General features: G+C 38.3%; 6 protein-coding genes across 8 annotated transcripts; 4 read left to right on the top strand and 2 right to left on the bottom strand.

Moving 5' to 3' along the window:
• The first annotated feature begins 19,339 nt into the window (after nucleotides 1-19,339).
• LOC148823004 (melanocortin receptor 5-like) lies at nucleotides 19,340-20,326 on the top strand. The gene has a single exon (XM_088929062.1). It carries the CDS (start codon nucleotides 19,340-19,342, stop codon nucleotides 20,324-20,326), a length of 987 nt encoding a protein of 328 aa, XP_088785188.1.
• A 6,197-nt stretch (nucleotides 20,327-26,523) lies between these two features.
• Nucleotides 26,524-27,432, bottom strand: mc2r (melanocortin 2 receptor). Its single transcript, XM_088928600.1, has one exon. The coding sequence runs from the start codon at nucleotides 27,430-27,432 to the stop codon at nucleotides 26,524-26,526; it is 909 nt and encodes a 302-aa protein (XP_088784726.1).
• An 18,211-nt stretch (nucleotides 27,433-45,643) lies between these two features.
• On the top strand, nucleotides 45,644-66,260 carry fzd6 (frizzled class receptor 6). The gene is made up of 7 exons (XM_088929688.1): nucleotides 45,644-45,756; nucleotides 48,654-49,087; nucleotides 56,178-56,374; nucleotides 57,397-58,414; nucleotides 58,693-58,838; nucleotides 59,208-59,603; nucleotides 60,744-66,260. Exons 2-7 carry the CDS (start codon nucleotides 48,902-48,904, stop codon nucleotides 60,871-60,873), a joined length of 2,073 nt encoding a protein of 690 aa, XP_088785814.1. The 5' UTR covers nucleotides 45,644-45,756; nucleotides 48,654-48,901; the 3' UTR covers nucleotides 60,874-66,260.
• A 1,844-nt stretch (nucleotides 66,261-68,104) lies between these two features.
• cthrc1a (collagen triple helix repeat containing 1a) lies at nucleotides 68,105-79,446 on the top strand. Of its 2 annotated transcripts, XM_088929244.1 has the most exons (5): nucleotides 68,105-68,262; nucleotides 70,051-70,119; nucleotides 75,616-75,825; nucleotides 76,327-76,543; nucleotides 79,007-79,446. In XM_088929244.1, the coding sequence occupies exons 1-5, from the start codon at nucleotides 68,146-68,148 to the stop codon at nucleotides 79,147-79,149; spliced, it is 756 nt and encodes a 251-aa protein (XP_088785370.1). In that variant the 5' UTR covers nucleotides 68,105-68,145; the 3' UTR covers nucleotides 79,150-79,446. The 2 variants fall into 2 exon arrangements, with proteins under 2 accessions (XP_088785370.1, XP_088785371.1); XM_088929245.1 differs by lacking the exon at nucleotides 70,051-70,119.
• On the bottom strand, nucleotides 79,345-86,118 carry slc25a32a (solute carrier family 25 member 32a). 2 transcript variants are annotated; one of them, XM_088929243.1, is made up of 8 exons: nucleotides 86,015-86,118; nucleotides 85,710-85,923; nucleotides 84,523-84,673; nucleotides 83,430-83,515; nucleotides 82,754-82,914; nucleotides 81,974-82,087; nucleotides 81,519-81,664; nucleotides 79,345-80,532 (listed from the first exon to the last, which is right to left on the bottom strand). In XM_088929243.1, the coding sequence occupies exons 2-8, from the start codon at nucleotides 85,906-85,908 to the stop codon at nucleotides 80,406-80,408; spliced, it is 984 nt and encodes a 327-aa protein (XP_088785369.1). In that variant the 5' UTR covers nucleotides 85,909-85,923; nucleotides 86,015-86,118; the 3' UTR covers nucleotides 79,345-80,405. The 2 variants fall into 2 exon arrangements, with proteins under 2 accessions (XP_088785369.1, XP_088785368.1); XM_088929242.1 differs by having other exon boundaries at nucleotides 86,005-86,106.
• Nucleotides 86,119-86,424: 306 nt separating this feature from the next.
• On the top strand, nucleotides 86,425-112,405 carry dcaf13 (ddb1 and cul4 associated factor 13). The gene is made up of 11 exons (XM_088928987.1): nucleotides 86,425-86,602; nucleotides 89,900-90,099; nucleotides 91,941-92,048; nucleotides 92,436-92,525; nucleotides 93,291-93,446; nucleotides 94,704-94,781; nucleotides 94,897-94,979; nucleotides 95,422-95,586; nucleotides 98,423-98,558; nucleotides 106,094-106,257; nucleotides 112,138-112,405. The coding sequence occupies exons 1-11, from the start codon at nucleotides 86,533-86,535 to the stop codon at nucleotides 112,223-112,225; spliced, it is 1,338 nt and encodes a 445-aa protein (XP_088785113.1). The 5' UTR covers nucleotides 86,425-86,532; the 3' UTR covers nucleotides 112,226-112,405.
• Nucleotides 112,406-144,179: the final 31,774 nt, after the last annotated feature.

Genomic DNA, 144,179 nt, shown 5'->3' with positions numbered 1-144,179 from the left:
CTGCACATGGTGGTGGTGGAGGGGATCCCCATTACCTGTAAAGCTTGGAAAGAGTGGAGTGTCCAGAAAAGCGCTATATAAGTGTAAGCAATTATTATTATTTTTAACTTCTGTATACTGTAAATATGTGTGCATTTTGATTACTTTCTACTCTGTTTATATTTATATTATATTATATATTTATTTATATTACTTTATTTCTGTTTAACAAAGTTGTTATTTTTGCATTCAGTTTTTCTTTTTTTAATTTCCTTCATTCTTGTACTTTCAAATTATTATTGCTTGTATTATGATTATTAGTTCTATATTGTACTTTACTAATCTTCTTTTCCTACATTTTAACAAGTTTTCCTTATTTATATTGTCTTACCCTGATTACATTTTGACTGTTTACATTTTGACATCTAACCAGATCTTTTTGGTTTGTTACTTTTCTTGTGTCTTTTGGATGTCTGTGACTGATCTGGACAGTGCCCACATGTTCATTGGTGTATACATTAGAGCCTATTATGTAAATTACATGTGCCAAATACATCATGGGAATATTTTACCCTGATTGGTGAATTTGAGTCATGTGATGAATTGCATCACTTGTGAACTTGTGATACAGTTCATCATATGACTCAAAACTTTTATAGCCAAAGCATCTCAAATTAGGTCAAGAAGCAACGAATGTCTTTAGCTGAGACAAATGTGGTACAAAACACAGTGGTTGTGGAAACTTCTGAGCTACAGAGTAACAGATTAGTACTAGTCTGTTTGGCAAAGTGGATGTCAAATGTTCTGTCCTGGATCATTTCTGTGTAGGATTACTTTTTACTTTTATGTTAATCTATTTTATTACCAATGTATTAGTAATTGATTTCTCAATGGGAAAAGGGAAATGCCACCTAAGAGTAATATTAAATTAACCCTCAGATATTTCTATAACACAAACTGTGGTGCTCCAGGTAAAGGTTTAAGTCCTTACTCAAGGTGAGTGGTTAACCAGGCTGAAGACGGACAATTCTCTAGTGTGAAGCTGTCCGAGACTTAAAGACTGACACGTTTCTGAGGACAGGAAAGAAGGCAGATACAGGCATGCAGCGACGAAGTTCCTGCCATCGTACGGCTTCCTATTGACTCAGTTAGTGGCCAGCCGCACCCTGGGGGTTAGTTAGCTCTAAACAGCCGTATCAGGACTGGGGAGGCCCACAGCCCCAGTCAGGAATCCGGACTCCCAAGCTCTCGTTCTACTCGAGGAAAAGACAATTCTACATTTAGAATTGAAATCCGCCACTTGTTAAATTAACCCAGCTCACCACTTTGGATTTCGTACCAGCACTGAGGGTACGTGCTGTCAGAGCCCTACCATACAAGGAAACCTCCCTCTCCCCACAGCAGAGGAGCTGTTGACTGGAGGAGAGACGCCGCCCTTCCTGACAACACTGCAGGTGTGCACATGGAGAGCCTGGAGAGTCGCAAGCGTTGCCTTTTGTGCCGAGTACAGAAAGAAAGCCTGATCAAGAAAGCAGATCAGTTACTGGCAGCAATTAGCATTGGTGATTAAGTTAGTTTGAACAAAAAAAAGCAGCAAGCCATGGGACCGAGATTATCTTGAGTTCTTCTTGCTGAGAGCTTGAGTTTCGATTTCCTCTCCACACTGTGAATGTCCTCATTAACTGTGCCTACGCTACCCCCTTATTCAACTGTCTTTTCCTCCTCAGCCGTAGACAACTGGTCACTTCTTGTTGCTTACTTACTGATTGTGTTTTTCTCCTTATGGTAATTTCCGCAGGTATACATACACTACTGTATATCCAGTAAACATATACAGCAATAGAATTTTATTAACAAGCACTTTTCAGGCAAATTCATGTACTTTAGAATGGTGCACTTGCATAAGACATTACATAGGAAAAACAAAAAGATAAGGAAAGTTAACGGACCTAGTAAAAGTCAAGTTATATTATACCTTGCAAGCTTTTGTGAAAACAGAAACTTTTAAGTGTGCTTTAAAAAGGCTGGAATAGCTTTGGGCAGAGAGTTTCACGGGCATGGTGCCACATATGAAAAAGTCCCTCTTTTTTTGGGTGGATCCTGGTCTTCAGTAGAACAAAAAAAAGTTTGAATCAACAGATCTCAGATTAAGTGCTGGACTATACTCATGTAATATATCCTTGTAATACCATGGAGAGCTAGGCCATTCAATGCCTTATAAACAAGTAAGAGACCTACAGAACCTTCAAGTCTACTTTAAATTATATTTACAGAGGGCAGCTGTCATGACCTGATGTAGAATGCCTTTAGTTAACACACAAACCATAAATCTGGACATCCTGAAGCCTATTAAGTACCTTGAAGAAGTTACCCCAGTAAGCAGGGCTTTACGGTAATTTGTTCTTGATGAAAGAAAAGTGTGCCTCAATTGTTCTTCACCAGGCAGGCAGAGCAAAGGTCTGAACTGACCTACATTATGGGGATGGAAGGAAGATACACTTGGTTCTTGGTTCTTTGTGGCCCTTTGCTCCTATTGTATTCTGTACCCCTTTCTGTGATCGCCTCTCACTGTGTATATTCAATGTATATACGTTGTGTATCTTTTTCTTTTATTGCTGTTCTGAAAAGGTCTTTGAGAAGCCACTTTTAAAGGTGCTATATAAAAATAAAGTTCCTTGTTATTACTATACCCTTGTGGCATTAATGTGGCCTTAATATGACGTCACAGAGTCAAAGGTAATATCAATGTTTCCGAATACAAATATTTCATTTTGGCACCATGAGTGAGCTTTCTCATCAGCTTTGTGAAGTTGATGCTGGGAAACAAAGAGCATAAACTCAGTCATATTAATCGAAGGAACTTCTCTTGGATCCATATCTTAATATCAGATTGACACAAGTGAAGAAACCATGACAGGAGCACTTGACTTTGTTCCCAAATCATCAGCAAAATACAGTCCATGAAAGTAAATGATTTGATCCAGAAGGAAAAGAATATGTTAGTGACTAAGCATCATAAACCATACCATACTACCTTAGGTAATAGTCAAAAAGTATTGCTTGCAATATGTAAACCTTTCATTGGCAACAGGAACAGACATGCCAGATTAGAATTCTCCAGACTGAGAAGTACAAAGATGAGTCCCTTTATGAATCAGTTTTATGGACAGATGAGACCACGATAAACCTTGACCAAAATGAAGGACAGGTTAAAGTGTGGAGACAGAAAGGAACTGCAAATATTCCCAAGAACACCAGCTCACCTGTGAGCTTCTGTGTGTGGCCTGGGCTGAACGCCAGATTCAACAGATTCTGAAGTCGGAAACACATTTTTTTTTGCTTCTGTAGAAGATGATACTTCAATACATTTTTTGGGAAGAGTTTCAAAATGCATCGTGACAGTGACTCAAAACATCCGGCCAATGTAACCAAAAGTTCTTCAGGTGATAAAAAGTGGGTTCCAAAGATTTTAGACTGGCCGAATCGATCTCCATTTTTTTTCTCTTAGGTTTGTAATTGTACAGAACTTTTTTGTTCACATTTTTTTGTCACAAAAGGCACTTTATAAAATAAAGATTATAACATTATTATAAACCTCACATAATACAAAATAAGGGGTCTTGAAAATTCCAGGGTAAAGCAAGCTGGTTTGGGAGATTCAGTATAGCGTTAATTGTATCATATTGTGAATTCATTTTTAAACTATTTTAATTATGCTCAGACACATACCATTCTGATCAAACGTTTTAAGTTTAAAAAATGTAATTACAAGAATGTTAATAAGTTCTCACTGAAAAGACCCTGTTCTTCAAGACACAGATGAAAATGGAAAATCCATCCTCAGTCATACATTGCAAGTTATTTTCCCTTGATAGGAAATTTTGCGTGGGGCAAAATTATTTTGTAGCACAATTTGTTAAATAAATTGATTTCATCTCATTATTTTTATGCGGCGTGAAAGTTTAAAGCCTTCTAATGTGCCTAAGCACTGAAAGAAATAAACCCTACTGTATATTTCAGAAGTCTTTCTTAATAATGTCCTCTTCTTTTGTAAGATTAATTTAAATCAAACAATGAGAGTACACTCCATGACATTAATCTCATAAAACCCACTCATTAAAGCTCACACTTTCACAGGGCTCCTTTCGTTTTGCGTCAACCATTTCCTAGATGTAACAATCTGCATAATTTTTCTGTGCTCTCAAGCTTCGTCGTATGAAGTAAACCGTAGGTACACCGAGTCTTAATCTCGGATAATATGTAAGTGCCTTTGATAAATTTTACAATTATATTTTTATAATTATGCCTCCTGCTTCCTCATAAACCCACACTAAAAATGTGCCGCTTGTTTAACTAGAGCCAGTAAAAGGTTGTGTAAGGGAACAGACTGAACAGAATACCACTGCTATAAGGTAAGTTAAGGCAAAAAATATTAGAATTTTATATGAATGTGTATGTGTATCAATACATAGATAGTTTCTACAATAGATCACTGAACAATGGTATATTGATAGGGATATTGTACTAATATAACCAGTAACCACACTGTGATTTTTCTTTATTTACACACCTGAATTGAGCCAAATTGTTTTTCCGTTTTTTGTAATGTTTTAAATGTGATCACTAAAATACAGAAAATGACTCGCTTTGGTTTTAATCAAACATATGTGGTTCACAAATGTTTTTACTGTCTTACTATTTATATGCATGCATCAGTTTTGCATTTCAAAATGAGTTTTTCTGCCTTTTCTATTTTATTGTGCTTAATTTACCTTTTACAGTGCTTTGAGATGCTGGAATGCGGAGCACTAGAAGGATTGATCAGCTATTCACATGGATTTTTCGCACACTTGTCAAGTCTAACTCCCATGCATATTTTAATGCAAACAATAAGTCATTGCCTCTTTTGTGACAGAAAATGCAAATCTTACTTATGGTGATATAGTATTGACAGACAGTAAAGCCCGTCATTGCATGCATCATGAAATGGTGAAGAAAACTTGCCAAATGCTCCGGTATTGTAGGACTACATCTCCGACTTTGTAATCCTTTGACATTTTGAGACCTTTCGACCTTTAAGCAATGTGTGAATCATAAAACCAGCTTTACTCTTTCATTAGAATTCAGTCTCACCACCTTCTCCCTTTGCCTTCTAAATTCTGTACTGCGCTGCAATTCTAAAATGACCGGGGACCATTTCACATTACGCACAACAGAAAAAAAACACAGGAATAGCTACTGTATTACCAGTTACCAAATAAGTGAACATAGGCCCCCTCTAAATCTCTGTAAGACTTTTCAAAGCAAGGTTGGATAGCTCTGAGGGAATTAGGAAACTTTAATTACCCTGAAGGACTGTAGAAAAAAAGGTGAAGATTTCAAATATATATCTTAGCTACTGTATGTGTTTTTTGAGCAGCAGTCTGGCTGACATTGATCCAGCTTACCCCAGCTAGCTAGAATACAAAACACTTACTGTACACTAATCAAAATCAAAAGCAATACACAGAACAGCAAACATGCAGAAAAATACAGAAACAGTGACATTCATTCCTTATTCTTAATTTTAATCATCCTTTTTTAGCATCCTGTGTGTGTATATATATATAAAAAATCCAAAATAAATTTAAATTTTTAAATGCACATACCAGAAGAGTAAGGACAGACTTCTGTATCCTCAAGGATACACAGCCTCACTGGTATCGGGTGTCAAGAAGAAAGTTGTCTTCTGACAGGGAGACCTTAAGCTGGTGCAGTTAGGCCCAAACTTCAGTTTGGAGATAATACTATCCTGCATTGAGATAGAGCCCCTTGTCCTTTGAGAGAGATTTCTTGTCCCGTACAAGATATTGCAACAAAGAAGGGCTGATTATGTGTGGGACAGATTCTTGCATGAGGCAGAAGGCTGTGCAGGCAACCTCAGTTACTTTAGGAAATCCAGGATGCCCATATCCAAAAGTGCAGGACCACCTTCTAAAACAACACGCAGTGTATCGTGTCTGATCGAGGTGTATTTAAGGAGCATAAATGTTTAATATTATACCAAACTCATAAAAAAGTAAAAACCATAAAATACACATTAGCACAATTCAGTACATAGGACAAAATCCCAGATTCCTACCAAAATCTAAGTTGTGAGCTATGAAATATTATGAGTCACACAGAAAAAGGTAGCATTGTGATGGGGAAAGACATTCTCCCTGTTTCTGTTTTCTTTCTTGTTTTATAAGTGAACACTTGCCCTCCTCTCATTTCACTTCTTAGTAAGAATCCTGGAGGGTGTCCATCTCCTCCCAGGCCCCAATTCTGTACAAACACTTTTCCATGCTGAGTAATTGATTTAACAAAATCTGGGCTTCCCATATGATGCTGTGGAACAACTCATTTATGTTGCCTTTTCCACCTCTTACTAATAAAAATGTGACAAGTATAGATTAAATAACAGTAGATACTCAGGAAAAAATACGGTACAATATATTGTTATGCAGATATGTTTTTAGAAAAATAAAGTATATGGATTTTGGATATTGATTAAATGTTTTCAGCTTTACTTAGATAAACTGATCATTCACAACTTAACTGTGATACACATACTAGCATTGACAGCTGCAGAAGCATGATGTCACTTCCTTAGTGAGAGAGTTGATTGGGCACAGGTGATGAGGTGGTTTAACCTGATGAGTAATAAGGAAGGACCTAATATTTTCCACTCATCAAGACAGCAATGCCTTCATGCAACTAGCATGATAGAGGCTGGACTAAATTAGTGCACTGTTACTGGTGTATACAGCCAGCAATTTCTAACCTGACAAGATCTTTTTAGCCAAATACAGCCTGTTAATGATAGGCCATGATCTGAGTAATCATCATTCATGCCACTTTACCTTCAGCAGAGTGATGTTCAGGGCAGACGTGTGTGCCTGCTACAGAACTCCACATGTAGTAATTGACGGGAGACAGGGATGTTTTTACGAGCGTTCACTCTCCAGCTGGCTCTGTGTGAATGAGATCAGGCCAGCTGTCTTAATAATAATTGCTTACACTTATATAGCGCTTTTCTGGACACTCCACTCAAAGCGCTTTACAGGTAATGGGGACTCCCCTCCACCAATGTGCAGCCCCACCTACAGTAGATGATGCGACAGCATCAGACAGCACCAGAACACTCACCACACACCAGCTCTCAGTGGGGAGGAGAACAGAGTGATGAGATTATTAGGAAGCCATGATTGGTAAGGGCCAATGGGAAATTTGGGAAATTTGGCCAGGACGCCAGGGTTACACTCCTACACTTTTCGAGAAACGCCCTGGGATTTTTAATGACCACAGAGAGTCAAGACCTCGGTTTTACGTCTCATCCAAAGGATGGCGCCTGTTTACAGTATATTGTCCCCATCACTATACTGGGGCATTAGGACCCACATGGACTGCAGGGTGAGCGCCCCCTGCTGGCCCCACTAACACCTCTTCCAGCAGCAACCTTAGTTTTTCCCAGGAGGTCTCCCATCCAGGTATTGACCAGGCTCACACCTGCTTAGCTTCAGTGGGTTGCCAGTTGTGAGTTGCAGGGTGATATGGCTGCTGGCTTGTAATCATTCAGCCAATCAACCCAATTCCCAATTAGTCAGCCTGTTTAAGACTCAACTGTCCGCTGGACCAATGCTCTGACATGGGGCTACTGAGAGCTGACAGACAATCAGCTCTGCATTCGTCTATTGATGGCTTTTATAGCCATAACCTTTCAAAGCACCGATCCAGAGGAGAATTGCTTCTCCTTGGGCAAGTTCTCTATCAGCTGATATCCCAGGCAGCTCTCCTCTGGCCATGCTAATCAGACAGTTGGCCATGCTGTCTGATTATCAAGACAGCCTTGATCCTTCTCTTTCTGAAAATTCCCGGAGAGTTCTGAAGTCTTGCGCTTGAGTTTCGACCTGTCACCTTGCCTTGGCTCTGCTCTCCGGTGCCTGCTTTATAGCAATGAGTGCATGGAGCTAGATTGATCAAGTCCTGGGACCTCACTTGCTCCCCTTCCTGTGGGCTCATCCTGGTGTGACAACCTTCCAATGGGATGACACATGTCCTCATTCTGCTCATGTAACAGCGGCTTTCTTGCATGTGGAGGCTGTGACAGCCATGCTGTAGATGCTTGAGCCCATCTAACCACTTGTGGCATGAACAGGGACCACACATGACCAATCTGACTAATGAGACCAGTGAGCAGACATGTGTGTCTATAAAAGAATAATGGAATAGAATCCTACAAGACAGGATGATTCACATTATGATGCAAAGCACGTGTCACAGATGTGCAATTTGGAATGCTACCAAGGAAAGTGCACATGCTGATAGTCTGAGACTTTCACAGTAAAGCCCCTGTTGATCAACACTGTTGATGACAAATGTTAATTACCATAATGAATTTAGTTGTGCCATGTCTGTTCAATAAAATGTCAGTGCGCCTGCAACACATTTTTTGTCATTTTCCTGATGGTAACTTTGTGAATTTGTCACTGATGTAAATAATGAGTCTTTTGATTTTCATATACTGTATACTGTATGTAGGTCAAACTTAATGGGATGCCGGCAGTGAAACAGTGGTTTTGCTGCTTATGATGCAAAAAAATGTAATTTAAAAGCCTTTTCAGTCTTTTTCATTCTTTGCAATTTCAAATTGCAATTTCAAGCGCTGCAATTTGGCCTCAAATATAAAGTTATCCCTTATGTTGCACACCAAGTGTTTTCAAGTTGTTATTGCTTAAAATGAGGAGGTCTTAAAGTGATCTATTTTTCATGCAAAATGACAAAGACAAAGATGCAAAAAGACAAAGATTGGGCTTCCTTATTTTTTGTCCACCCTTTGAGAACATCGGTTTTACAGCAGACAAACCACAGTAACTATATGTCTAACACCACTCAAACTAATGGAATACATCTATTCTTAGTGCAATGGGTTTTTTATAAGACAATCCTTCGGCACCTTTGTGAAAATGGGTCAGCTCTAAGAAACTAGAAACTCCACTGAAATGTACAGCTCTTGATCCTGAAATCTACAGTAATTTGCAATGTGTGTTTTTTTGGGTTATTCCTCCTTGAAAAATAAATGTAAAATTTGCTGAAACTAATATGGTTTTAAAGTATTGGTGATAGAGCACTGATGCATATGAATTCAATTATAGTGCTTGATATCAAGGATCTTAACAGTCCGCGAATGCAGTGACAGATTAATAAATTTTGTTCTCTTCTGGTGACACTGTATGTGTTAAAGATAGAAGATCAATTTTTCAAGAGGAGAGAGTGTTGTTCGGCAGCTCTCAAATCATGTTTTTATCACAGAAACAAGCAGGGTGATAGATATTGACAATCTTTCTGTACAACATTCTAAAATGTTGAATCCAAATGTTGAAACTATTGAATTGGCTCTAATTGGGTACTAATTGGAAGGCACATTTGGTGTTTAGAAATCAGGGAAGAGAGAAATTTATGAATTATTGAAAATCTGGAGGAAGGTTTAGCAAAAAAGCGAATCCTACCGTCCTTGACTTGTGCATATGCAAGGGAATAATATGAAGAATAATATGACGTGATTAGTTGGAAAAAAATGAAACATTGCAGGACTCCTTAGAAATTGTAGATGTGGGTGTGAGGGTACAGGTGGTAGAGTAAGGTGATTCTTTTGGAAACATATAACACTCAAACAGAAAAGAAGAGGAAAAACAAGCTCTCGCCTAACAGATGCAAACATTAATGTGGGAGGTGGAGTTCTTTTTTCAGGATCAAGTCAATCTCTTCAGAGGGTATAAATGCAGAGGAACTCTCACTCAGCCTGTGCTGTGCAGAATTACAAACCTGCTCAGTCATATCGATAGAGAGGACTGAATGAGCAAGGCTCGGAGGGGAATAGGGCTTCTCCTTGCAAACCCGTGAACACGATATTCCAAAGGACATCAAAAACCTACAATTTCTGAATGCGGCACAAAGACACAGAGGTAAGATTTTGTCGATCCTTCTTGTAGTTATTTCTAGTAAATACAAAATGCACAGCCAAGAGAGATCATTCCAATTGATGTCAATTGGAGTTCATACAAAACAAAAAAAGTAAAATTCTATGTAAAATATCATTATTAGCTACATTTTAGATATTTACATATACTGTATATATTGAAATGAATTATTTATTTATTTTTAGACTATCTACACTAGTCCATTTCTGGTTATTCAGCAGCTATTGCAAAGTTTGGTGGCCTGACTGGTAAAAATTAAAAATTAAAAATACCATTTTAAACAGTAACCTTTAACCTTCGTAAAGCTGTAACCTTTTTTTTTCTTACGTTGTGCAAAAAGATACAATATATAACATACTAGGATTTCAAAATGTAAGAGCCTTTTGCCAGAATATGATTCTTTTTTAAAAGGAGTTTTTTTTAAGCTGATTAAGCTCAGTCTTGAGGCATGATCAATACCTATGCCATGTGCCAGAAGGAACACATGGCCTGAGATTTCCTGGTCCATGTCATGTGCAAACTGCGATGCCAGGATCAGCTGGGAACTGCCTGGGAACTGGCAGGGAATATGAAAATGGGGCTCAGCCTTTGGAGGATTAGGAAAAAGAAATGGAAACACACTTCAGTTTTGTTGGTTAATTTTGCAACCTGAAGGTAATTGTTCTCTGACTATCTCTCCATGAGGCTGCGTAGTCAGAATCAGAAGTTTTCCTGTTGGCATTTTCCTGATAAAGGCCACTGAGGACTTGGAAGAAGGAAGGCAAGATCAAAGTACGCCACTAGAACTACTTCCCAGTCCTCAGACACAATAGGAAGACTATTACCCGAGGAGAGAAATAAGGAGCGAATGTAAATGGTTATGTCAAAATGAGTATTATCATAATAATATTTTATATAGCACCTTTAAAAACAAATAAAAAAATAGCTTTACAGCGCAAGAAAATGAACAAGGAGATGAAGTAACAAAATTAGTATGACGCATAAAAAGAATTATGAAAAAAGTGAAAAAATTAAACTGTGGTGCTTTAAGTGATGGCAGAAAATTTTGAAGTTTTTTTACAGGAAATACAAAGCAGTTTAAGAATTGCTTCTAGAAAAGAATATCTGATGAGAAGATACTAAATAAACATTCACAGACAGCTTTTACATTGTAATCATATGAATCAGATAAATTAAGAGAGTGCGAACCAACCTAGCAATGAGAGTATTACCAAATAGTTTTACTAGCGTAGGTTAATCACAAACCATATTACCGAGCTGACAGGCTAATACTGTATATTTGGTATTTTAATCATTAAAAATATATAATCACTGTTTTTTCTGTTAGAAATTGAGTGATGATACCCAATGAAACTTAATTCTATTTAATGAATAATGAAGAAGCCAGAAGAAGCTAATTTGAACCTTCTTTCCTTTTCATTTTCTTTAAGTGCACAAATAGCTTACTGAATCTCTTTTATCATTGTGGACCAAAATTGCATATTAAGAGTGTTCTTAGGAACTCTGTTTCTTTAAACTGCATTTTATTTTACTTCTGCTCAGTGCGTTTGTGGTTCTTCTTAGAAAAGTCACAGTTTTTGCCTTACAGTGCTACTGAATGCATGCATTGTACATGTTTCGTGCTGATCAGCCTTCTGCAATTTCTTCTTTATTGCTCCTGAAATCTTTGTCCGCACGTAATTAATAAGTACAGTTCCATCAAACTTGCCTTCTGCTTTTAGTCTCCTGAGTCTCTTACTCACAAAAAAAATGTCAGAGACAATGAACAGTAAAATTTCTTGGTTGGCTAGAAAATGGCTTTATCAAACAGTCCTTCACAAAAATACCTTCAGATTCCAGGTACCTTGTTTGAATGCTCTAATACAGCCAAACAAGATAAAAAAGTAGCCGGCAAGTATTCACTTAAAATTATATAACAGTGGCGATTTGAAATTTACTTTAAAAAATTATGAGTTGATTCCATTCATCATAAAGCCTTACATGTGAAGCGTGTTTTTATGATATCTAAAAGCTTAATTTTACTAAGGCAGATGTTTGTAATGTAATTCAGCTAATTGATAGGCGAATTTGTTCAGTGATTAGACTTGGATTTTTAATACACTGATGCCTGACTACTTGAAGATTCTGTTCAAGGGCATTGGCACATTATTATCTTAGTAGCCAAAAGTAGCCTGCAGAGACGGGATTGGAGAATGTAGAATAAGGGACTGAAATTGAAACAGCAGGGAAAGCAGAAAGATTAGTGACCTAGAGAGTTGATTGCTCAGAAAATCTAAAGGGAAAGAAAGGCAGAAAACACAATCACTGTATGAATGGAACATTGCTTATATTGCAAGAGGTGGAAGGAAGATTAAAAGTTATTTCTAGCTATTGGAAATGGAAGCCCAGTGTGTGGGGATCCTCAGTCGTGACTGAGTGAGGGTGGGCCTTATGTGGCTACAAGCATTTCGTGTCTCACGGTCATACTTACCCAGTAAGGCCAGTGAAGCAACTCATACCATTCCAGAAAGGCAACATTGTTCAACAGTAGGGTGGTGAAATTATGTACATTTGATAGGTTGAGGCATAGAGGTGCTGTGGTTAGAATTGCTGCCTCGCAACGTTGGGGCCCTGGGTCCAATTGCTGATCTGGCCTGCTACCCGTGTGGAGTTTCCTCTGGGTGCTCCAGTTTCCTCCCACAGGCCAAAAACATACTGGTAGGTTAGTTAGTTTCAGGGAAACGTGACCCTGATGTGAATATGTCAGTGTGTGTACCTGACCTGCGATGGACTGACGTCCTGTCCAGGGTGTATCCTGCCTTGCGCCCACTGTTTGCAGGGATAGGCTCTCCCATGACTCCGAACTGGAAGAAATGATTTGAAAATGGTTGGATAGATGATAGCTAGTCCCATGTATTCAGTTTCCAATCAAAACCACTTAAGCAATGAAGAGTCTCCTACACAAAGCCTATGCTATTTATACTAAATACATTATTCATCATTTATTTATTTGTGGCATGCCTACTTAAGAGGGGAATTACAGCAAATCTGCCATTAGAACCCTGGTATACAGCCTCTAATTACTTGTAAATAGCCACACTAGGTTTATTGACTTAATCATAGCATAATTGATATAGGGTTTTGTTACGGATGTCGGAAAGGACAAACCGTGGAATGACAGGAGCGCGAAAAGACCCTATGCATAGCGGCGAGACGGGGGTTAGCCCGGGCTCAGCTGTTCAGGAAATGCCGTACAGAAACCTATGTCCTCAGGTAGCGGACGTGGGGCGACCTGGTGCTAGGCAGGTTTCAGGACATCCGAACGTCAATGCTGAGCGAAGGCAAATGAAAGACCAAGAAGTATATAGCCCCAGAGAGAGAGAAACACCGGAAGGACAGCAAAGAACCGGAAACAAGAGACAGGAGAGAGAAGGAGCGCCCTCTGGCTGCAGAGGGCGTGACAGGTTTAGAATGTCACATTCTTAAATGGATGCAATTAGGCTTTTGTTTGCTGTTTAAAAGGTGTGCATAGTACTACCACAGGTATCACAACCACAGGTGGTTGAAATGCTGTATTTCTTTAGTTACTAGGATTTCACTAGTTCATGATAGTTGTGAGTTTTTGCATTTCTGAACACAGCTGCAGTCGAATCAGCCCTTGGTGCTATTTTTTAAGTTTTTTGACTATTCTTATGCTTCTAAACCGATTAAGGGTTTTGATAGAAAAGGGGTTAAGAACTTATGGAATTGAGAATCTTCTAATGTCAGTTTGGAATAGATTGTGTAGGATCTAAATATAAAGTCCTACTTGAAATTGTCATATTTGCAAGCTCAGTAACAACAAAATGTGCAAACTCCGTAGGCAGGTGGGGGGATTGTGTGTGTAAATGAGAAGCTATATATATAAACCTTTAAAGCTATACATTTTTATATTTTAAAATTTTGCATCCTAATGACGTCACTTACGAATTAAAAAATACTCACACTTCAATCTTTCTTAGTTGTTGACAAAGACTGTCAGAAATACTGTAGAAAAAGTGAACAAAAAAACCCCATCTGAAACAAAGACAGGCAGACGCACATAAAGTGACTCACAGACGTCCTGACAATGAGATGCTGATTTATGCAGACAAGCTCTCAGGCTCTGCTCTGTACACCTCCATTCTGAAGTTCTTCATTTCAATAGCTGGTAATCTTAACTGGGAAAGGCTGCACTTTAACTGAGAAACTGCAAACATCATCCACTTTTACTTGCAGTGAAAAGAAGCTGGTTTTCCCTGGTATTTTAAATGAAGAACTAATACAGAATTCAAAAAGTAGCATCCATGATATCTTACAAATATTATTGATTAACACAGGTGTTTCACCATTGCATACAGGGAGTGCACCAGTGTTACACTGAAATGGGATAAATATCAGAAACACTTCTCATCTGGTGAAGATAAGGTTGCACACATAACCACACTGCATCTGTGTGCCTTGCAATTCAGAAGTAATAAACAGTAAACCAAAAATGGTGAACAAATCCAATAAGTACTGTTGATTTTGAAAACAAAAAAGTGATTTTTAAGCTAATTTAAAGGTCAGAAAGTAAACCTCCTTTTTGGCCCATAGTGCATAGTATAGTCTGGGTTTTGCTAGTGTGAAACAAGATGACCTAACTGTATTTTGTGCTATGTTTTTCTGAGGCAGCCTTTTCCCCTTCTGTTTCAAAGGGCCTTGGTCCATTTTCTAAAAACACATCATGAGGCTGAAGTGTATATGAAGAAAAAGATCATCTGATTATTAATATATTGACCCTGCACCCAGGTTCTGCTTTACATTTTTCTGGGACTTTGAAAGTTTTTTTCCAAGTGACACATAGATTAATATGAATTCCTTTTATGCTATCCTCCAACATCCCACGCCTGGCTAGGCACCTTCAAAAATGTGAGGAAAACACACAATCCCCTTGACCTACAAAATCCAATAAAAGACTCTTTATTGAATCCCTGTTGCTGAAGCTTAAAACTCAATAAATGGTGGAGATCCATTTAGCTCAGCAATTACAAAAATATTTTTTAGCATTGAAAGAATTTTAATGGCTCTAACACTGTACACCACAGGCCACATTTTAATTCTGTTATCTGGTTAATTTCTTATTCCATCTCTGCTGCTCTGTCATATATTATGGTAGTGCAAGTGAAGGGGTATTTGATGTGAAGAGGGCACAATTACAGTATCTAATTAATCATCTTTGTATTTTTAGAGCAGCTCTTAATACCTTATCATAATGGTTTCAACATGTGCAGCTTCTTACAGTCAGGAACTGAAGCCCAAGCACACGGGAAACAAACACAAAAACAGCTTAACATAAAAGAGAAAGTAAGAAATTATTCCATAATCTATTACCTTTCTATAAAATTTTCTACAAAACTACAAAAATGTCTATATTAACTAAAAATGACCAAAGAAGGGTTAAATTACCTGAAAGAATGTATTATTCTCAGAAGGCCAGATACTTAAATACGTACTGTTATAATATTTTTATAGGATTTACCTTTACAAATTCTGTTATTTTCTGTTTAACAGGAACCATACAAAACAAAAAAGAAGGATAAAACACCCTTTTGCTTAACCACAATTAACGACTTAAGTCAATTTACTTTGGAGCCATTTCACATAGATAAATAGAAAGGGGAATAAATTAAGCTTTTAAAAGATCTACAAATTCATCCAGGGATGTTGGTGGGGATTGCTAATTTGACCTTTTAAAAAACAGAATGCTGTACTATCCCTTTCTTTCCATTTCTTTACTTTTTCACATCTTGGCTTGTTTCCCAAGGGTCGCTCCAGTGATAACGAGAGTGTGGACTCAGAGAAGCAAAAACACAAAAGCCGTGAATAGTCTTAGTGAAGCAGTACCTATCCATCTTAAATTATATTATACGCAAGACAACAGCTTGACAATGAAACTTTTTTTCTCCAAGATTTGATTTGACTTCGTTCTGATCAATGGGAGCTCTGTCACATTGCATTTAATTTTGGTCAATTGTGCCGGTTGTTTGAGATGAAATGGAATGCAGTATACTGTATGATTACACACACACACATCTGTTCTAACACAAAAGACTATGGAAGAGAAATACAATAAGTGCCTCCATTTTTGTGCTGCTTTGACACCATAGTCAATAGTTTCTCTTCTTCCATTTTAACAGCTTTTCAAACAGCATGGTGTGCTACAAAATGTCCTCAGAGTACACAGATGTATAGAGAGACACACAGAACAAGAATGCAACGTGCCTTGAAGACGTAGTATGAGCACAGCATGTACTTGTAAAAATATTAATTTCTACTGGTATTTGTTTGCACACCCCATAGTGCAGCTAATAGTTTTAATTTGTGTATTTTGTATTTTAACATTGTCAAAGACAGTCGGCATAACTGCAGTTACACAGCAGAAATTTGGTAACCTAGTAACACCAAACAGTTTTATTAAGGAGTAAATCTGTAGAAAAACATCTCAGAGACCATTGTTTTTTTTTTTCTGTACTTGGGTAAATAGATGAAAATTACTTATTGGAAGATAATAAAAAACAAACTTCATAATAAACAAATCTGGCTTCTTTTCAAAAAAGAACTCAGGCTATGTTCCTTGCTTACACTGTTGTGCTAAAACTTTTTTTTTTCCTGTTATAATTTGCGATTGTATTCAAGGATACAGATCGCAGTTCATGGAAATTAATATTCAGATTAAACAACTATGATAGATACTGTATTTGGATGTAGGATTCTTGAAGTATAATTGTTGGAATAATTACCATATGAAGGGAAGCAAAGGAACAGGGTCTTAGAATGATGAGAAAATCTGGTAGAAATACTTCTGGCATGCGAGGAACATATTTGCATAATCTAAATAAGGAAAATTTATGAATAAGGGAATTTGCATGGTAATAATAAGGGTTTGTTGCTAAAATTGTGTGTATCTACACTCTGCCACAAAATGTCTGATTTTAATTAGAAATCTGGCTGACTGTTAAGTAAGAGTGTTACATTTCACACAGTGTCACTTTTCAAGTTAATCACAATTAAAGTGAAAATATAAGGTTCTGTACCTGACATCTCGCCAATAATTAAGAAACAAAATCTAAGCTGCCTGTCTTACATGAACATTAATTAGCTCTATCCGTTTCTGAATGCTGGAGACTTCTGCTTGCTCTTTAATATACCGCAGCACTGAATGTAAATCCTTTGTTATATACCAGGCTTTTCCACTGGTTAAAATTCAGCTGTGCCATGTTGAACAGTCAGCTCTGATGATGAAACAGCTGTCTATGCCAGCTTGCTTGGGACCTAACATTTAAAGTCTCTTAAGACTAGTGGTTCTCAATCTGTCTGTTGGTTTTCGTTCTGGTCACATTCTTCATTACCACCATTTTGTTTCTATGTCTGCTGTGTTTTAAACGAACTTTTCCTTCAGGTCTTAATGTTTCGTGAGATTTGGAATCGGCAATAAAAAGTTACTGAACTCCCATTATCCTGGTGGGTTTCAGAAGGAGAAAAAACACCAACTGGTACAAATGATAGTGTCTGACACAATGTCACCTGTAATCATCAAAAAACTATCACCTTAGGTGCTCTTTACTTAGAAAGAAGAAGGAAATTCTTAATTAGAAAGTTGGAAGAAAGAGGAGAGAATGTCTCATATGCTGAATTTGTTGAAAATAATACACTTTAATCTAGGGTATGTTTGAAACCATAGAGTAAGCAGTTTTAACATAACAGTTAGATGCATCAGTTATTACTGGTGATTAATAAGCTAGTTGAAACAAAAAACAATAAAGTTTTCTCAGGATCAAGAGTGGGAAAGGCTGATTTATTTTACTGCATATGGTTCTGCTATAATGCTGTTATGGTCAGAGCTCACAAATATTAATATATCCCAGGATTCTAAATCACTTCTATTTGCTCTTAAAATATTGCAGCTCTGAAAGTGGTTGCTTGTGAAATCTATAGTATTGTAATGCATACGGCCTCCATTGGTTGTGCGAGCCGGCTTACCAGCGCGGTGACGTCACCGCCCTGCCCTGCGAATAACAGGGACCGCAGCCGCCGGGCTGACGGGAGATTTCTCTTTGGCTCAAGTGGCTGGGTCCCTGTTGAGTGATGCCGGAGGCCCGGGTTCAAGTCCCCGACGGTGGGGGGCCGCCTAGAGGCGGCAGCAGCGAGGGTGCCCATGTGAACCCTGTAGTGTTACAGTATAATTGATAGATTAATTTGTATGACTTGTATGAACAAAATATATGTCAATACTGTGAAAATATTTTACATAGAAACAGAAACTTTTCTTCTCCTATGTCAGAACAGGGGAAAACACACACAAACAGCTTTTTCCAAAATGGGTGTAAGTCATTAACTTATTAAGTTATGAATTTAGAAGTCAAGAGACTGATTTATGGTGTGTAAAGTCAGATGCTGTAAGTGAAGTATTTGCTAAAATGCAGTTTAAGACACCTGGGTTATTATCACTGTTTAGCACTGCACTGCTTCAAACATGTTAAAGATGTGAACATATTTCCAATTACACTAGGAGTTAGAATTCCAGAAAAATAATCAGTTATCAAAGATGGAAGATCCTGATGGCACCTCCAGCTTGAACAAAATCCATTTGAACAAAATCCATTAGTGGCTTGCAGACAAAGAAACGTTCATTGTAATGGGGTGTAATAATTATTTAATTGGTGTTTATATCACATTTGGAAGCCTGGCCTCATTAAAGTACAAAACCAAGATGATAATGTGAGCAAGTTTAAATCGATCAATTTAACATCCTTAAATAAAGGATGTGTTTTATTAATAGGACAGGGTAAGAAAAGACTGCAGAACTGCTCCTATTGTTATTTTAGACAATTTTAGATGAATTATTTGGTTATCTTATTGTAACTTTGGCTTTGTTATGTTTCATTTTCTTTCTCAAACTCTAAAAGAGAGTTTCACATTTAAAGAAAAAATTTATGATAATACTTCAAGAGCTTCAAAACTCATAATTTCTTGTAGATTTTAACACATTGCAACATTACATACTGTAGTTCTAGATTTTCTCTGAGTATAAACATTTTACAGGTTTAAACCATTTAAATATAAGGGGACATATGATGTAACTTTCTCCTGAGATTAATGATGTGGATTTTAATCCCACTATCTGGGTGTTCTCTTGTATTTCCTCATAACCCCTGTGCTGTGCTGTGGGAAGCAATATTGAATTTATTCTTATGTTATGTACCTTTCTTCTTTTAATTACTTGCACAGAAAACAATCTTTCAATGATGCACTTCTCACCAAGGCCGTGAACAAGACAGAATCGCCAAAGACCACTTCAGCAGTGTCCCTTTAAACAAAAAATGAATTCTTCTGACAAGATGCTCATGCAGGGTCCTCTGGCCACCAGCTCTAGCTACTCACAGAGCAATTTCACAGAAGTCCCTGGGAAGACCAAACCAACAGCATGTGAGCAAGTCAATATAGCAACAGAAGTGTTTCTGACTCTGGGCATCGTCAGCCTGCTGGAGAACATCCTTGTGATCTGCGCCATCGTGAAAAACAAGAACCTTCACTCTCCCATGTACTTCTTCGTGTGCAGCTTGGCTGTTGCAGACATGCTGGTCAGCGTGTCCAACGCCTGGGAGACCATTGTGATCTACCTGTTGAACAACCGGCAGTTGATTATGGAAGACAACTTCATCCGCCAGGTGGACAATGTGTTTGACTCCATGATTTGCATCTCCGTAGTGGCCTCCATGTGTAGCCTGCTGGCCATCGCGGTAGACCGCTATGTCACCATCTTCTACGCTCTCCGCTACCACAACATCATGACTGTGAGGCGGGCAGGTTTCATCATAGCCGGGATTTGGACCTTCTGCACTGGATGCGGCATCGTGTTCATCATTTACTCGGACACCACGCCGGTGATCATCTGCCTTATCTCCATGTTCTTTGGGATGCTGGTCCTCATGGCCTCCCTCTACAGCCACATGTTCCTCTTGGCCCGCTCTCACGTGAAACGGATTGCTGCCCTCCCTGGATACAACTCCATCCACCAGAGAGCCAGCATGAAGGCCGCTGTCACGCTGACCATACTGCTGGGTATTTTCATAGTCTGCTGGGCCCCCTTCTTCCTCCACCTCATCCTCATGATCTCCTGCCCGAGGAACCTGTACTGTGTCTGCTTCATGTCCCACTTCAACATGTACCTCATCCTCATCATGTGCAACTCTGTGATCGACCCTCTGATTTATGCTTTCCGCAGCCAAGAAATGAGGAAGACTTTCAAAGAGATCATTTGCTGCTACAGCTTGCGGAATGCCTGTGGACTCCCGAGCAAGTATTAGAAAAGACTGGCTGCACTCAGAGATTCTCAGATTGATCAAGCATTTTTTTCCACCTAAGGTGTAAATGTATATAAAGGAAATCAGACCTTTAATGCCTTGTTATCCTTGTATCCTTGTACAGGATACATTTACTTGTGAAGACCCGGACATCTCAGTCTCTTTAGCCTAGTTTAATTCTGGACCAAAATGATGTTTTAAATGCAAAATATTTTAGATCAAATTCTCTGAAGGTACACCTGTCAGAATGTCTGTGACCCCTGGTTGAAATCTGTGTGCTGTGCTGTATATACCTTGAAAGAAGACGGAATATAACCACCATTCCTCTCTTATAGCACTATATCAAATTAGTCGACTCCTGGATTCTTTAAAGCCAAAATGAATCTGATAAGCTGCTGTAATGTCTGTATGTTGTTAAAAATAATCTAAGAATCAAATGTGTTTAAAAAAAAACATTTAATCTGAAACACTGTTACAAACTGTTATAATGTTAGGATGTACTGAAACCTCTAACAAGTCTCTTAATCAATCAGGACAGGAAGGATGGATTACAAAATTTAAAGAACTGCACATTTTACTACTACCCAGCAAAACATTGGATGGGAACACAGAGAGCTCTCAGCTCTCATGTTCTACTAAGATAAAATATTCCATGTTGTGATGGTGTTCCTGTGAATAAAGCTGCAATGTTGGATTTCACAATATTTTAGTTAGTCTTTGAATAAAGTGACAAATGCAGTCTCCTCAATATATTCAGAGAGCATCACAATTGTGTGTTGTTACTGTTTTTGTCATTATACTTGAAAAAATATTTCATTTACATTAGTTTATGTATTAAGGTGGTCTTTTAATGAATTTATTTCTCTGTTGTTTCAATGTTAGATATCAAATTCTGTTCACATTAAAGTTGACATTTTTTTATCAAATCGATTTTTTTAATTAAATGCTTTGTCATAAAAAGTCATATCTAACATCGTTCATGGAGACCTAATGGTCTCATATGGGCAATAGAGCCTGACCCTAGCTGCCCCCCAAAATTGCACAAACAGGGGAACAGGGGAATGAAAATGAACACCTGCTGTAACGTTCCAATTTAACAGAGAGCACAGAACAATTTAAACACTCCATAGTACCATGGAGGAAAGGATCACTTCAGATCTAAATAACACAAAAAGGAAAAGCAGCTGCAGCATGTCTTTATGGTCAATCACCCCCTGTTTTAATGTCTCAACTCCAAGAATTAAACATTCCTCTGTCCCATTGCCGTCTCTCTGTATACATCACGCCAAAAGAAGAATTCATTGCTGGGGTACTGGGGTTACTGTAACAACAAATGAAGCATGGGTGTTAGAATTTCATCAAAGGTGTGCGGTGGGATTTCCTTTGGCAACAACAAGGCTACAAAACGCATGCATACAGCAAGCAAGGAGATGCTAGGAGCAGTCATTCACTCATAGGAACTAATTTTGGAATAGTGACAGTTTGCTGGAGAGACATGAGTAAACAAACTTCATATTTTTTACTTCTGCTAGTTCTTCACATTCTTCACGATTAAGAAAGCACTGTAGATCACATGAAGTGTTCATATTTACAAATGAATGCTAACTACCAGAACACACAGGTTTTAAAACCATCCATCATTTCTGTGGCACCCACCCGATTAGGAATTTCCATTGGTATGTTTTGTTTTGTTTTTCGAGTCTCGGCTAACATCTACAAATCCCACGAAAGTACACAAGAATCGTCGCTGCAGTAATCCCACACACCCGGCCCACCTTCAAACACCTCGTCTTTTAAAATGTCACAGGATACGCAGGCACGTATCGGAGGCTTGCCGCTTGATTGGAGGAGAAGCAAGTCACCCCTCACCAGGAGCAACACAAATTCAATCGCACTCAACAGGCCGCTGTGGTTTGTCTGGCACTGGGAGTATTGGCCAACTAATCCCACTTTATCCTTCCCTTAGCGCTGCACAGCGAGTTGCTACTCATGGATTTGTGGTCACAGTTGGCTACTGACATGACTTAGGCTCGAACCCGGGATGTCGGCCTGAATATAGTTTTCTTCAGATACGCTGTTGTATACATTCCTTTAGTCATGTTCCGGAATTATAGTATAATTTGTTGGTATTATTACAATGTTTTCATTAATGTGTAGATGTAGTGGACTACCACTACAGTATTGAGTTCACGGATCTGATTACTCAGGCAATCGACGTATTTAATTTTTTCTTAAATTTTTGCCTGATATTTACTGTAACCTAACTTCCCCTCAAAAGTCTTTAATTTGCGCATTCAGATTTTGAATAAAATATTATTTTTAAAATAAGGTGAATTTATTATATTCAATTAAAATATTAATTTATAAAAATACTCCATTTTGTAAGTTTACAAAATTGGACGCCATAGGAAGAGTCTGAATATTTTTGCAAGGCACTGTGTAGTGATGCCTGTAAATAAAAAATATAGAATCATTCCACACCCATGAGAACTAAGAGCTTTTTCGACAATCATGTGCTCAGCTTGTGAGCTTCAGCAGTATTTTCCTTGTTTTCATTTCAAGAGCAAAGACCTAGGAGGTTATAATGATAAGATCAGGCATGGTACACATGTAAATACTCTTCATGGTTTCCACACCGCAATGCTGGTGGCTTCTATGAAGTGATTCTGATTACCAACATACCTCATTTTTCTTATTGTCTGACTGTTCATAAACAGTCTATAATTAAAGCATTGTTTCAGACCATTAAATATGCCAGCATCACTTACAATAAAGCTTTAAAAGCAACAAGCTTGTGGATGTTATACTGTGGGATAACGGCTTTGAAATTTTATGGTTCTGCAATGTTTCATTGTTTAATGTGATCCTACTGAAATGCCTTACAGCAAAACAAAGAAGTCAGTTATTTGTGTAGATCTCCTTGTTGGTTGTAAGATTCAATGCATGTACAATATGTGATGTAATGAATCAAAAAATGTGCAACTCACATGCAAAATTTAAATAAACTATTTTCATTTAGTAGCAATTTTCCTGATTTGAGTTTACACTATGTTGGGTAAAGTTTTAGGTTCCTTCAAAGTCCAGATTTTGGTTAAAGTCCCTCTCTGTTCAGTTATTAAAACCAATGCTGTTACTTCTGTGTAGATGAGACCCTCAAGACAACAAGCTATTGACCATCAAATGCACTGAATGGGCCAAATTAGCCAAATTGCATGGTTTCATCGTTGTCTCATAAATTATCCTCATTTCTTCAAATCTTTATTTTCAAAGGTGAGACAGAATTACTATTGCATTAAATCGAAATTTTAACACTTTAACAAAGATGTTTCTAGTGTTCTAGTGATAACTCTTCTTTTGGATAACCATTTTCTCATATGCAAATAAAATATACTGTAACTGTCAAACAAAACAGTTTGGAATAAATACAAAATAATACAAAAGTCTGTAATAATTAGGAATTGGGTGAACAGTATATGTTTTGACGCTGCAATATGTTGGATGATGCATGCAAGAATGGATCAATAATAGGGCAAAATGTCAAAAAAATAATAACTGCTGCATTATTTTGGTTGGAGACTTTCGTAGAATTATCTTTTCACAAAAGTGAACTGGAGAAAAATTCTTACCTGAGCTGGACAGTAACATCTAATGCAGGTACAATATCTCTGAAAACATCGATTTCAGTAAAATTGAATAAAAGGCTAATATCAAGCTTTTGGTCAAGAAAGGTAGAAACCCTATTGAAATCCACCAGAAGCATGGGAGGTGTGTATGCAAATGGAGATATGTGAGTACTGATAATAGATTATCTCAATGTTTACATGACCATCTATGAGGTGTTAAGTAAGTTCTTAACAAGTTAAGTGCCTGAAGACCTTGTTGCCCAAGATCAGTCCAAAAGTAGCGAACCATCTCATCTTAAAAATACAAATATTCCTTGGGGATCCAGGCAGCTTGCAACCCTGTTTGGACTTGGTGTGGCCCACATCTGCTGTGGACGTTTCTGCGGCAGTCCCTACTAGAAAAGAAATTGCGCTCAGTCATAGTCACCATTTTCTTGGATTTAAATGCAGTTCTCATGGCTAACTGTACGTTGTACAGTTTAAACTGTAAAATGTTTAAACTGTTTCCTTGTTAATTTTCTTGGTGTTCAAGCTGAGGATAAAAGCATAAATACATTCTCTAAATTTATTCATATTTTATGTAGCACTGCTTGTTAGTTTTTTTTGTGAATTTTCCTTTATCTGTTGAAATTGGAATAAATTCAAACTATATTTTTTTTAATCACATGACTATGGCAGTTCAAATGTTTTCTGCCTCAGACATTCAAATACAGAGACTGCTAAGTAATAATTTGGAAAATTAAGAAGATTGGAAAGGAATCACCTGAAGTATTCCACAAACATATTTTCACTTGTGGAGGAGACACATGGAATTCTGAAGCTTTGTGAGATAACATTCATTCCTGGATGAACTCGATACACCAATTTAAGACCAGGTTAAGTTTCACCCCAGAAATCTAATAAATGATGGATTGCCTTGCCTAAACTAAAGGCTGAAAGCAAAAATGGCACTCCGTCTTGACTTTTCTCACAGTTTATTGAAAACTTTACCATATGAGATCTAGTGCATATATCATGATGAAAATAAATCCGTAACTTTAAATGGAATAAAATGATTAGAGAACTCAAAACTGATTGAGAAAGATAGTGCCAAAGTATGACCAATAAGCCACAGAATATGCAGACATTAACAGGCACCTGATTGATCGGTTTCCCTTTCTTATCTTCACTCATCTTGCTTCACATGACAAAATTACTGCCTGTTACAATACCACCCTCAGGTATGTGGTGCAATAAATTATATCATCTGATTGTCACAGCACATGACTGAAACAGGTTCCTGTATACATCAACATTTTTTTGAACATGACTTCCAACTTCCTTTTCAATTTCCCAGAGATGGTCAGAGCATGTAAGTGTTTGCTAACAAATGAATAACTAATTAGACAAACTGATTTATATAAAGTAGAATTACAGTAACTACCATGTTTACGCAAATAGTCTTCTAAATGTAACATGATGTCATGCACAGATTTGTTGATTCGTCGTCCATATGCAAATCTAGATTTGTTTTGAAAACTTAAATACACACCACTGAAAAACATTAATGTTACAAGGTATATTACAGGTAAGTCACCAACTACAATTTCCATAAATGCATGAGGCATCCTTTGTTCCATTATAATGCATATGAGAATCTAGACATCTCAGAATATTTAGTAATCCATCCGGTATTTTACTACATGAACACATGAATCATCAATGCCTAACACAAAGAGGCAAATGTCATGCAGAAATAAAGAATAATACTTTATTTTACTCACCCAACCACAACTTTTCATTAAAGCTAGAAGGCAGTTCTTGTGAAGTGGGTTTCTTAAACGTCTTTGGGAATTTATCCTGTTAGAAACATTTTTAAACACTGTACTTTATGTGGTGGGTTGCTGATTGGATCTTCCCATTTCTTTCAGAGAACACTAATGAAACTGATTTCAATCATGCCACCTGAACATTATATTAAGGCTTTGTACTCTAGATATGCAAACTCACCTGCACTCATATCAATTCACCCATCCCCTCATAAATCAGAAATCCAATACGAGTCAGATGCAAAAGCAGGATTTGTGACTGTGCATGTGTGTAATTTATACATTTTTACATACGCTTTCATAAAGTGAGCTGTTTATACAAAAACCCAAGCATCTTGTGAAGGTAAATTATCTACTTGGTTATTTTGCTAACTACTGTTCATAAGCCGGAAGGAGCCTGTCTTATTACATCTTTGTTGGACCAGTTTAAATATTCACCATAGTCCAACAGCTGTGGATGATTTGAAGACAACTAGAAAAAACTCTAGAACTATGACCCACAGGGACAAGAATTGGGGAAGACACCTGTCATGGAAGACCAATGCTAATTCTATTTTAACTTCATTCTTTCTGTAGGTCAAAACTGTTGCTAAAAATGTAAGATCCACTTGCCTAATATGTTGAGTTTTTTTAAAGAGAAAACTGGAGCCACACTTCCCTTGTCTGTACTGTATCATGTTCCATTATGTTATCACATTATATTATATTATATCATGTCTTGCTACTGTACATTATATTAAAGGTCAAAGCAGAAATTCCAAAAAGAAGCTCAGAAATAACAACCGCATACCCGTGTACCTGAGCAAAAAAACATTTTTCTTAATGTATTTCTTAGCTCTGCGCTTCGGAAAGCGTAAATGACAGGGTCGATCACTGCATTACACATCAGCAGAATCACATGGACCTGGAAAAGGGAGCGGTAGCATTCGCAGTAGGGGTTAAGTGGGCACACCATTAAGATGAGAAGATGAAAGAAAAATGGCGACCAACAGATGATAAAAACGCCAAACAGAATTGTCAGCGTGATGGCTCCCTTCATGTTGTTTTTCTGGCGGGCACGATTTCCCGGCAGAGACGCTATTTTCCAGACATGTGTCCGAGCCAGCTGAAATATGTGCACATACAAAATCAGAATTAAAACAAGGGACACCAGGAAGAGCGCGATGAAGCAGGTCATAATCACAGTAGCGCGGAAAAAGATGATCATGACCACGCCACTCCCCGCACAAAATGTCCATATGCTTCCCAGGATTACAGCTACGCGTTTCATGGTCATTATGTTGTGGTACCTCAGGGCGTGGAAAATGGTAATGTACCGGTCAACAGCAATGGCTGACAAGCTGAAAATAGATCCCGTGAAGGACATACAAAGCAGAGTGTCCATCACGTCGTCCGTTTTCGTTTCAAACTTCCCCCTAGAATCCAAGCGGCCCGCGTCGGTGAACACCAGCATGGTGTTCTCCAAGGCCTTGGACACGCTGGAAATCACGTTGAACAGAGCGAGGCTGCAGATGAAGCAGTACATGGGGGAGTGAAGGTTCTTGTTCTTTATAACGGCCACCACCACCAGCAGGTTCTCCGTTAGGCTCACCATTGTGATGGCAAAAAATATCTCATTGGGAATTTTCACCTCCTTGCAGTCTGTTTCATTCACATTAGCCCCTGTAGAGTTGTTCATGGCGTTTGTGTTGCCCTGTTTCTCGGACTAAGCTCCTATTAGGTCCTTTGTATTTTTTATTTGAGATTTCCCATCAAAAGTCTCCTAGAAGTAGCAAAAATAGAGGATTAGTAGGTAACACACCTTAAATCTGATTCAGTTTATACTGTATTTTCCCCTGGGATTTGCAGAATAAAAAATGACCTTCACATTTTCATACAACACTCACTCACGCCTTCTTTCTGAAGTCTGGAACCTTCAAAATATTTATTAAAATATTTATTAAAAAAGACTGCCAACAGTCTGAAACTGAACTTAAAACAAGAGCAACAAAGCTTAAGTGTGTGAGAATGAACATGTTACAATTTTACAAAAGACCCACAAAACTATGTAGAGAAAGGTTGATGAATTAGCCACTTAAAAGAAACAAGTGACTCACCCCAAGCACATTATGAGTGTAAATAAATCTTGGTTTATTTTAAATGCAAATCGAGTCAGAAATTCTCATTAATCAAAGAAAGAGCGCTTGAAAAATGATGTGCAGTTAGGGAGAGCAGAAATTGTGCCCAAATTAAAAATTGTACAAAAGGACTCCAGCCTGTTTAAAGGTGATCTGAGAAAATGAAATAAAAAGGGGACTGAGGTATGAAATCAATTGTCTCTGCCTCTGAAGTTCTGTAAAGAACAGGACTAGGAGTGATCATCTGTAGAGGCTGCAAGTGTTTTCATGTCGCAGGAGCAGATCTTTGAGGAAGGCGGAGAAGAATGATAAATGAAATGAAATTTTCCTTTATCTAACATTCAATAATATCATTTAACAGTTTGAATGGAGTGGGGCAATCCACCACGCGCCAAATATTTGAAGTTGGGGTTGAACTGGTAAAAACAAATGGAAATAAGTGAGTGATAGTGAAACCACTGTCCTTTGTTTAAATGCCACAGCTTGGAGAGGAGGTGCCACTCTTCTAAAATGCCTTAGCTTATATATCCCCACTGCTGGAAAACTTGTTCCACTTAAACTTTTTTACACCAAATTACACCAAACAGATGTAATTTTGGCTGTGCCATCTGACATTTTTCCAAAAGGTCACATGCAAGATCTTGTAACTCCCTACAGAATTCTGATAGGGTACAGGTCAAAATGGAACACATACAGGAACCCAGAAAGGCCCTGTCCAAAATAATCTTAGTCATGGCTTTTTGAACCCTTTTAATGAAATGCAAAACGTATAGCTCCTTAATACAGACAGTGCCCTGTTTAAATTAGAACTCTATCATTTAACATCAGAACCCGTGAGAAGTCATTTGGCATGACCTCCAATGATCACTGCTTGCACCAGTATTGATTATACTGAGCCACTCCTGAGAGCATCCTGATTGTCATCACAGGAACTGAATTGTAAAGCAGAACTGTCAGATTTATTCTCTGGGTATTAAGTGCAATGGGAATGTTATCTGTGTAGAGAGAATGTGATAAATAACATATTCCTAATGGAAACCCTCACTGTCAAGGAGTAAATGTCAGTGATGACTGCTGATTTTTGTAATATTCATTCACACTCACAAAACATCTTGGCTACTCATGGGATGTCTTTTAACCTCTTGAAACCGAGTACAGAGCAATAAACTGTGAAAAGTGGATCTTCAAGGTGATGTTTATCACGTTTCTAGACATTGTTATTTGGAAGGGAAAATATAAATGCACACCAATTTCTCTGTTCTGAGAAAAGATAATATGGACTTTGGCTGTATTATTTGGTCACTTTAGAAGTCTGTTTGTTTCCGATTCATGGCCTCTTGATTTAGACACACTGTTCCAACAGATAAGAAGCTTATCTTGTCATTGGCAAGATTTATTATAAATGGGTTTTCTGCCTTTCACTGCTTGCAAACTGTGCTCAAAACACTTTTTCTAGAGCTTTGGATCTCATACTGTAAATACTTAATGAAAAATACGACACCAGTCTACCCTGCCTGTTATGGTACTGCTTGAGAAAAGAAGGAATAAATACCACTCACTGTTATGTGTAATCAGCCACTCAATACCTGAAGCACACTCTTCACCTTCTTGTAGACAAAGGCTATTTTATGAGCAAATGTGCTCAGTAGATATTGTTAAGAAGAGCAATGTTAATAAAAGATAATCACAGAAGCCCAAAACAGAATTGCTACGTATTAAAAAGTGTTAAATGGGCTTCATGTCCGAGACCTTTAATGTGTCGTAAAATGTAGAATTAAAATTCTCCCGTTTTGTCATAATGTAGGTATAGAACACAACGTTATCTCTGCCCTGAGACAGACTTCATGGGGAGAGGCCTTAACATTCAGGTTGTACTTTCTCATCTATTATACTGTTTCAGAAACAACACAGTCCGGTACTCTTCCGCATGTACGATTACTGATAGAAGCAATTAAGTTGTTAAAAAGAGAGTTTTGATAATCATTAAGATTAGAATTAAGTCCACAATAGTGGGTGTCTGTACACTTTTTTAAAAGTCAACAACATCTACAAATACAATTATTTCAATCAAAATGAAAGGCATAATTACTTAATTGTGTTTTTTTCTGTTTTAGGCTGGTTACTACCAAAAATGTTTTTAATTACACTATTAGTTACAGTAAAATTCTAGATCAGTTTAGATCAGAATTCTCTACACTATGGATCCTGGCTATCTACAAACAGCTGATCAATATTGTGTTAGACTGCAGTAATTGGATCCTCTTTTCTATCCCGCGCTCTTTCTTAAATCAGTTACTTTCAGAGAGGCTCCTTCAATAAGACTTTGTCTTGTCTTAGGAGCTTCTTCTAGTCAGTAGTATGTGGGCATTTACCCTCTCCTTTAAATCCTTTAAAGCTTGTTATGACATTCTTTCATAACTTGTGGATTACTTTAATGTACTTTGTACATATCTAGTAACTTTTTCAGTGTAATTTTGCTATTCCTCAGTGCATCATTTCTTATAGTAAAAAGCTTTCAGATACAAGGACAGTCAATCATAATGTATTTTGTTTCATTTTATTATTTCAAGTCACACAATGACTTGGAAATGCCAGATGGAGAGCTGTTAATTTAAATCTCAAGTCTGGTCTTTCATTTATATGTGTGCTGTAATTTTGAACAAAAAGTATTTCACAAGACATATCGAGCAATTGAGCAAAATTAATATGTAGGTGGGTTGAGTGTGAAAGGCTGAGAGAAGCATGAATGAAAAAATAAACTCTGTGGAAAGTATACTGGTAAATTTACATAGGAAGTGAGGCAGAATAAAATGAATGCTCAGGGAAGAAACTTTCCTTCTTGAATGAAAATGTCTTTCCATTGTGAGCCATCTACACATGGATACTGTAGGTCCAGTCTGCTGTTTATCTGATTAAATTCAAGCTTCACAGACAAAGGTGAACGCACCTGTAAAATTACAGACTAGAGAGGTGTCATTTTTTTTCTTAAAACATTAACTTAACTACTGTGAGGTGCAGCTGAGAATGTGCTGAAAATGTGGAAGTCACTCAAAAACACAGAGGAGTCTTTGAACCAATCTTTGGTCAAATCAGTTAGTGATCCAGACAGATGAAGTCCCAGAGGCTGGTCATCCTCAGACTGGGACACTAGAACATTTTCATTAGTAGTATTTAAAAACTGTGCCTTCTTTGTCAGCATGATTGCTTCAGCAAATGTAGAACATGTAGAAAATGTAGGGTTTATTTTGAACATTATGGACACAAAGGGGATATTCTTTTTTGTTTTTCTAATATGAGCAAGAATAAGGAAATGAAAAGAAATAATTTATCACTTTATCCTTTTGTTGATGCACTTACATATATCCAATTTCATTTTAACTGTTACATTTATTACATTTTGTCACAAAGAATGATGCATCATTACTCCGATCTTCTGTTTTCATAATGGATACCTCCAGGCATAAACCTTTTGTTCTTTGAGACAAAACTGCTTTGAAGGCCAATCATGCAGGATTGTTTCAGCAAAATGCAGATACTGCAATACATTTATGATCAAATTCAAAAGGATTTAGCAATAAGCGTTTCTAAGGTGTGAGTAATCAAGAGTGCGGATATTTTATGTCTGAATGCAAGAATTTATGGATTGGTAATGTTGAATGGCAAAACTGATTTGAATCTCCCTAGTGTGCTAAGTGCAGTGGTGCTTTAGAAACTAATAACTTGTGAAAGTGTGTGTTAGATAAATTATCGTAAGTGGCATAAGTAATTCTTAACACTGTGTTTGATTCTCGTTACCCATGGTGACATCTCTTCCTTCACTTAAATGAAACAGCTTTCATACTAAGCTTGTGTACATTTTGTCAAGGAAATATAATCCCTTGTCATCTTTCATACACCATGCTTCTCTTTCAAACTAAAGAGTAAAAAATAACACCTTTGACTGAAACTGTATTCGACTTGCCCTTTTGATCTCATGTCACCATGCTCAGGCACTCGTCCTCTCTAATATACAGTATGGCTTTTATTGAAACCTATTTGAATTCCCAGTGATAGATGTTTAAAATATTCTTTGGAACACCAGTGTTAGAAAGTGATTGACCAGAAATATGTGATATTGCTTTTTTAGTTTGAGTAGTACTTTACATATGATTTGTACATCATCAAGCACAATAGGAATAATATATATGCCTAAATATTAGTAGAATGTAAGACTGGGCAAATACCTGGCAGTTGACATTTAATGGAGATGAGTGCAGAGTGTTACAAGCAGGCAGCAAACACAAGGATGAAAGAAAACACAGAGCTCAAACAGGTAAGAAAAGAAAAAGACTTCAGATGCTATGGTTCAAACATCTCATTTTCAAGACAAGAAGAGAAAGCAATAGAAAAATGAAAACAAAATGTTAAAGGCTGTACATATACAGGATGTATACTGTATATAGTTCAAAGCATACATTGCAGAGTTACAATAATTTACAATTTACAATAACCTAAAAAAAAGTAGAAAAAGTCACAGTAAAGAAAAGATATGCATCTACTGAGGAATCTGAGCAATCACTAGCTAAATGTTACAACAGCAAGAAGAAACCAAGAAACATGTGGTCTCAGAGGATAATGCACCAGAAACTCCTTACTTATTTAAAGTAAGGACAAAGTGTTCTGATAAAGTGTTCAATTTAGCAAATGCTTATAGAACAGCCATCCTGACATTTTGATACAGTTCAGAATGTTCCCAATTTGCCTCAATAGCTGAACAGAAGGATTGCTTAGAATTGGTTGCAATGCTTGCATTTCTATTTACTTATATTTTAACAGACCAGCATCCCTAATTATTTTCTCATCTGATCTGGTTTTCCAGGATGCCATCAGCCAAAATGTTCGTTCACCAGATGTGTCAGTGACACCTCACACTGACCTGCGAGAGACAACGACTGCTCAGATGTGTTTTCTCCCAGCTCTACGACTTGCTTTTTTCACACTGTGATTGTAAAGCACAAACAGCAGAACAATGGACCCGAGGCAAATTGTGAAAACAGCTGATCATTGGAGCCCCCCTCCCTTCCATTTCTGTCACCTATCACAAACGCTGCTTACACAGTGCCTCCAGTATAGTAGATGACCCCTCCCACCCCTCCTATAAACTCTTTGCCCTCCTACCATCTGGAGAAAGATATCGCAGTGTATGGGCTAGCTCCAGACTCTGGAACAGCTTCTCCCGCAGGCTGTCAGGCTCCTCAACACCCTGGAATCTACTTGCACCCACTCCAATTCCAGAAACAGGGTTTAAATCCCCCCCTAGTGTGTTGTGGATATTGGATTATATATGTGCCTTGTAATTTGTACTATCTGCACTTTGCACTATGTGTATCCTGTCTACAATGGCTATGTCAGTGTCCTGTCCGTATTTGCACCGTGGATCAGGAGGAACGACATTTCGTTCCACTGTATACGTGAACTTGAACTTGAATGGAGGGAGCTGAGCAATAGACTATGGATAACTTTCAGTCAAGCAGGCACCTAGCCAGGAACAGGAGCTGCGTCTACATCCCAAACTGATCCCATATTCCCAGGGCTACCTTGACAATTCTGCACCACTACTGGGCAACTGACATTGCCTGCATTCAGAATAGTGACTTCTGCCCTCTGGTGAAGGGCTTTCACTATGTGAGTCAATAAGCACACTTCTTCTTCTACCAAGGCATTTCTGCACTTTACAGTCCTACGTGTAGCATACTGCAATAGCTACAAGCACATTCGTCCGACTTGCTAGACCAGAACAAATAAACAGACAGTTAATAATTGGATTTTGTTTCCCCCAGAAGCCTTCCATAGACAAGCTGTGGGTCAGGATGTAACAGGAAGAAGATAAGTTTCGCAATTCTACTCTGTCAACCACTAATGGGCACAAAATAGCAAGCTGTCAGCCCCCCTACTGTCACTCCGGCATTTCTCTTCAAAAACCCCAAGACTGAAGGAGAAAACGAAAATGTTACAAGAAGCCAAGAAATGAGGGCAATGTACATCTACTTGACATTCGTTTTTTCACTGGGGAAATGCTGACTTTTGTGTAAAGGTTGGAGATTATGCTAGAACAAAGGAGATGAACTTTATACTCTGGTGCAAAGAGGTGGCTTTCAATGTATTTTCAAGGACAGGAGAGGTATGTGCACGTATGGATGTTCTCATTCAATTAATGAATTCCTATTATTATGCCAGAACAAAGGATTCCTCTTAATATCCTAACTCATTCTCAAAGGTCATGGACACAAAGCTCAGTTATCGAGAGCCTCAGTCAAATTACAGACAATATTATATTCCATTACATGCCAGTGCATTTAAAGGATAATAGACAGAACCTTGATCTGCTTCTGTGCACCTATTACTAATTTCTGGTGTCTAGAAGGGTTTGTTAGGACTGTGGCTCTATAACGTTTTTACATGTATAGTATATAAATATATTTGCAAGTGAGATTTTGGAGGAGACAGATGTAAATATCAACAAGTATGTGGCTCAAACAGAATTAAGTCAAGACTGTGGAGCAGAATGTCTCATGTTCTAAATTGGTTGTTCAGATACTTGAGCAGTTATACCGTATCACGTGAAGACCTGGCAAATAATTGTGTGAAAGAAAACAATACAACAGACAAAAAGAACAAATTTAGTACCTTGTCTGGTTTGCTAGGCCACTTTTCAGATTTCCATTATCATCAGACATGTCTTACTTGCACGTTTTCAAGTATGCTTATTTTGTCTAGTGAATATCAAAATACTACTCATATATAGATATCGAATTATGATATACAGTACTGTAGATGCTAATGCCACACCTGTGCTGATGCACCTCTGTAAGAAACCTGCACATATTTCCTGCACCTCTCTATCAAGGTGCTCTAGGGTTACACTCCTTCATATTCAGTCCATTCAGCGACCCAGTCGCGCATTAGCTAATATTCTGGGTTAGTATGGGATTAAGCGAATCCTGTTACGTCAAAAAGAAGGCTTGATTTAGTAGGTTAAACAGATTACTCGGTTCACATCACATAACGTGCAGTACAAGTGGTCAATGGTTTTAATACTGTAGTAATTAAGTTTTCTAAATTATTTTGGAACTTCTTCATAAATAAACACTTGCTAAATTATAGCCATTATAATTCACATTCACAGGCCAGTTATTCCACACAACGCACAGGTCGCTGCAATACTGTACATCTATTTGCTTATCAGCAATGCAGTTATCTTAACTTCTAAAAATCCCCATTCACTGCCATCCCACCCCACCTACATTCAATGTCTATTGAAAACGAACACTGTAATGACTCTACTTAAGTAGATTGTAAGTAATTAGAGAGAAATATCTTACCTTTAAAAAGTGTTTTAAACCATGTACTCTTGTACTGCTTTCATATTAAGAATTGTAACTGTCCTGTTATTCTGGCTGAAGTGCACAATGAGCACACAGTCACATGGGGAAATAGCTGAAAGGTCTGAAAAATTACGACTGTTATCGTAACCTTGAAGAGCTTTATAATCAAGGGTGTCTGGGTTTCACGCAACTCATCCCTTCGTTTTCACCTTGTCGTCAATGCTGGTCTTCCAAGAAACACTTCTAGCTGCATGTGGTATATATAATGGAACATAATTACAGTTTGAAACCCTTTACTCATTGGCATGGTCTTGGGGAGTCTAATACTTACTTGTGTTGTGTTCCTAAGCATCGTGCTGCACTCCAGTAGTATCAGTGAACCCAGGTGTTTCAATAGAACGGTACTGCTACACTAGTATGTGGGATAACCCAGGATGGTCTAGCATGTTATATTGTTATCTTGGGGCTGTTGTACTCCCAGTCTGCTTAAAGACATGGGAATGAAAGTAATTTCTGCTCGTGAGTCTCTTAGGAGAGTGAAAGAATTTTATCATTTTTTTAAGTAGAATTTTTCCCCAATTAAGACTAAGAAAAGTTACTTTTGTTTTATAATCAGGTACTCATCCAGAGCTGAACTCAAGAAATGTCTGACCTCGGTTACTGTGTGAATATCTCTTTGCTTCCTCTGTTTCCCCTTATTTCTCTCATTTTGTTTTGTGCGGATCAGAGTCTTTCAACCTCGGGCACAGAGAACACAGAGCATTTTATTAGGGAATTATTGAAGAAATCAATAACCATTCCTTCTGCTAGAGAATGAAGTTTCCCAAACCACAGGCATGTTTAAGAGCTTTTAAAAAAACATATACAATAGACAACAGTGGAGGAAGAAGGAAAGAAGGTAAAATATAAAATGGAAGCATGAAGTAGTGTGTCTGTGTGAGACTTAATTGAAGGAGAGAAGGTAGGAAAAACAGAAGATTTCATGGAGAGGAATTTGCTGATTCCATATAGTGTGTCTGCCATGACAGGTGCTGCACAATTCTTGATTGGAAATGTTAAGAAAATCTTTTCCCAGAAGAAGTGCCTGATTTATTTGAAATGTAGTTTTGTAATCAATCATATAATCGTCCACATGCTGTGTAAAGGAGATTGTCAGAAGACACCCTTGTGAGAGTTCTGCCTGGGAAATATTCCAAGCAGTTTAGACTTGAATCCATTATGCCTGGCATTCTTTTTCTGAAAACATTCTTAGCTTTAAAAAATGCATCAATTTATGGAGTACTGTAATTCTATTTCAAGGAGTCTCTCGACTATTATTCATTTCCAAACTTGATTGATGTTTGCTGTCGCTTGCTGTCATTCATTTGCAAGCCAGTCCTAAAACCACAGGCAGAAATGCATCCTAAATAGAACAAGCCAGCTTCATAACAAAAACCAAAATGTAATGACTATGTTTTCTGATTCTCTATATCTTGGCCCTCAGCCTGTTAACAAGGCTAAAGGCCACAGTAAGCTTAAGAAAGCTTCACCTTTCCAAGTCAATGAAAACCTTTCTACAGCAAAGGCCATCTGTAGAGATGTGCTGGATTATATCTGAATGACATGGGCACCAGTAGGCTAGAGTCTAGGATTTACAGTGAAATCCAAGCACATTTAAGCTAGAATGGAAGAATGGGGAGAACAATCTAGAGAAAATCTAAAAGGAAAATACTTACTTGGTAAAGTCAAAAAGAGAACTCAGAGGAAAAGCTAAATATCAAAAGACCAAGTAATTAAGTTCTTAAATTCAAATTGCATGAATATATGGAACAAAATGCAAGAATAAAAGCTAGTGCTTCAGCATGCAATTATGACATCATCTGAATCACAGAAACACTGAGAACAGACTGGTGGTGAGGAACACAACATTAGAGGAGTCTGCAGAGACCAGAAAGAGGTGGAAATATGGTGCTATACAGCAAAGAGAGCACAGTAGCTCAACGGATTAGATTAGATTTCTAAAATTGACGTTAATTTTTTAGTCTCTCTGACTTGAAGCATAAGACCTCCCATTAGAAGGTATTGTTCTTTGTAATACGTTTGAAGAAAAATTAATTCAACTTTTCGAATTTGCACTGAATTCATTTTCAGACCTGGATGACAGCTGGATATTAAACAGGGTCACAGAGGGAGTCACTGTCTTTCATGCACCTGCTTGACTTTCGTCTCATCATGTGTAGGATTTTATTTTCCTTTGCCTTGCAGCCTTTATCAATGGCTGCACGTACTGCAAAGTACAGTACAAGTGACTCAGCTTTGGCTGTGCCGCTGACAAATGATTGGAGCTCTCTGCTATTTCTGTTCATGGCTGCACCCAATGCTCGCAAGCTCGTGGCTTTACAGAATATAAACTCATCTGGTGTGTAAATCCCTACTTTAATGAGTTCAAATTGAAAGGTGTTTTTCGGCAAGAGACTGATAAAGCTAGCCCTGCTGCCTGTCTCATGGGCTTTTAGAAAATTAGGCGATTTGTCTCAACAGGAGTTTTTCCCAATTAGTCTGTTAGAATTGTAGACTCTGTGGCACTTTGGAAAGAAAGTCAAGGTAAAAAAACAACAACGTTCAGCTTAGACTGTCTCTTTTACTAAGTTTAACAAGTGAATACCTCATGTAGCTAAGATAAAGCAGAAGTGAAGAAATGGAATGTTATGAGAAGTTTTCAAAAAATATTTTAAAAGAAATCTGTATTAGAATAGCAATTGTATGATACAGTTCGTATTTTCTTATCAACTTTTTTTTTATTACAGGTTCAAAGTCCTCCCAGGGTCTAAAATACTACAACGTTTCAAAAGAGCAACACATTTTGGACTAATTGTATTATCTAGACAAGCACTGGGAAAAACATGTTGAGAGTAAGACAAAAAACATACACAAAAATGAAAATGAAGGACACGGCAATAATGGTAATTTTCAGAAAAATAAGGAAGGAACAATTGCTGTAGGACTGAAACGATAAGTCAACAAAGGCAGAATATTTAATACGTTATCAGTGTATTATTTTAAAACATTGCTAGCACTTAATTATATTCAGTCTTGGGCTTTATTAGCACACAAAGTATTAATTAGAATGTTAAATGTGTGAGTGCTGCAACAGATCTTTGATGTTCAGTTGTTTCTCATTTAAACTAATTTGGCTACTGACTTTTGTAGGTTGTGGAAAGTTACATTAAGAAGGGAAAACAGAAATGTATTCACTTAGTAAAGGGGAAGGATCATAAAGTATTTATAATATATAATAATGCTTATAATAATAAATGCATCATAAGTGTGTATATGTTGATTTTTTTTCTTTACACTTTAGGATCCATGTGTTACTAATTGATTTGACCTTTAAATTTGATTATTTGGCATGGTTCTAGATACGACTAGCTGGTTAAATTCCAGTGACCCAACAACACAGGGAGCAATGCTATGACTATAAATAAGATTTTTATAACCTTGACCATTCTGATGCTCAGGGAAAAACACACATCCATCCTGCACTGAAGAGACTGATGGACTTTCTAGACATTTTCTGAAATGTTTTACTTTTTACTTGGTTTGCAAGATAAGAAACAAAGCACCCACTCTACTATTCTTATAAGAATCCACCACGGGAAGCTTTTTTCCTTAATTCATTTCAATTACATTTGCTCTCAATTACAAAAATATTCTCATTAATGGAATTACATTAATGAGCACAAGAATATGCATTTTGCATCCAAGCACTTGACATTTTCTCTTAATAACCTTAAAGAACCTCAAATGTATTTTTCTCTTCATTTCATGTTCATTTCCATGCAGGAAATTCACAAGTGGTCCACACTTCTAGAGCAACTTTACATTCCTGTAAAATGTGCTAGATCTTTGGAGCCCAAGTCAAGTTTAAAATGGCTGTTTTTTTCTCCTTCTTGATTTTTTTTCCGGAAACCCTCTGAGGCCTGGATGGCGCGGTGCACAGCACAGTAGTTGTATTCCAAAACTAAGTCGGTGGGATGAAAAGTTGCCACCAAGCATTATTGAATCTCATTTAATTGCAAGAGCTTTGATCAATGGTCTTGATTGTTCCCACTCATACCTTTAGGTTTAGGGAACATGTCAATATCCGATGCCCCAGGAATCTCAGATATAGATCGCGGAAATGCTCAGTTGACACCCCAGGTAAGGGTTAGGGTTAGCATTCATACACTAGTTTGATCATTTTTAAGCTCAGTGCTGGATTTTGGGGCCCAAGTCAGGTTTAGGACGGGTGGTTTTGTAGTTCTATTTGAATTTTTTTTTTCAGAAACTCTCTGTGTCCTGTGTAGTATTATCCCGAAACTGAGTCGGTGGAATGAAAAGTTGCCAACAAGCATTTTATAATCTATTTTAATTGCAAGAGCTTTGATCAATGGTCTTGATTGTTTCCCACTCATGCCTATTGGTTTGGGGAACATGTCAAAATCTGATGCCCCAGGAAGCTCAGATATAGATCGCGGAAATGCTCAGTTGACACCCCAGGTAAGGGTTAGGGTTAGCATTCATACACTAGTTAGACAATTATTTATCTCAGCACTTGATTTTGGGGCCCAAGTCAGTTTGAGGACGAGTTTTTTTTCTCCTTTCTGCAATTTTTCCCCCCCGCAAGCTCTCTGGGGCCTGGATGGCGCGGTGCACTGTGCGACAGTTGTATCCCAAAACTGTGTCGGTTGGATCAAATGTGGTAACCAAGCATTATTGAATCTCAGGCAAATACAAGAGCTTTGATCAATGGTCTTGATTGTTGCCCACTCATACTTTTTGGTTTGGGGAACATGTCAAAATCCAATACCCAGAGAAGTTCAGATATACAGTATGTTTGGAATGAGGGACCAGAAAGTCGTGGCATACAGCAAAACGTAAGAACAATTTTATGGAGGTCTGTAACCATTAGAGTCTATGTTTTTGCCCAAGAAGAAGCAGGAGGCAATTATTGGACTAGGATTGGTTTAGGAACCATAAATTAGAACAAGTGTGTTTTACTCAATGCAATCCAAATAGAGTATTGGGAGTCACACGATAGATCCCATTTTGTTCCTAAATAATGCAACATAGAGAAATGACTAAGAAGAATTAATATCCATAAGTAATATTGTTAAAATTAATTTGAGATACAGTTGCATGTCTTTGTATTGAGGGAGGAACCCAGAGCAACTCGAGGAGACCCATGTAAACACAAGGAGAACATTCGAACTCCACACAGATAGCACCTTAGGTACATAATTAAACCCAGGGCCACCAGCGCTGCCAGGCAGCAATGCTAAGAGCTGCACCCTTGTGCTGCCCAATATAACTGGTATTGCCAGTAGCTATTTGATCTAATCCAAGCATTTCTTGGCTGTTTGAGAACAATAACTCACAGTTTCTTCTATTGCTTCTACTCTGTGCATTGAAGTTTCCTATTCCCAAATCATTTAATAGGAAATGAAAACTCATAACATTAAAAAGAGCCATTACTTATAAAAGACACCTTTTCTCAATTAATTTACAAGTCTTCTGCAGCCAAGGAACCTTATGAAATGCGGATTTAATTGTTTTTATTTTATTCCAACAAAAGAGCGGTTTGTTTTTTATCAGTTGTTTACAGCTGCTGGAATCGTATATTTTGGTGAAAGGTGCTTAGCAAACGTTCAGCCAAGTTAAACGGATTAAGCTATTGAAAGCCTTTGTGTTTATTCTCAAATTCTGCAAATTGTGTTTTACGTCCGTTTGTTCTGCTCAGTTTTCTCTGTGTTCAATTTTAATTGTTTTTGAGTAATCTGTCATTTTAGTCTTGTTTTTTGCCTGCAGTGGCTCTACGAAGTAATGAGTAATTTTAATCACCACTTTTCACAATTTAGGCTTCTAACTCAATGCATAAAACGTTTCAGAAAATGCCATGCGAGAAAAACTGTACTTACACAAGTTGTGAAAGGAATGAAAAAAAATGTCAGTGACAGACCTTTACCCTACAAGATTCGTCATAAATTCTGCACAGACAAAAGCTCATAATGGCAACAAGACATGAAGTTCAGAAGGCTTTGTTTGATTTGGTTGGCTGGGGAGCTTTGAGATTTAGAACTACTACTTAAAGGGGAGATTAATGAGATAGGGGAGCCCCACTTCTTAGTGAATGAACAATTCAGAGTAGCCAGACCGAGAGCCTAGCTGTTTTAGAAGCTGCGAATACCTGGACATACAGCAGGTTACATGTCCTCAACAAGTAAGTGCAGCAACAACTTCCCTTATTTTTATTTATTTCTCAGATTTTTTATTTATTAACTGAGCCTCTCAGTTGAAAATATTGTAAATAGGCAAATAGGCATTTTAAGTGGCTTTGGATAAAGCACCAGCTGAATAAACAACAGATCTAAAATTCAACATTCTTGAAACGTGAGCTTCATGAAACAAATTAACTTCACATTTTCTTTTAAATGTAAATTTTAAATATTCAAACTCAAAATATTTAAAAATAGTTTCCAAAAGACAGTATTATTTTTATGCATTATGATTTAGTTGAACATTTCCAAAGAATGAGAATCTTATTTGCTGATTTGCAATTAAAATTTCCCGATAGGTGGCAGGAAAAAAACATCATAATCCATAAAAACATGAGCAATAATGACATTCCTGTCATCTTTTTCTCTAAAGCTGAGGTCAAAAGACCAAAGTGTTATGCAGCCAAATGTGCTGTCTCCTATTTGAATTGGAATAGATTAATAAAAATCAATTCTTCATTCTTAGTGTTTGCTGTCTCCTGCAGTCATTTCCATTAGTATATCACTGTCCTCAAATTGAAGCAATTGCTTAGTGCTTGCAGGTGTGATATTTTGCAAGGGTGACATTTACCACAGGCAGCGAAATTAAAATGATAAAGATTGCTACTTGGGCTTCATATTACTTACATCTAAAAACTATACATTTGTTGAAAGTCTGCATGAATGCAAATTCCAAGGTGTTGCAGATGTTAGCTGTGTAAATCTAACTGAAAACCTATTGACAAATGGACAACTACTGTATGTTGTGGAAAAGTTTAATTCCCTTTTTCATAATTTGGAAGCCACTGATTTGGTAATTACTGTAATCAGATACAAATAATCACATATCATTTTTTACCCCCAGATATGAATTACTTGCAGCACTATTTTCTGTTACAATGGGTCATCAAAAAGTCTTTATCGCTCACACCTGGGAAAAATGATAAACCAGTATTGTGGAAAAAAAGACATCACAAACCTCTTCAAAAAGTGTGAACTAGGAGTAAAACCTGCCTCAACATATGTTTTCCTACTTATCTTTATGATAAACCTTTCACTGTATATAATGAGTATGTGATCTAACAAGGGCACCTTCCTCTTGAAGTGCTACTTCACCATGTTTCTCCCAGCACTATAAGAGCATGACTTCCCTTTACAGAGCAAAAGATTGTTTCTTTACTATTTTGTAAGTCTGGGTCTGTGCATGTTTGCTACTGTGTTTTTCTAGAATTATTAATTCTTTTGACAAACAAATGGTAAACATTTCTATATAAACTATGGTTCAGGTGCCATTATTTCCTGAGTTGAGAGCAAACACCTTATCTACAGGTAGGGAGCAGTTACACTTCTGCACTTCGTGGCAATGTACAGTTGCTGGAGGCAGTCTTGAAACAGTAGGGAAATGGTATTACTACTGCTACCACTTAACAATATGTAGATGGTTTTAGTTCACTCTCATTAGTACCTGACTATTACTATTGCTTTACATTTTAAACTGAAATGTCCTTTACCATTTTCAGATAAGAGACATACAGTACCTGTTCTGATTGGAGGCAGGGATAGATTGCTGGATGTACAATAGCAATCTGAATCATTAGATCAATGAAGGGATTGATCAATGAGCCAGAATGAAATACAAAAGACTGTGGCTCTCTAAGAATCAAGCAGAGGAAAACCTGCTGTAATGATGAGATAAACATCATTAGCTTTCCTTCTGTGGTTTGAAGTCGCAAGGACTGGAGCTGACACAGGCATTTTTACATTGATTGCATATCAGATCTAACTTTTGGGGTCTACATTTTTTTTAATTCAGCAGTAAATATTGAGTTTTTAACAGTATTTGATTAGTATTAAAGAGTGACTACAGTGGTTTGGGTGCATATTGTTTAACATAACACGAGCATTTAGGTACAGTAGCACTTTAGATTAGTGTTTCCATATCCCATTTATTAAAAGTATTAATAGCGTTATGTAAGTGAATTAATAAACTCTATCGTCTATTACTTAAGCCACCTAACCCTCACTCATAACCGTATTATAGTTATATGAAGCTTGTATATGACTAACATTGTAAATATAAAGTTTAAACAACTAGTTTTCCTGTATTAAACAAATAAAGGAATTTAAGAGTACTGAGCATAGCCGTGGGCTTCTTTTCCACTTAATAAAAAGGGAGGATGTGTCTGCTGCCTTTCAATTCATCAGCCAAACATACGCAGAGGCATTTTAAACTCAAAACAGAACTGGCCTCAACAGCCGGTTGATATGTTAATACCTCCTCGATAGGCTCCCGCACTTTTATTTTAGCTTTCAGGAGGTGGAAAATTACTCGGATAATAAATGTAAAAAAAAAACCGCTAGCTTGATGCTTCAAATGCTCACACACAGTTCAGAGACTACAGCGCACAGGCGTTATAAAAAAAAACACAACACGAACGTCATCATGGAACCGATGTGCCACCTGGTGGTAATCGTCTCCACGTGGGGAATTAATTGCACGCGGTAAATCAATTTAACGTTCGGAAAGCGGCAGTTGCTAAGATACCTTTTCCAGCTGTTCAGTATACCAGCCTCGTGTTGATACAATAGCAATATTGGTAACACATTCTGGAATGAGGAGTGTTACTGACGGAACGCCATTATTTTAACCATTTGGAAGCAACATTAAAGGTTCTCTCCAATGTATACATTTGGACCGCTTTTCTAAGTGCATAAACAATGTTTGTTAAAAATGTTTCCGCACTTCAGTCTGTTCATGGGGCTTTCCGCATACCTGCAATTAATCTCCTTTTCCTTTTATTTTTGCTAACAGTTAATGACCATAATCCAGATTTGACTCTTTGATCTTTTCCAGCCTAAACCCCAATAGTATTTTTTGATAATGGTTTTATATCGTTGTTTTTTCTTGTTTTTCAGCGTGGCATTAACTTCTCCTTCGGTTTTTTTTTGCTTCTTTCATGTTCTCATGGGAACACTGATTTATTTTAACATCTGAATCTATGATTAGATCTGATTATATGATTATATTATATGATTAAATATGATTAAATGACTGTAGTCTTATAATAAATATTGCTCACACTTTTTCTACGCCTGTAAAAGCGATCGTTTATTTTATGCAGACTGATTACGGTACATTTATTAAATGCCGTGGATCTTCAAAAACGGGATCTTTTGGATTGAGGAGTTCTTCAGACCTTATCTCAAAGACTAAGACGATGAAGGTTCAAATCAGTGATATTTAAGACATTTAGAATAATCCGGGACTTTAGAGATGGTGAGAGCGATGTATGCTTAGACACAGACAAGCTCAAGCAGAATGAAAGGGGGATTTCCATGCACATCTCCCGGATCAGGGCGAATAAACTTTCATGCAGGTGGAGATTACTTAGCCACGAGAACCAGAAGCAGATTATACACAAAGAGTTGTTGTATTGAAGGGTGTATTAATCCAAAGAGCTATATATTTATATTGAGGGAATGGCAGAATATGTGAAGAATTTTAATTGAGTTCTTGAATCATTAAACTATTAACAGCTGGTCATTACATTTGACATTACATTTACCAAAAAAAAAGTCCGTGTAATTAAAATTCTTAAATATCGTCCTCGTTTGCCGAATGCCTTGAAAACGTGTGTACTGAACATTGCAAAAAGTGATTATGCATAATTTAACCATCTAGATCAATTGACTCCATGCTCCTTTTTGCTATAGACTAAACGGATAGAGCGATGGTAACAATAGGACCGTGGTATAATTTAAACCGAGCTTTGTTTGGCATAATCATAAACGTCATTATCAATTGGGCTGATGTTTTATTCAGAATGGCACAACGCTCATGCGGCTAGGCAGCTGCGAGCAAGTACAGTACTTCACTGAAGTCTACAACAGCAGTGTGCCACACCCAGTGTTTCAACCCCCAACCTCACTGCTCTGTTCAGAGTCTAGAGCCCAAACCATTATTCCACACAGCTGCGAGTCATAGCGCCCAGCTCAATCTGCCTGGACAGCAAATGTAACAGTGACATATTACATTCAACTGCTGCACCAACAATAGCTTTCAAGCCACGGTCCACTTATCCCCCTTCTGGATGGTTTCCGAAAGTACAGGATATTCCCAGGGAGAGAGAGAGAGAGGGGGAGGGACAGAGTCAGGCAGGAACTGTATTGTGAGGAATACAGTGCCGTCAAGAAGGAATGTAACCATTTTAGTTACAAAACAAATGGAAAAAAGTGCCGAGTAGCTCAGGTAAGCCGAGTTGTTTGTACAGTCGCTGCTGTTGGTAACTTCTTTAAACTTCAATCAAGCAAGTTGATTCAACGAAACAAAACTTGTCTTGCTAGGGAAGGCCTTTTTGCCAGCCTTTAGAAGGCGAGGGATGTTTACTTAACTTCCTGTACCTTGTTGCCGAAAATGAGTAAAAACAACATCTTCTTTGATTCTCACCGGGACTTAACTTTCAGAAATCACAAAGCTACAAAGATATAATCTGAATAAAATGCGTTGAATGTGTATTGGGTAACGCGAATCAGCGGTGCAGTCCAGCAGTAAGCAGTTAAAAGTTTGCCCGTGCAGTAGTGCGCGCAGCGAGGAATCTCTCCCAAAGCGAGCTGTTCGGAAAAGTAAATTATTCTTCACCTTTATGGCGCTGAGTGCCAGTGGGAATATACAATGTAACAATTTTAAAACACCGCATCCTGTCGCTGTAACAACCCCGTTAATATTAATCGAAGGTTACTACAGCAAATAATTATAAGCGGTGTTTTCATCTGGGATACCGTTTATCGATTCACCTGTCACACACGGAAAACTTCGTTTATGATCTCGACAAATTATTCACATTTGACCAGTTTTTTAGGAAATGTTTTTAAATTGTCGAATGGGAATTTTACACTTTAAAAATGAAATACAGAGAAAGACTGTCTCCTAACGTTTTAATATAGTAACAATGAGTGATTTTAATAAGATTAGCTTCAGATTTATTATTATTATCTGTGTCATATGTTCAAGTTTACCCCCTTTTTTAATCAGTATTACTCGGTGTAACTGCTAGTTCGAGTGCCGATGTCGCTGTGTGGAGTAACTTTTGTGACACCAAAGAAGCAGGTCGTGTATCAACAAGTAACTAGAAACTGTTTAATTGTGTGCCAGACTGTGCATTCAATCGGTCAAGGCTTCTTTATGATACGATGTTTATATCATAATGTGGTTATTCTTTAAAAAGTCTTTAATTATAAGGACCCTGGGTTCTGCTTTCGTCTGCTTATGCAGGCGAGTGAAGTCTGTTACGCAAAACAGTATTATTTGTACAAAAAAGTACCACTTTGGAGTCGTCTGTATCAGTTAATCTTGCTGACTTGGTGAAGGAAAACGCAATAGTTATTAACTCTCATAGATCTCAATTCATACTTTCTAGTTCTCGTGGCACTTGTGCTGCTTGTATGATTGTGCTATGCTACTATTTGTAATAAAACTGTCATTTTGTTCAATTATTTTGCTGTCCTGTTTACTTAAAAGTAAATTTACTTTGAATTTACTAGTCTCCCTTGATAAGGGTGTAAGCTAAGCAAGTAGTAAAAAATACTACTGAGTATAAATGATTCCTGCAACGTTAACCTCTGTGATTTGTGCTCTGTGGCATTATGGGGAAAATGAATGAATGATTGACATGAGGGTTTTGTTTTAGCATGCAGCAGGAATGTGATGAGGTGTGAAAATGCTATCCCCCTCTTTTGGGGTATGAGTTAAAAATCTGCCCGTCTCCCTTTTTCCTAATTGTGACTTGAGCATCTTCTTTAAACATAATAGCAATGCAGATTCCCTTTTGTTTTGTCTGAGGTTACAAATGATCTTCAAGTTCAAGTTCACGTTTGTGTGTCATTCCAGCCATATACAAGTGTACAGTGGAATGAAATATCATTCCTCCTGGTCCACGGTGCAAATACAGACAGGACACTGATATAGCCATTGTAGGCAGGATGCACATAGTGCAAATAGTGCACATTACTAAGGCAAATACATAATACAATATACACAGCACACTGGGGGGGATTCAAACCCTGTTTCTGGAATTGGAGTGGGTGCAAGTAGATTCCAGGATGTTGAGGAGCCTGACAGCCTGCAGGAAGAAGCTGTTCCAGACCTGCTCCACCACACTTCTTGTCCCCTTCAGCAACCTTTCCACTAACACGTTGTTTCCAAGTACGGATCATACCAAGCAGGTCAGATGGCTGGATTATGAAACCATTGAAAGGCTTGATTTACAACTCATTACTGTAAGCATGATGGGGAAGATGTCTGAAGGATAGACGTTGGAGAAAAACAGAGGGTACGGGCTCTGGTTGGTACACTAGTGGCAGTAGGCTTATGAAGACTGAGAAAGCTGACACAAGCTGTTGTGAGGAGTGTCTTTCTTCCCATCAATAAAATGAAATATAACCCTGCCCCAGAAATTAAGGACTAAATTTGAGGCTATAAGAGAATAAAGTCAGTATAGTCATTGGCCTGGACATAACATTTTCTAGCGTTTGAAAGCCTTTTGTTTTGTTCATATTTGATTTCACTTGCAGTTTACTGAACTACAGCTGCTGTGATCTTCAACTGATTGACATTAAGGCTGGAATATTACAATAACTTTTGCATCCTGTTTTTCCACTGGAATAATTAAAGAGATTTCGAAGTAGACTGCAGAATAATCAGTCTATTTTATATTATCCTGTTTCCCACTTCTTATGAAAATGCTTGTCTGTCTTCAAAAAAGTTGGTAATACATTTGAAGGGATGATGTTTAGCTCTTTCTTCAGAAAAGCAGTAGAAGGTGTGTTGGTGTTAAAGCATAACTAGCCCTCAAAAACAAAGACAGCGTTAGAGCTGAAGGGTTATGTAAAGTTATGTAGTTCTGCTGCTTTTTGCACCTTGTATGAACAACACTACTGGAACGGAATTTCACCGAACTCTGATGAATGTCTAAAGGCACTTGAAATGAAGGGCTTCACAGTATTGTTTGAAATCGATTTTCCTTGCCAGCTCATTATAGCATTATTTGTGTCTGGAAGAAAGCCTGAAGAAAAAAAAAAAACATTGAATGACCTGGAGCTGATATTTATTTTTTCCTTTTTCTGCGACATCTTTGTTTTTCATTTCAGGAAAAAACAAAGAGGTTTGACCTTGTTTTCGCCTGGCGAGGAAGAGAAACGCACAAGCCCAGCTGGCACTGAAGGGCCCTGGTGGGGCTCGGCTGTCCTTCCGCCGCCCGCGGTCGTCACGGCGATGACCAGCAAGAGCGAAGAATGTGGGCTGCCGCCTGCCGCTGACGAGTGAGGTCGCCTCGCGTCTGGAGCCCACCCCAGACTTGCTCCCGATACCCCCTGCTTTTAACTGAGCAACCAAGAAGATGCTGAGCCTGGGGTTCACTTTGATCTGCCTGGAGGTGATGGGGGTGACCCCCAGCTGGGGCCACAGTTCGTTCACCTGTGAACCCATAAAAGTCCATCGCTGTCTTGGTATGCCCTACAACGCAACCCTCTTCCCCAATCTTATGGATCACTATGACCAAGACATTGCGGCACGAAAAATGGAAGTAAGTTCAACCCTTTCATGATTCTGGTCTGACTGGATGAGCTTCCAATTATGCTTAACAGTTCATAGCTGTCATAGTTTGGGTGGATTTTTTAGAAAGGCACTAGCTTACACAGTGGAAGGTTGTGCAATGTGAACAGATGATCAAATACTATCAAATTCTTCAGACGTGATTTTTGAAGGCATTTTATTTCTTTTAATATATATCAGTGAAGCAGAGCTACCGTGGGAGGCTATCTTTCTTTGTTATACCTGATCTGGGGCACATGCTGATTTTTTTTTTTATCTGGGGGTGATGGGGTGTGAAACTGTAGTTTTAAGACAGTCTCCTTAAACAATGCATTGTGGGAGCTATGGGTGGGGATTCATTCAACTCAGGGTCACTTAACACTGCTTCAGAAGAAAAGTTCTCACTACCTCACAACATTGTGTGGGGGGGGGGGGGGGGGGGGAAGGAGGATTCCGAGAAACTGAAAAGGGTTGGGGGTTAATGTTTAATCCTAAATTTACTGAGATTTTGCAGGACAACCCTAGGATATTTTATGGACTTCATCGCAGATCATGTAAAGCTAAGCAAGGGATTGAATCATTTCAGCAAAGAGTTGTGCTTGAACTAACAGAGGAAAATTGCCGATAGTTGAATTTTATGTTTCTGTAACGTGTGATTTTGTTGCAAAAAGCGGAGCTGTTCCACTATGAAAATCCTCAAGAAAAAGCTACATTAAACCAGTTGTTCACAATCCCAGTCCTGAAGTGCTCCTATTTCTCTGGGTTTATGTTCCATATGGGCCCTCAGTATCTGCATGGTTTGATAACCTGGGTTTAGACTTTTTTCTACACTCAATCCTTGGTTTCAGAAATAACTCTCCAGGACCAGAACTGAGACCTGTCTTAAAGCAAATAATCTGTATAAGGCTCTTTGACATAGTATTAGATGTGAAATGATACAAAGCAAAATGCATTTTGTATAATGCGTTATACCGATAATACACTTTTAGATCATTTAGATCACTTTTAGAACATTTAAATTGTAAAGGTTTAGGTTTTAAAAGTTTTCCAGTTATCCTGTAGTTTGTTTCCTGATGCATTGTTTCACTGGCTCAGTAAGGTTTTTAAGGGGTTTGTGGAGGTAAACATTTTTGTCTTTGCCTTAAAACGTGAAGCTTGTAGACCCCTTTAATTGCATTTTATTAAAGCTGTGTCTTTGGAAATGTATAACAGTGATCTGCCCTGATTTCAATGCACCCTGTTGGTGGTTAAGATCATGTTGCATTTTGGCTTCGGTCATGGGCAAGTTTTCATTCTTTGCTGTGTGGGGGCCTTTGATTTGGAGAGGAAGGAAACACACCCAGCAGCACACAAAGGCTAGCAAACATTCCTGCCTACAGACGCACACAGGACTTCATATTCACAGGCAGAGACTCACAAATACATATACAGTACATACACACTTACACCTGTTCTAAAAATTGTCAAGACTTCGAATACATCCACTAGTATAAAATTTAAAGAGCGTTTCAGCTGTGGCTGTTGTCTGTAGATCTTGAGGTGTGAAATTGGCGGTATCTTTTTTTGATCATTTGGACTTGAAATTTGATTTTTTCTTTTTTTATTATCTCCTGGGAAGGATTGTACCATTTTATATGCATCCTCTAAAACCTGCATAATTAAGCCACGGTCTTCTATGCTTACAATACAAAGAGCAAAGAAGAAAACGAAGAAACTAGATTGAACACTGATGCGTCTCTTGCAGGTAATATTTCAATTTCAAAACCACCCAGCTGGATGCATAGATTTATTTGGCATGACAAGCCAGGTCAACTCTTACTTCCCTCTTTAGTCCTCTGAGGAATCTCAGGCACAATTAGATGTTTACATAACCAGGTCCTAACCAGTCATTTCTGTATTATATGGATACAATATGACCTAGCCCAGATTTAAACCTGTAATCTCTGGACTGTCGGGTTATAATATGACAGAGTTTCTAACTGAATTAAGTTTATTTTAAAGTTTCAGTTGGCAGAAAAAATTGATGTTTTCAAGCTTTATTTTAGCAGACCAATTAAATATTTGTAGACACAACTATGTACTGGTTCTTTGCACTTCTTTATAGTCTTCATTATTAATTAATATTATTTGGTGGGACAGTATTCAGAATTCCATTTTTAAAAACAAGAATACCTTTGATATTAACGTCCAAAATTCTTGCCTATCACTAGTTTGGCTTTGTTTTTCCATACAACTCTAGTTTGTTTTCTTCAATGCGCTGGAGAGTTTAGGAATTTAGTCATTCTGTGAGAAATTGGTAAACAAAAGGTAATTGTTTACTTCACCTCCTTTGAATTGGGTTGGCAATTTTGGGATGAAGTCCTGGCAATGCGATACAGATGACCAGGTAATTCATTTTTCATCCCATAACAAAGTCTTTCGTTATAATTGACACAAAAAAGGTCAAAGTAAAAGGTTTTGGGCTCATTTAAAAGCGTGCCAGCTTGCCATTCCATTAATATCTAAATAAAGTGTAAGAAACGTTGTGAATTCTTTAACCTTTCACCTCCCCTAGGTTAAATTGTGAAAACCTCAATTTTTGTCAGCATTTGATATATTGTGCTTTACACCCTTGTCGGCATTTCTTGCAAGTTTCATTTTGTTCTCGCCCTTGGTGATGACGAGGCACAGTGTTGACTTCAGAGAGATGTAAGCCAGGCCTCATACTTGCACTTTGACCAGTTCTCCCAAGGGCAAGCATGTATGGAAAAGGCACAATCCAAGAAGACTGATGTTTCTTGGTATTCGATTTCATATAGGATAACCCACTTCTATTTGAGATGTTAAAGTTCATCAGACAAATACAATGAAGTCTGATTTGCTTTTGTTGTTTATGTCAAACCTTGGCTCTATAGGACACAAAATGTTTACAATAATTATATACGGGTGGTATACCGTGTATTATACTTCCCATATTGAAGGGTAGAGCAGCTGGAAATAGAAGCCAGCTAACAGAATTCTTATTTTAAAATGTTTAAATTGCAGGGTTCAGATCGCTACAATTTGAGGTTTTATAGCAACGAGACAAGAATTTTTGTTTGGAAGAGCAGACCAAGTCAGAGTGGTCAATGAACCACGTGTTGCTCCAATAAAACAGCACAACTCTAGTTTTCAACTTTCTTTGCAGGGATATTCTCATTCTTGGCTTTGCAAGACTTTCCCAGGCTTTGATTTTATTTGTGAAATTTTATTTTTTATCTGTATTCAGTGTGAGTGCAGGGTTATTTGGTAAGTTATGTGGACTTGTGCTATTCTTACTTTGGTGCCGTGGGAGAAAAAAGCAAAATAAAATGTATGTCTGCCACATTTATAAATTGCTGGCTTGCTTTGGAGGGGGGGTCCCAGTATTTATGGGTAAGATTTCAGTTGTTTTACCAGTTTAATCCACTGTTTTGATCTTTAACGTCTTCAAAAACTTTGCAAAGCTGTATGAGCAGAAAGATGCAACAGAAAATACAAGTAAGAAATGTTTCCCAATAAACTGTTTCCAGACCATTTGAAATAATCCTAAATAATCAAATTAAAAAAGCAGGTCATTTTCTTTCTTTGAAATTCTTGTTAGCAACAGAAAACTGGCTTATTATTCCACTTTGTCTCTTGGTATGTTTTTTATGGTACTTTTTTTGTGAGTGGAAGGTACAGTGAGCAGTGTTATTCACTACACCATGGAAAAACAAAGGAATAGCATGTTGAGTTCTTAAGGTCACTAAAACAGCTGGAACAGTTATTTCATATATGGAAGGACTCTGTAAAAACTACTCATGGTCTGGCTTTTCTTTTGTCCCACCAAAGAAGATTTAAAGAGTTCCAGTGACAATTTCCTCCTCCTACTGTAAAATCCAATGAATACATCTTTCTGGATTTTTAACGAACATCACTCTTGCGTATTGTGAGACTTTGTGACAGAGTATATTAAGATAAGCATGGTCTGCCCTGACATGTTGGCCTGATAAACTCTGTGTTGGAGAGTTGAATTGCAAACAGTTGCAAACGGCAACAGCAAACTGCAAAGTTAATGCATATTCACGAGCTATCAAGAATGAGGGTGTGGTTTTGTTGTCAAGGGGTAATTAAAGCATATGTTTAGATACAGTGTTAGTGATGGAAGTTTCAACTGAACATGCAGAACTCACCTTGTCAACACTTCAGTCCAAATGAGTGGATGAACTAACAAACATTCAAAATGGCAAGAAAATGTACTGGTGCCTTTCATTCAGGCCAGAGGTTGTCTTTGTCATTACTATTAGTTAATATATTAAACATTTATAAAGAAAGATCTGTGGTATGAATTTATTACGAAGAGGTTATTTAAATCTGGAAACCTATAGTACAATTCCTGTTGTGCTCCAGCCACAGAGCTGAAAGAGCACTCTGACATTTTATTGCACAGGAATGCAGCACTGAACTGAATAAAATTATACTGCTGCAGCAACTTCCAGATGTGTAGCATCTCATGTCAAGTGCATTACAAAAACTTCTTGAAAGCATTATATGCAGTTCCAGTGTCCTTTATTTTCTCTTTTCACTTATTACTCTTTCTTAGAATGACTTTTATAGCGGCTTTAGATGGATTGGGAGAGAATCTGCACTCCTCCAGTCTTTAGATCGCACTTTACTCCGAGTCTGCTCCTTTGAGTTTCCAAATGGAGCTGCAATACTTTCCTGCTTCCTCCTCCCTAATACAGTGGAAGGGAATAATATTTAGTATTCTTCATGAAGGGCACCCTTTGTTGAATGTTATAGGCACATCTGTTTCTTTTTTGCTTTTCAAGCCAAGCTATGTGTACAGGAAGGTAAGAACAGTTCTATTTTAGGATCCATCTGTGGAAAGGGACTTTGTTTAATCATCTGGCTTTAGAATTTTTATGAATACCGCTATATACACTATTGTTTAGCTTCAATATAAAAATTGTTTTGGGCTGGATCTTAGGCTGGTTGTTCTTTTGTTTTTGAGAATGCACGTAGGTAAAACTGTTTTCTTCATTTTAATGGCATAGAACCTTAAGAAACAGAGTGTGAAAGTGTGCCTTTTGGTGAATTGTGTGAGCTTGCAGCTTTGATTTCTGATCAGCTCCCGATTGCCACGAGGTGTTTATAAAAACTGTAGAATGAAGTAACCGACAGCATCAACGTCTAATTCATCCATTTCCAAAACCCGCCTAGTCCAGGAAACAAAGCAGGATTTGTTTCAGCAGCACCTCACTGACAGCAGGCTTGATGACCAAGCCCTGTCTGTCCAGGCACTAAAGTTTCTGATGCCATTCCCCACAACCTAACTTTTGGAAATGGGATATTCAATGCTTGTCAAATTGAAGAATCAATATCTAAATCAGAAATCGCCTATTGTCATAGCCAGAACCTGATATACAGCATTTTTTGCCTTAAACTGACATCAGCCTTCTCATTATCTTTATCTTACTGGTCGGTCTGTTCCAATTAAATGTCCTTACTGGACACAAACTCAGCATACAATATGCCATATTTCGATTTTCAGAAGGCTTTTGAAAATGTTTATGATAAAAGATGAATTTTCTCCCACATTTGAGGAGATGTGTGTTTGGGTTCAAAATGAATAGAAAACAGTACAGATAAAGAGTGAATGCTTAAATTGGAAAGAAGTACAGAAGAAAAGCTGACCTTGATGAGATTACAATTTACATTTACGTCTTCTAGACAATGTGGGCAAACAGTGCTAGAATATATAGTTAAAATTTTAGGTTTTAAACAAGGAATTGTTTGTTTTGAGTTGTGCAGTGCTCTAGTAAGGTTTTAAGACAGCGCTTAGAATATTATTTAAAATTTTGTTTACCACAATATAAAAAAGATTTTGCTGCTGGAATGCATCTAGAGAAGAGCAACAAGATATCGTATATTCTGTGGTTTAGGGGAATGTCCCTCATTGATAAACTGAAGGTACTCATCTTTCTTGAGTCTGGAAAAGAGAAGATTAAAGATTGTGGATACTTAGATCGGATTCCTTTTGTAAAGGCAGTGATGAAGTCAACCCAATGGAATTTTTCAGACTTAAAATTGAAACATGAGCCAGAGAACACAGGTTACAACTATGTAGAAAAGCATTCAAAACCGAGAATAGAGGTACTTTTTTCTGCAAAGTGCTGTCGAAGATGGAACAAGCTACTCAGTCTTGTCATTGAAGGTGTCACTCAAGTTCAGGAAATGACCAGCTCTTGTTTTTAAGTTTGTTTTTCTTTTGTTCTCCATCACTACAATGTTTCCATGAAAAAATGTCTGTGTGGATTTTAAGAGGATGTGGTAACACGTCTCAGAAGTCAAATATATTTAGAGGTCAGAGATGTGAATGAGGAAAAAAAAGTAGGAAACTAAAGCGCACAACCCTTAATACATCTGCTCTTCATTTGTTGTTTCCAGACTTTTAATTTACCGTGGTCTGCAACAGTATTGGTGTTTGGACTGACTCATTTAAGTGCATAATGCACATAATTTTGGTCATGGAATTTTGCAGTTTTACAGAATACTTCATCATAGTAATTGAATGAGATCATTTATTAATTCTTGCAACTTTCTGATGCTGTGGGGTGGAGAGTGAACACAAGTTACAAACGAGAGGAAGCCATTCAACTAATGCAGATTCAATAGCTGACTTGTCTTGAAGTATATCTTATATCATTCTAATTATTTTAAAATTCTAATTCTAATTATTTTGCGGTTAGATATGATTCATAAAGTTTAAGGAGTTAGCTAGAGGTTTCTTTTCAAACAGCATAAGATAATACAACCATATTTGTGGTCTTTAGTGGTTTGTAGTCTTGATTAGGGTGAACTATTTGCGTTTAAAATCAAATAATTTTAATACAAAAAATCTTTAGATTGCATTGGATGTTATAGCTAATAAAAATGCCTTTTTGTTGTTACTCAACAAGAAATTGGACTCGTTTTTATTTTTTTTATAATTTTTTTGTTTTAGAAAATTATTAATAAATGTATCATAGTGCATAGTTTGCCTATAAAAATTCCATGAAGCACATGCTGTTTCCATTACCCCTCTTTCCTTTCTTTTCCAGCCTTTTGCTCCGCTGATTAAAATGAACTGCTCTGCTGAAGTGCACTTGTTTCTGTGTCAGGCCTTTGTGCCAGTCTGCATAGAATCTACAAAAGTCCTGATGCCCTGCCGTGCCCTCTGTGAGAGGGTGCGTGCTGACTGTAAGAGTCTCATTGACATGTTTGGGATTGTCTGGCCCCCTGAGTTGAGGTGTGAAAGGTAAGGTTCTGTGGTTGCGACGTATACACGATCTCACAAAACATCACCCTGTGGTGCTACGCCGTTGCCCAAGCTGTTTCAAGTGCTGCATCATAGTGTTGAGCACATTTTGACTGCCAGTGTTCAACCAAGGGACTGCCTAAAAGGGAACTGCACTGCCTAAAAGGGAACTGCAGACCCAATTTCTCAGACCAGTTATTACATCATGGTAATAAAATAAATTCATTGATGTTATAGAAAAAATTACAAATTTTGAATTAAGCGCACAATTGTGAACTTTGTGGGAGTACTGTATAGTCGCCATTGTTGTCATAAACCTTGGCTCTTGCAATGGGCGAGAGTGAGAGTTCCCATGAATTCTGACGTGATGTGGCCCTTTCTGCTCGCTAGTCACCGTAATCGCTAATGCGATGTACGAGCGGATACGTACAGGCTGTGCTGCAGACATGTAACCTCAGAAATGTTCTAACGATCTGTATTCAGAGTTAACAAGTGAGTATTATTTGTCTGCAAAGCCGTCTCGAAATTGGAGCAAGATTTCTATTGGATTAAAAGAGATGCATTCCCAAGCCTGCTCGTTTACAATGTAATAGGGTCGCGTCGCATCACCAGAAGTTTTGTTGCCTCATTCCGAATCGCAGAACATGGTGCTGCTGCACATACCTGGAAATTTCGTCTATTTTGTGATGGAAGTCGGAGGTTTTAGAAATTACTGAGTACATTTTACTTTTATTGTGGTTTGAAATGCACTCATCAGTGCCGATTCTTTCTATTCCCGAAATATAAAAATAGCGTTACAGTTCCCCTTTAACCAATGGGCGATTTTAGGTAAAATAGGAATGATGTTGGGAGGTTTCTAAGTTTCCAGATGGCTTCAGCTGAGAGCCCCTCTACCCAGTCAGCCCTGACCTCCACACTGCTTCATTTCATGCTGTGTTCGTATCACATAGGCTAAAGCTTATGCTTTCTCCAGTTAATTGTTCAGCGCTGACTTGAGCACCGTCTTGTGTTGGGACCTGCAGGTTTGATGAATGCCACAGTTCCCTGGATGGCTCAGCTGCTCCTCCCATGAAGCAGATGACAACACAGAAGTCCTCCCCCTCTGTGCAGAGAGACTTTGGCTTCTGGTGCCCTCGGCAGTTCAAGACCCCGCCTGGCCAGGGCTCGGAGTTCCTGGGTGTGGCAGACTGCGCTCCCCCCTGCACCAACATGTACTTCAAGCCCCACGAAATCGAATTTGCCAAGAACTTCATCGGGGTCTCTTCCATCGTCTGCCTGTGCGCCACGCTCTTCACCTTCCTCACCTTCCTGATCGACGTCAAGAGGTTTCGCTACCCTGAGCGGCCCATCATCTTCTACGCCGTCTGTTACAGCGTCGTGTCCCTCATCTATTTCATCGGCTTCCTGCTGGGCAACGGTACGGCCTGCAACCGAGCAAACGGGGAGCTGGGGAGCGTCGAGACGGTGGTCCAGGGCTCCCAGAGCAAGGCCTGCACGGTCCTCTTCATGCTTCTTTACTTCTTCTCCATGGCCGGGACGGTGTGGTGGGTCATTTTGACCATCACGTGGTTCCTGGCGGCGGGTCCCAAGTGGAGCTGCGAGGCCATCGAGAAGAAAGCCGTGTGGTTCCATTCCGTGGCCTGGGGAATCCCAGGGGCGCTGACAGTCATGCTGCTGGCCTTGAACAAAGTGGAGGGGGATAGCATCAGCGGGGTGTGCTTCGTGGGGCTCTACGACCTGGACGCCCTGCGCTACTTTGTCCTGGCCCCGCTGTGCCTCGGCGTGGTGGCAGGGCTCTCTCTGCTCCTGGCGGGCATCATCTCCCTCAACCACGTGCGCCAGGTCATCCAGCATGATGAGCGCAACCAAGAGAAGCTGAAAAAGTTCATGATTCGCATCGGTGTTTTCAGCGGCCTCTACCTACTGCCCCTCGTCACGCTGCTGGGCTGTTACATTTACGAGCAAGGCTATCGCCAGACCTGGGAGAAAACCTGGATCAGCGATCACTGTCAGGAGTACCACATTCCCTGCTCTTACCAGGTACTGCCATCCCGCCCTTCTGTGACCAAATTAACTAAAAATGCGGATGCTGTTGGGTTTCTAGTCACTATAATCAAAATCAATTTATTGTCACAATAAAAACAGCCTACTCTAAACTCTAAATGATTATTTTTAGTTATTTGATAGATCTGTGATCATATGTTGTATTTAAAAATATAATGTGCCTTATGTTATTGGTTTTACTTGAGGAGTGACTACTCGTGGATATTGAGGACTACTTTTCATTAATATTTTAAGTTTTCTTTCCTTTCTTTCAGAAAGTCTTAGACAGGCCCAATCTGTCCCTTTTTTTAATAAAATATCTGATGACGCTGGTTGTCGGAATCTCAGCTGTATTCTGGGTCAGCAGCAAGAAGACTTGCTCCGAATGGGCCTATTTCTTCAACAAGACCCGCAAGAGAGAGTAAGGCCATTTATTTCCAGTTTAAAGATTACCAAACGCTTTGTGACCGGTTCATGTTTTCCATGTTTTAATTGATGTTTTGTCGAACTTCAGGTGAGGTTTTCATCTCCTCAAAGGTTCTGGGTGATAACATTTATATAATAGTGTGGTGTTCAGTGGAGTATGTCTATAATCGGAGGCAACAATGAAGATTATTTCAACCATAAAAATCATAGATGCTAACGATTTTACAAAATACTTTCAGTGTTGGAAAGGTAAACACATGACAGGGCCTACTGGATGCAGATGTAAGTTAAGCAATGGCAGAATTTGCAATTGAGAGTTATATGGAAATGTGTATGTTTTTAATTCAATGTTGCTGACTTGCAGCCCAATCAGTGAGAGCCGGAGAGTGCTGCAAGAGTCCTGCGAGTTTTTCCTGAAGCACAACAACAGAGTGCAGCACAAGAAGAAGCAGTACAAACCCAGCTCCCACAAGCTGAAAGTCATCTCCAAGTCCATGGGCACCAGCACGGGGGCCAAGCCCAACCACGGGACCTCCACCGTCGCCCTCGCCAATCACGACGCCCTGGCGCAAAGTGCTCTCTCCGAGACCCCCGGCCGGGGGGGTGCTCAGGCGGTCATGAAGGCCGGGGGCCGGGAGCCGGCTGGCCAGGCGGTGCCAGCCCGCGTCCCGTCGGCCGATGCGCCCGAGAGGAGCAAAGCCGGCAGCTCTGGCAAAGTCAGCAGCCGCTCTGAAAGCCTGCAGAGAGTCCCGGATGGAAGGTGAGGATAACCTGAGCAATAAGATTGCCTTAGTACTTCACAAGCCCACTACTAAGTTAGTCATAAATACAAAATACATTTGCCATATTGTTAAATAGCTCAGCTATTATGCACTTACACTGTTGCTGTTCTGTTTTTCATGAACAGTACTTATGTATGTTAGAGCAAAGACTACGTGAAATGAGAGCTGTTTAGAATAACGTGCTTCCTGTCCATTTTCTTTATTATTATTTTGCTAAACATGAGTTTATCCAACGCCTTAGCCTGAAAATGCATGTTTAAATGCTTTCACTTGCTGTATGTTGTGTAAAATGCCTGCGCACATAAAGATTCAGCTAATGGCAAAACCATATCCTTTTCTTTAAACCTTAATTCCCCCAAAGCTGTGGGCTACATTTTCAGACTTATGTTGTAAAAATGTCTAGTTTCTCCAGCTTCTTTTTGTTCTCTTTATTATTTTTTTCGACAGACGGATTCTTTTGATCTGACAATTCCAAGTTAAAAGCTGTTACTTGTTACCACACGTCTTCTATAAACTTTATATTACTTTATACTGTTAAAAAACATACGCCAGTGTTGCTGAACAAAAAACGGGCACGGGAAATGTAATTTACAGACATTTCATCAGTGTAAAGGACAATTCAAGGAAAAGAGTCTCATGTTTTTAACATTTAAAAGGTACTGCAATATATAACAAGCCAGCACGTGTGCTGGAACTTATTGTAGCTTTTTGTACCTTTGTAATACTGAGTTCTAGGCATGCATGGTGTCAGGGTGGATCCCGTAAGAATGTACTGGTACACTATGTACTTAAGAACATAAGAATAGTTAGAAATGACAGTAGACCGTTTGGCCCATCTAGTCCATTTGGTAGTCAGTAGCTGAATAGTCCAAGAATCCCATCCAGTCATTTATTGAAAAAATGAAAAGCAATTTCACTGCAGTCTCTACATAAATGCTGTAACATATGTACAATTACACAGTATTGTTTGTTATTTTAGTAAGTGAAACAATTACACAGCACCCAAACAAAATGAGAACAATTTTCCTTAAATTATGTCATTCAATCTAAATAGTTTTAGGAATATCCTGCAAAAAGTCTGTAATTTTCTTTAACGGTAAATTCTCTGTTCTCTTGAGGCTGACCCCCAGGAGTGACTGGGTGGAGAGCCAGCAAGCATCCAGCAGCGTCAGGGGCCCGACTCCTCTTCTGGTGCACGCTGTGGCCGAAGAAACCCAGGAAAAAGACCGTGGCCGTTCAGGCACTTGATACCCTGTTTCTCGGAGAGCATGAGGCAGTCTCCAGGTGGCTCAGGATTCTGCAGCACACTCTGTGTTAATTAAAGGGCCCTACTGCAGTTTGTTTTCAAAATATTTGGAAAAATGTTTAAAGACTGCCTTCTGGTAATTTATCCATACCATCATTAAAATAAGACCACTAGAAAAGAGTAGTACATTAGTCTTGTCTAAAAAATGTATCCGTTAAATCTTTTATAATCCATTATTTTCTTTTCTCTTTTGTTTTTCTTTAGTCAGTTATTGCTGACTCCATCACTTCAGAGACTGCGCTAACCCAAGACATCCTGAAAATCTCTATATGTACCACTCCATTTAGTCATTGTTTGCAAACCATGTGCTTCTTCAGATAAAATAACCTGTTTTTATTTTTTTCTGTTTTTCAGTTTCTAAACATTTATCGGTGAATGTGTACTAGTGGCATAGTGGTAATTTTACAAGCTGTTTGCTTTCTTGAATCAAAAACAGTCAACACTGAAAGTCTAGTCTATACACTGGATTCTAGGGAAATTTAAATGTACAAAAATGTTGTGCAACATAAACGGCGTTTTTAAAGTCACACTATTTTCAAAGCAGCTTATTTATCTTAACAGTTAATTTCAATGACTTCTGTTAAATGGTTTTTATGACTAAGGATTTTAAAGTGCCTCCACCTTTTTATATAAAAGACATGAATTCAGTACGTCTTACTGTATATACTGCTACAATATATTACCTTCTCCCCATTTTAACTAGGCTGTGTAAAACAAACTACTGTAGTATGTGTGTGTAAAGCAGTAACTAGTATTGAATAAGCATGCACATTCATTTTCAGTGTTGTCTAAAATCCTCATACCACTTGAGAGAAGTGGCATTTCTCTTCATAACAGATAAGTTGTTTATCGCAGATTAAGTATTTGTTTAAAAATATGAAAAATGTTACAAGGTTAGGGGCATTTGGAACCAGAGAGTCATGTCTCTGGGACCTGAGATCAGGAGCAATTCAGTGATTGGTTTACTCATCAGCGGTCAGGCCATTAATTGCTGGGAGTCATTAGAAAAAAACCTATCCCAGGCCCTCTGAAACAGTAGTGTTAACAGGCATTTAATACTATGAAATATCGTTGTAATGGAGGAATAAATTCAATGTTGCATTCCAGGACTTCAAACTTTATTTTAGTTATAGGATTGTTTAATCAAAAATGTAGTCATACATTTAAAGCATAGGACAAGTTTAAACCAGTTATTACCTGCTTAACGCTGTTGAAACTTCAATACCACACTTTAATAGAATGTACAATATTTAAACTATTTTCTATTTGTATTTTGTGCTTGTGTGCAGTAGTTGTAAAACATTTGTTTTCTTTCTGGGTTTTGTTTTGTGCGAGTTGCTGATGCTAGAAGCGGGAGCTCACTGCCTTTGCTCAAAAGAAGTGCTGCACAGGCAGCTGTTTCTTTCCTTCACTCTCCTGAACATATATATCAAACACTCAGCCCTGAGGGGACCGTTTACTGTGCGGGCGTGAATAAGTTTACCTTGAAACAGCCTTCTAAAGCGTTTGCTGAGTTGTAGAAAAACCCCTTGAGATAGAAGGCTAAATCACTAAATTCATTACTCTTGTCATCTGAATTATGAATTTAAACCCTGCTGTCAAAAGAGAAGATCTTGAGAGTTCAGAATGTGTCATGCTATGATTTAAGCTATGTAATGGACCAGCATTTTTTTTCTGCAATGATTTTATTGTTCTTTAGAGATTAAACTCGGATAGACAAACCTTAAACTAGCCTGATTTATGTACTGTACAGTATACAGTCATACGCTTGATGAACTATTATCAGATGCTAATTAAGCATGGAATTCTAGGTGTACATGCCATGAAAATTGAACACTTGTTTTCACGTGACTATTGATATTATAAGTGTAAACAGACCATCTGTTCAAAATAATTGGATTTCTAGATGTACATGTTGTTTGCAGTTTTTAGACCTTGTGATCAGTATTGTGTGAACCCTGATTTGGCTTTGATGACATCATGGATGTGCTACCCATAACGTTTCCCCTCAGCAACATGCAGAACTTCTCCAGGGTGATCTGCTTTCCTGATTCACACCAAACAGTAGATCACATGTGCACAGCTCCAGTCCTGCAGAGCCAGAACCCAGCTGTGTTTCTGGACAGTAGAACTTTGGAAAGTATTGGAGTGAGTCCAGTTAAGTAATGATTATCTCAGCGATGATCATAAAGCATTGATGTGTAAGGAAATACAGTACTTCTATGGATGGTTTACTAGGGAACTGTGATGACAAATCAAGAATACTTATTTTTATGCCTTCTTAACCATGTGTTCAGTGTGAACAAGTCTGAGCTACCTGAAGAGAGGTACCACAATTTGGCTAACATTTCCTCGTACACTTAAGAAAGTCTTCTGTTCCTCAGTTCTAATTAGGACACCGGGAGTAGAGTATGTAAACCAATCTTACAACAGAGCAGATCTGCCTCTGTTCTTCACAGAAGGAGTGACATCATTGTTTTTCAACATGAGCTATATTTTTCCATGCTAATCAGACTTTTGGTGAGACTGTCCAAAACACTCAATTTGTGTTTCAGCCACCCACATAATGTGGTCCCAGTTGACCTTGAGAATCAAGTTGATGCAATTTAACAAATCGATGTTGTTTCTTTTGATTTTGTCGTGGAAGTTTGCCTCAGAATCTCGTTGATGAAGTCAGCCTCGAATGGTAGGCTTGGAGACACTCATGATGTCAGAGGTTTTTGTATTTAGTATTGTTGTCCATTGAGTGAGATATGGCATTCCTGACTGCAAAGTTGGGCTGAACCTTTGTAAGTTTGTTCCCTGCTGGAGTAGTAACTGTCCCATCAGCCTTGAACTTCTTGAAGCAGGGATGTGTTATATTTTTTTGGAACTGTCAGAGTTGTTGAAGTCTTTTTTTCTTGGAGCTTTGGACACTGTTCTGAGTTTCCCTGTGATGACGTGGTTACTGTGTGTTTTGCTTTTGTGTTCAATCTCCTTTAAATACCCAGAAACAATCAAGGTGACGTCCAGAAACATATGTAAACTTTCTGAGGCTTTCTGAAACATCCAGAGTCAAAAAGGCATTAGGGAATTAAATTTATGGTATTTTCATTTTGAAATATATGTAATTATTTTTGTAATGCTACTGATATATTTAGTTCTTCTTCATATTTATCATTTTAAATTATAAATGTTGAAGCAAATGTAATTTACACCTATGTTGTCTTGCTGAATCAAATTTCAGTTGCAGTTTGCATAGGATATGAAAATGGTAGCTACTGTATACCTTAATATCAGTCAGTTACAGAATATAGTAATCAAAGTTACAATAAAGGCGTAATTCCTACTAAAACAACATTAAAAACTGTAAAGTATTTAAAGTTTTTCAGTACATTACTGCAAGTATTACTAACCAATAATATGAGTACATTAGTTCAAGGCAACACCTACTGTTGAATGACTTTGAAATGTTGTCTTTGCATTTTTTTTGCTAAATCTATAAAGATCACACATTATATAGGAAACGTCCACAGAGAACTTTTTAAGAGTGGATTTTTAAAATAATGTTAGATCTATGATCTCCATCTGAAAACCTTGTTACACTTAATCACAAGGGCTAAAACATAGGAAATGGAGGCTGTGCCTGTCTTTTGCAATTGAACATTGTAAAGTTAATTTTATTTTTTTAATTAAAATTAACAGTGTTATTGGGGAATAAAAAATATAAGCTGGTGTGATTTATCTTAAAAATGTTCTATTTTTTTTAAATTGAAAATTGTTCATTTTGACCACAAATGAAGGGCTTGATATGGATTTTGTATCTTCTTAAACTGGAAACAAAGCAAATTAATTAAAATGCTGTAATTTGTGATTTTCCTGCCACTGACAGATATACACCTGGGTATTTACACTGGAATTGTGGGATAATAGAGGAATCTTTTTATTCTTCCATATTGCATGTGAGTACATGTCTTTTTCCCTGAATCTGTATACTGTATCTTTGTTCAATAATTTAATAATCATTTATAATTATAAATCTTGTTTTGTAATTGTAGGTTCACTTGTCTCACTGTCGTGGGAATGACTTGAACATACTGCATTTAGGGTGGTTGCTGTTTTCTCTGCATTGTAGTTGTTCACTGAAACTCTTCACTTCTTATATTTAAATTTGGTATGTTGTTCAGTTAGGAAATGTTCTGAGAATTACTAGCAATATATGCACAATATTGTGTAACTTATAAATGCTGGGAAAAGGCTTTGATTAAAAAGTAAGTACCATGCGTTTTTGTTAAACTTACATGGAGATCAGACTTTTTTTTTGCATTAACAAAGAGAACACCTGTGGCAGCTACATTTGACTGGGAATTCACATTTTTGATTTTTGTAAGGTGTAGATTGGAAGTATTCATTTTGTATTGATTTGGGCTTGTGTTATTTGTCCTTCAGCTGTATCAAAGAGGTTTGAAGAGAGCTGTAAGACCCTTGGCAAGCTGTGTATGAAATAGGTGAATAGCAGGACATTAAGCACTACAATACATTCAATGGTAGAATCTGAAAGCCGACAATAGCGCTCAGAGTTGAGACAGAACACAGCCAGTCCTCTTTCATTTAGGCCTTTATATGTGTTATATCAGTTTTTTTTTTCTAGAAGGCATATAGGAATGTAAGCTTGTTTCAGGAGGCTTTTAGTGATTATGGTAGGAACCCTGGAGCCATAAGTACCTATTCATGTCCCTGGCCTTTGCAACGGTCTCTGTGTGCAGTTTGTCCAAAGTGTACTGTACATGCAGCGCAATAAACGTTTTGTGTTGTGTTTGTCCTTCTGTCAATTAGCTACTTTTCTTACATATTTGTAACACTGCTGTTTTTTCTGTAATGGATGGAGTATGAGTTTAAAGTATCAGTCTTTATGTTTTTGTAACTACCCATCCGTGACCCTTTTTGCCAAATATTCCTGGCAGTGTTTTAATATTAAACCATTGTCTACACACCAATGATAAAAACATGCTCTTAATACCTCCTTTTGTGACTATTTTTCTCTTTGTTGACTGGGAGAAAAAATGATGTCCTTACGTTTTGACTTACACTGCTACATAAGTTAAGGAAATTTTAAAATGTCACATATGGAAATAAAGTATTGTACATATTCCATGCATGTGTTTACATAATGTAAGACCACAAAGCATTAATCATTTGTCTCACCTTCAGAATTTTTCACTGGTCAACGCTATTGTGTTCAGATATTTTATCTTTTCTATTGTCCAGCTCTTTTCCATTCCAGTTTTGGTCTGAATGGAATTCAGTTTTGTACTGATTTAAATTTGTATTAAAAGAAAAATTAAAAAGCTTTGAAAGGAATACTGTTTTTTTTGGTTGATATTGTTTGTACGCTCTATATGCACTGACTAAAACAGCTTTATTTTATGGTATTTGGCAGTTGAAAATACCTATGCAGTATTAAAAGTATATTTAAAAGCTTACTTAATATCTATACGTGCATGGCTGAAAAACATAAAAGGCACCTATGTAATGACCAGCTTCCTCAGATTGAAGGTTTACAGTTAATCCTGTTCACAGAAAATCTGTTTTACTAAACAAAGGTACCTTTTCCACCATTGTAAAGCAAAATTTTAAAGCAATAATCATTTAAATTGCCCTTCATTAGATACTGATGGGTGTTGCTTCTGGTAATGTGACCATTTTATTAGCATTTGAACTGACAATGGAATAATTTATTTAAACAAATTTTAACCTGGTAAAACAATGCAGCCAAGCACAGTTTGATGATAGAAATCCACAGTGTGGTACATCATGAGTCACAACACCTTTCTACCATGGACTTGCAGTGATTTGAGTCTACCTGACTGAAGGGCCCCACATTGATCAAGTCCTGGGACCTCACTTGCTGCCCTTCCTGTGCACTCAGCCTAACGTGACAACATTACAATTTTCCAGCAGGACAACACATGTCCTCATGTGAGTGTGGAACCCATCCAGAGTTAGTGCTGTGGATGCCCTACTTGCCAGACCTGAGACCTACTGAACGTTAGTGAGGAAAAACTGGCACAATGTGTAGCATTTGGAGTTTAGAGACCAGTGAACAGGCACATGCTTGTTCAGGCTTTATAACAGGATTGGAACAGAATCCTACCAGACAGCAGTTCCAACATTTCACAGCTGTCACTACAAAATAACTGCTATGAAAAACAGCATTGCCATTTTCCTGACAGCTTTATAAATCTGCAGTTAAGTGATGAGAGTATTTTGAAGCTTGCACATTCTATTAACAAACGTATCGTCACCAATTTTACTTTTAACTGAACAATTTCTGTGATGTTCTAACACATCATTTGGTAGGGATGTGAGTTCAGGGTTCCTGATTTTAAAACATCAGGCGTGCCTATACGGGTTAACAGAGAGGAGTGATTATACAGTATGAATATATAATCAGTTACAATAGTGACAAAAATATTTCGTTGTTTATAGTAAAACTGCGTTATTTTCATCGGCCTTCGTACGTTTTACGAATTTTCAATCAGAAGTGCACCCAAACCGGTTTTCAATTACTGAATCCTGTCATTTTTCGCAAACATAGCTTTTACAAGATCATTTCCAGACACGTTCTACAAAGGAAAAGGGTGGCAATGTGATCATAATATAAAACGCATTAGTCCACATCCCCCGGGCTTCTGAAGAAGAGCACTAAAATCATTGGTTCACTGAGTGAGAGTGACAAGGGGTGTACACTAATTTTTTGTCTCTTCCCGGGACGTAACTCGGTGCGGAGTGGAGCTGCTCAGCTAAGCGATTTTGGAACAGATGCCGCTTTGTTTCAGAAAGTCATACGCTGCATATACAGAATGAAAACTTCAACGTACCTAACGTATAACATATGCCTATAGGCTTGTGTAAAGGATATCTATAGAACCACGGCTGACTTTTGTGTGAAAAGGTACTTAATGAATTATCCTAAGCTTTCAATAAATGCTGAGGGGGAGGATTCATGGTTACAGATGCAGGAGAGTCCTTAGAGATCAATTCCGACCCCCCACCCCCCTCCCCATCAACCCTAAGGGGGTTTTGGTTTTCGTGATCCTAGACAAACATTAATTCACCAGTAGGAGACAGTGCGCACTTCACCTCCCTAAATCCTGCCTAGCTACTAAAACCATCTTTTCAAAGAAGCGCTGAGAAGCCTCACTGTTCTCTCTCGCGAGTTGCGCTGTTTGAATATGGTCTCCCTTCTGGCTCGTTTGCTCTTCTTTGCCTGGATGGTCCTTCACTACTGTGGGACAGAAAAAGTTAGACAGAGGGCTCTTCGCCAGAGGGACGCTGAATTCATTGAAAGAGTAAGTCCTGATTGTTTTGCACGTCTGTGTAACACTTTTGAAATGAACAAGGACTAAGGATTTGTGTAGTTACAGAGACATTTTTTTTCTAGTGTCCCATAGTTTGTTCAGTTATGTGGATCGTACTTCTTCAGCATATAGACCACCCCTTACTTACTGCAACCACGCGTAGCCTTACTTTCTACACCATTAGACTTTACTTCATAACGGTTCTGGTTATAAAATACCATCAGTATTTAGAAATGTCCAAAACGGGACGTTCTTACACGTTGTTCCGTATTTTTTAAAAGTTTTCTTTTAATTTACTTCGCAACGTATTGCATAAATCTGTTGAACTAAGGAATACATAGAGTCAAGTTTTAAACTGCTAAAATAGTCGCAGGCTTCCCTTTAAGAATAACATCAAAAGAGTATTTGTTTTCTGATGTAGACAGACCATTTCTAACACAGATTTAGCGCAGCGTCATGGACCAGCATGAAGGATTGTCTTGTGATTTTATTGTGTTACCCTAGAATCCTACTGAGCCACTGACTCCCTAAACTTATTATTATATGTCGTTAGATTAGATTTTCGTGTACTCTTTATCTATTAGCATTTATTCACTTATAAGTTAGGTCAGTCGTATTTTTTCTAAGGGTGCTGTTGATGTACTGTACAGTACCTCTCCATCATTCAAAACGCATCTATCAGTCGCTTAATGTTTGCAAAGTTGACGTACGTGACCTAATGTAAGTGCATTAATTGCTTACACGATTTAAAAAAGTTATGTCCTTTTGTCATTTTGATATTCCCCGAAGAAAAATCGCAGCAAAAACAGTATTGTTCTTTTCCAATGTTTTACATTGGCGCTGTGAAGGTGGCTGAAAGGGGTAGGTGATGATAGCATCGGTTATCGATTATCATCACTGTGTCGTCTTAATTAGCTGCTGAATAATTCAGATGTGTAACCTTTTGGGGAGTATATGAAATTCAAAGCTGTTTATGCAGAGGCAGCATGGGAAAAGCAATTTACAACTCGTGTTTATAAAAAAAAATACTCAAAGGCAACAGCATAGTTTTAGGCTTTCCGAACTTTCCAGAACAGTACTGATTTCCTCGTCCTCATTGGCTTGTCTTGTTCTGGCTGGTTGCCACAAGTTACTGCATTCAGTCAATTAACAGAACAGGCATCAAGAAGACAGGACACAGCTGCTGTCACTGCCCTGATAGAGGTACAGCAGAGACTGCCTCAGACCTGTCTGGCGTAAATTAACATGTGCTGTAAAGTAAAATAGTCCGAAAGAAGGACAGCTTTTCTCCAGATTGGAAAGCTAACTCACTGCAGCGCTGTATAGCACCGGAGACGAAGCTGCCAAGAGTTTCCATTCTGACATGGCCTTTTCCATCTGGAACTCCTCTTTGCATTGAAGGAGGGGGCTGACCTGAAATATGTCAGGCAGGCAGGCAGTCCAGCCAGAGAGCTGATGCAATCCATTGGTCAAGGCAGGTGATGGAGGGAATCATAAAATGCCACAGGACTGGAAGGGAATACCATTTTGCTTCTTATGAGCTTTGCTAGTTACAAGTAAACATGAACTCCTTAAGGCAGAGTTTTATGGAGAAAGATAACACAAAGGTTACTCCTAGACTTGCTTACCCTAATGAGCATCAGACAGTCCAAGATTAGTGCTAACTACTGGCAAATATTGTGCCTGCATTTGCAGCATATTGTTTACAACATCCTGTAACGGCCAGTGGACTAGAAAACGGCATGTGATTTGATGTACGTTGTTTATGTCACCTTCTAGTGCACGGGAAGTGATTCGAGCAGCCCGAACTGTACCAGACACTCAGCTGAAGCCTCTCGCCCCTTTCATGTAAATGTGGTAAACTTTTATTATAACCCTCCTGAGATCCCCTCTCTAGACACTCAGGCATGGCATTGTGTGCACCGTATCCCTGCAAAGCTGCTTCTGTCTCTCCTGCTCAGTGCTGGTTTCAGTGCCTCTCACACGCCTAAGGTTTTGGTTCTTAACCTTGCATGCCTGAAAAAAAATGTAATAGTGATTTGCAAAAATTTAGCGCAAGCTGAAGGCCGAGATGGATCTTTCTGGGAAATTCAGATAGGGATCGTTTTAACCCCTTCAAGAGCAGCTGCTTGTCCTCTCACGAGAGGAGGAGAAACTCCACCTGTCACTTGTTGAAAAGCTGTCAAAACCTTCAGTCCTTGGGAATTTTGTGAAGCTGTCTTGACAAACCTTAAGAAATGTTTTCAAGCTGAGCTTTTTCAAAAGTGCACCACTGCTTAATTGGAATTGCGTTTTCCTGTCATATGCGGATTTTAATTTTTCACCTCTGTGTTTGAATGACATAATTGAGCTCTTTGCAGCCATCCGTAAACCCTACTCCATGTCAGGGAGATTATATATAAGCAGCTGCTTTTCAGCTGAGGCACTAAAAGAATCCCAATTAAGTTCTTGAAAAAGAATTCCTCGCAATTAGAGAAAAAAGGTTTGCTCACAAATAATAGACACTTCCCTGAATAACATGGAACAATGTTTTTAACCAACACATAACATAAGAATGTATTTTGAGTAAAAGAAATAGGGAATTAAGATTTTAGAAGGGAAAGGAAACAAAAAGAATATTTTGTGAAGGAATCTGACTTGCTCAATATCAAGGCTTTAGTGGCAACATTACCCAACTGAATTGAAGTTTTTTATGCCTAAAGAAATTTCCTCGTGATAGAAATGAGACAGCTGACACAGTGACACAGTGATTAGCATTGCTGCCTCACAATGCTGGGACTCTGGAGCGAATATGTTCTCCCTGTATTCATGTGGGCTTTCCCTGGGTGCTCCGGTATCTAACCACAATCTTAAGACATACTGGTGCGTTAATTGGCTTCTGGGAAACCTGGCCCTGTGTGTGTGTGTGTGTGTGTGTGTGTGTGTGTGTGTGTGTGTGTGTGTGTGTGTATTGGACTGGCATCCTATCCAGGCTGTCTCCTGCCTTGCGCCCGCTGCTTGCTGAGATAGGCTGTGGCTTCGCCGTAACCCTGTATTGGATAAAGCAGCTAGAAAATAGCTGCTTTATAGAATACAAATGAGAATGTTTATAGTAGCATTTCAACTAGAACTGTTGCATGGTTAAAAAACTGTTAGTTCACTGTCAGGATTAAAAGGCATAAGAGTGTATTTTGTTTTTCATACTGAAAAACAGTAATATTTCATGTTTTTTACTTCAGAGCCTATTTGTTCACTTAAATTTGCAGTCTTATAATCACCAGAATATCAACTTTGTATTATTTTAACTCACACTTTAATGCTATAGTCTTTGCCAGCACAGATTGCGACAATGTTTTGTTTTTTTTTTTCTATATGAAAGCTAATTTTGGTGAACAAACCATAGACTCGTTTGCTTTTGGGTGGTGTTCAGCCAAGATGTGAAAATAGATTGTAACGAAGAAGTCAGATTGATGTTTTATTTTATAGGCAGCCTTTAAAATCAAGTTGGTTTCAAATGAGTGTAAAAACTGCTCAACGCAAAAAAACCCATCCCAAATTGTCAAAGGCATTTCACCATCAAAACAGAAGCTAAACATATCTGCCTGGCTTTGTTTTAGCCTTTTTTCTGTGTGCACACATTTAGAGTTTTGATCCAAAAAGGCACAGATTCAGAGGCTCTGATAAGGGTCATACAGAGAATCCTTCTCCCAAAGTGTAGAATGAACCCTGTAATGTGTTAGTATCACTGACACACATCCACATGGAAATCCAAAAGATAAATGGCCCAATTTCTGCTGCGCCTGAATTGAGTAGCAATGACAGCTGGCGAGTGGGGGATATGGGTGGGGTGGGGTTAAAGCACGAGGAGTAGTGGTCAGAGCTGAAAGGTTGTGGGTCCAGGTCCAGTGGGATAACGCTATTGTCCCCCTGAGTGCTTTGCTCAGACTGCTCCAGTTAAACGTCCAGCTGTAGAAATACAAAAGATATGTTGCTCTGGACAAAAAAAGCTTAGTCAAATGAACTATATCCCCACCATTTAAAGGAGTGTTACTGTATGTTGCTGAATAGGTTCCTACAGGACCATGTGAGGTGTTCATTTTTTTTCCATACTGGCACAAAATCCACTGTTTCCATATTAGTTCACACTGGACAAAAAAGCACCTGATCTAAGAACACACAGCCTCTGTGTGATTTTCACACAACATCTATTGCTTCAGTAAACTTCAGCATGCTATATCCTGTAAGAAACCTGATAATACTTGAAAGTATTGCACAATCCCTTTCATGGAACTGTGGGCTGCAGTATATACAGTATTTAATCATTGAGCATACCAGCACTTCTGTGAAAACACACACAGCATTTATTCTGAGAAATGCAGGGGAATGAGTTTCTATCCCTGTGTGGTTTCTACTTTCTTTGGTATGAATGTGTTGAGCATCTTAGAGTCTGAATGGCCTTTGTGAAAATGCCAGGACTTCTGTGTGAGATTGGTATGTCAGATCTGTCTCTCTTACAGATATGTGAGACATACAAGAGCTCAATTTTCAACAGAGAAACACCAATGCCTTTCTTTTCAGTTTATTAAGTTTTTAGACCTTCAATCCCTGTTGGATTCTGTCATTTCTTTTTGTAGATTAATTTCAATCAGCACTTATTTCCCAATCGTCACAAGCATCCTGCTTTTCAACTTTCAGAAGTTATAGCACAGTTCCACTCCAATAATCTGAGCATGGCCAGCGTAAAGTAAGAGGATGTGCCCTCAGATCTCCACCAATTCAGATGTACAGAGCCGCCATCGCTACAGCCTCTCTATGCGCCGGATTAAACAAGCAGTGTTTTGTCAGAGCCCTTTATATAAATCAACATAAATTAATACAGATCCACAGGGAACAGTGCTGTTTTAGATGGCACAGATCCATGTTTGTGCAAAAGCAAAAGCATTGCCTTATATTCTGTTGGTAAATGTTTTTGTCTAGACACTTTCAAACTTACAGTTATTGCAGCAATTCTATAATTGACGTTAATTTGATTTAGTTGCCAGCTCCTCATTTTTTTTGCAAGGATAGACATGCATAGTTTTCTGAAATGCTTCTTTGTTGTGTAGACCTTTCCTATTTTCTGATTCATTTTTTTTAAACCAGAGGCTGACCTCAGATGGCAGCCACACAGATGTAGCTCCTTCCTTTCAAATAGGCTTTCCAGTTTGTACTGCAACTAGTACGAAATTTCATTTAAGCCTGTCACGGCTGCTTTTCCTTCTAAAGGAAACATTTCTTTGACCTGTCAGAAGTTCTGATACACCCATAATGGAAGAATATTTTTTTATATGTTGTTTTTAAAGGAAAACAACTGATAATCAGCAATAAAGCAAAATCTAATTGATTAAATCAATCTTTTGAAACTGCTCTCAATAAATAATCTACTAGATTTAAGTACACCAATGCTTTTAGGGGCTAAAGTGAAGTTGTTTATTGTCACTTGTATAATTATTTTCACGTCATAAATGGTGGAGAAAAGCATCCTGATACCCAACATATCTAACAACAGCCAAGTAATTTTATGCCATTTTCAGAATGGGTTGGGGACACAAATACAGCATACTGTACGTTGCACAGCGCTCTGAAGCCTGTTGAAACACTGTTTACTCAAGCTGACAAACCTCGACATCATTGTTGGCCTCCACAAACCTTGCCATTAGATATTTCTGCTGCTACAGCTTGATAGCATTCAAATAATATAAGCAGAAAACAAAGTATAAATTAGTGAAAACACACATAATAGAATGTGAATGAAGTATTAAGAGATTTTTTTATGTAATCCAAGCCTAAATGGCACGGTGGTATTGTGATATGTTGAAATAGTTTTATACCTTCTGAGTCATTACACAAGTCCCAGACGTGCATAACTACCAAGATGTAGACTAACTTCTGTCAATCTGAACATTAATTTCAAATTTTGAACCAGTGGCTTTAGACTGTATTTTTGATCTTTAACCTCATTTTAACTTTGTTTTTTCTCTAATAGAATATACATCATCTTGGGCCTTCAGAAAACATCTCCTAAAGGTTTTATTGAGATTCTGAAACAAAGATTTTGATGTTGCTATACTGTATGTGTAATCACAGCATCTAAGTAAGCAATCAAGGGAGCTAATATAAAATACAGCTCTTGATCACAGGGTTGTATTTTAACTTTCCTGTTTAAAAAAAACAGCAAATCCAATGCTTCATATATTTCTTATCCTTTAAAGTGAAATTGAAATGCATGATATGGTGAGCATAAGGTAAAGTGTATTATTCAATCTGTTACCTTATTTTCTGTAGTGTTATTTTTGTTTCTTCCTTTATCCTTTAACTACTGTCCAGGAGAAACTAGGTCAACATGTGTTTCTTGGTATGAGGATTTACTAAAATAGCATTGTTTTCTCAGAATATATAAACTAATTTCATTTACATTACACAAATTCCATTTATTTTTTAAACAATTTTGATCACCTTTTTAAATGAGAATGATATAACAAATATTCTGAATACACTCATGAACGAAAGCCTGAACAGCTTTCTGAGATGTGGAGGACACTGAATAATGTTCTGTTCCAAAACAGAATTGTATACAGTACCTCCGTGTCTTTGTGAGCTGAAATAACACAGTTATGTTTATTTGATTATAATCACTTAATTTGTGCTTAATGCAAAACGAATGATTAAATTCCACAATTGCAGTTTCATTTATTAATATAAAGGGGAGTAGAAACTTGATAAACTGGTTCTTAGTGCATTGTTTGGGTCATATTATGCTTATCTAACTTGAATCCATGTCGTCTCAAAAGGCTGCTTGTATTTAGTTTTAAGAATCAGAATAGATTTCATTTGCAGGATTGGTCAACAGTGTAAAACACCTATTTGTCACAAAGAATTGACTGTATGTAGGTATCTTGTTCTGTTCTGTTTGTGAACAATTACACAATTTGATTTGCCCTCCTTTGAGAATGTATGAGGAAGATATTTCAAGGTCTCTGGGTGAGAGGATATTAGTGGGAGGTGTAAGTCTGTCTGGGGAAAACCTCAAGCGGAAATGAACTCCACGAGGGTTCATGAGGACAGAGGATCACATCTGACAGCGACTCACTGTGTAGCTGTTCCTGCTCTACTACTCCGAGGGGTGTTGTAGGGTTTGGCACAAAGCAATGATGTGGTGGTCCATCTGTGTTAACTCCTGCTGGGTGAGCAGACGTTTCTCCATCCAGAGGATAAAGAGACAGGAACTCATTGACCTCACTGCACTCAGTGGGAGCGCTTGTGACTTCAGGCAGCTTTTCTGGCACAGGTCGTAAAAAGCCTTTCTTGTTGTTTTCCCATTGCTAGTACAATGGCTGCATGCAGGGGCCTGCAGGCACCCCAGGCAGAGACGGGAACCCTGGTATGAATGGTATACCTGGCATACCCGGCCGAGACGGGCTGAAGGGGGAGAAGGGAGAGTGCATGAGGGAGATTCTGGAAGAGCCCTGGAAACCCAATTTCAAGCAGTGCGCCTGGAAGTCCCTCAACTATGGCATCGACCTGGGAAAAATTGCAGTAAGGAGGCCGACAGAAGCTGAAACGACAGGCTGGGCGACACCCAGTCCTGAGGGGGGAAAAAAATCTAGTTAAAATGGTGAAGTTGTAAAAAAAAAAAGATTTGAATATGTGATATTAAAAGGCTGTTCATTTTAAAATTATTAACGGTATACACTTGTCTCCATGTCCCACAGTAACGTGTTAGAGGAAAAAAAAAGAATATCCCAGGAGACAACTTTTCCTAATAGTTTATAGAATTCTTTACATTTTATGGCTTTAAGTTGATTATAGCACCTATATAACTTATAGGGTGAAATCTGGGTGTTAGTAATTGGTAAAGGTACTGAGTCAGAGCATAGGTTCAGCCTATAGTGTACACACTGTGGATTTAAGCCTAGCCTATGAAGAACTGAAATAAAGCTTTATTTCGAAATATTATTATTAAATAATTTATTATAATGAGATGCTCAAAATGTTATTTTTAAAATTGTATATCCTGCTTTACGTTTCTAATTCTAGGAGTGCACTTTCACAAAAATGCGCTCTGACAGCGCCCTCAGAGTTGTCTTCAGCGGCTCCCTGAGACTCAAGTGTAAGAATGCCTGCTGCCAGCGATGGTACTTCACTTTTAATGGGGCTGAGTGCACAGGACCTCTGCCAATCGAGGCCATCATCTATCTAGACCAAGGCAGCCCTGAGTTTAACTCTACTATTAATATACACAGAACCTCCTCAGGTAAGTGCTTACAGAGAAGAATGGCGAGTATTCTGCAGTACTGAGCTAAGAACAGAAAACTCCTCTGTCACTCAGTGAAATGTAGATACATTTCTGAAGTGTCGTAGCGGGTGGAGCAAAGGTTAGCACTGCTGACTTGCAGCGCTGGGGCCAATCATGTGCCAGTTTCTTGCTGGATAGGCTTCGGCTCCCCAATGACCTGTTTTGGACAGAGTGCTCAGACAAATATCAAAAAAGAATGATGGAAATATCATAGTCATATCAATTACTCATATTATTGCATGAGGGAAGATGTCTTTTTCACTGACTGTTCTAATACAAAATGAAAAATTCTAACCCAACATTACATTTTAGATTGCTTGAGAGCATGGTGGTTACAGAAAATATGGCTCCATAACCGTTAGTTGCTTTGCTACATTGTATTTGAAATGACACATAGTTTAGGTTTGTGAATGCTTGGAATGCTCTTACGTAGTACTTTTCCAAACTTCCAATGGCCAGTTTTAATGTTACAGTCAAGCAAACCCACTGACCACAGACACTGATGCAGCAGTGTCTGGACATGCAAAGAATGTTGAGCATTTCAAGTATAAAACGTTAAGAAAATTCAAACGAAAAGGGAATATAACAGAAATCAACAATCTCTGTAGTATGTCAAATAATACTTAATAACTCTTTTCTGCTCTCAACTAAATTGTGATGAAAAGCGAAAGAGATAAAGCTAGCCCAAGTCGAAGCCTGTCTTATAGATGCTCACTGGGTGGTATGTCAGATGACTGTCCTGTTTCTCCATTGCTAAGTGGTTTGCTGAAGTCAGGTTTTTCAATGTAGGATGCACAAAATCTCACGACTCATGAATCCAGCCCAATTTAAGATTTAGTTGGAGAGAAACCAGGAATTCCTTGCTGGTCTCCTTTCCCATGTTCTGTAGTTACTATGCTGAATATGCATTGACATTCAGCTCTGTCAACAAGAGCCCCACTTAATATTTTGGTCACAGCTGGGATTGTTATAGAACTCTTCATTTTTAAGGAAGGTTTTGGAAGAAATCATTTTCATGTGCGATCTCAGTCTAAGCCAGCCAGTTTCTGTCAGTTATTTTGCCTTAGCCATTTAGAGTTGGAGTCAAACTATTAGTTTGTCAATTTGCCAGGACCTTGGTCAGTAAGGACACAGAATGCGGTGTGACAGCTTTCTGTCTCATGGTCTCAGGTCATGATTGGTCAGAACGTCATCAGGTGTCGTGGCAAGTCCATGTAGTACATCCCTTACTGGTGGGGTTTTCCCACCCAGTCAGGGTGTGAATCAAGATGGGCTGTCCTCCAATCGCAGGGTGTGAGGATGGACCCAGTTTCTAGTGGGTGATGTCGGAATGGCAGTGCATCCCAGTTATTGGAGCTCAGTCTCAGAAACACTGCAGGCTGTTGGCTCAGAGGAGAGCAGTTCAAGGGTACTGTATATTTCCCAGACAGGAGAACATTTTATATAGTTAATTGTAGCCTTTCTGCTGCAACAGTTACAGTAGGTACTTCTTAACTCTTATTTCTTAAGCATTTTGAAATGCTAATGGATCACTACAATGCAGGACAAATGTGACAATTTATTAAAATGTTGTTTAAGAATCATGTTTTTTTCCCCAAAATGGAATGTCCAATTATTTTTAAACCCAGATATGATTTTGCAGAGTGGCCTAGAGCATCTTTCACAAAAAAAAATCACTAAGCCTTAAATCTTCCTTCCAAAATCTAATATCCTTTCATTCGTGGAATGCAGAGAAACAGACAGCTTTGAGACAGCTTAAGGCTATTTCTGATAGCATTCAGTTCCTCAGACACTGGGTCAGCAAGACAGCACTAGCTTGCTATAAACCAAGTAACTTCCTCATTAGCTCTTATCCAATCGGTCTGTTTCTAGGAACGCTTGGCTACAGATTAAGAATTGCATAACAGTGTGGATAGCTTCATTCATGACAGTACTGCTAACCTCCTGACAATAATGGTTACCCTGCACTTTGGGAGGCTTTGATCGGAGAGCCACCCAAGATTCCCATGATAGTGACACAGCCTCTGGCAACAACAACCCTTTAAAACCTGTAGCCGTTTTCAAGGCATATTAATTTAGCAATGCTCAAGCTTTAGCAACACTATGGTCCAAATTAGTTGTGATTAACAAATTACTGCAGTAGTAGAGCTTTTCAGAACCCCAAAGCACTTTACAGAGACCGGAGGGGCTCATTTCACCCAATACTAAGGTGCAGTAACTACACCCATTCTGTGCCCACTTCCCCCACTGCGAGACAGTAACTACTGAGAACCAGTCTTTGTCGTCTGCTGCTCAGTTGGGGTCAATTAGAATACACACCAACATTTACTTCAAATTATCCCTTCAAGTGTACACTCCATGTAATTTAGAAGCAAGCATTATTATGCAGAGTCTCTGGTTTGTGCTGTGTGTTGTCTACAGTGGAGGGACTGTGTGAAGGCATTCATGCTGGTCTGGTGGACGTTGCCGTCTGGGTGGGGACCTGTGTGGATTATCCCAGGGGCGACGCGTCCACAGGCTGGAATTCCGTGTCCAGAGTCATCATTGAGGAGCTGCCGAAGTGAAAAGCGCCACCAATCCGACTTCAGCCCGTTTTTCCCCCCCGAATTACACGGTGGATTTTTCTTCAATTAGTTTTTTTTTAAATCCGTACCCATGCTATATGAAACTCAAGAGTATTCAACAAAAGAATTTATCAGGAACTTTTTTTTTGTGTGTGTGTGTGTATCACGTTAATGTCAAAATTACAATTCTACACATTTGTAGGATTCTGTAGTAGTTTATTTTATCATTCTTTAGTAACCGTTGTCAGAATTTCATTTTTACTCATGTCAATAAATGAAACTTTTTATAAAAAAAAATTGTTGATTTGAGCAGTTTGAAAGTTGTCATTGAAAATAAAAAATGTAACAGGACATAGTTACATTAGATACTTCCACAATTACCAGGAGCTAAAATATTTCAATATGACTGCAAGTTAATTGGACACATCTGCAGATTGTTTGACAGACCAGGCTACAGCTTTGAATTTCATCCCAGCTAAGGTACTTAAAGCGATGGAAGATCGTTTGATTTGACTGAACTTTCTTTTACACGTCACTTGAAATTCATTAAATATTTACAAACAGGCAAAATATTAAACTTCAATTAAATAAAAAAAAATTCAATTCCACTTCTAAATGAAGATTAAGCCAAAATGTCAAATGTAGAATTTACATTCAATGTTTCTTTTAAAATGGAATACAGTTGCATTTAGTAAAAAAAACTGTTTGCATGTTATTTTACTGATGTAGTATTTTGACATTTGCAGCACAGCATCTGTACGACACCCTAAAGTTTTATGGTTTCCCCCCACCAATTTCAAACACTTTAAGTGCATAAATATTTTAAATACAGATACATCGCAGCTTTCAGTTAGGTACTGGGACTGTGAAACCAGTCCAACTTACAGTTCACCTAATTTCTCGATGAATTCAAAAAATAAAAATCTTTGGCTTACACCTATGCACACAAAACTTACATGTACATCATTTAGGAGACATTCAGAGTTACGTACAGCTAGCTGTGTGTCGGTCATATTAAAATATCTACGCCCATATAATTCGACATTACAGCTTCCACGTTGTGCAAACTGCAGCTGCGTCACGCCCCTTGAAGAAGCACAGCCAGGGCTGGTCAAGGCTGCTTCTCAGGTAGGTGAAGTACCTCTCATGGTGTAACACAGAAACTGTCTCTCTAAGAGCCGATACTGCTCTTCAGCGACGATCTCCATTGGGATGCCATTACCTCATCGCCCGGACTGACATCCTCGTTTTTATTTTCAGCCGCGCAGGCCACGCAAAAAACTGGACACATTTTCATAGACGACGAAAGTTATACAGCACGCAGGGGTCACCCTGATCACGTTGGGTACGATTCCTTTGTAAAATCCATGGACACCTTCATTGCTAAAAAGAGAGAAACAAACTTGCAATACAGTGTCTATGTTCCAGCCATAAGCCTCTATTCTTATTTCATTTACAATATACAAAGTTGAGTATAGATAGATACTTTATTGATCCCAAGAGGGAAATTGCAGGAAAATATAATCAGGATTGGAATTCTAAACAACAGCACCAATCTGAGACTTTTCCGACACCGTTAGATACTATTTACAATATACATTTGGAAAAAAAACCTTAGTAATTTTACAATACTAAAAATGAGCGTTTCCATTTTGCTACATACATTTCAGAATAGCTTTGAAAAAGATAACTACATTGTGCTGTATCGCATCTCGGATGCAAAAAAAATGTTTTTTTCCTAGTAATTCTTATGATTGAAAATGTTATTTTAAACTTAATTTACTTGCCTGGGTATCATGAAGAAAATCACTGTGCCCATACATTTTTCACAATATGTGCTTTTTTATACCCCAATCAACAGTTGCATGAGAAAATGGATGCTGCATTGATTATCGTTATTCAGAAAAAAACAGAATAGACTTATGTTTAAAATAGTTTTCGATCCACTGAAACAATAAGCTTACTTATTATGAACATTACTAGTCTCCAAACACTAGACGTGCCCAACGCAGAGATGGGCAGTTTCAGTCCAATACCTTTACCATTTAGTGAAGAACAAAAATGTAAATATATATAATACGTATTTTACTAGAAACCTCAAAGACCAACACAGAACCATTTACAAAGAGCAGCTCAATATCTTGCCACAAACAAAACAGAAGACAATCTTCCAAGGAATTTTAACCACAGACCTTAAGATGACTGTGTGAAATAACCCTGCTGTGTACTTGGCGATTACACAACTCAATGGTATGCGAGACCAAACTATGGGAAACCGTTTTAGGTTATGCTTGCTATCCAAGTAACAAATATTAATGAATCTCTACCTGTGCTACACTATTCCACTGTACAGGCGAACACAGACGTACCTCCAGGTCCTCCTGATAACATCTGTGAGTCCAGCGTATTTATTATGCTGGTCCTGCAAGCGGGCGCGGACCACTTGATAAGGATAGGTCACAGACACGGCAAAAATTTTGGACATAGCTGCCATGGTCACATACTCCAGCGGATTCTGCGGTGAAATGTAAAAAGGTTTCTTGTGCGACTCATTTCTTTTCAGACCTGCTGATAACAGAAGCAGTTGCCACTACCTCAAAACACTGAAGCCACAGTACATTTCACTCTGTACACTTCAGCGACAGGTCAACCCTTCAATGATTTCCATAAATGCAAACAGCTTTGGCCTATCAGCAGCTTCTTTCAGACACGCCATATTTTAAAGCAGGAAGTCACTTTGAAGTTGTGCATTGACTAATGTCAAGATGTATACAGTCAACCGTAACTTGGAACTTTTCTTAAAATAGAAGTTTCAATTTCTTACCAACTGAGCTTGCGCTGGCATGTTCTTGTACTTGCTATACTCTCGTTTGAGCTCCTCATATGCCATGAACTGCAGAGCGCCGTGTGATGTGCCAAACAAGCCAGGCACAAAACCCTATTGGACACACATGCGTTTTAAGAGAGCAGTCAATAGTATTACCTTTACAGTGCTTGGCTGAAAAACCTTAATACACTAATTAAAACTGAAATACGCAACACCTGGAAACTACAGTATGTGTTCGTGGAACAAGAATCACAACTAGTATATTTTAAAGAATTATGGTTAATAATAAAAACTCCATAAACCCAGAGGGCAATGAATATGATCTGTTAAAAAGGGATCCTGTGAATATGCAGTGGCTGCTTATTTCATTTTAAACATGAGTAAAAAACTTTGAAAGTAAAATAATGACAACACAGGAAGCTATGTATTCATAAGTATTTCATAAAAGCACTCTTGAAATACTGTTTTGGGAGACGTAAAAGTTTAATTTAGAATTAGGAGTGGTTGAAAAGACCAGCTTCCTTTAGAAACATGGAAGATTCTGGTAAAAAATACATTTTCTGCTACGTGGGTTGAAGAAGCAGAACACTTTTTTTTTTTACTTCTCATAAATAGCTGGACCACTTTGAAGAGCACTACATCTAGTGGATATGTTTGAAACAGCAGCAATAGATTTAAAAAGCATATACAGTATATGCTCTGTGGGTAGATATAATCCCTTTGGTCTTTGAATAAAATGCACCAATGCAATATTTAAAAAAGGAAAGTTCATATTACCCTGTATAGTCCTGGTATACCCTCATAGCGGTAAATTTTCAGCAGAGCATCAAACATGCCCTTGTACTGCCTTTTGGACGGGTCAATTCCAGCATCGTACTGCAGAACTAGGCGAGTCTTGGTTACCCAGATTGGGTTGGTTATAGAAAGTGTCAGAGCTCCTGGAAACAAAGTCAACGATTTTTTGGGATACCTTAGAGACCATTACAAATACATAGCAGAAGTACTCCAATTTTGATTCATAAAACCAATCTTTTTAAATACTCCTCTGAAAAAAATCTAATCCTGCAAGAATAAACATAGCAAACCTCATAATGATTCAATTCGGTTAGGCTTCATTTTTGCCACTTCATAAATGAAACTGCACAGCATTTTCCACATAGATGAGCTACTTCGATAAATTATATCAGTGATTGAGATCTACCAAAAAAAGTCAGAAAAACTACCTTTAACTGTACAATAAGTCAGATGTCAGCTTATTTGATGGGATTCTTTATTTCACAATTTCATTACGCTCTACAAAAATGCCTGGGAATTTCTGTTAAAATGTCACACAGTTACAATTATGACCTATACACATTGCAAAATGCATCTAATTATGTATTACCATAGTACTTATTTTCACTTTTAGTTTAGATCCTATGTTCTTGCATGTAATGAGTGAAATTGCGCTCACCTGCCTGGGCAGCAGAAACCAGGTGCTGAGAAGCAGTGAGTTCGGACTGATTAGATTCCTGCTTATAACTCTTGATTGCATTGTAGCTGTGCAAAGGGAAACACACAAGGAGTTAGACCTTCTCAGTATGTGCCTGTGTTTATAGTATACAGTCTTCTTCATTTAAGATTGAAGTGGAACAAACGGCCATAAAAATGAAACTATTGTAAAATAACCGGCATGAAGAAAATGTATAAGTAAAATTCATGTCACAATTCTTTTACCACTCCTAATGACTTGAGTTTAACGTTCTAAATCAGAAAATCGAGCAGACAATTAAAATGGTGTAGAACAATTGACATGGTTTCATAAAGGAAAACAATATTCTTAACTAGATTAAAAAAATAAATCTTTGAGAATTTTTGCACAAGGTATCTTACAAAATCATATTTATAAAAACAATCCATTTATATTTTCCATTACATCTACAAATATGATAAGCATTGATTTTGAAACGCCACACACAAACTCACAACAGCGCCAAGAATCGTCTGACCTACAGTACATATCCTAATTGTTTTATCTTCTTTAAATGAACAGTTGCTTCCTCAAGAATCTTCCCTTTGCAATTAAAACATTTAGAGTCAAGACATCCCCATTTACAGCTTGGATGCTACGCCACACAAATTAAATTCTAGTGTTTCCTTTTTTTCCATGTGGCAAAGATGAAGTTTGTTTTGAGTGCAATCCAAAAATGAATGCAGCATTGAATATTAACATTATTCACAAAAAAACAGTATAGACTTATGTTTTCAATTGTTTTAGACCCACTGAAACTATAAAGTTACTTATTATGAACATCACTAGTGTCCAGACACTAAGTGAAGTGGTCAACATAGAGATGGGCAATTTCAGTATAATACCTTTACCATATAGTGAAGGACAAAAATGTAAAATATACAGAATATATGTTTTACAAGAGAACTCAAAGAGCAACACAGAAGCAGTCACAAAGAGCTGAAACAGATATGTAAATAGCAATAAAAAAGCCAGGTTTCAAACATTTTCCCTCCTGTCGGGTCTTGCAAAGCCTGGCGTTAAGTGTTATACGCACAAGAAAAAGTACAGCCCCCAGGATGCTCCAGCACCCCAAACATTGGGGGTCACTCCTTGGTACAACCCCCGAAGTCCCTCCAGTCTCCAGACACTTTGCATACAGTGGAATATTCCGTTGTACTTAGGCCTCAACGCCAGTCCATCGCTCACTGCACCCAGAAAACAAGGCAAATATAGTTTGGTTTCTTTGCACGGGCCTAATATGCTTTTCGAGCATGTTTAGATATACTGACATATACAGTAACTGCTGGAAAAATAAATCTCTTGGTTTATAATCCCCATGATGTTAAATGCTGTTTTTATACTCCTCGGATGTCTGCGATTTTATTTTACATGTAAAAACGCGATTGTTAAAAGGCAACAGCCCAATATGCTTAAGAGCTGAAAACTGCCAAACAGCTCCAATTAGTCCTATTATTAAGTCAGTTAAGGGTTCAGTTGTGTAACAGAGCTCAGCTGGAACTAAAAGCATGGGGAATCTCCTACCCGATGCCCTGATCTTCTTTCGTCAAGAGGGACATCTGCCTCCATCAATCCACCCACCAGTCATGTGTCCACAGAACATACAGTATTATTCTTATGAAAGATGTTAAGTATGGACTGTGGACTGTGAACTATGGAAGGCTATCATTCACAGTCACTGTAACCATCATAATTTCGCTGTGGATGGCCAGTCAGAGAGTAAAACTGAAAAATTTAAAATGAGAAGAATGAATATCCTGAATCTACCTGTACCCAGGCAAATTTAGGACTCCCTATAAATGTCGAGGAATTTTCCAAAGATGAATGATCTCCACCCAGTTTGGGGAGACATTTCTGGAGAGTGCACTACAACACAGTCTTCCCAACATTGTTGCTTAACTGGTTTTAGCCCAGCAGTTCTGTCAAACAGGTTCACTTAATATTACTACCGCCTAAAAACCTTACTAGCAGTTTTCAAACCATGTCAAAAGCAACATATTTCAGAGCTACCTTGATAAGCACGTAGACTCTCAGGCCGGTGAGAACATTTTAAATGGCGAATTAACGAGGGAAACAGGGTTTAATGCATTATTTTGGAAGATGCCACATGTTACATTTGTTTGAAAGAAATTTAACAAGAACAATGTGATCGCGTTTTTGTTCATTTGGGATAAAAAAAGGCGACAGTGTCAATCTTGCCACGTGGTAAGAGAAAGCACTTACCTGCGAATCTGATTTTGACCAGATCTAGCGGATGAAGCACTAGAGTCGACACGACCCCTCCGCTCAGACCGGCCACCAGGTTCTCGTATCTAACGTGACTGAAGAGCCGCAGGAGGTCTGCTTTACCCGGGAAGGGCGAACTGGGTGCACTGGGTGCATCAGACAACGTTACGGTACTCTCTCCCGCAGCAGGGCTCATGTTTGATTGCAGCTGCTGTCAAATAATATGCAAGTCAGGCAGAACGCTTTTAAACGTCATTCGGCGATACAGTCACGTACTGTCAGAAGACATCACCTGTCCCAACCTGTTCATACAGCCCGTGGTCTCCCGGACCCGACCCACGTTGCACAGCTGAACTTGAACACCAAGTGCTCTCGCTTACGACCTTTCACCTACGACCTCACATACGGTGTTGCGTGAAGCTAGCGGCACTTCAATTGTCGAAGGGGTTGCGTCATTTCTCTGATGAGAACGGCCTCAGTAAAGATGGAGGAACGAGAAGACGGAGGTCAAACGGGGTGACTTTATCCGTCAACCTAAGGTTTATTTAAATTGTTTGGAAGGTTTTTTTTTTGTTTTACTCATTCATCAACTAACAACGGCGATTAAAAAACAACAACAACTAAAAGGGAGGAACAAAAACATTTTGCCCACAGTTATTATGGCCCTCCGTGGCTTCACATTACAGCCCAAACACGTGATAATACGGATGTGACCCTTGACCTTTCACACGTGTTAATGATGGAGTAATATGCATCTTTACTTTAAGTTTCGTTAGTAAAAAACGGGAGAGTTAATGTTAATCGCACATCACCTACCAAAATGAAGGTCAAAGTACTAAGCAGAAACCCAGATGATTATATTCGAGAAACAAAGAAGGATATACAGCGAGGTAAGGGCACGTTTTCTGTTTTGTAACTCGCGTTGACTGAAAATGTGTTTTCTTTTCCACCCACAAAACCATGCAAGTCCATGTGTCCACGTTGACATAATAGCGTTATCCATGTCGACTTGCCAAACGTGCAGTAATGCGTGTAGAGTAAATACAGTCGAAAAAAGAAAAAAATACAAATGATAAAATAGTGAGGGAGGTGCAAATCAGAATTACAGTGCTTGTGCAGGGCAGATTACAAACGTCATCGACCGTTAAACAACGTGCAAGTAAGAAATCGTTGAATATTAGTGTAAAAAGTAATTTTTAGTGGTAAATATTCGCGAGAGTATGATAAAGACCACTAGTGCCGTCTGATCTAATGAGGATGATCAGTTCCGAATTTAATAGGCACTTTATGCCAGATTCACAGACTAAAATACAGTAAAAAGGAGCGTTAAGCAGTGTGACACTTAAGCCACCTGAGATGCTGGGACACAGGAGTAAGAAAAACTACGATCATAACAGCGCTTTTCGTTATTTAATTAGCAATCAGCTCAATTTTCAAAACATTGTGCTACTACGAACTTGGTTTATCCCCGATCCACGTTTTTCTAACAGTCTTGACTGAACGGTTTATAGTAATTTCGTCCCGAGTTATAGAACATTTGGCGATTCGTACGAACGTAACAGTCACCGAAAAACCATTTTTCCCCGACACTGTATCCAGGGCAGTACGTGAACAGCGATTTGTACATTTTTAAAAATTTGAGTTACAGTTGCAAGAAAAAGTTTGTGAACCCCTTTGGAATTACCTGCATTTCTGTATTAATTACTCATACAAATGTGGTCTGATCTTCAACTAAGTCACCCTAATGGACAAACGCAAATCTGCTTAGACGAATAACACAAACAATTGGACTTCTTGCCAATATTGAACACATCGTTTAGACATTCACACTCCAGCCTGGAAAAAGTATGTGAACCCTTGTATTTAGGTAGAACCTCCTTTAGCTGCAATAATCTCAACCAAACGTTTCCTGTAGCTGCTGATTAGACTTGCACCATTAGGAATGGTGCAAAATTCCTCCTTACAAAACTGTTTCAGTTCAGTGATATTTCTGGGATTCCTTGCCTGAACAGCTCTCTTCAGGTCAGGCCACAGCATCTCAATTGGGTTGAGGTCTGGACTCGGACTTGGCCGTTCCAGAACACAAATTTTCTTCTGTTTAAGCCATTCGGTTGTTGATTTACTCCTAGGTTTCGGGTCCTTGTCTTGTTGCATCACCCAGCTTCTATTAAGGAACAAGTAATAGGTTTATTCCATGCTGAAAAGAGAAGAAAGAAAACATTTCGGCCTTGGAGCCTTCTTCAGGTGTCCAGGTGTTCTCTTTTCAGCATGGAATAAACCTATTACTTGTTCCTTTGCAGCGTAAGCATGCTGAAGCAGCTACAACTTCTATTAAGCTTCAGGTGACAGACCGCTACACTGATATTCTCCTCTAAAATTTCTTGATACAAGTTTGAATTCATTGTTCCCTCTATGATAAGCTGTTCAACCAAACAGCCCCAAACCATGATACTTCCTCCACCATGCTTCACAGTTGGGATGAGGTTTTGGAGTGCAGTGCAGTGCGCTTTCTGCCAAAGAGCACAATTTGTCTCATCTATCCACAGAATATTGTCGCAGAAGCGTTGTGGAACATCCAGGTGGTCTTTTGCAAACTTGAGACGTGCAGCAATGTTTTTTTGGCGAGCAGTGGTTTCCTCCATGGTGTCCTTCCATTAACACCATTCTTGTTCAGTGTTTTTCTTATAGTGGACACATGAACAGAGGCTTTGGCAAGTTCAGGAGATTTCTGCAGGTCCTTTGCTGTTGCCCTAGGGTTCTTTTTCACCTCCTTCAGCATTGCACGCTGCGCTCTTGCCGTGATCTTTGCTGGATGCCCACTCCTACTGAATTTCCTCCATTTGGAGACAATTTGTCTTACTGTGGATTGATGGACATCCAGGCCTTTAGAAATGCTTTTGTAGCCTTTTCCACTGTTATGCATCTCTACAATTCTTCTTCCAAGGTCCTCTGATATTTCTTTTGATCAGGGCATGGTTCACATGAACAGCTCTTTCTTGAGAAGAGCAGACTCTGTCAGTATCCAACCTTTCTGTGCCTTTTTTTATAGGGCAGGGCACCACCAATCGCATCTCATTGATTGGAACACCTGACTCCAATTAGCTTTTGGAGAAGTCATTAGCCTAGAGGTTCACATACTTTTTTCAACCTAGACCGTGAATGTTTAAATGATGTGTTCAGTACTGACAAGAAGAAGTGCAATTGTTTGTGTGTTATTAGTTTAAGCAGATTGTGTTTGTCTATTATTGTGACTTAGGTTGAAGATCAGACCACATTTGTATGAGTAATTAATGCAAAAATCCAGGTAATTCCAAAGGGTTCAGAGATGTTTTCTTGCAACTGTATATTGGCTTGAAAAAAGTTCACGGACTGCGTAAGACAAGACTGTGGGAAATAATTAAAATATTATTCTGAAACACTCTTATTCACAAAAACTGAAACTTGGCAATTTCAGAATAATCGATTAATTTTGCTTTTGTTTCTGCACACATTACATAATCTTAGTTGTGCTGAATCAATTTCTTTGTAGTAAGTACTCTTTTCGACATCGAGACAGTTCAGTTTATTGTCATATGCACTTGTGCAATGAAATTCTTATTTGCATGTACGCTGCAATACAGAGACATTAAGGAAACACCAAAAACATAAACACAGAAGAGCAGCAGCAGCAGCAACAACGAGTTAAATAACATTCAACTTAAAAAACAAAAAATCAGCGTGAGCCAGTGGTAGGAGTAGAGTTCAGTAATCTGACGGCTTGTGGGAAGAAACTGTCTCTGATTCTGGAAGTTCGTGCCTTTATGCTCCTGTAACGCTTACCAGAAAAATGAGAAACCAGGATGATTAATGATACTTCCAGCCTTCCTGAGACAGTGAGTTGTAAAAATGTCCAAAATAGAGGGGAGCTGTACTCCAATGATGGACAGGGCTGACCTGACCACCCCCTGTAACGCCTTCCGGTCAGACAGCTAGCTGCTGCCAAACCACACTGTAATCCCACATGTGATCACTCTCTCAATAGTGCACCTGTAACATAGACCAAATATTTTCAACTCTCTGAGGAAGTAGACTACTCTCTTGGCCAGTTTTGTTAAGGGTCCTTTTGTAAACTGGCAATACATAGGGCTGTGGGTAAAATCTGATTTAAGTGTCAATTTGTACTCTTTATTTCTGCCATTCTCCTGCAGTGCCAAGGAACTATGACCCATGTCTCCACCCTTTTGAAGTCCCGAGAGAATACAGCCGAGCTCTGAATGCAGTCAAGCTGGAGCGAGTGTTTGCTAAACCTTTCCTGGCTTCCCTGGATGGGCACAGGGATGGGGTGAACTGCATGGCCAAACACCCCCAGAGCCTGTCCTCTCTGCTTTCAGGAGCCTGTGATGGAGAGGTAAGTGCTGAGTGAGACGGGATGTTCATTTGACTAAAGGGAACCCACGAGATCCTTGTGACTTGCTTCAGGCATTGTAAGGGTGGGTGAAAATGTGGACATGTTAAGCTGCAGGCTTTTTGGTTGTCTGTATGTTTTTACACAGTGGACGTCAAAAATAAATATGTAACCAGCAAGTATTCCTACCATTCTCTATTAGTTTGGTTGTATGGTTCTTGAAGGAATGCTATTCAAAAATGCTGTCGGCAGTAATATTAAAGCAGCATTGCAAATACATTACTTATTATATTTTTTGGTTTTGGTGGTTCTTTTCAGCTTCATTTATTGACTTTGCTGTATATGAGCAATATATAGACTTCCTAGTATTAAAACAGTCATCGATTAAAATGCTCCTGAAGTTTTATTTTACAGGTAAATGGTTGAAAGAATATAACAATCTCAGTACGGCTGCTTTAAAATGTGAGCGACCTTTGAAGCGCATCTCATTTTTACAATAAAGGATGGTATTTCGTTGTATTTAACCTTATCAAATTAATCTTGTCTTCAAATATCAATAAAACGAAATCTCCAGTCATACAAGTGAAGATGAACCTCAATATAGCTGGAACTCTTGTGGCTTTATCATGTTCAATTACCTAGACAATAGCAATGGGAGTTTGGCTTAAGGGAGAGATGCATTCACTTCTGGTGATGGTTATAGCGGTAGCATTTTTAATAGGGAGGACCAGAGATCTTGTTCCTCAATATTACCATTCCTACTGGGAAATTCCCACATTTTTTCTGGCCCGCCAAGGAAGATAAGCAAGTCCTTTGTCCTTTGTCAAGAATAAGCCCAAAAGCACTGCGATGAAACCACAGTTCTGCTGCTTGTAGCCATTACTTTTTACTTACTCAGACTTCATGACCACAATTGAGGACAGGGACTTAGAGAGCAAGGTCTGAGAATTCAGCTCCCGCTTCCTCATCATCGACCAACATTGACCCAGCAACATTTGCCAACACCAGCAGTGTGACCTCGCAGTCCCTGTACCTGGAACTGCTCTATTAAACGCAAGACCTCTCCTCTACCAGGAGAAAAGCTCTTCACATTCTTCCTGGAGAGAACAACCATGACATCTCAAACCTCAAACCTGCAGCTTTACACTCGGCAGTGCCAAGCCAAGTGCATGTTGGAGATAAGTCAAGGGAGACGAGAAGGCATCATCACTACAAACAGCTGGATGCCATCCCCAGGTCCCAGGACTGGATACTCTATAACTCGGCTACGCCTTGATATCCTCTCCATGAAAATCATGAACAGGAGTGGTGATGATGCACCCACCTTGAACGAAGTCGACTTATTGCGGACAATGCAGACACAGGTCTCACGAGTCCAAGAGCAGAGGGATTCTCAGGCAGCAGGCAGAAGTGGCAGCACAAACTCCCACAAGACATCCTGAGGAATGTGCTCATGTGTCTTTGCTGGGTCTAAAAAAACAGGGGAATTCTGGACTGGCAAAATCTCAAAAACTCGAAAACGTCTGTGTGAATGCAAGGAGCAGGTCAGTTATGCCACTCCTGGGATGGAATTCAGAAAGGATTTCTGGGTATTAAAATAAAATTCCCATTTCTCTTGTCCAGGTTTTTTTTATTGTAATATATGTGTGTGTATTTTTCTTCAGTCATCTTGTTACAGAATGAGGTAGCATCTTGAAAGTATGGTTGTTTGAGAATTCTTCGTAACACGTGGGCTTTTGCCAAATGTGAATGACAATTAACAAACAATTGCCTTTTCTGTACTTGCATTTTCTATATAGAGAAACAGTAGGTTTTTGGTTTCATCTTAAGATTTGTGTCAACAGGTAAAAATTTGGAACTTGACCAAGCGCGAGTGTGTCCGTACTTTGCAAGCACACGAAGGCTTTGTGAGAGGGATGTGTGTACGGTTCTGCGGTACTTCATTCTTCACAGTAAGTCGGTAAAAAACAATCAAATTACCAGTTATTTTTGCTGCACTCACCTGATTTGGAAAGACCAGTTATATGGGGTTTTTTTATGTCTCGACTCTAAAGGGGCTAAAAACCTGCAGCCGCACACGGGAGAATGAGGAGGTGTAGACCAACTCGTATGAACCACCCAACCACCTTTGCGACACTTATATTTTGAACACGTAGAGTTTTTAAAAAATGTTCTCTAATCACTTGGAACAGACGGCACCCCGATTTCATTGTCGTCATTTCTTTTTGAAGTTTGTGGTATATTGTAACACAAAATCTACAGACTACAGAAAATTAGAAAGGTCTCTTTAGGATGATGAGTGAAGCTGACTTTTGGGTTGTTCTTCTAATGAACTACAGACCGGCGATGACAAGACCATCAAGCAATGGGATATGAACGGACCTGGATATGGGGAAGAAGAGGAGCCTCTTAACACTATTCTTGGCAAGGTATACTCTTTATTCCATGATGCACGTGTTTGAAGTGTCTGCATTATCCTGTATTCTAAAGTATTTTGAGTTTTTGAACATTCATGGCTTAAGGGTACATGATTGCCCTTCAGATACTAAAACTAGTACTGCTCCAATAGTATAGGAGTTACCCAGTATCTTCCCGTCTTTATATCCTCGAGGCAAGAAATACCCAACTCTGTGACTCTCTTAACGGAATGTGCCATACTTTTAAAATGCTTTTAAACATTTATATGCAATAAATGATGCAGGAAAATAAAATGCTCAGCGTTTTCAACATGTAATTTTTCTTCTGAAGAATTAATTGGCCTTAATCTTTGTACTTTTTTCGTACCCATCTGCCATTTGTACTTCTGTACTAATTGTATGAAGCATCGCTTAATTTTTTCATTTTGATTTTCCTGCTCACTAAAACTCTTCCCAGTTTTGAATAATCTTGAAAATATGGAAAAAGCAGGCTCTAAATGCAAAGTACAGTCAATACATCTACATCAATAAAATGTTTGAATCAAACATGGAGTAATCCCCGATTGTTACCCCCCCAAAAAAATGAAGTAATGTATTTACATCCCACAAATGTTTTTTCAGTTCATTTCCTTTACTTTTAGCATTGTTCCTTTGATTTACTGTAAAGATAACAAGCAAAGTATCTTGTCTGGCACATGCCAGAAATGCTATTCTGGCTGTATTGGATAGCCTTTAATTTGACTACATGATGAGCCAGGCTTGCTGTTGCTTTCCCAGTCAGTGTACACGGGAATTGACCATCATTGGAAGGAGGGAACCTTTGCCACGTGTGGCCAACAGGTGGACATCTGGGATGAGCAGAGAACTAGCCCCATCCGCAGTTTCTCCTGGGGTGTGGATAGTATCATCAGTGTCCGCTTCAACCCTGTGGAGGTAAGGACAGGAGTGATGTTAAATCCTTTGTCATTAGACTGAGTGAGTAAGTGGGGAAAAAAATAACAAAACACAGATGGTATAACATAAGAGTAATACCATTTTATTATATTACTTTTTAATATATTCAGAACTCCATGAAACTACTAGTGTGCTATATTGAAGATCACAGCCTCCATGAGCTAATATGTTACTTTGTGAAATACGGCTTGTAATTCTGAAAGCTCTTGAATTGCTTAACTCCAAATTTGGCAGGTAATTGTTCAGATATCAGCACAGATAAAATATGTTGAAATAAGAAACACTTGAAATTTGGTGTTTTTAATCGCCTTCAGTCTTGCTTTGCACATGCAGATCACAGGTTGTATACATAAACTTTATGCAATATGAAGTACATAAACATAAAGGACGTCTAGTTTGTTCTTGATATGTATGCTGAATTGCACCTGTTGGGATATCCAAAGCTCCACTCTAAGCCTCTTGGGCATCAGTTCAGTTGCATAGCTAGTAATGCTGTATAACTATCGAAGAATTCCTGTGTAAAAAGAACTGGATCTGCCTCTGATGCAGTTTTTATTATAATATTACGATTTGTGTGATTTAAAATTCTCTGTCTGCACGAAGCAGTTTGTGATCAAAAGCTCCAGAGGACACATTTATCACTTCTGTGAAGAAAAAATAATTTTAAGAATGTCTATACAGTAAAATAGCTGTAACGGTTTTCTGTCCGATTGTGTTTTGAAGTATATAATGTTCAGTAAAAATAAAATTGTGAATGGTAGAAATGACCACACATTTGTCTTGGTTTATGCATCTTTTATTAATGAAATATGTAAGACCCCTCCTCCTTTTTATTTGAATTTATTAGTTAACATTACTTGTTCTTTGAGTAAAAAGGGGATATTTTTATTCAGAAAACTCCAACTTAATGTTTTTTTTTTGTCTAGGTTAGAATTATGTGCAGGATAATGGATTAATGACCAGCTGAAGACAGTAAAATGTTCTAACAAAGCTCATACCCTATTTTTGCTTTGACACGTAAGGACATAAGAGGACATTTAAGGAGATCCAAACAAGATGAGGCCATTTGGTTTGCAGTTCGTAGTGAATTAATCCAAGGATCACGCGCAGACATTTATTGACAGAATTTTGGGGCATCTTCTCTTAAGTGTTTTACATCTTTAGCATTTATGTTTTACATATTTCTTTTTGCGTTTTTGTGATTCTGGTTTTAATGGCTTCAACATCCTCTTGCAGCCTGAACTTCTTGCGAGCTGTGTTTCTAACCGGAGCATCGTGCTGTACGACATGAGGCAGGCGACTCCGCTGAAGAAGGTGATTGAGAAAGACCTAGAGCCTCTGCTTTTTCATCACTACAAGCAAAGTTGGCAATCTCAGACATGTCTGCGTGTGTCTGTTGGTATTGATACAGTGTGCTGTTACTCTTTAGGTCATTATGAAAATGCGGAGCAATGCTTTGTGTTGGAATCCAATGGAAGCCTTTATGTTTACATGCGCGAATGAAGACTACAAGTGAGTGGATCAATGTGTTATTTTCGATTGGGAATTGTTGCCCTGTTTTGAAAACTTTCTATTGTTTTTTAGCAAGAAAAGAATGCCAACCCCTTATTAGCAGATGTATAAGCAGTACAAGCTAAATCTACATACAAGCTAAATATTTTCGCTCGTATGGCTTAATTTTAACATCTGGCTTTTGTTTAATTAAGTGACTTTGTTCCTAATCGTGCATTCAGATACCAAAAGATATAACAACCTTTATTTTATCTAGTGAATTTAAAACCCTTACCTCAGAGTTTCTGATAGTTAACCAGTGTGTAGTTGATCTGCAGTGCTGCCCAGAGCTATGGCCTCCTGGACTCTCAGAGGGACTAGATAGGATTGCCATCAAAAGGAATGATTTGCTCTGTCTCGGCGTGTGCATGGACTGAAACCATAACTTGCCTTTCCCTCACAGCCTGTACACCTTTGACATGCGACGTCTGGACTCACCCGTCATGGTGCACATGGACCACGTGTCGGCAGTCCTGGATCTTGATTATTCCCCGACCGGGAAGGAGTTTGTCTCCGCCAGTTTTGATAAATCCATCCGCATTTTCCCAGCGGACTCGGGGCACAGCAGGTCGGTCTCTGCCTGCCTTTTCATGGTCTTTTGTCCTCCCCCCTCCCCCCTCCCCCCTTTTCTCTCATGAGCACATTTGATCAAGCAGGACAGGCAGGTACAGGTAGCTGTGTGTCAGTGCCGGTCACTGCTACTAGTGAGCTTTCAGCGTGCAAGGAGGTGGTCACTTTTCAGTGCATCTTCACCGTGAGCTGCTTGAACAGCACGCTGTTCAGCGCAGAGACAGTCACTGCTGTATGGGTTGAAGAACCTTTTTTGAATAACCTGCAGGAAAAAAAACTGAAGTCAGAACAATTTAGTGACTCTGGATAGCCTGGATGTTGTTAGAATTGAAACATTTATGAAGATGTATACTGTGCATCTGTGGATAATATTATGAATTTATCTTTGTGTTAGGGGATTTTTGAGAATTTTAGTGTTTTTTTTGTACTTTCTGTTTGTCCGATACAGAAGCCACTGGTTTCCAGGCCGGGTCTTTTGGAGCATCTGTGTCTCTGTTTTTTGTTTCAGCCAAATTCTTAAAGGCTTACAGGCTTCCTGATTTTACTTTTCTGTTTGGGCCATATATTTTAAATGCTTTCCACTTACAGATTTGTAATGATCTCATCCATGTGCCAATGTCTGAGTGTCAGACTTGCCTTTTGTAAGTGTAGTTCTTCAAATGTAATTGTTGTGCCCTGGCAGAAAGAACAGAATTTCACTCGGGGAGTGTTTCATGCCTTGTCTTCCTCCTGCGTCTGTTCATCATCAATCCATCATCTATTAAGAGCCGCTTAGCCAGAAGTAAGGGCAAAGGTTAAGAAGAGTCCGCTTAATGTCTGGTATGCTGGAGTTATTGGAAACAGTGCCGTTAAACTAGGGCATGTTTGAAACTTGGGACTGAGCGCAGAAATAAGTTTAAACATGCAGATCAATTAAAGCGATCAATTAGCACTGGGATTTTAGAGCTCAGTTGGAGCGAAAATTAGAAGACAGTGGTCCCTCGGGGTCAGGATTGGGGAATCACTGATCTGTGCACTGAAAATCTGCCATCGAGAGCAGGATTTGGACTTTGTCATTGGCAGGCTATTTATTCTTGGTATTGCTTATTAAATTAAAATAGGTCCGGCTTTTTCATAGCTGTATTAAAAACCAGCACCAGTGCAGTTTGTACAGAAGGCCAGAGTTGGCGAACGCAGGAATGGATTGTACTGCTACAGTGACAGTCTTGTATTTGTTTTTCTAAATAGGTATTGTCTTGTTTTGCCAGTATCATAATGTAAATTATAACTGTCAGCAGAATTAACCAGTAAGTCTTTGTTTAAATATTCAGTGTCAGGAATTTGATGTGGTATACTCTCCACTTTGTCATGAAACCCCTTCCTCTGTATTGTTTTCTGAATTTCTTAAATGTTTGATGCTGCCCAATGTTCCCTAATATGCCTAATAGGTATTTCTTAAAACTGACACAAAACTTTTTAAATTAAACCAGTTAAAAGTTTTTGAGAAGTCTTTTCTTGGAAATGCAAATAAAAATCTTATGTGATTATCACATTATTGGCATTCTGAGGTAAAAATCATTGTCTGTATTGCTAATTGGTATACTTGGGTAATATAAAAATATTTTGTCCTGAGACCTCAGGGATGCAAATTTGTTCTCTCATTCAGTCAAACTACACCTAATTTGTTTAAAAGAATGCAGTGATTATTTAGGAGAGGATAGCAAATAGCAGAATAATCTGATAAAAAGGCTTTGAAAGTTTTAATGATGGCAGAAGAACTGTGATATGGATTAGAGATCAGTTCAGTGCTTACGAAGAATTAATTTAGCAATCTTCATGTAGTCCTACAGAAAATAATTGTTTAATGCAAGTGGTATTGATCCACTTGTTCATGGGAACAAGTCCCTTGTGTGGGGTTGTTAAATATTGATTTTGATGCAGTATTAAAATGTGTTTGGTCATGATTTAGCAGAATATTCCACAGTTTGCTGAACTTGGAATAATGTGTTTTATGAGGTCAGTGTAAATTGGGGCCTTGATTAGCAACTTTAAGATAACTAGATGCCAATTAGGATGACTGCTGAGCCCAGAAGAGAAATGATGAGTGAAGGAGACAGGGAGGATTAATATCAGTAGATGAATACTGTGCAATCATGCATTGCTCAAGCAATATTGGTCTGACCAGTTCTTCAGCTGGGTCTACTGTAATGCAGAATGGTGTATGGTGGTATCTTTTTTTGGAATAAAAGAAGGATGTTGATTTCTGCTGTAATATTTACTTTCTATGTAAGAAAAGTGAAGTACTTAGAATGTGATACTGTTCAGGTTAACCTTACACCTGGTAAAATGATCATTTAAGGTTCTTCATGATGTTGATTTTTAGTTTGGTCTTTGCAAAACATTTGTTTCTAGCTTGGATTTCAAACATTTAATCTGGCCTAAACATTTAAAGTAAGCGTGACTTTGAAACCTTGCTTTGAATGTCACGGTTGTGTCCAGTTCTGTCTCGTTGCGCGTTGTTTGACTCATGTAGTAAGTGATTACCTGTTGCTATCTGTGCTCAGCCCTGCTATGGAGTTAACACCTATTTTAGCAAATAAAACTTGCTTCCGACGGGAATTTGAATGTCGAATGCTAGCTAACGCAGTAACAACTGAGGTGCTCCAGGTGGAGGGTACAGCGTATAGTGCATGAGGTTTCGACCTCAGAGTAAGGTTACTTTTTATTTAAGTATGAGGACAAACTGCAGCAAGTCTGTGCAAGAAGCCTTTTAATATGCTATTTAAGCCCCATGTGAAAGCACTCCTGTCTTTGCAACAAGGGCGTGTCTGGACTGAGCTGTTTGTGTCTTCCAGGGAGGTTTACCATACAAAGCGCATGCAGCACGTTATCTGTGTGAAGTGGTCATCGGACAGCAAATACATTCTGAGCGGTTCAGACGAAATGAACATCCGTCTGTGGAAAGCTAATGCTTCAGAAAAACTTGGAGTGGTGAGTATTCAGTATTTCAAACAGTTATTTCATACCTTTTGACTTCCATACTTTAAAGTCAGGTGCCTCATTTTAGTTGATAAAATGATTTTTCGAGCCTGACCTTGCAGACACAGGGTAGTTTTTGGAGAATAAAATAATGGGCTATTCTTGCCTAGTTTAATCTGAAATTGATCTTCTTTATGATGGTTAAAGACATCTGTACATTAGAAGCTTTTGTCTGATCACGTTCAGTGAATCCAAATGCCTTCATCGATCTTCATCCAGTACCAACATCATTAACTTTTGGGACAGGCATTTTGACAAGTCAGAAGTCTTGATATTATCTCTCACAATAATGTCCATTAAAATTCTTGAATGCTCAAGTTCACATTTTTTGTAGTTTTCCTTGGTATACTTTAACATCAGTGCAGCATTAGATATAGATTTATACTACACAGATATATGGGACACCACATAAATATCTGCGTATTGTCAGAGTGATTATTTATATCTTATAATGGTTGATTATATGTATGATTTACAATAAAAAAGCAAACTCACAATTCACAAGGATCACCCTATTCCATAAATCAGGCTCCAGGGATTGATGCTTAATTTAATATGAAAAATAGATGCATCTCGGGCATTGTATTGGCCTGATGGTTAGTGCTACAGTCTCTCTGCTCTTTGGTACTGGGTTAGGTTCTGGCCTGGAGTGTGGAGTTTGGTCACTTGGTATTCATGTGGGTTTCTCAGGTTCCTCTCACCTTCCAAAGACATGCTGAAAAGGCCCACGTTGTCGCTGTGTGTGTGCGCTGTCCCAGCACACTCGGCCATTGTTTGCATTGTGACGACAGTGTAGATTTAGCACATGAAACCATTCAGGGCAAAGTGACTGAAGCCTCAGCTGCCACCCCCCCCCTTCCCCACAGCAATTTTATCTCTTCCAAATGTCAGCACTACTTGGCGATGGTGATTTTCTGTCTAGATAAAAGGAGTAATGCAGTAAGTACATTACTGCAAATCTGGAGGGTTTTTTTAACACTTAACTTTACAGTGATTTCACAATGAAAAAGGCTAGTCCTGATGACAAAGGGTTTTAATCCGGAAATCTGATTGTAGTTAGTGTTTTTGATACTTGCATGGAGCCGGCAGTTTTTAAACTTACATTGTGTGTGCTCACAATGAGTGTACCAGCTGCCACAGAGAGCTGCCCATTGGAGCCCTGTTGCTTTCCTTGTGAAGAAGCACTGTCCTCATGGTTATCCACATGTGTCAGGCTGCTTCCTGCCCTGCGTTCCCCAGTGTGGGCTTATTTATGGGCAGTGTGTCTGAATGCCTACACGACTTCTATGGAAAAGAATGCTGATGTGCCAGAAACTCCAGCAAAATACTGTGATTGATCGCAGCAGGTATCACTTTGATGGGATACCTGTTAAAAATGTTTCTGTTAAAAATCTTACAGTGATTTCTACTTTTAAGTATTAGCAACAGCCTGGTGCTTCAAAAAGAGAATCTGTAACTGCGGTACTAATAGAGGTGAAACCGCATGAGTAGATGTTGCGTGACTATATCACACTCGGTGAACGGGTGACATTCTAGAGGGAACATCCTTAAGTCTGGTGCTTTTCAACCTCATGCTTCACAGATGTGCAGTAATTCAGACAGATGTCCACCAGGGGAGCACTTGAGTAAGATCAGTGCAAATTTCCTGTGACCTCAGGAATGAGGACCTCAAATAGTCTACTATGGAGATTTTGCTTTTTTTTTCCAGGAGTGAATAGCCTTAAATTAGGCCCACAACCAGAAAAGTCTGGTTTTGGATGACAGTGTTGTGATATAGAGATTGTATTGTCTTGCTTTGTTGGTGTCTTCACTCTGTTTCATGCGCTCCCCAGCTCACATTTTTACAAGATCATAACTGGAGAATACTCTACGAGCAATAGAATTAACAGAATTGAAAAGGCATTTTTTAACCTTCCTGTTATTTTGCATTAAAAAGAAGTAGTCATGGAATGAAGATTGGAGTTGGCTCTTATGTTTGTCGTTAATGCAGAGAGTATACAAGTTGTCTGCAACCTCTTCAGCCCAAAAGGTGGAAGGGAAGTTCATGAAATATTGTAACCATGGAAAGGTTTATTTAAATACTTCAAATTGTACTTCAGCCTAATCTAAACTGTAAGCATTGCTGCTGGACTCTGAAATGCTTTTTATTCTCCTAATTTAACTCAATATTGGGTGAGGGCCCAATTTTTGGCATGTGTTTTACTGTAAGTATATAGGACGAGATTTATTTGCAGGCCTTGCACTTAAAGAGATCAGCTGAGGGCTGCACCAATCAGCAGTTTTAATTGTCCAATCACTTAAAGCAGACCCTGTGAAATAATGACGCATTAAAAATCAAATTGTTCTGCATTTAGTGAGGGGTATTTAATTAAACAAGAAATGCTGAATCAATTCTCTTGTCTGTTCTCGATAACTAACTGTGTGGTTGGATCAAGACGGTGGTTATGCGTGAGTCTTGTGGAGTGGCCACTTGAAATCAATGAAAACCCAGTGTCATTAACACCCTGGTGATGGAAATCCATGCCACAGATTGCTCTGGGACTTTTACAGACAGGAATTTGTTTTTAGGCCTGAAACACAGGGGACGTTATAACGATGGCCATATTTATGGTTCTGAATAGCTATCAAACATGGCAGAGCTCTTTTGTCATATTTACATGGTGACAATTTCATGACCTTTGCTACCATATTAACATTACGTGGAAGAATATTATTTTTGTTATGTACGCAATTTTATTTTACTTTTTCTCCAGAATTTTAGGCGTTTTAGTTATCTTACCTTTCATTTAATTATCTTTTTAAAGAATTTGAAGAGGTGGACTTTGTGAGGTTTTGGCGCAAGACAGGAAACTTGTGCTGCCCCTGGTTTCCACCCATGAGAATTCAGAGGTGTGCGTCACATCTGAAGCCATTAGTCACATTTCATTGCTGTTAGAATATGCCTTTAATTAGTAGTTTTATGACATAGAAAAGAGCACTACGTAGACACAGTGTTTCATTTAAGCAAAAGAGAATTTAAAATGCATTCCAAAAATGGGTATTGTGACATTATCTATTTAGAACAGGGAATTGTTGAGACCTCTGTAAGTAGTGGAGTAACGTTATTAAGACTTTGCCAGGATATTCTGTAGTTATGACACCTGAAGAAGGCTCCACAGCCGAAAAGTTGTTTCTGTTCTTCTCTTTTCAGCATGGAATAAACCTTTACTTGTTCCTATGCTGTAGATTATCATTTGTAACTGCCTCAGCAGTATCTTCAGGAATAAGGACAAAATTTGGTTTGGTAAAAATGTCATTTTAAAACTTTTTAAATTTTGTATTCAGCTTCTTTGTGGACTTTGAAGATTAGTCCTTCAATATTATTTTTATAAAAAAAACAGTTTGTTCAGCTATTGGAAAATACCAGTGCGCTTAAAAGCTGAATTGACTTCAGTTCTCCTCCCCACTGATAGCTGGTGTGTGGGGAGCGTACTGGCACACTTTGGCTGCCATTGCATCATCCAGATTGGGGCTATATACTGGTGGTGGTGGAGGGGAGTCCCCATTACCTGTAAAGCACTTCGAGTGGAGTGTCCAGAAAAAAAACACTATATCAGTGTATTCTTAATAGTATTTAAAACTTTATACATTGTTCCCAATCTATGAATAATACAAATTCAACTGTTTCATCAGTTTAATCAGCCTAGTTCAGTCCAGTGTCCTAAAACTAGTAGCTGATTATAGAAATGTTTCTGGTTCTAGAAACCCTTTTAAAATTGTTTTCCTCTGTGATGCTAGTTTTTTTTTTAAATTAATATGTACAAATACAGAATATGATTTTTATAGTAGTTCAGGTGGGTAGCTGCGTCAGCATGCGTAGGCTGCAAAGGAACAAGTAATAGGTGTATTCCATGCTGAAAAGAGAAGAGAGAAAACGCAACGTTTTGGCTGTGGAGCCTTCTTCGGGTGTGATTTTTATGTTCAATTTGTTTATTGTTTTTTCAGGGAAAAGAAAGAATATTACATGGTAGTTTTTTATTTTAGCATTTGGATTTGGATCTCCACTTATTCGGTGAAACAAACATCCTGCTTCAGAGGAAGATTTTTCAGTGCTGGAACGTCTGCATACACCAGTGTCCCAGGATCCTCCTTGTCTTTCTTTTACCGGCCTAAAAAGCTGAAAAGAATTTCATAAATTACTTTTAACAAGCTCTTGTTTTGTCTAGGGAAGCAGTGTGGTTGGGCGTACTCAGCAGCAATTTGCTTTTCTTAAATTGAATTTAAGAAAATCATTGCCTTTAATTAAAATAAAAGCCCTTTAAGGGGGAGTACTTCAGCAGCCTCTTGCAGTGTAAGGCAGGGAGGCCTAGCGATTTATTAGATCAGGAGGAGCTATCAAAGTGATCTTACTAAAGTGAGCCTGACTGCAAGAAAAGAGGTTTTATTTATTGACATTAATGGATGTGAAATCTGTTCATTGTTGAGGTGTAGAAGCAAAAGCAATCATTTAATTAGAGGGAAATGATAACTCCTTTTTCATTTTGACAGTTCACAATTTCGTGCACGGTGTGGTTTCTTAATATTATATTGCTCTTCATATTGTCCGTTCATTTGCTTGTTTGTTTTTCTAAGACTGCTTTAAAGTTCCACGTCACGTTGAAATTTAAATATTTTCTTACAGAATGTTGCATAGAATAATTCCTTACACTTTTATAGTGCTTTTCAGGACACTCCACTCAAAGCACTTTACAGGTAATGGGGACCCCTCCACCACCACCAGTGTGTAGCCCCACCCCGATGATGCGACAGCAGCCATAGTGCCCCAGTATGCTCACCACACACCAGCTATCAGTGAGGAGGAGAACAGAGTGATGAAGCCAATTCAGAGATGGGTATTATTATGAGACCATAACTGGTAAAGGCCAGGGGGAAATTTGGCCAGGGCACCAGGGGTAACACCCTTACTCTTTTCGAGAAACACACTGCGATTTTTAACAACCAAAGAGACTCAGGACCTCGGTTTTATGTCTCATCAGAAGGACAGTGCCTTTATACAGAATAGTGTCTCATTTGCTATACTGGGGCATTAGGACCCTCGCAGACTGCAGAGTGAGCGCCCCCTGTTGGTCCCACTAACACCTCTGCCAGCAGCAACCTTAGTTTTCCCTGAAGGTCTTCCATTGGTCTTCCACAATTTTGTGCTGGTTTGAATGTTTTACTCAACATTCAAATGTAAGTAGCTTCTTTTGGACCTAGCCTGATTTAAACAAGAAATGGAAATGGTAAGGGTCACAATCTTTTAAACGGGTGATATTTTTCACTACAGCTTTCCCTCCCTCTTGGATTTTAAATAGCGATGATGAGGATTTTTATTTCCTCAGTTGCAAAGGATGTTAATGAACCACGTATGTCTGGAAAATAACGTGATTGTATGAAATCACTTTGCTTGTTCAGTGAAGTTTTATCTCGCTTTTGGTCTTGCCGGAGTAGTTTGATATGGGGTAGGTAGATTCTTTAAAAATCCAATGTGGTTTTGAAAAGTAACTTTAAAAAGTTTAAATTATTTTCGGAAGGTTCAAAAAATAAATGCAGTTGTTGCAGTACCTTAGAAATTAATAGTTATCTGATCAAACTTAAGGCATAATCCAAGGCATAAGGGATAAAATCATTTATCCTATGAGAGACATTTTAGGTCAGGAGTAGTAAGCAGGTCTAGTTGTAATGTGTCCGTATTGTGTAAGGTGGCAGTAGTACGTTTAAGTGGAGAAACGTGTGGCCAGTATGATCTCTGCAGTAAGCAAAAACTGTATACAGTACATGACACTTCTGTTTTGAACCTGAAAATCAACAATAATTTAATCTTAGTGAAGACAGTCCTTCTTTACTTTTTGCAGTACTCAAAGTTCCTGATGTTTTTGTTTTGAAAGTTTAGAAATGTTGCTGTGGAGATTGAATGTACTTCTGTATTTGGAAAAAATCAATGTTATCCTCATCAGCACACATTTATGTATAACTTTCGGAGTAAGTCAATGCTGAAATCACGCCTTAATCAATATGGTAAATAGCGTATCAGAAGTACACATCTAAAATATTTCTTGCTCAAATGAACAATTTAGAACACAGGCCACTAGTGCTGGAATGGTGTTATTCCATTTGCAGCTTCAGTATCCTCAGATACAATGTTTGGGTTTTGCACCATCCTAAACCATATAATGCAAATTTGCATCATGCATCATACTAATGTAAGCTCTCAAGGGGGACCTCTATTAAAAATCATTAACTTCAACATGTTAAAATTTATGATACAATTATGATATGATATTTTCTTTTCCTGTTGTGTTTTTTTAGCTGTAGAAATCAAATAATTGTATCTATGTGTACTATGTGTATCCTGAGAAGCACTACACTAATATAATAATGACAAAATGAAACTACAGCTACAGTAACCAGTAGATATTGGAATCTTGCTGTTGAGATGTTTGTTCATCAAAGGCACTGAGGAGCGTCGCGTGAACACTATAGTCCAGTCATTTGTGGCTTGAGCCTGGACTAATCCATGGGATTGAGTATACACAGGATTCTACAGGCAGCAGTACACTGCCAGAGCACCTCTGAGGCTGGGAGGGTTTGAGTCTGGGTGTTTTCTGTGTGCTGCTCAGCAGTAATCTCTTATCAGGCTTGACAAAAAGCCAGTGATAGCTCTATAACTGCTCTTTCCAATGCTAGGTCTGCTGTATGTGCTGTGGAGCTTACAAAGTCAGATAAATAGACAAATTAGCAGTCACAGTACTGTACAGATTTCTGAGGATACTTGTGTTCCATGTGTACAAATACATGGATTGTAGTGGTATGTCATGTTGGCTGACAATGGGCGATTCCAAATTTAGGAGTATAAAAGTTGTTTCAAAGCATAACAGTAGATTTCTCCTACACATGTATAGAGGCAGGATTTTACAGTACAGTTACAGATCAGTTTAAAAGAACAAGGAACCAAACTTGCTACTCCTGCCGGTCAGAGGCATTCATCTTTTGACATGCTGCAAGTGCATGACAGGAGAGTTACCAACAATTGGAATAGTGGCATATCCCTCACTGACATCACTGCAAGTGTGCCAGCACCAGGTAAGTCATAAGAGTCAACGTTGATCTGGAAAGCTAGAAGACCCTGGTTGACAAAACTTACCCTAACTTTGTGTAACTCTGTCAGTTGTGCACTGCTGTTTGGACAGTCCTGGTAACAGCTGATCTGTGACTTAGTAGAATACAGTTGTGAGAGGAATAGTGGGTGGGGGGTTAACAGCACTGTTGTAATTGGAAAATTCCAGCAGCAGTCAAATTCAGAAGTGGGGGTTCTTGTGGCAAACAGATGGAGAGACAAATTATTGGGAACTCCTCCGAAATTTTGGTGGGATAAAAATGTTTTTACAGCGATTTGCGTCATGGTCAAAGATGTGCACCTCACCGGGGAAAATAAGCGGTAATGGTTTTTGTGTCCTGCTTTGATTCAGCTTGCTCCTCGGGAAAAAGCCGCGCTGAACTACAACCAGAAGCTGAAGGAGAAGTTCCAGCACCACCCCAAGATCCAGCGCATTGCTCGTCACCGTCACCTGCCCAAAACCATCTTCAGCCAAATCAAGGAGCTGCGGATCATGAGGAACGCTCAACGCAGAAAGTAAGTGTTATAGCTTTCTTAATTAACTTCCCATCATCATCATTTCAGGCACAGTTACAAATCCTCCTCTCTAGGCCAGCAAATCAGAATGTCAGAATCCATCTTAAGGTTTAATGTTGTCTACTGTTTGCGTCAGAGCTGCGCTGGCTTCAAAGCAAGCATACATGTGCATATGAAAGAGGAAAAAATCAACACTGATTAAAAGCCTGCTCAGATAATTTGATTCTGTTTTCAAACTATTTTTTTGAATTAACGATTTTCTGCAAGAATGGAATCCTGTGGGACAAATGGAAAGCACAGCTGCAGGAGGCGATAACTCTAGCTGCTCTGAGGTGTTTTTTCATACAGAGTTTGCAAATCTGATACTCTGGGCTTACTAGAACATGCAGGGGGAGAGGTGACATTGAAGATTACCTTTAAACAGATTTACTACAATAATTAAATGATTAATCTACAGCACTTAATTACAAGTTACCCCGTAAGCTACTGTATACAAATTCTTCACAAAACCTGTGAAACTCTGTGCCCTGGTTTTCTCAAGTTCAAAGCCACCCTCCCTCGTTCCCTCAGATATGAACGGGATTAAAATTGGATCCAGAATCGGTTTTGATGTAGTCTGTACAGCAGTTCACAAAACAGTGTCCATTGAGTTGTGAGAAGAAAATGGTGGTCAGATGGCCATCTTGGTTTGTACAGAGACACTAGTGCACCAAATATGAATAGCTGATTAAGTTCATTCTTTCAGTCATGCTAAGTTGGTTGGCCAACAACTATTTGTAAAAAAGATGTTAGTTATAAGATGCATATTGACTGAAAGAAAATGAACCCCTTTTTTGCACATTCATCTAATTGGCCCTAGAATTTTACCTAGAAAGTTTGGTGTTAATTGTCAGCAGTTTTTGAGCAGGAGTATTCTACATCAGGGGCCACATTTCTCAAAATGATTTATGACCCTGATGCGGATGTATGAGTTATTGCAGCTTTTCAGTTGCTTTGGTTGTTAATGAAATCTGAATTTTGGTCGGTGCATTGGTTCATAAGAAGAGGATTTTGAGAAAGCTTCTTTGAACATGCAGGCCGGACCTCCATGCTGGTTGACGCCGGCCACAAATGTCATAGATTTAAAGACTTATCTGTCCCAATATGAAGATCGTCTGCTGCTCGGTCTTCAACCGGTCTCAAACCCTCCAAAAAGACCTTACAATCACCACAGGCTTCCACTGCATGAAAGCCTTATGAAAAAGAAAACAGAAGGAGAAGGTGGGTGGAAGCTATCCAGCCATGTTGTTCAGCTGATTCCCTGGCTTCTTCCAATAAAGAGCTGGGTGATCCACATCCATGTTTAAAAAAGACTTCTCCCCCCATCATTGCAATCCCATATCCCTTTGGGTTGACTTGAGCAGAGAAACAGTTCGTATAACCTTCACCGCATTACAACCAATGTAGTGGAGAAACTATACTGTAAAAAAGGCGCCGTCCTTCGAATGAGATATAAAATCAAGGTCCTGACTCTCCATGGTCGATAAAAATCTCAGGATGTTTCTTGAAAAGATTAGGGGTGTTAACCCTGGTGTCCTGGCCTAATTTCTCCAATGGCCTTTACCAGTCATGGCCTCTTAATAATAATCCCTGTCTATGAATTGACTTCATCACTCTGTTCTTCTCCGCACTGATAGCTGATGTATGGTGAGCGTACTGGCTCAGTTTAACTGGTGGGGCTGCACATTGTTGGTTGTGGAAGGGAGTCCCCATTACCTGTAAAGCGCTTGGAGTGGAGTGTCCAGAAAAGTGCTATATAATTGTAAGGAATTATTATTAATTATTATTAGAAAAGAGGAAACCATTCAGCCAGTCTATCACCTTTTGTGGTTATTATGTGATTGGTCCATACCACCACGAAAGTGTTGTCTGGGCCAGCTGTGATTTAGTAACTCAGCTATCAGCATGCTAACCTTGATTGCCCTCCATGCATACAGATCATTTTCATGCAGATGGTGACTTTCTGATGCACAGGTTATTTTTTTTTCCTGCTGAAGCCATCAGTGTCTGAAAATTATCCCATGGATGTACCACACAGGGGCACTGATCTGGAAATTCTGGTCCACCTACTGATCCACCAGCACTACTTACAGCAGAAATCTCATTTTCTCTGGAGCTCTCCCATCCCTGACGCAGTCTTGCTTAGCTTCTGACTGTAAGAATAAACTGTAAAAAATGGGAACACAATTAAGAAATATCAGAAGCTAAACATCCTGCGTGATTATTAATGTATTACAAATTATGCAAAACAAAGTTATTAAGAATTATTTAATATGCATGGTGCAGTAAACCTGCTGCCACTTAAAAAAAAAAAAAGACTGAAGTCGTTCCTTTCAGTATTGGCCGCATTTGATATTTTCAACCCTGGCAAGTTATTTTCAAACCTTATTGTAAACAAGAAAGTTTATTTCCTATTGATGTGTTACAAATACTGGGCTTCCTTATGATAACCTGGAACCACTTTAAATCCAGTGCCACTTCAATAGACATTACAGGCGTCTTTAGATATTTGCAGATGGCTAGTTTTGTGTGTTATGTGAGCATGTGCGAATGCTGTGTGGGTGTAGCATCCGGAGATCCTCCTGTGCGTGAATTGTACTAAGAGTGGCTTGCTTTTGCAGTGCAGCTATGACAGCTGTGCTGAAGTGGCCATGCTTCATGATGACTTAGAGTAGGGTCACCCTGAGACGCCATCAGGAGTCCGAGCCACCCAGGAGTGCAGGATGTAAATGGAATGAGTGCGCCGAGTGCCAAGTTGAATACAAAAGAGCTGTTTAGCAGTTAAGAGTTACATTGTAAATTGACTCTACACTGGCTTTCCTCCCATTTTGTGAGCATAAATGGGGCTAAATACGGAGCTCCCTTACAAAGCGTTCGTTTGGATCAAGTGGTGGCACATCTCCGTTTCCACTCTGCGAGTGCTGTGGCTGTGTTTCGCTGGCTCCTAGAGAAGCCTACCCAAGCTGAGGGAAGTGGGACTGCTCTGTCCTTTCACAATGGGGAAGCACACCTCCACCTCTTGTCTTTTTATGGGGGCGCACACCTGATCATTATCATATTGCAGTTAAACGTTTTCCAAAAATAGCAGCAGACGAATTGTTTTCGGTAGCTGTGCTTGCATAATCCAATGCAGCTTTCCTGTCTCCCCTGCAAACTGTAGTTAACTAAACTAGTTTCGGGTTCCACTGTGCCTCATGCAGCAAACTCAGGCAAGCACTGGACAGGAAGTCATGCTTCTCTGTAAAATGTATTTCATGGGAAGATGTGTATTTCTCAAATGACGCAGCAAGCTGTAATCATATAAACCCTGTTAAATAAATGGGTTTTCATTCTTCTTTGCCTTTTTTGACAAATGAGCCTCTATGTTTTTATTACTTTTGTCGCCAGCAGCTATATCACCCTGCAGCTCACAACTGGCAACCCAGGTGTGACCCTGGCCAGTACCTGGATGGGAGACCTCCTGGGAAAGCTAAGGTTGCTCCTTGAAGAGGTGTTAGTGGGGCCAGCAGGGGGCGCGCGCTCTGCTGTCTGCGTGGGTCCTAATACCCCAGTATGGTGAACGGGACACTATACTGTAAAATGGCACTGTCCTTCGGATGAGACATAAAACCAAGGTCCTGACTTTTCCTGGTTGTTAAAAGTCTCAGTGTGTTTCTCAAAAAAGAGTAGGGGTGTTGCCCTGGTGTCCTGGCCAAATCTCCCATTGGCCTTTACCAATCATAGCCTCCTAATAATCCCCATCTCTGAACTGGCTTCATCACTCTGTTCTCCTCCCCACTGATAGCTGGTGTGTGAGGAGCGTACTGGAGCACTTTGGCTGCTGTCGCATCATCCTGGTGGGAGCTGCACATTTGTGGTGGTGGAGGGGAGTCTGCATTACCTGTAAAGCACTTTGAGTGTAATGTACATAAAATGCTATATAAGTGTAAGGAATTATTTGTAGTTATTTTTTAACATATACAGATGTCTGCTATGTTTACCAGTGGGGCTGGCTGAATTTGAGCTTCCTTACAGAGGTGTGGTGAAGATGTTGCTTACGATTCAAAAGAGCTCAGATGAACGCTGTGTTCTTGATATTTTTTAGTAATCGGGACAGTTTTGTTTTTCAGCCAGTAAGTACAATATGTTATTTTTTTGGCCTAGATCATGAATGCTAAACACGTTATTTTGATTGTCAGCATTTTATTACTGCAGCATCAATATTAGTACACTATTTTGCTGCTTTAGTGCTGTGTACAGAAAATAACGGGTAGTGCAGGAATGCATTAAGGTGATAAGCTAACTTTGAATGTAGTTCAATATTACAACAATATTGAATGTTGTGAATGTAGTAATATGCAATGTTAGCATATCTCAGTATTGATTAAAAGATGAAGTGTAATTTATGCTGGGTGACCCTGCACCCTTCTCACCCCGTTTAGTTGTCTTGATCTTTAGAACAAATGGAATTCAGCTCACTTTTGTTTTTTTGTTTTTTGGGGGGGTGTTGTACAGAAAACTTACACAGGCATCACATTACTAAATCATGAGTTTACCCCTCTCTTGATCAGTAAAGGAGACAAGGACAGTCCAGAGCATACTGTATATATAGGGTCAACCAATGTTTTAGTACAGCTTATTCTTTTCACATAGTGCCAGAGAACAAATAATTCACATGTCTCCAACTATACCAGCTGCTCGGGTATATTCTCAACAAAATCTTTAGAATTTGGGGTTTCTGATTATTTATTTTACCTATTAATTTATGTGCTCAGCCATTTTCTGATTTCCTGCATTTTCATAACCCCCTATTTGTAACAATATGGAACATCAACAACTGTACAAAACATACAAGCACACCCCTGGACATTAAAATTCAACATAAAGAGAACCCAAGGACAAAAGTTGGAGTTTTTGTTTTCTACGCTGAAAGAAGGGACCCAAATTGGTAGGGAGTTCCTGAAAGTGGGGACAACAGATGTAAAGAAACAACCACCAGGATCTATATAGTCTTCAAGATCTTGGAAGATTTTAAGTTGCCAGTAGGGGGTTGGTATGTCAGCAGAAGACTTTAGAAGCAGCCCTATATTTGACAGTGGAATATGGCCCATTGGGCAGTAATGTGATCGTGATAATTGCTTTTGGACAGGATTCTGCCAGCGTATGTGCCAGCTGTAGACCATGGGTTGCACATGCTGTAACACCAATGAAGAGCAAGTTGCTGTATCCCTGATAATAGGAAACAAAAGCATAGCAAAAAATCTCTCCATCGGATAAAGAAAGATATGGTTGAGGGTCTGTCAGTACTTAGAGGTGGTAAATGGATGCTTTTACTGCACAACGGATGGAGTAAAAAAACGAGTCTGCAAAAAACACCAAGAGTTTTCATGTATGTTTTTCCTATAAAAGCATCCCTGTATCACCATGGTCCTTCTGATCTTTCACCAGTTGCACACTGGAAACGTGCAGATGGGTGTCACCTACAAGCTCAGACTTGCCAGAGATGAAGAGTCTGTTTTTCCCAGTTTCTTCTAACAGTGAGCACATTGATTGAGGAACAGTACTTCTGTAGAGCACTATCCCATTGAATACAACCTTAACACATTTGTTTTATAAAGAATAGTGTTCTCTGTCATCACTGAGCTCTTTGGCTCTTTAAAGGAACGGCTGGATAAGATCCTCACATCATTTAGCTACTGTCTTACGATGAGAGCATTGTGAACCAGCTTTCTTGCATTGCCTATGTTACAAGATTGGCTCTGTGGTTCATTTAGAACAAGTATCTTGGAAATGGCAACCTGTTTGACTGTTCTGTAGATACAAGTTGCTCTCGTCATCAGTTGTCACTTGTTTTCTTTCTAGGCTAATGAATGTTCGCAAGCACAGCAAGTCTGGTTCTGTGCCTGTGATGACGGAGAGGAAGAAACACATGGTGGCTGTCGTGGAATAGTTGAGGACAACCAGCGATGGGACTAAAATCTACCATTCCTACCAAGGACCCAATGAATCCCAGCTCATTTTCTTCTTTACAGAAGCTGAAAAACAAGATATTCCATTGCTGCACAATGTAGACTTTTTTTAAATTCACAGTTCTGTTTAGTACCTTTAAAATAAATTAATCTGTCTCCCATGTCTTCAGTATTTATTTTTAAAACCTACTTTGTTTTTAAGAATAGAAGAAAAAGTACAAATGAGAAGAGGCCTGTTATCTTAACTAATTTTCAGTCCAAACATGCTAATTCTTCCATGAATACAGACTAGCTCTAATCTAATAATAAATCTTTAATAAGGAACGTTATCAAAACCTTTGGTTTACTTACTGTTGTAAATCTGTTCTGTGCTTCAGGCAGAATATCTTTAAACTATTGCCATCACCTCTTCACTGATTCCATATCTATCCTGTCCTGTTCTGCTCCTCTTAAACTCTGTTGCCTTTCTTCTAAATCTGCTTTCCCAAAATTGTACATTTGATTTCGAGTAAAGTCTTGAGGTTCAAAGTATATTTCAAAGCACACTGTGTTATGTTCGCGGTTGTTTAATGGTTCTCTCTTCTATGTTTTTCCACTCTCTTGATTGCTTGAGAAGACCGTCATTCCCTTTTGCAGGTAACTGCAATCTTAACCATATTAACCATTTCAGTTTTTGCTGTTGACATTCCTATTGATTTTTCCCAGTCTATGTGAGAAAAGTTAAAGTCTCCCATTATAACCACTTCTTCCTTTGCATACACTTAATTGTGTATCATTGAATTAGAATTAATATGTGTATATGATGGTCTTTAGCATACTCCTGACACTGTAGCTTCTGGATGTTTTTTTTTATAAGTATGACCCACATAGTTTCTTAGACCCTTGATGTCTATAGGCTACACTTGTGAGCCTGTATAGTTTTTGGCAATGTAGTCCCACACCTCTTCCTGTTCCATCTTTCAGGCCTCTCCTGAGCACTCCCAAACCACTAATGTTGTATTTATCTCTATCATTCTCCATTAGTCAAGTCTCTTTTATTACTAAGTTATATTATAATAGCCTGCTAAAGTAGTAGCTTCTATATTATGCATTTATAAGATATTAGCAATTAATTACCTGGTCTAAGGTTCTCTTTGACTTTATCCTTAATGCTTCTACCTTTTAGTTTTTCATTGGCTTCTACTCCATTCCTATTCTAGTTTATATGTTTTTAGTATTTCTCTGTGATTGGTTGTGTCAGGACTAGTGGTGGCCGTCTTTATTTAGATGACCAGCAGATGTGTACTGGGCAATGACTGGAAGCCATCAAGTATGTAATTCCCCAGTCTTCAGGTTTGGTAAATTCAACTAATCGCAAAGGACACAAGTTCATTCAGTGCCACCAGTAAAGCACGTAACCCTCACCCAAACTTTACCATTAGCGAAACTATCAGGATTTACCAACTTTATCACCTGCCTTAACTTTTTAGTTTTTCCCTGAAGCTTTTGACCAGACTAGATGTACCAGACCTTATCTGGACCCAGAGGAAGAACGACACTAATATCTTTGAAGTGGTGAAAAGGGAATTAAAAATACAACAGTCGTGTTTAATTATGTCTGGCTGGTGTACAGTAATGTATTCAGCTATCAAATCATAATCTCGGCAAGTGTCATAGAGTGACAACTCTTGGGTGTGGGGCAACAGGTGTCAGGGACTATGCTGACTTTGTGTTTGCACAGGATGGCTTGTGTCCTAAATGATGGCACATTCGTCTTTCCTTGTTCTGGGGCTTCCCATTGATCACGGGACCTCCTCCTTGCTCAGACACTCCTCAATCGCCACATCGTTCTGAGGTGACATGGGATTGCAAGACGCGTCAAACCAGGCCTCAGACTGAGAAGGGAGGCTCTAGAACAGAGTACGAACACACAATGTCTCGTTGCACCTGGCCAGATGTATCAATGAGCCCTGAGAGGTTAGCTGCTCCCACACGCAAGGCATCAAAGGGACACTTCCACTTTGCCCCTGGAACAAGTCCTGCGCAGTGGAGAGGGGGGCTTTAAAAACCCCTGCAATGAGCACACAGAGACTAACCTGGAGGGAAAACTGCACCCAAGAAAGGACTCGGGCCCCAGGGACTCCACAGAGATCAGTGGAGGTAGGCTCCTTCATCCCCCTGCCTAAAACCGGACCCTGAGAAAGATATGGTAGGCAGGCTCATAAAGGATCATGTTGTTTGGGACAGCAGGGACTGGAGAGGATGACCGAAGCTACTACTGAGGTTCTCTGGGCGGAAGGAGGCACGGCAGGCCATCGACTGAATCTGCGTTCAGAGATTGGAGAAGCTGGACTGCTCCTCTGGGACATTTGGGTTTGGGTGACTGGGCTCCATGTTCTTGGGCAACAGGGTTCTTGCACTAGTTTGTGACTGTGTGTTCTTCGTGGATAATTTGTCTAGTGTTCTGTGTGTGAGGTGGACGGTTATAAAAATTGTTGTGTCATGGGGATACTTTTGTGTGAGGGAAACGGTAGATTGATAGACTGTAATAAAATGGGATTATGTAGAATGACCGTCTTGCCTGGTCTGTAGTTGCACTGGTGGTTCCGGGAGATAGAAATAACCTGTTGCAGGGGGGAAAGGGTCTTTGCAACCTTATATTTGCTAGGTGGCACAGTCGCCTACAGAAACGAAAATTATTCCTGCATTTAGGGGTCACCATATGTGACGTAAGCATAATTCTAGAGGGCGATGTCTTTGTCCTTCAGAAAATGCTGTGTTTCATGCTGTTTCATTTGTGTTTCACGCAAAACACGGACGAAAACACACAAAAAATGACACCAGGACTCATAGAATATAGAATAAAGGATTCATAGAACAATGCGCGTCTGGAGTAATTAAAAGAGACAAAGGATGAATGGACCAAAGTTTCTGATGTCGACTCAATAGTGACGGAATTAAAGTTTAATTGGAAAGGAACAAGAACAATGAATTGTCATTGGAGCAAAAGAAACGTGTGGAAAGGTTATATATATCGGCATTGGATCTCCAACAAACGTACTGCGCAACTAACATAAGCTTTTGGAAATTCCGCTACAAAGTATAAAAGTTTGCATTACATTTGATCTAGTTTTGCTTCGTTCGCGCAGTCTACTACGTGTAGTACGGTGTAGATCCACGAGGTGAGCATTTTATCTGAAACTGTCGTGTCGGACGTACAGTACCTGAAAGAATATAATGTAAAACATTAAGATTCATGCATTTCATACAAATACATCCTGTAATCCTATTTCTACTTCTTGAAACACAAAACAGTGGATACAATTGAAAAGTGCTTGGAAAGCATTTAAAACCAGGAACAAGAGATATGCTTTGCGTGTAATGAATCAAAGATCGGTGTTGTCAATACAACAGTTATCATACTAGCCACTCGTTTTTGGAGACATACTGGACCGTCTGGTTTCTATAACTCGCGTCGTCAGTTGTCTTTACAGGTCACCCAAAACACATTCGTAGTCCGCAGTATTTACATCTGTCCACTAACTTTGTCGTACTGGAAGGAAGGAAGGTTCTTAGGAGACCATTAGACCTTTTATAATACCGTTTAGCTTCCTCGTGTAAGAGGCATAGTTACCTATAATATCTCATCTATAATGATGATACCCTTAGGCTAGCGATAACTGGCCGTCATAATCAATACAAAACAATACAAACACACGGAAAGTGTATCGTACCTCTTCACGACTGGACCATAGTTCACAACGGACTCCATGTATGGTAATAAAAAAAATCGGCGGTTTTGCCAGTTGGTCTGAGCTCTCATTACATTCAGAAATGACACTATACACAGATTTTCCAACTCTGTTTTGCTTTCAAAACATCGACAAGAAGCCGAATTTTGAGCGAATGAATGACTACTAGGGACTACAAGAAACACGCTTTCTCTCTTACTTGTCCCTTTGCGTTAAATCAAGAGGAAGGGAATGGGCGAGTAGTTGATTTATAGTCGAGAAATCTTAAAATGAGAAAAAACATTTTGAACTTTCGAAATGTCAGCTTTACAGAATTGTCGTTTAGTAATTTGCAAATAAATACAACAAATGTCGTAACTGAAAGCCGATGGGTTTAAAAAAATATATATTTCACCACAACCCCAGTTGAAAACGTTTCTTACTACAGTACAGCCTTGGCAGGCTCCACAAAAAGAGCATGCTACAACTTGACTGTATCATTAAAAATAACTCGCAAATAGTACACCCTGTAAATTGAGCATATGGATTGCCAAACTCCCGCTTTTAGCACACCACATACACAATCTTTCTGCTATTTTGACAGAACACCTTTCTACCAAATTATCCTGATTATTTTTCTTAGTGAATTGTTCAAAGTGAATTCAGTGGCACCAAAAATATAGACATCCTTGATCACTTTTAGTGTTGTAAAAGTTTAGAAATTTGTTTTTTTTAATTGTACACAAAAAAATGTACGCAAAAATTAAATAAGACAATCAATTTGGATGTGTTTAATTCAGAAAACATAAATTCAATCCAGAGAGCATAGAAAATACTCTTAAACGGAAAGATATTAACTGTAAACCCGACTAAAAGCGCAATCTTTTTGTCTGAATACCATTTTCTCAATTAAATTCATTCTTATTTCAATATTATAAACGTTTATTAAAAATTACTTATGCAACTTCAATGGTGTTTATTAACTTTAATAATTAGTTGCCGCGACAAAATATATTTAACAAAAGAACTACCAAACTCCCTTTAAACAAATATATTATATATATAAATTGTGTTTAAAATACGGTTGGGTGGTAAAGCGGTCTGAAAAAAGGAAAAAAAGCTATTTGTGTTTTTTAATAATTTTCAAGAACGAAATGCCAATCTCATTGTATGAAGTTGTATGAGACATGTTACCGCCTTCTGTGAGAACGCTTGGACCACTAATTTGTCTTTCTCTCAGATCCATTCCTTCAAGTCTCTTTTCGTGCCAACCGATCCCATACTTACAGAATTTAACGAGAACTTCACAATATACGAAAACATTCACATATGTGCTGACAAAGTAACAAAATAATATGTAATAAACTTCACCCCAAATAGCTAACTTTACAATGTACGAATTTACTTGAGAAAACTAACTCCAGTATCTGTAGTATCTTGCCTAATGAAGTAATCACAATTATATGATTATGATAACTATGCCGATGATGATCACGAAAATGATGAATACTGTATATAGGCTACTAGTGGAAGAGAATACTGAAATATAGCATAAGTGAATTTAACGAATGTTTTATTGCTATACCATATGTCGTTGGTATATTTGTTTTTTGTAATAAATAGTACTGCATTGAGTATTATACTAGGTAAAATCAAGCAATGAAAAATGGGCAGTAGATTTTGTCATCACTATTTACCTGAAACCGATTTATTTGGGCAATTAAAAGAAAAAATAACATTTGGAAAGAAAATATTTGGAAAAAAGTTTCCAAGCATTGCTGAGATGTTTGGATTTTTACAATTAAAAGCACCCTGTTAATCAAAATTACATTTAACTCCACCTTTAATTTGCAGCCAAAACACAGTTTCTGAGAAACTCCAAAAAAATGCATACACAATATCACGACAGCTGAGAAAATACTACTAGAAATCCAGTCCCAGAAAGATAAACGTCAGGTAACAGGTCACTCCTCAATTTATTCTTTGAGACAACGATTTAGCATTTTTAATTCAATCTATAAAGTGATTAGTTGAAGCTCAATACTACACATGCTCAGTGTCAAGCTACGGTTTTCGCTCTATGAATGCTCCATTAGGGAAAGTGGGCTCAATCCCTGATTTAACTTTAAAGCGTGATCCAGGAGATGGGAGAAAAGGCATGGCTTTTGCTGACCCAGTGTGTATCTGAAGTTTTTTTTTTTCTCCAACACAAAAATGCCAGAAAGGCTCAAACTAATTTAATCAGTCTGATCTAGTAATGTACGGGATCTTTCATTGTCAATTTCATTAATCGAATGTTTTTTCGGAGAGCGCGAAAGTGTTCCGATTGACTCGGTTCCAGTTCCATGCAATTATCCAGCCCGCATTTTCGGTTTGATTACGCTGCCTGTTGTCAATGAACCAGCCTGGGCTCCTCTCTTCCGCTCCCCACCTCGGTCATTGCTCAGCTTTGTTCTACGTAATTCTAATGCTCCGCCTAGCCTTCCTATTGGGATTTTTTTTTCTCATTGCATCCATTTTTGTGCATTTAAGAAATCACCAAGAATTAAGAACCGGGAGGAGAACAAGATATAAAAGAGAAAACAAGAAGGACGTCTGAGAGAGCGAGAGGAAAAAAAAAAAGGGGGGACAAGACAACCTTTATTTCAGGAGGCAAAACAGCTCCCTCTGAAAGATGAAAGCAATGGGTTAGAAAGGATTTGACATGATTGCAAAATAAAAAAAAAAGGCAAGAGCATATTTTATATTCCGCTGCATATGCATCAATGGACGGAGAGTGAGAAGTATGTTTGGAATACTCGCAGCCGGTTTTTATACGACTCAGATGGGCATTTTATTCGCGTCCTCCTCCCTTTTATAGCTTCTAGAGCAGGATTCCGGTGTGCTCTGAAAACCCATTGTGAGAATCCTGAGATCCATCTGGCTTTTTGGCTGTTTCCTCACGCTGGCCGGTGATGGCAAGAGATGTCTTCTCCCGTATACTATCGATGTGACCCTTAGGATTTTTTTTGGCAAATTATTTGATCTCCTTCACCTTTCAAAGGCACGGATATTTTTTTGAGCTTTTCTCCTCTTTTTTTTTTAATTATTACTGAGTATTGCACACCAGACGTCCGGGGTCCCCGTCACGTTGTCCTTTTTTTTTTGCCGCTGTTAATAATGCAAACACACATACATTTACACATATACATGTAAATAAAATACTACGATATCCGCTTCATAGTATCAGGGTCTTTAAATGCTCTATTCGTCCTAAAACCAGTGCGATAACCGAGAATGTGGAAGCTGGTACTTTAATTTTTTTTTTGGTATTAGCAATTACTTCCAATTAAATTAAGTATATTCTATTGCTGGTTGTTGATCTTTTAGCAATTATATCTAAAGATGTCTGCTCCACTTGGGCCCCGGGGCGGCCCAACCGCTCCTCCTGCGGCTCCTGTTGTACCGGAGATGCCGGACCTCAGCCACCTCACGGAAGAGGAGAGAAAGATCATCCTCGCTGTAATGGACCGACAGAAACAAGAAGAGGAAAAGGAACAGTCCATGTTAAAGTAAGTCATTTAGATGTTAAGAGTTGTGAAGCAAAGGAGTTAAAGGAGAGGAGGGACGGTCAATGTGCTGGCACATAAAAACCTTGTACAGGCTAAACCCCTCTTGCAAGCTGTTCAAACCGCAGCGAGGGGTCGCGCAGTTGTGTGGTGACCATTAAAATTAAATTATGCGTTTTCTTAACCATTTGTTTTTTTTTTCTAGCAATGAATGGGGAGAATGTAACTGCACTCCTGTCCACTGAAATCCAATATGGATGCAGACGCGTATAAGTACACTGCCGACAGATTTATTGTAGATTTTAATGTCTGAACAAAATAGTGAGGATGGAACCAAATTTATAAAAGAGATTCGCATATTATCCAAGCCCAGTATTGTGTGGAATTTCTTTCACGTGTCCTGTTTTTATTAAGAGAGGGGGATACTGTTGTATTTTCCTCCTAATGTTAGACATTTTCTAGTTAGTATCTATACCATGGGCCTACTTTTCACTCTGTTGGCTTTGGGTTGGGTTAGCAACGGCCGCCATCTTCGCAAAAAAAATTCCCATCAACTCCCTTTTATCGTAGACAACCCAACGTGTAGTCTCAAGCGAATCTACCGTTGCTGACATCACTATGTTAAACTTCACAGAATTACTGTGTGTAGTTATACATCATCTTTATTTCCCAGTGTGTAGGTTTTGCTGTTGTAACGAAACCACAGGACTGTTTCTCCCCTGCTTCTCTCTCGCTGTGAACCTTTCAGTACCACGGCGCTGTCCACTTTCCTTTAAGGTGGAGCTGAATTATCTCGGTTATCCCTGACTATTCCTGCGATTTAAGGTTTTATGACAAATTGAATAAGGGTGTAAAACTCAATTAAAAAAAAATCCAATGTCTTAGCGTTGTCCATAGATGAGCCCGGCCAAGTCTTTACACTTGTGAAGTTAAAACGAATAAGACTTTTAATTAAAATTTACGTGTATTAACAGGGTCACTGTGAGTTTTTGTTTTAGATATTTTATGCTTTGATGGGAATTGTAAATGGCACCGTATTCTGTAAGTCTGTGATTAGTATCTTGCTGATGTATTCATATTGGTATGCTGTGTAGTTAGGGTAAAAGCATAGGTTGCAAAAACATTTTTTCTACATTGTAGTTATAGGTGAATCGCCAGGATCTTATTTTTTTTATTGGGATTTTGTGTCACATGCTTTGTTAGCATGTGGGGAGAATGGAAAACCTTTAACACATCTCATATTATTATGTATCCTAGTTTTATGAACATACATTCTGTGGGTTTTATGCTTTTTATTGGACACTCAGTACAGGCATCTTTGGTTGCTTGAATGATATGCTGTAATTCATATGCAACAGGACACTATAATCCGTATTTGTACACACCCTATAATTATTTACTTGTTATCATTTAATAGTTATTCTATAGTAAAATGTCAGATAAATAAGTACAGTTACAATGTCGATTTTTTGATTGGTACACTTTCTTACATGTGGTGGTAATTCATCTGGCAGCTGAAAATACCCCTGCCAAAAACACAGTACCTCAGTATGCTCTGCTTTTATACTAAGTTATAAATTATTTGTGAGGGGTAACAAATGATAGTGAGGGGTGTAAATATATTAGGCATAGGCATTTAATATAACAAAAGTTGTTTGGTGGACACCAGTATGCGAGACATTACTTAATTGAGAAATGGTTTGAAAACAATGTCTCCTTCGAAAAACTGCATAAGCATAATGTCAATATATTCAATTTCTACTCCTCTCTCAATTTTAAGAATCTTATTTGTTTCTTCCACACCTTGAATTTTTGGAAATAAACCTTAGCTGACAGTGGTAGAGTGTTAAGAAGTAAAAGCATGTTTATAAAAGCAACTGATTTACAATTGAGTGGATCACAAGCAAACCATAATGTTATCTGTTATTTTTATAAACTGCTAACTGTGTTTCTCAAAACGTCTGTTGCTGAAGGCTTGCTATTAAAATGAGCAAGGTTTGTGGGCGTATCTGGTCAGATCTGAAAGCAATACAGTCACAAGAAATTCAGTAACATATTTGCAAAATTGATGTGAGCAAACTGGAATGTTGTAAGATTCAGATTTCTATCTCTATGAAAACCAGCTTAGTGATAATTATTGGACTACACTGCTTTTTCATGCCCGTGATGAATGTGATATCAATGTTCAATGAAAGCTTCAATAAATGAGCAGATAATATTTCTCTGTTCAGTGCATTTTAACATATTTTTCAATCTAAATAAGGGATTATCTCAACATCTTTATCCCATGATCCAAACTATTTTTTGTTTTCGCATTGCTGTTAAAATGGCAAAATGTTAAATATTTTAGCACAGAGTTTTCTTCCTTGCAGTACATTTAGTGATAGGGTTGTTCTCAGCCATTGTCTAACTTTGTGTTCCTTGTGACTAGGAAGCACTGTGCTTTTTGATACTGGGTAAAACAATAGCGAGACAGGTGGTTAGTGGCAGTAGACTTTCTTTGGCCAACAACGTAAATGCAGGGTTAAGTTTCCTACATAGAACCTAAACAGATAATACTTTGCAAAACCTTTAGAGAAATATTATGTCTTGTGCACAGTCTTGTATTGCCCACAAAGAAACGAATAGCACCTGCATTTATTTAATTTTTTTTCATACATATCGAATGTGATGTCTTTTCTGAATGATGTTAAAACTCAATAGATAAAATCATTCTTTGAGTCATTTTTCAATGTGCCACAACAGTTATTTAGTTTCCCTTCTCGTGCTAAAATGACCACTGCGGCATTATGTAGTAGTAGATTGTGTCTGCTACAGTAAATTACAACGTTCTGGAAGTCCCAGGTTTATTCAAAGTTTATCCTTTGTTAAGTGATCTAGTCACTAGTCAGGAGTAGTGTTAAAGAGCCATAAGAACACTCGGAGGTCTGCCCTCTTATGGACAAAAGTTCATTGTCTGGGCATTACTAGTCCTTGGCTTTTCTTTTTTTAATGTGATACCCCTTCAAGGATTATGCTATTACGTTTTGGGTAAGAGAACCAGGAATCTCAGTCTAGTACTTTTGAACCACTTTGGGGGTACGGAAATAGTGATGAATAGAATAAATAGATGGACAAGCAGGTCACAGGTTTCTAAATGTGCATCAAGAAGGCCTGGTAACTGACTGCAGCAACAAGAATTGAAGTTTTTAAACCAGTCTGTGAACATGCAAATTCCTGGATTAGTCAAGCTTTTATCATGTGAAATAAGGATGTATATGTTAGAAAAAAGACCATGGGGAGTCTTAGAATGTTTTAATGGGTTAGTGTTATTTCATGATAGTTATAGCTTACAAATGATTTCACTTTTAAGTGATAAATAGTGATGCAGCTGAATGCTGGTATAGAAAGGGTTCGCAAAAGGAAATGTGCTCGTTAACAAACATCAAGATCATTTTAGTAAAATGTTTTCAAATGTTTTTTTTAATGTTTTCTATTATAGGTCTTACTATGTACTGTTGAAATGTGTAAACTCTCAGCATCTTAGTTACACATACAGAAAAAAGTCACTGAATATACAAAGACTGTACTCTAGATGAACATATGTCCATTGAAAGCAACAGTCAAGCATAATTCAAATAATTCAACAGAAACTAAAATACAGTAGCTGGAAGGTGGAAAAAAACAGATCACCTGGTAATACAAAAGTCAACTGTATTAAATTGTATTAGATTTTGATTGTCTGTCCTTGTACAGTGCTTTTACTGTGCATTAAAACTGTCCTCTTCTGACTTGGAGGATGAAGAAATATTACCAGAAATGTGTGTTAGATTGTGATAGGAAGTGCTGCGGGCCTAACAGTTCTTAACTGCTGCAGAATGTTGTAATGAGAGGACTAACAAGTTGCCCAAGGAGGTGATCACTGACATTCTCACAAAAATAAAAACATAACAGTGAGGAAAACCAAATCAGCATGACAAACTGATAAGAAATAAATCCAGATATGCTATTATTTCAGATAAAATATAACATTTCAACTGCAACACTTTTCTGCTTTGTGGTATCTTTAGTTGATATATAACTATCTTTACTTTTCTGTTACACAAGTTACCTTTCCAGTTTTGCTACGCTAATACAACTTATTTGCTTTGGATTTAATTTTTTGTCAAAAAGTCAGTACATGAGACCTTACTTAAACCATTATCAGTTAGGAATGCGTTAGGCTTGGTGTTTAATGCAGTTTTGTGAGGACAGAATGAATTTTTGGAATTTATTGCATAGCACATTAAAAATAAATTGGTGAACCATTTTATAGAATGTGTTCTTGTTTGTGACATTTGGAAGTAAAAGAGATTGAGAAAAACATTAAAGTGTACCTGCAATGACATCACTTCCATGTTACACAATTCTGAGCTGCTTTTAAGCCTACAGGGTTTATTGACAGAGCCCTCAGGCACATTGGAGAGAGCAGGAAGGTTAGCCTTTACCATTGATGCATTAGTGCCACACTGTGACGTCACTGAAACAATGGAACACATGCACACATGGAAATGCTCCTGTAAACAATTATTGCACGTCAATGATATTTATATTCATTGAGATTACCTTTTTATTCAGAATTTCTTGCCCCACAACATCACACTAAAAGCTGAAAGAAGTGAATTTACATATGAAGGTTCCAGCTGATAACTGTTATCCATAGTTGGTTTTATCCAAAAACAATCACCGTTATACAGTACTTTGATTCCAAGATTAGTATTATGATTCTAATTGTCTACAAACAATTAAATCAATCATTTAAATAGCTTACAAGCTGAAAGCTGATGGCGTAGAACTAGACTGATGGCAAAAAGCACACCAAAAACCTGTTAAGAATTTTAAGGTTTTAAAAAAAAAATCTTTCTCTAAAAATGATCAAACAAAAAACAAAAAAGCATTTCATGCGTTGTCTGAAATGCTGTGACATAGAGGGACAAAATACTTGGGAGTAATGTTTTTTTTAACTTTCAATTATTTGGCACTTAATTTGTGAATGTTTAAGCTCATAGATATTCTGAATTTCTTTTCAGAATTTAAGACCAACAAACTGCAGTGAAACACAAAATAGTTAAATAACTACCTATTTGCAGTTCACCCTTAAAACTTTCCTTTTTAATATGTTAAGTGTTTGTATGATGAAAACTGTCTGAACATGGGTCAGTAACTCATTCCATGGTAGCTCCTATTGTTAGATGTTACATGTTAGACAGATTGTGCCAAAAACAGGAAATGCCACATATCCTAGGGAATACTCTGATTATAAATGTGTGTAGATGTTCATTTACTGTGTCACAAGTTGAGCTTTTCTGCCCTGTGTTCTGCCTGTTAGCCCAATGCATATAAAAGCATTGTACAGCAGTTCACAACAGCTCTGAAAGTATGAGAAGGAACAGTAGAGATTCTGCCTGATTGTGCTTTTGATGAGGCCTGTTTTTCTGAGACATAGAAGAAGCTCTCTCCACTTAAACCTCTGCTAAGTCTGGATCTCACTTTATTCTACGCTTAACCCCGAATATTTGTGTTTCTTGTATAGATTTTAACATTCACTACAAGTAAGCCTGCTTCTTGTTTAACTGTGGAACTGTTAAACTATTAAACTGTAGGTACAGTAGTATTATACACTGGTCTGTCATTGGAACAGCAAAACCCCTTAAAGACTTGTTAGAGTTATTAGATATTTTTTCAATTAACAAGGAGAATGTATCTACAAAATCTTACAGAATTTCAACCTTTGATTTTTAGTTTAATAGATTTTTATTTCACTATTATATGTATATAAACAACGAAATTGTGTATTGGGGTCCCAATTCTTCATATAGTGAGTGAGAAGATCGCTCTACAGGAAATTAAACATTTTGTGTTTACTTACTGGATTTTATAACTGGGGGCTTTCTGTTGTTCTTTTGTACATGTCCTTCTTTATCTTGGAAATTATATATGCCAAAACATTCAGTGAAACTGCACCTTATACTGCTCTTATATGGGGACCTCTGTTCCATTAACTTGAAATGCGAAACAGAATTACATAAAACATGTTGCAGACCATTTCAGTTGGTAAACGTATGCTTTTGTAATGCAATACCAGCTGAAATTATTTTGCTTATGTATTGGCAGAAGTACACATGCTGTATTTATTAAAAGAGAAACATGTCTTCATATAGTTTTAATACTTCTGTTTGTGGTTTGTGGTTGAAAAATATAATGCATATAATGCCTTTGTTAGGCTTAGCAAATGCATTTTTATTTCATCTTAAAAATATGACCTTGTGTTTACCATTACCTTTAATATCTGGATGAACATGATGATGAGGTGTTGTGCTGTGGAAGAAAGAAAGTAAAAAATACAGTTTGATCAGGTTTCTAACACAAATACACCACAGGTATTAAAGCCTTAGGCCTCAAATACTGTTTCCACAGCAGGCATGGAATGAAAATAATGGCAAAAGAGAGGTTAAAGTTGGAGACTCTATTTTGCAGTCTATAGGGGAACAAGGGAATTTAAGTCTTTTGCTATAACAATTGTCAGTTTATTCTAAGTTTAAGGAATTATAAAGAGTGGTCACAGATTCAGCAGAAGTGAAAATGCACAAAACATCTTGAGGATATCTGAGCTGTGCTTACACCACTGAGATCTGACATCTGTACAAAGGCCTACATGTACTGTAGATATGTTTTTGCTCATCCATTTTTTCCAAATCAAAACTCAGAATATCTTAATGAAATGAGAAGAAATTCATCAAGGGAAAAGGAAGTTATGCCCTGCTCACAAAGCTGTAATTAAAATTAGACATCCGTGCAGCATTTTAAAAGCTTTCAACTAATTCCAGTTTATTCTCTGTGGGGACAAATACTGTATACAGTAACTCACCACTCCATGGTTTGTGCCATTCCTACTTTTAAATAAAAAGGTATCACAAATAACAAGCAAAACATAATATGCAGATTCACTAGTGGTACCATGCAAAATGTGAAAATCATGATTTTCAGTTGGCATATGGTACACAATCATTCATAAATCAATGTAATTAATACATAAAAACGCGCTTTTTCAGTTGAAAGTACCAATGTAGTCCTTTGGCCAAGTTTTGCAGTCATTTGTCATTTCAAAAACTGTATGAGTCATAGTACCGTAGGCCAACATGGTAGCATGTAGTAAAAATTAAAAAAAAGCATAACTGAACCATTAAAAGTTTAGAATGCATAACGTGCAATATAATATATACATAATACTTTAAGTGTGATGTGTGGCTACTACCACCTACCAGTAAAGTTAATATTATCGTTCTTATTGTTGTTATTTGAATATATTTGACTTACCTTTGTTTCAAAGCGATGTACATTTTATATCCATTTTACTGAAGCAATCTGATCTTCATGGTCAAAGGTACAACTGTGGTGAATCCACTTTGAATCCACAGCTTTCCAGTTCAGAGCCCCAACCACCACTTCACTCTGGAGAGCAATAAATAATTTTAAAAAATGGAATCTGAACATACAGTAGGTACTGTACCATATGGATTATTGAAATTGTTTTCTTCCGATTTATACAGCCCTCGAACTGTTTCTACCTGTGAACTTTGCACAACAGGTATGGATAGTTTTATGTTCTATCTGGATTGGATGCAAATTGTTAGTGACACACTGAAAGATGGACATTGAACAGTTTCAGTTAGGTTTTGTAGTTTTGTAAGGAATTTAGGAGAATGTGATTTAAGTTCCAAATAAATGAAGTAGCTCAACAGCATTCTGTGATGAGTTTGATTTCAAGGAAGCACAAAGTCTGAAAGCTGCTGTAGTTTGCCTGAAAAATGTTCTAGTAACAGAGCACAGTACTAGTGTTAGGGCTGAAATGTGCATTCTGGGCTGTTTGAGAGAAATCACCTATGGCAACTGTGTTTTTGTCTCAGTTCATTTACAAGTTCTAAATTCATAAGCCAGACAAACCTAAATAAATATTGCTTTTTAATACAAGACAACTTTACCAGCTGGTTTTAATCGGATCTGTTTAATATTTCTGGTTATGCATTGTGCCAGAGCTACTGTATATGTGAGCCATGATGAATGCACGTCATGATCTGCCTTATACTGAATTTCCTGGCATGTATAGTGTCTGTTTTTTTTGTACTTTGCCGAATGTGTCAGAGCAAATGTACTTCTGAAGTATTAATGATTTTACATTGCACAAAGTATAGCAACACTCAAATGTATCCAGAATTGGTCTTTACTGGCCTTAAGGTTTTTGTCCATTCATAACACAGGATGAATATCTTTAAAATTGAAATAAAATTTTCGTTTGCTTTAATTAACAAATACTGGAAACAGGAGGTGGTGTATTTAAAGCTTCTTGAGAAAAGACAGGCTTAGCATAAGACATTTTTGTTTTATTATGTGAGAGTCTAATTTGAAATGCTTGTGAACTTATTTTGCCTCCACACTCATGACTCATGTAAAACATTGACTGGAGTTACACAACTGTTAACTGCAAACATTTATTTAATCATCTGACTGTACTGTATTTTATTGTATGTTTAGCAACTAATCAATCTTGACATTTCACCAGGTTGCCTAGAACTCTTGATTATTTATCCCTGGAAATACAGTGAGTCATGTACAGTACAATATTTTCCTACTGTTGTAAATGTACTTTATAATTTATACACATTAAACATCTATATAATGGTATCAAACAATATTTCAATTTAACTGTTGTCTGTAACTTACAGTGACCACTGTGTAGTTCATGCATCTACTCAAAGTAGGTTATTATATCAGTGAAACCAAAATTTGTGAGTTCCTCTTTCCTTTGGTTTTTAGCATGGCCATTCTCCGGAGCAGGGGTCTTTGTGATCAATTTTTGTGTTGGATTCCCAAAGAGTACAAACAAATATCACACGGTAGCACATACAATAATGAACAAACTGAAACAACCACGGTGTGGCAGACTGTATCAATCCATCATTGATATAAAAAGAGGAAGAAAGGCGAAGAAGGGGAAAAAAACCCAGGGGAGAAAGAGAAAACCATAGGGAAAAGAAAAAGAATAGTGAAAGGACAGAAGAGAGTTTCTGTGGTCAGCAACCTGACCTCTGGGAGGCGGTGGTGGGGTTGTAGATCCAGACTTGCAGCAGGAGACTGCAGACGAGCCAAGTTCTTCACACCCTGGTTTTTTTCTTCCTCAGCTGGGCTTCCCCAGACTTATCTTCACATCCGTAATCAAATGGCAAGAGTTCAAGAGCTTATGACCACTGCCTCCTGGTGCAGCTAGTTAATCTGTCGCTGTAGCCGTGCCCCCTGCAAGCTATATGTATTTACTTTGCTTTTTGCATGCAAAGTCTGCACTTGTTTACTTATTGTGTTTTAGTTTTTTTACACCCTTCCATTCGATTTTCATTTATAGCAAATAGGTACAACTGTTATTACAAAAAAGGATTTTTGACTATTAATTTGTTTTTGGTCACAGGACACATTTCTCGTTAAATCAGGGTTTTTTTCTTCTCTGTGATGTTTCATTGGGAAGGCCCATAGATGAGCACATTGGCATTCTTGCACTTTTAGTCTTGACACTATTTTTAAATCTCTGTGGGCTGCTTCATGTTTAAGTTACAGCTGTACAGATGGCTGCATTCAGCATGAACTCGTCCTGAAACCGTATGTCTGGACAAAGCTCAACTGCAGGCTAGTATATTGTCACTGCTGATTTTCGTAGCATAAGTATAAGCTATGGGTTTTGTCCTGTGTAAAAAAAGTTTTTTGAGAGTTAACAGAACCACAGACTAAGGCCATCGTCTTTGAACAGTGCTGCAATTTCATCTAAATAGGCTGAATGCCTGCAAGAGCTCAGGGTGAGGAAAAGGTTAGAAGTTTTGTGTCAGATGTGTCCAAAAACCCAGTGATATTTTTTAGAGTGTGTGTGCTTACAAATATGTAAAAGGATCGGTCACCAAGGAAAAGATATCTATAAATAAACAAATCTGTGTCAGTGAATGACTGGAGCACGAGAACCAGACAAATACAGAGAGGGATAAAAAAAGAGACCAGCTGCTGCAACAAGCTTAATGACAAAGGACTGCCCTGTACTGACAAGGTGTGTCCTCATTATGGTAATCATGATACATTAGGTGAAACTGATGAGATTGGTGATGTGTAACATTTGACTATATATCAATGTCTTTAATAAACTGCTGTTGTGTAACCAACTTGCATGAACTGTGAAGTACATTTTTTGCCTAAATGACAGTGAACACTGTCTGTTACAATATTATTCATAACGTACAGAAAGATTGATTTGAAGCAGCAGCAGTAGGCACATAAAAAACATAATTAAGAATGTTGCGTATTATACATGTCAGTTAGTACTTCTGGTGCATTGTAGAATTCTTGCATGAGAGGTTGAAGTTTATGAAAGTGAGATTGTTAGGGAGTTATGCCATCCCTGTTGACGAAACCAGAAATGCTGTATATGGCAGCTGTTTGGGTTAGAATACAGTTCATAGGTATGACTCTGATGAAGTGAAATTGCTGGCATAATTCTAGCTGTACAACCTTTGTGTATGAATGTTCAGGTGATCTACTGTACACATTTTCTTATAAACACTAAAGAAACACATATTTACATTGTAACTGGTGATTTCAGTCTAGAGAAAATGTTTTGAAACACCCATGCAAGATAGTTCAAAGACCTTCTAGGTGGTTAATTCAGAGAACTTCCACTATGCAGAAGAGGCCTGTCTGTCACTTTCTTCCTGTATCGTGACTCATTAGTCTCTCAACCCACTATGCAGTACCTCTGCTGACAGATCTAATTAAAATGGATATTTTATGTTCAAGAGTCCTGCTGTGTACTATTCTGAGTTAAAACATCTATTGTGTTCTGCTAGCCTTTTGACTTCAAAATGACACTTTGTATGTAGTTTTCCTATATTTAATGTTATATGTAACTTGCAGTGCACAGCTCTGTGAACATATATTTAAGTTTAATACCATAATGTGTCAAAAATGAAACTTCTTCTACTTCCAAGCAAGACCCTTAGTCATCCTGCCTAAATAATGACCACACTACTCTGGAGGTCTTATTGATAGTGTTTATTTAGTCATTACTGTACTGCCCAGTCTCCTTTGGGATTTTCAGTCTTTTAGTATATTTTCAAGGGGATTATGTTTGAAAACGTTTGATATTTTATCCCAAACACAAGATATACCATACAGGTTAATTAAAATTTTTCCCTTGTATTCATGTGTGTGTGAATGTGTGTCTTGCAAAGGATGGGCATCCTATCCTGCCATTACTGAACATTGATTCCACATTACTGTATGTAGTATACAGTAAGTAGAGTTATTCCTCTATGATTACTTATGATTCGGTTTTGTCACCCTTTTATGGTTGGGTGGGACCTTAGAATTTTTTCAGATGATGGGTATTACACCTGTGCTGAGTTGTTTAGTACAATTGGGTTAATACCATCAGATCTTACAGTTTTGTTACTAATGAGTCCATGTAGTGCTTGTAGCATGTCTGACTCTTCTTTTATAATATTCCTAAACCTGAGGCATGTTGTCTATTTTTTCCTTAGTAAATACCCAGATAAAATTTTCTTTTAATACATCAGCCAGTTCCTATTCCTTTTCTTCTGTAATCATTTTCTTTAGTGCCTTCTTTCTCCTTATTTTTTTCTGAATTGATTGACCGAACCTTTTGGCTCACTACCCTCTAGACATTGATGTACTGGTGGCGTGAATCTGGAGATGCTCACTGTTCTCTTGACTTTAACTTACTGGTGGGCTGAATCTGGCCTGTGCTTAATGTCTTTAAAATGTTTTCATGTTTGAGTTGTGAGGATGCCTGGACCCGCGTATAGTAACCAGTAAACTTGTTCATAAAAGGAGTGCTGGCTGAGCTCTGTAGTCTGTACATCATTGATTAAGTCTGAGATTTCCAAAGCAGTAACACTAAGTAAGGCTGTGTCTACTCGGTTGCTGTTGGAACTAGTGCTGGTGGATCAGTAGGTGATACTCTTCCCTCTGGACCAGGTTTTTCTCAACTGATGGGCTAGTAATATGGAGATTGGGAACACTGTGCTGTAGGAGTTGTCATCCTTCACATGGCATGTTAAATATAGAATATACAGGGGTGGCACGTTTGTGTAGTGGTTAGCATTGCTGCCTTGCAGCCCTGGGTTCAATTCCTGGTGCGCCATCTGTGTAGAGTTTGTTTATTCTCCTCATGTTCACATGGGATTCCTTCGGTGCTCTGGTTTCCTCCCACAGTCATGCTGGTAAGGTAATTGGCTTTTGTGATAGCTGGCTGTGGTGGTGCATGTGCATATTTGTGTCCGTGTGTCTGCCCTGTGATGCACTGGTGTCCTGCCCAGGGTGTATCCTGACTTGCGCCCGTTGCTTGCTGGGATAGGCTCTGGCTCCCCTGCCACCCTGTACTGGAAAAAAGTGGTTAGAAAAAGAATGGGTGCAATACATGGTACGATATGAGTAAAAGTTTGAAATGTTTGTTTTGGTAGCTGATATACGAGATTGATATAGGTAGGTTTGTCATTTTGGATTTTTGTCAGCTCCTAGACTCCCACTGCCTAACTATCAACTGGCATTGATAAATCATTAATTATCACTGTCCTTCTGGTGTGAACACCAGACTGTCTGACCCCATTAGGTTTGTATATGAATTTCCAGGTTGACCAAATTCACATAAATCTCAGAGCAGTTGTCAACTTTTCTGTTCACAAATGAGTTATAAATTAATCTTGCTTCACCTGTCCTGCCTTTCCTTAAGATCAGGGTACTTAAAGATATGCGTGAACTAGTAAATATAAAAGATTTACAGTTCCTTTTACTGTTGGAGATAAAGCAATGAAAATATACTTATATTAAACATGCATACCCTTTCTTTGAAGAGAATTAGTATTGGAGATATATGCATATACACTAGATTGCAGTGCTTGTAAATTAATAACACTACAAACATTATTTTACAGTGTAGATCGATACCCCAAAATAAATTCATATACACTATTTTATCTAGAGAGCTTTTTTTCTGAACTACACCTGCAGTATTAAACTTTGGCAGTGAGGAGCTCGAGTTTAAGAAGCAGGAGCCACGTGACTTTCATGTGTAGATGTTTTGCTGTTTGTTTTAAAAACACTGAACATTGTTCAGACCTTTTTGTAATGAGAAGCATTTGAACATGTATTTAAACAACAAGTATTTGAAATGTTTCAATAACTCAGGGAAAAATCCCATGTTAAATCATTATCAGCAAATGATACCCCAAAAAACCAATCAACACAGGACCATATGGCTCAGTATGGCGGAGAGTGACCCAGAACCGACATCAAATTGCTCCTTCAGACAGTTTTTTTTCTCATGTCACACAGATCTACCGTTTTAAGATATCTGTCCTTCAGTTGTAAAGACAAAGCTGATAACAGTCCAATAACACTTGCTTATTGAGAGGTTACAACAGGTAAAGAAAGTATATTACTTTTGCTGCATGAAGCTATTTACTTTGGCTGTTCCCTTAGAAACGAATCTGGCCTTTATCTGTTAGAAATACAGAGGAGCCACAGTAGCATTGTAATTGGTCTAAAAACACCTCTCTGTGTAATGTGTTAAAAAAGAGCATTGAATAGATCAAGTTTGTCATAGAATTGTGCTGCTGCCTAAGTTGGTCATTTTAGGAAGGCCAGAATTCTGAAGTGGACCTTGCAGAGTTCCTTGTGTAGGAACTGGGATATTGTCAATGTATGAAAACTGACACTGACTTTGCAAATCTTTTATAGTTACTGTTGACTTTAAAGTGGCATCCTTAACTGCTATCCTGCTGGCTCCTCTGTTTGTAAAGGCATCATGATCTAAGTAGTGTCTGGGTAAGATGACTCCTTCTTCACTGTACTCTAAGGGATAAGTAACCTTCTCCTGATCTGAGCCTCTCTAACACTTCATCCCTGACTTATTTCGAAAGCTCCTTGGACTTCATGGTCGATTTGCCATATAGCTCTGTGAGTTGTGACTTGAAATTTAATATCTATCTCAGGGTACTTCCAGAGACAGATGCATTTATTCTGAAATAAAGTTAAAATTTAAAACAGACCATTACTCTGAATTTGTGATCTGTTTTGAACCTTAACAGTTTTAGGGCCTTCATAGTAAAGGGTAAAATTCTAGTCACATTTAGTTTTTCTAGTAAAATCAAGTAAATAGTAACATTCTTTTCTTTTATTTATTTTCAAAGCTAATTTATTTACCCACTTTCACCATGTTCTTGCTTCATGAGTTTAATAGACAATTGTGACAATTGTAAATAGAAACTCCTGTTAAAAGTATCATGATTACAAACTCAACACCAAAAGCATGTGGAGACTTTGTAGGAGGGCGAATAACTGTAAAAGGTAAAGGGCAAAATAGTCATGTCAATGTAAAGATTTCTGTTTTCCATTTTTTGGGAGAAAGTGATCTAGCACGATACAGGGCAAAGCACAGCTTCTGACTTTACAACATTACATAAGGAGCTGGAAACATGCTGGGAGACAGACCCAATAACTGTGAGAGCACAGACTTCTTGGCCAGGAATACTGGGTGTAAAGCAGGCAGTCAGCAGTATTCTGGAGCAGTGGGATGGGATTCTGCTGTTGTTTATCACTTTTTATAGATTACTCAGTTACCCTTCTGTCACCTCAGAGCATATAAGCAAATGCCTGCCTGCTTTGGCAATATGTTTAACTGTATAGAGAATAACGTGAAACACATCACAAATATGTTATATGTGACACTAACTAGAATACATTTTTTTTCTTAAACTAGGATACCTTTCCTGCCCAGTTCCTTTCTTCTTTTCGTTCTGGTGAGAACTTTAAGGTGGATTGACTGATGCATGGTGATGATGGCAGCTCTTAGTGATGATGGCTTGCATCAGACCTGTGCCAAAAACACGATGAATAAAAAAAGAACTAGAACTAGAAAAAGGAAGCTAGAATCCTTGAGTGCTACTCTTCTTGCATGAATGAGCTTTCAGAATATTTAAATAGTATTCTCCAATAAATACTATTACACTTAATAAAGTATGGAATATCACTGTTTAAGGGTTAATATTTGTGTCTATATATATATACCTGATATACCAACAGTACCATGTATACTACAAATCCCTACATTCCATCCCCATTCATGAGATTGGCAGATTAAACATTAATGTTGCTGCGCATGACTCTTAGCTAAGCACTTTGGAAAACAGTTTTATTTATGTGAGAGCGGATTTAATTTTAAAGCAGCAAGTTAAAAGGAAATATTATTTATTTATGCAATTCAGCTATAAATTTGGTAAACATTATGCTTGCTTCATTTGACAGGTTACCCAGCAACATTTTGTTTTCCATATTGAACAAAGGTCACTGTTATCTGTCGTGATGACGCACCTGTAGGCTGTTGCTAAATGCCGTAATAATACCAGCTATTGCCATAGCATTTGGAAGATAAGAAAACAGAGTGCCTTTCAGTACTGCCAATGTCCCATGAAGAAAATGACCTCTTATCCTTCTGATCTAGGCCCTAAACGTGTTGTAAGCTTGTACCTCGGTAATGCAGTGATGATTTTACAAAGTACATGTCAGCAGTAGTTGTGAAAATGTTTTAGCGTCTTTATTGTGCCTCTTTTGAAAAAAGAGGCTTTTTATCTGAATTCATGAAGGAGCTTGCCTGAGCACACATTTAACTCCATGATCCTGGGTTATGTCACTAGCTGACTGTGACTGAGATGCCTCACAGATAAGATCATTTTATTGGCCATATACAATTTCTTGTATAAGGAATTTGTCTTTTCACATATCCCAACTTGCTCTCCATGAGACACACAGACAGGGAGAGAAGCTTGGGGTCAGAGCGCAGGGTCAGCCGTTTATACGGCACCCCTAGAGCAGTTGGGATTAAGGGCCTTGCTCAGGGAACCACAGAGTAGGATTCCTCTGCCAGCCGCAGGATATGAACTGGCAACCTTCCCACCACAGGCGCAGAGCCTTAGCCACAGAGCCACCACAGCACCCTGAGCAGAGCTTAACAATTACCTGAACACCTTCAATGGATGGGTGGGAGTAGTCAGCTTAGGCTCTGTGCTCTCAGTGAACACAGTGACCCCTGTGTTGTTAATGGATACCCCCCTGCTCTTACTTTGTGGACATGTCTTCATGGAAGCGAAATGCTGAGAAGGCAACCATTGTTCAAAACTAGAAGTACAAGAGAAGGTTCCTTCCGTGGTTTATAGCAGTTCAAAAATGTAATTTTATTTTTCTTTGGAGAGGATGGAATGGCAGGAGAGGCATGTTGGTGTGGCAGATGGTGCTGCTACTTCACATACCCTGAGTTTGAGTCTTGAACCTTGTGTGTGGAGTTTGTATGTTATCCCAATGTTTTTCTGGATTTCTGCTGGGTGCTCTAGGTTCCTGGCTGGCTACGTGGTATTTCTACACCCTCTGTGTGCATCCCATTCAGATCCCACTGTGTGCCCCATTATCATACGAATACAGTGTTTACAGTGCATTTAGGTACCTGTTCCTCACAGGATTGTATCTAAGATTCAAACATTAGGGTGTGAAGACATCTTGTGTCAACAGAATCATTTTGAAATCAGAAGTTATTTTCACCTACTAGTTGCGTGAAGCACCAACTTGGAAGGACTTTTGAAACACTCAATTGTGCATATGTGCTTCACAGTTTGAAAATAATTACAAGTATTAAACCAAATTAAGTATAATTTTTCATGTACTGTACACCCCAATTTTGTGTCAGAAAATAGTTGGTAACATACATTCCTATTGTTTTTTAAACACATTACTGCATAATGCACTCACAAAGGATGATAATTAAACAGTTGCCTGTTTTATGTATTTTATGTATTTACTTTAAATCCAACTATAGTGAAAACTGTTTTAACCGAGACACATGAGAATAATGCTTTCATTTTGGGGCACAACTAGGGGTTTTCATTCTGTGATCTTTTTTCATAGATTATACTAGAACAGAAGAGACATATGGGGTATGTGGCTTGCTGTAGTTATGTTTTTTTTGCCACTGATGCATGACTATGAAGGCCCCAGCGCTATAAAATAATTATTTTTCCCTAAGTAAATGTGGTTTTGTGAAGAATGCCGGTTGTCAGCACAGTGGCGCACTGGTTAGCATGGCTGAGGCCATGGATTCAATTACTGAGATGCCATCTGTGTCCGTGTGTGCCCTGCGATGGACTGGCATCCTGTCCTGTCCTGTCCAGGGTGTACCTTTCCTTGCGCCCGTTGGTTGCCTGGAGATTAGAAAATGGATGGAAAGATGAATGTTGATGGAAAGAAAGCGGCGAAAACTACAGTATCTACATTTGAGGTCAGCTTTGCCTCAGCTTCAGATATAAGCTCCAAACAGAATGTCTGACTGTTGAATAAGGCCTGTAGAATTAGTTTACTGTAATACAACAGACAGGGGCCTCTAAATCCTTAAAATGAAGATGAATCATTATCAATCATTTGCTAATCTTGTGCTAAAAAATAATGTTTTGTTACAAACCGGCGGTTACGAAAATTAATAAATTCGGGAAATGACGAGGGGGTAAATCAATAAGTAAAGTAAGCGATCATATCCCAAAATTTGTAAGGATTTCTCCAAGAATACACCCAAGTGGTTGGTACTGTATAGCTAGAGGCATGTGAATTCTTTATTCTCCAGCACAGTTTTGGTGAAAACAGAATTAATTCAGGCACATTTGGTTAAAGAAATATTTATTAGCAGTGACAATACACACACTATACTTAATACAACATAAACATAAAACACAGAAGTTTCCCTATGTACATTACAAGTTTACAGACAAGGTGTTTCAGAGACCTATGTCTAGACTACTTAGAAAACCCCAGACTGCTACCAAGTATTCGACTCTTAAATAATGCCTACAGTCGCCAGAACAAGGTAAAGCTGCCTTCTAAAGTAAATGCAACACAGTCTGTACCCTTTCTCTCTGAAAACCTGCATGCCACAAAAAAAAATCTTCAGCCTATCTTCCTATTCTAAAATGCACCCACTATGCAGGTGAGGCTGTTTTAACCAAGAGATTCTTCACTCAGGAAATCCAAGTTCCCTAAAAACTACAGAATATCAAGCTCTCTTTAGCAAGATTCAAATACTTAATTCCAGTCAGGTCTTTTTGGATGAGTCTGAACAAGGACCTCTTGCCTGGCACAAGCTGTATACTCTGCCTCCTCCTGTCTCCTCTCTTCTGTCTCTGTTGTCTCTCTCTTCCCCCTGATCTCTGTTGATCCTACACATTTGACAGTTTCAATCATGTGCCCGGAACTTAACTAATTAAGGTAAACCAGAAGGTCTCACACCCAGCACAACTAAGTAAACATCTCTTGGTCTGAAGCTCTAGAAAGTGGAGATATTGACACTAGTTAAGTGTTATTCATTGTGTCTAGGATTCTTAGAGACATCTCCATCACCTACTCCAGCCTCTAACAGTTTTAAGACTTCAAAAACCTGTTTCCCAAGCTGAAGCAATCTATTCACAGCAATAGTGTGACATACAGTACATGTGACATTTAACATTAAAAAATAGTTAATAATAATTTAACCAATAAAATGCTATCAGAGCTATATCGGTTATGCTATTTTTTACCCCAGTGTGAATACAAATTTCCTTTGTTTAAAAAAACCCTTTTATTTTATGCAGAATGATAGTAGTGCATTTTGTTACACACATTTACTAAAGAGAGTGAGGAAATTATTCTTCATCAGCCAGGCTGTGTACCATCTGCATTTGAATTAGTTTTAACAACTAGAGCAAGCCAGGCTTTAGGTCTGGTAAAATGTGCTAAGGTATCTCTACTTCTAGAGATTTTTCTAACCCTTGTCATTCTGGTTATAACCTAATGTGCTACAGTAGTAATTATAAATGGTGAAAAAGTTTGTATTGACACATCTTGGCTGACTCAGCCATTTGTGTCATCATGATTCAGCCATGTGTCAACAAAATGTAAATTGGCTCATATTGGGGGAGGGGGGAATATCACCTGCTCATGTCCCATCTTCAGTAAAGCCCTCATTCCTCCCATTGGTGGCTAGAATTCAGGTGTAGAGGTGCTTCTTCATTTTCTGATGTTTGGTTACAGATGAGATGGAGTTTATTCAGCTCAAGCTTGCTTGGTTTCTTATTGCTTGGAGGATCTCACCAAGGTGATTTGTTTAGTTTCACAGGGAGTCAGTGTCTAAAACATGGCCTGATAGCTTGATTCAGAAACCCACCTCTCTTTTTGAATAAGCCCCTCATATAAATAATCTGCATTTAAGATTCACTCTTGTGGAAACCTGCTTAAAGGTGCTAATGTAATGAGGATACCCATTTACTGATTGTATCAGTATCAGTTGTTTGATACTCCAGTTTGTTGTTCTGGGTTTCTTTGCAGATACTTGCAGATCATGCTGGGGAACCTTTAGAACTGTTCAGTGGCAATCACAAAATAGGTTATTACATTTTAATTATACTGTTAGTGACTTACCATTTCTTGTGGTTGGCCTACAGATATTCTGTGGTCTATATTTGTTGCCCTAGAGTTCAGTGTTTTTCATTTAATGTTTTTTTATTCTTTTTCTCCAAAAAAGCTCCATATTAGATGAGTGTGAGCTTAACCAATTTTTTCAACAACGACTACAGTAGTAGTCGTGTATAAAGGACAAGGATGTATGAGTATGTGTTTAAACAAAACATTTTCACCACAGTATCAATATTATAAATAGAATTATTTCACATAAGGAGACAGCTTCTTTTATTTCTTCTTGCCATTTTCACAAGGACACCCTGTGCTGAATTTATATCCAGAGAAGCTATTTTAGGCTGTTGGACTCCTGGTAGAGTATGGCAGTGTTTCATTTCAAGCTGGTAGCGTACATAAAGAGAAAACCTTCATGCTGTTTACAGGGCTATAAATAGTTTGAATGTTGTCAGTTTTATCCAGGATGAGGCAGAAAAGCTGATAGATTGTTTAGAATTGAGTGGTCTATTTCAAATCTTGGTGATTTTTCTCTTTATTTAAAATAACAGTTTTAATGTAGTATAGTGCCCATATATTTTAATTTTTATTTGTGTTTTCCATATTTTCCATGCATGCAGTATTTTTTTGTATTTTGCAGCAGAGGCACTGTTATCCCCACCCTAATCAGTTTTGTGAAAAAATCCCCTTTGTTATTTCCTTAAGGAAGGACTTAGTGCCATTTGCCTGTCGATAGGACGATGGAAATGAAAAACCTTCAGTAAAATCTCACAACTGTCTCTTAGAAATAAAGTGTTCATCGAAAAGACAAATGTGGCAGAAGGGTCCATCTCATGATGAAAAATGTTCAGTAGGTGTTTTTATTTCAGAGCTGAAATAAAAAAAGAGAAGGGAATGTCTGATTGGTGCAGCAATTAGCCTATTATCAAATAAACATGCAGCTTAGGCAAGACAATGCAAAACCAAATAATGCAGAAAAGCACAGGAAAGCATATAATCACAGAGAGATGGTGAGAACACTTCCTTAAAGAGCTGTGAGACAAATGAAAATTTTCAACCACTCCAGTGTTGTGTGGAAGTTGTGGCAGATTTCTCTGAAGAACCCTGAATACTTTGTGCTTTGTGAGTATATTTTATCCATTGTTTTAATTGCATTTTTAAAGGCATTTGTTACAAGAAAGAACCGAAGACCAGTGAGGAAGGAGGTTACCATATTCAATACTGCTTGTTGGCATGAAATACTCATTAAGGCTTCACTTTTTAACAAGATTTTCAGTGAAGTAGTTCATAATATGGTTGTGGTACAATAAGAGAATTTCTAATTGCTGGAACATGAGCAGTTTTGGGACTGTATAGATGGATTTGAAGTCATTGGGTTGCAGATAGATTTTTGTCACTGTGTTCTAGATGATTGAAATTTTTTCGTGGTTGTTAGTCACAACAAAGAGCTTTGTTTTAGTGATTTTAAAAACAGGGTTGAACCTGGAGAACCTGGAGAAGGAATCCTAAGCTTCTATGCATCTGAATAGGAAATATTCCTGAGTGGTAAGGAAAAACAATTCGTGCTGAATTTATAAATACAATACGAAATACTATATAAGATTCATGAAGAGAAAACAAAATATAAAGCAGGCACATAGTAAATTGCCCTAGTTCACAGTAAAATGTTATCACTGGATATGCAGACTAGAATTATTTATATCTTGATGTGATGTTTTTCAAACAACCGTTCAAGGAGTAAGAAGTGTATTCTAAAATCCAGGATTTTAATAACTGCTTGACAAAAACATAATGCATTTTTGAGATAAGATTGGAGTGTTTAATAACGGAATTAGCACATACGGTATGTACAGCACAGTACATACATTGTGTCGTGTTTTTAATTATATTTTTACAGATAAAGGAAAAAAGAGATATAAAGTGTTTATATGTGCATTTTCGTTTTGGATGAATTTACATGCATATGATATGTGTAACAAAAAATTCAGAAGTGCGTTGAAAAGGAAAGCCATATTCAAGACTTCAGTCATAGAAAGGCTGGATATCTCGAGGATAACAGCCAGCATGGGGCTCTCTGTAGCTTGCTCTGCTCCCTCCCTCTTGTCCTGGCTACAGAAACAGGACACAGCTGGTTGTAGCAGGTGTCAGCTGGTGATTGTAGTGGAAAAGCATATAGCGTTAGCTATGCTATTTCTAAAAAAGATGGAGTGGGGATAAATTTAAAGTGAAACTCCACATTCTGAAACGGGCATTACACCCACAGAACCATTCTCAATCTCTCAATCTCTTTATCACTCCTCTTTCTAGTACAGTTTAAGCCACAGTATTTGTTTCACAGGACATCTATCGGTTGGTTATATTTAGGGCTCTGTTTAATTTCTGATGTCACAGAAGCTTCATTCTGCACTGTTGCTGCAGGATATGATGAGGCTTCAGCATTAGATTCTAGCATTGTTTTGGTATCATGTTACAAAAACTAGCTGCTCTTTCTTTGTGTACTTGCATCTTTTTTTTCTGCAGTGTGTGTGTATGACGCCCCTTGGGGAGTGAGGTTGTCTGTGCACCCAGTGTGTAAATTGTTTGACTTCAGGGACAAAACAAAAGGATTAGCTTCCTCTATGTATGTCTTTTTGTCACAGACTTGATGTAAGCCATTAACTGTATGTGGCTTGGAGGTACTGAAAGGGAATGTAATAGCAGCTGACCTGTTACTAGAGTCCATTAAAGATCTCTGTCTTTTGAAAATAGACACACCAGGTGCTAATTAGTTAATGAATTACATTATTGGATAATAATGATAATTCCACATTCTCACATGGGGTTAATTAGTAGAATGTTTAGTTGTATGAAGGGCTTTCAGTATGTTAGCTGTGGTTGAGATTTTCATAGCATTCTGAATAAGTTTCTTTGGGCTCTTCTGGTGGAGATCAAGCCCCGTACTCTATCTGGTATTGCTATTATGTATTTCTGGAGTTTTCAGGGCCCTGGAGCCACCTTGTTTAAAAGTGGGATCTGTCAAACAATGTTTGAAATATTGTCATTTCTCAAATTCAGAAGTTTTGCCGAAGAAACTGTATAGCTGCGTTTTAAGTGAGTAAATTCTAAAAAATATTTTTTCTAGCATGCTTGTTTTTTGCATAAATAAATACAGACAAACAGATACAGACAAGTACACACTCACACCAGGGGCAATTTTCCCAAAAAACAATTAACCTACCAGTATGTCTTTTGGACTATGGGATGAAGCTGGAGCTCCCAGTGGAAATGGGGAGAACATACAAACTCCATGCAGATAGAACACCAGGTCCTGAATTGAACCCCGGGCCCCATAACTGCAGGACAACAACTCTTCTTGTAAGTAAGTTCTGAAAATCAAGAAATGTCATTTACGATCTCTAGTTATAGAAGCCTGCTGATGTTCTAGGGTGGGCAATGTTCGAACCACACCATATGTAATCCGTATAGGCAGGTGTCAATTGACCACACAATTATACATATTGTCTGTGTGAATGACCATGAGCCTAGTGTCATCCTGGCAGTCCTTGCTATGTTGAGATACAGCACAGTAAAGCCTAGCAGAACAGAAGTGTTGCAGATTCACTGAGGAAAGGGTGGAGTATCATAGAAGATATTGGAGTAAACGTTCTTAGCTTGGCAGAAAATGTTTTGCTTTGAAAATGCAAGGACTGGTTACATTACAAAGTATTGTTCCATGAAAGCTAATGGGTTTTTAATGCCAGAAAAAATAAAACTGATTTTATTTATATTCTTTGCTCCTCCTCTTTGTGCAACAGCTACAGAATCTTTCTGCAAAGGATAGTAATGTTCTTGGGAAATTAATGGGGCATTCTGAACTGGTGCTACTTAAAAACAAATCTGACCATCAAATGACTTGTCCAAAACTAGCCATTCAAGGGTCTTCTGGATTTTACAAGCCTTTTGCTGTCCCTCAGTTTGAGACATTTGGTGACCACATCTCTTTCTTTCAATTCAATTTCTGAACTAGGTTTGATTGGGGGTGGAGCAATGGCTAGTATTGCTGCCTAACAGTGCTGGGGCTCCGGGTTCAATTCTTGGGGTGCTATCTGCATGGAGTTTACATGTTCATCTGGGTTTTCTCTTAGTTTCCTCCCATAGTGCAAAGACATACTCTACTGGGAGGCTAATTGGCAACTGGGAAAACTAGTCCACCCAGGTGCCTTGCAATGGACTGGTGCTAGGGTGTATCCTGTCTTGGGCCTGTTGCTTGCCTAGATTCTCTGGATAAAATAATTGGATAAAATAGTTAGGAAAAATGGTTGGAAAATGGATGGATGGAAGCTGAATTGGAACATTCTATAAATTTTAATGAAACAGGGAGCACAGAATGCAAAGCTGGTTGAAAAAGATATAAGCATGCAAATGAAGATTTGTATAAAGGGAGTATAAAGGAAATATTGTTCCGGAGGTATAGTTTTTTAAATTACTTAAATGTTGAAATAAAATTATATGATCCTTATACTGTATGTAAATGTCTTACAGTATCTCTTTGCTCTTTTAATTTTTTAAATTAAGCATCAAGCTACATAATTATTTGCATGTGGACGAAGCATGCAGTAGTTAGGTGCTTCAAATAGCCACTGTCAATGGAAAAAAAATCATCATTGGATACATAGCTGGTTTATAAAACAGTCTTTTACAACCTTTGTGCAAACTGGTTCCTATTATGAATTAATTGTTCAAGGTGGAGGAGGGGGTGGTTTACGGAGTATGCTGAATTAACCGGACAGTTCATAAAAAGAAATTGGCCAATCTATTCCTTATTGAGTTATATTACAAAAAATAACATAATGATGTTATGTTAGGCGATACAGGAAGATATTTCTTGCAAAAATACATTTTTAGTGAAGCGTCTGTTTTGATGGCAGATTAACAGTTATAAGCTTGTCTGTGGGAAGCTGCAAAATACCGAGCCTCCTTTTGCAAAACGAACAGATTGTGTTGATATCTGTTTTGTTTGAGTTGGTAATACAAACCTCACTTGTGATATGACTCATTCTTGAATTGTTTTTTCCATGATGCACATTCCCAGTTGGCATTATGGTGCCATCTACAGTAACTCCAAGTTTTGTTTTTTTAATTAAAACATC

Source organism: Atractosteus spatula, chromosome 12 (genome assembly GCF_055471065.1).
Source record: "Atractosteus spatula isolate fAtrSpa1 chromosome 12, fAtrSpa1.hap1, whole genome shotgun sequence".
Taxonomy (NCBI): domain Eukaryota; kingdom Metazoa; phylum Chordata; class Actinopteri; order Semionotiformes; family Lepisosteidae; genus Atractosteus; species Atractosteus spatula.
The sequence above is the reverse complement of the archived record's forward strand: the minus strand, read 5'-3'. Positions and strand labels throughout refer to the sequence as shown.

Excerpts from the sequence above, each read along its gene's own strand:
- LOC148823004 (XM_088929062.1), top strand. The coding sequence starts at position 19,340 with ATGAATTCTTCTGACAAGATGCTCATGCAGGGTCCTCTGGCCACCAGC.
- mc2r (XM_088928600.1), bottom strand. The coding sequence starts at position 27,432 with ATGAACAACTCTACAGGGGCTAATGTGAATGAAACAGACTGCAAGGAG.
- fzd6 (XM_088929688.1), top strand. The coding sequence starts at position 48,902 with ATGCTGAGCCTGGGGTTCACTTTGATCTGCCTGGAGGTGATGGGGGTG. Across the intron at positions 56,375-57,396 it reads CCTGAGTTGAGGTGTGAAAG|GTTTGATGAATGCCACAGTT; the intron begins GTAAGGTTCTGT and ends TGGGACCTGCAG. Across the intron at positions 59,604-60,743 it reads CAGAGAGTCCCGGATGGAAG|GCTGACCCCCAGGAGTGACT; the intron begins GTGAGGATAACC and ends TGTTCTCTTGAG.
- cthrc1a (XM_088929244.1), top strand. The coding sequence starts at position 68,146 with ATGGTCTCCCTTCTGGCTCGTTTGCTCTTCTTTGCCTGGATGGTCCTT. Across the intron at positions 68,263-70,050 it reads ACGCTGAATTCATTGAAAGA|TGCACGGGAAGTGATTCGAG; the intron begins GTAAGTCCTGAT and ends GTCACCTTCTAG. Across the intron at positions 76,544-79,006 it reads TATACACAGAACCTCCTCAG|TGGAGGGACTGTGTGAAGGC; the intron begins GTAAGTGCTTAC and ends TGTTGTCTACAG.
- slc25a32a (XM_088929242.1), bottom strand. Across the intron at positions 83,516-84,522 it reads TGGGGGCTGTACTTTTTCTT|CTACAATGCAATCAAGAGTT; the intron begins GTGCGTATAACA and ends CCCTTTGCACAG. Across the intron at positions 82,088-82,753 it reads GTATACCAGGACTATACAGG|GGTTTTGTGCCTGGCTTGTT; the intron begins GTAATATGAACT and ends TGTGTCCAATAG.
- dcaf13 (XM_088928987.1), top strand. The coding sequence starts at position 86,533 with ATGAAGGTCAAAGTACTAAGCAGAAACCCAGATGATTATATTCGAGAA. Across the intron at positions 94,782-94,896 it reads AGGCGACTCCGCTGAAGAAG|GTCATTATGAAAATGCGGAG; the intron begins GTGATTGAGAAA and ends GTTACTCTTTAG. Across the intron at positions 106,258-112,137 it reads AGGAACGCTCAACGCAGAAA|GCTAATGAATGTTCGCAAGC; the intron begins GTAAGTGTTATA and ends TTTTCTTTCTAG.